Consider the following 144,179-nt stretch of genomic DNA (forward strand, 5'->3'; position numbering starts at 1 on the left):
GGGTATACTGTGGGAAGTGGAAGTTAATTAAGTATAATGAATTATGTTTTAATTAATTTTAATTATTTGGTTGATAATTCGTTTTTTTAATTGTGAAATTATGTATTTTTAAGTTATATTTTAGGTGCAGGTTGTTCTGTTTGTAGGGGTCTAGGAAGGGAAGTTGATTAAGTGGTAAACAATAATCAATTATTTTTTATGTTATATATTAGTTGCAGGATTTTGTATGTGTAGCAGAATATGGTGAGAATTTAGGCCCTAATTACGATCCGACTGGCATCGTTGCAGTAAAAGGACTGACCGACAGGCAGTCGGCATTCCCGATTGCCTAATTAGGATCCGGCCACTGTGGAGGCGGTCGTAAACATGCCTTTTGGCATTGAGGCCTGTGCTGCGGGCCGGAAAAGGGCTTTTGAGAGGCTATTGAGAGGCCATCGGAAAGGGCCATTGTAATCCCTACGGCGGTGCATGAGGCAGGCACTGCCTGCATTGTAGGGATTACATTCGGACTGCAGCGGTCGGTCCCTCACCTATGCGGTCGAACCAACCTCATTGTAATGCAGCGGTCTGACCGCTGCTTCAGATGTCCTTGGGACTGACACCGATGTGCTGTTGGTGTCGGTCCCACCGACATCCAAATGAGCCCCTTAGTTAAGTTATAATTAATTAACAATAAATTATTCAGCTATGAAAAAATATTGTATTTATCATTTAATATATTAATAGTTTTAATCTTTTTATTTTAATTATATTTTGAATTTGTGGTTTTTGGTTTGTTGAAGCATAGTGTAGTAATTTAAGTAAATCAATTAATAATTATTTTTTAATTGAAAATAATTAATAAAATCATTAACAATTACGTGAAATTTATATATATATTTTGGTTACTAACAGTTACATATTTTTGGTGAATTAATGTAGTTATTAAGATATATTATGTGTTTGATTTGAACTACTTTCTTTACTGTTGTACAGACTGGAGTGGAAAGAGTAAATTTCCCCCCTCCGGGATCCAATGCTTTCCCTACTGTTGTGTAGATTGGAGTGGAAATAGTACAATTTTCTTCTCCACAGGTCAACGCTTTCCCTACTGTTGCGCAGACTGGAGTGTGAATAGTATATTTTCTCCCTTTGGAGTCTTACGGTTTCCCTACTGTTGAACAGACTGGAGTGGGACAAGTAAATTTTCCCCCTCTGGACTCCAATGCTTTCCCTACTGTTGGGTAGTCTGGAGTGGGAATAGTGAATAGTAAATTCAATATATATATTTCTTTTTTATAGTAGTAAATAAAAAAAAGTAATATAATGTAAAATATGTTTTTAATAGTAATGGTATGTTTTATATATATATATGTATTTACAAACATAAATATATATATATATATATACATACACATATATTTATGTGTATTTGTATGCAAGTATATATTTATATATTAGTAAACGTTACTTAAATGTATTTAATTTACATTATAATAAACTATTTCATATTTACTATGCTATACCATATATATATATATATTACCTACTGGCGGTCGCCAGTAGGTAGTTATAGTTAGGACCACGTTTCCATAGGAAATCCGCAACATTCTATTTTGAATAACTTTGGCGCCGGTCGACGAATCCTCGCGAATTTTTCAAAATAGGTGGGGCGCTACGGTCCGCTCCTACCCTGAAAGTCTCGGGGGGATTCGTCAAGTGGGGGCTGAGATAAAAGGGGGGTCCCAAAACGTGTTTTTCCCATGCATTTTTCCATAGGACCTTTAGACAGGGCTACAGCCCGAACGGCTGAACAGAATTTAATGAAATTTGGCAAAGAGGTAGTCCCCAGGTCAAGGAAGTGCCTTTTGTAGGTTTGGTGTAAATCTGTTCAGTAGATTCTGAGAAAATAGCCTTTAAATCAATATATATATCTGTGGCAGCTTACGGTGCACTTACCGTGCGCTTACCGTAAGCTTACCGTACGCGTACGGTGGCGTGCGCGAGCGCGATTCTGATTGGCTCTTAGATCTTAGTAAACATTCGAGTCGGTCGAAACCAGGAAGCGGCGGCCGCCATTTTCTCTCTCGCTTCCTGAGTTGGGCAGCAAAAACGTACCCCAAATATATGTAAAGAGGCAGTTTCATGAGATCCTAACCACCCAGCATTGATACAGGGGTCCCCAAACCACCCCCAAGCCCAAAAAAAAAAAAATTTTTTTTTTTCGGCAAATCGCCGATTACGCACCGTACGCGCACGGTAAAAAATTATAAAAAAAAAAAAAACTATCCACATTCTCCCCACCCCGTGTGCAAATGGTGCCCGAAGAATACATTTCACAAAGATGCGCAAAATATGTCCCCCGTGTGCGCACGGTGCGCGAAGCGCATCGTGCGTACATGGCCCATCCCGCTTAACGTGGGCACGCGGTGACCGCGTGACCACTGTGCGTGCACGGCACTAACTGCGTAAAGTGGGCGCGCGGTGCGCGAAGCGCACCGCGTGCTAACTGTGCGCGCACGGTGCGCGAAGCGCACCGTGCGCGCACGGAACGAACTGCGTTAATTGGGCACGCACGCCACGAATGGCGTAAAGTAACTTAGCATTTAAAAAACCTTGCAAATTCACTGAAAAAACCATAGGTTTCACACATGTTATAGTTAGCTGGACATTTTACTGATAAAAAACCAATGAAATTCCCCCGTTATAGTTACTGCAGGCAACTATAACTCACGCGACCGCAATCTTCTGCTGATGACATATGTGTCTTTATGAAAAAAAAATATTTGTAATATATGTAAAGCTAAAATTTAATGGAAGAAGACATGGGCAAATAAGTGTCTAAATACAGTATTAGCATCAGCAGAGGATTGCGGTCGCGTGAGTTATAGTTGCCTGCAGTAACTATAATGGGGGAATTTCATTGGTTTTTTATCAGTAAAATGTCCAGCTAACTATAACATGTGTGAAACCTATGGTTTTTTCAGTGAATATATATATATATATATATATATACATACATATCTATATATAAAAAATCAATATTTTTGTATTAATTTACAATGTTAGAGTGAAACAATTTTTTTCTAGATATTTTTGTACTTACCTCTATAAGTATACAAAAACAATATTTTTGTGTCTGATATTTTTGACACTATATTTTTGTGTCTCAATATTTGTGCTCCCGATATTATGCGAGCGATCCAGTTGCGTATGGGCACAAACTAAGAAAGTTAAAAGCCGGATCCAAAATATTTGAAAATGTAAATTGCTTCCAGGAAATAGAAACAGTAGATAGGATTTACGAAGACCTACAGGAAGCAATGAAGGCTACGTTAAATTGGATAATACCCGAAGAAAAGTTCAGTCAGTGATGGAAACCGTCAGAGCCTTGGCTTACTGAAACCCTCAAAGAAGATAGAAGTAAATGTAGGAATCTAGAAAGACAATGGTGGAGAGCCTGACAAGAAATTATAAGATGCAATTTAAAAATGCAACAAATAATTATAGGAATGGAATAAGAAAAGCCAAAGAAAACTACTATACCAAATTAATCATTGAAGTCTCAAATAAATCAAAACAATATTCAGAGTGGTAAAGGATTTAGCTAAGCCAGAATGCCTAAAATCAGTGAGGCCCTCAAAAGAGAAATGTGGAAGCCTGGCAGATTATTTTAAGAATACAATTGATTTAATTTTTGAAGATTTAAACAATGCCCCATTGACCACTGACTTAATAGAGAAAAAAGGATGGCAAATGTGACATCAACAGAAGAAATCAGTACAAAACTAGATAAAATAGATCCTATGAAAGAGGAGGATCTCAAAGCTTTGACTCGCACTATCTCCTCTGGCTCCTTATTGAGTCCACTACCTTGCTATATGTGGAAAGAAAGAGAGGAGGAGCTACTGATAAGTATTTTAAAAGTATGTGACCAATTTCTGAAGACAAGCATTATGTCAGAGGCTTGGAAGAAAATTTGGTCACCCCATTACTGAAGAAGCCAGTGGCTGAGATCGGTGACCTTAGTAACTATCATCCTACCTCTTAAATTCCCTATTTGGCTACGATAATTGAGAAGTATGCTAGCAAAAAGTCAGCTAATTATATGGAGGATAAAAATATTTTAGAGACCGAACAGAATGGCTTAGACCAGTGCACGGAATAGAGTCAACAGTAATATCGAGCATGGACGAATTGAGGATTACGATTGACAGTGATCAGGCTGCAGTTTTGATATTATTAGATCTGTCAGCTGCTTCTTTACACTATAGGCCACCAGATACTGCTACTCAGACTTAAAAAGATAGTAGTAGAGGGTGCCTTTTTGGATTGGATCAGATCAGTCCTGTTGGAAAGATACCAGGCAATCTCTCTCCCCCCTTTCCTCTCAGAGTTTAAGTAAATAGAACATGGAGCGCTGAGTCCAATTTTGTTTAATGTTAATTAACATCCTCTGCTGACCCTGATTTGTTCCCATGGAATCTCCTCTGTGAATTATGCTGAGGATACTCAGCTAATTCTGTCCAAGGACAAAATTAGTCATAACCCTGTTGAAAAACTCCATACCTGTCTACATGAAATGCCCAATTGGCTAAAGAAGAACTGTTTAAAGTTCAGCGAAGGGAAGACTGACCTTCTATGCTGCTTGCCCTCTAAAGATCCCTATCCCCTCTGATAACTTCTGGCCATGGACCAGCTCAGAGAACCTGAAGACCTCTCAGGCAGTGCAACATTTGGGAGTCTACATAGATAAGAAGTTATCTCTGGAGACTCATATTAACAAAACAGCGGCCACATGTTGTAGTCTAATAAGAAATCTCAGACAATGTGCTCCATTTCTGTCTCAGCAAGAAGGCTAGGAGTCCAATGTAAAATTCTGAGCAGACTGGACTACTGTAATGTTCTTTTTTTAGGAGCTCCTGACTACCTGGTGAAGAGATTGTACAGGGTTCAAACAACGGCAGCTAAACTGGCCTGTGATAATCTCAACAGCTTCAGGAAAAACCTGAAACATATCTCTTACACAAAATACAGTAGGCTGAGTTGAAAAATCTGGAATAGTGGGGTAGATTTAGGACTGCATTTGGTTGGGGGATCAGGATTAGATTCTTTAACACCAATATATCTGTAATGTGGATGTCGCACTTTATAAATGTCTGCTATTATTATTATTATTATTATTATTTATTTATTTATTTACTTATTTATCTTTTTTGAAAAAGTTGTGACTTTTAATTTAACAAAGCGGAAGATGTAGTGTCTTCCAAATACACTGTACACCGTAGGCCTGTGACATAAGCTTTGGGGAGATGAGTTGAAGGCAGGCCTACAATGTTGAGTTCTGACTTACATGAAGGGGAATAAAGATGTGTACAACTGCTCTTCGTGTTATTGATGAGTACCTGGGATGGCAGGATGCTACACAAGTGTGTCAAAGGACTGTGCCCCCAAGGACCTGTTGCCTACTGTAAGTGTCCCGTCCTCTGTGGCCCAGACATCACCTATCTCTCTGCATGTTTCCTGTTGCATGTCGACTGCTGTTGTGCTGTCGGGCTTAAATACTAAGAAAGCACAATCCCCCTTAAAACAAGTTCAAAACTACCACAGTGCCTTTCATTAGAATCCTAAAATGAGCCCAGCTCAAAAATATCTCTAAAGGCAGATCATAAACATTAAATAAACAATGTATTCTAATAAGTGAAGAAAACAGTAATGTAACATGCTTTCAAACCAGACTCATTTTTCTTTGGCAACAGCCATATAGTCCTAGAATGCATCACTAAATATCTGTGTGCTATAACCTGAACCTCATGAAATTTTTGGGACTTTAATATTATCATAAAATACTTTTATTCAAAATACATTTACTGTTCATTCACCTGTAAACAAGTTACCTTAATTCAGGCACACACCTTTGTACATATTTTTGTACATTTATGTATGCTTTTACTTTCAAATGTCTCACACATACTACATCCCTATTATAAGATGGCCACCACCCTACAATTTCCTGAAGTACCTTATTTCTTCATGTCCAGCTAAATAAATAAAAACCTCACACTCTTTATTCGGCCGCCGATCAAATAGTACATGATCTCTACTACTAGTCAACCTGTGTCCGAATAAACTGTGAAGTTTCAGATATTTAGTCAGCCACTGGCTAATAGCAAATATTATATACTGTCTTGCTGGCCACTGATTAAATAGCAGAGATTATGCACTACTTGGATAGCAGCCAGCAAATAGACACTTCTGTTGGGTAATTCCATATGGTTGCTGCAAGCGCCTAGGGCCCGATTCCGATGCGGTTGGGAACAGCTTCGACCTTCGGTCGGAGCCGTTCTGACCACATCGGAATTGCCAGTTCGGATTCCTTTCTGATCGAGCCATTTCGATGAGCACGGTCAGAAGGGAATCCGATTTGGTTTTCTGAATGGCCTCTGACGGGCTCCGAGAACCCGTCCATCATTTGGAAAGCCCTCAGTAATCCCTTGGCCTGCTCTTCCTGGCCGGGAGATCACGGTGGAAGCTTCCCAATGCCTTTCTGTGCAGGCCTTTCTGACACAGAAAGGCATTGGTAATCTGTCTTTGGGGGCCCCCAGCAGGGCTCCCATGGGTGCAAGGCTGCCGAATGGCAGCCTAGGGGGCACCTATGGTGCCCCCCCTGTTGATCCCTGCCCCCGGTGGCAGGCACCTTGAGGTGCCACGGGGTGCAGGGATGAACTGCACCTCTGCCCTTTGCAATGAGAGCATGCATTCCATTCAGAATGCATGCTCCCATTGTAAAGAATAGGCATGCGACCGGACAGCGTTCAGTCGCATCCTACTTCCTGAGCTGGAACCGACAACAGGAGGTCGTTCAGTTCCAGTTCCAAACCAATGTCGGACGGACTGCAGTCCGTCTGACATCGGAATCGGGCCCCTAGTGTCCGCATTTGTAAGGTGTCACAAGCACCTCACTTGCATTGAGCAATGCCAATGAGGGAATATTACTTTATATTACAAAGGCGCTTATTTAGTGCCCATTAAATATAGACTATCGAAACTGGAGGAAAAAGTACTTCACCCATCCTGTATATATAGTAGAAAAAGGTGCAAATGCTTGAATAGTGATCTGATATCCGGATGTGTATTGTTGGCAAATCCTGACTGTCAAAGTTGATAGTTATTTAATTGTGGTCTGAAAAGCAGTATGAAGGGCCACTGTAAGAATCTGTGATTCTGATGTGTACTACAAACAGATTAACCTCATTCTTCCATTGGAGAGATTTGAGAACTGTGACAGCTGCTTCGTCACTTATGTTTGCCTTTCACAAATTATCTCCTTTCTCTAAACCCTCACAATTTTCTTTCTGCCTCTTTACTCTTCAAATTTAACATTTTCACAGATTTTAGGGAGCGAATTTCTAAAAAGCCCATGAATTAGAATATGATCTCCTATGAAAATAGACTCACTTCTGCAATCCACATAAGTGGCAGGTTTACTTTAGAGGAAACAATATATTTCATAGTTGCCGTTGCATTTGCATATCAGCCCTAACTCCACGGTCCTCATTATGGGTGGCCTGACAAATGGGCTGGTATTTCCCCACCCTTCGTGTAACTGATACTGGGGGCACAAGTAACTTTGGATAGCAGGGAAAAATCCGGCTCAGTGTCAAAAAAGAAATCATGTTTTACCTTAGAATCAGTGATTCGGGCTCTGATTTCCTTTGTAATTCCTCATTTTGTAACCAGAATCTCTGGGTGAAAGTAAACAGATTCAAGATGTTCCTGTGTGTCTCATAATTTCATCGCCATTACCAGCCCTTTCAGAATTACCCACTTGTCATCATTAGGGCCTAGGTCGGTGCACAATGTACAGTTGTTGGGGTAGTGTATGTGCACAGTTCAACATTTCCATTTTTAGGTCTCGCCTAGCGTTGCAGCGCGAATGCGCTTGCCATCGCTTTGCGAGGCATGCAGTATATACTGTAGTGTGGCAGCTTCGTGGAAGCTCCACCCACTCTCTGCCCTTTGGCTTTTGTGCCATCGCTTTGCGAGGCATGCAGTATATACTGTAGTGTGGAAGCTTCGTGGCAGCTCCGCCCACTCTGCGCATTGGCTTTTGTCTTAAATGCTGCCTTCTGATTGGTTTGAGGCATGTTAGTCCCTACTCATTCATCATTTGTATCCTTCCACGGCTATTGGCCCCTTTACTTCTAACACTATTTTCTTCCCTGTCTCCCCACCCCACCGCCCCCTCCCTCAGTCTGTGACTTCTCACCCTCCCCCGCACCCTCCACTCCCGTTTGTGTTTTCTTGCCTGTGGCACTTCCGTTTTCATCTTTATTATTGCCACCTTGAAATATGCGAGTTAAAGATGTGTGCTGTACAAAAACTTGTGTTTAATGAACTAGATTTTAATGCTACTCTAAATATAATAAGACTCTAAGCAACATTCGGGGTATGCATGGCAACTGACGCCTCTTAGTTCACAAATGGCATTGTTGTCGGGCGGGAGGAGCGGCAGTGTTTTAACTTATGCTTAAAACGAGCACTTTTAATAACTTCCCCTCAATTCAGTGCTATAAGCTTGTGTACTGAGGTGACGCGCTGAAGAAATTTACTTTTTTGAAGTCTGAAGAGACATTATCGCACATTTACATCATGTTTACTGTATGATTAACATGACAATCATTTTCACGGCTCGCCCACTGGCTCGTATACGCTTGGCTCGTCTCCGGCTGGCTCTACTTGTTAATTAATATATTGGCTCGCTCACCTCTAACAAAGAGAGATGAATGGTTACATGACAGTGAGCCCGGTAGATGGTAGAGAAATAGACTGGTGCAGACAAACAGACAAAGACAGTCTCCATTGCCTCACGTCAGAATCATCACTTTCAATAACCTGGAAATCTGCCGGCAACTCCTGCATGCCCCAACCTCATCCCCCCTCACCTATTCTTAGCAGAAGCGGCAGATTCTGCGCTGTGCCCTGCTGGTGCAGAGGAGCACGGCAGAGTCTGTAGAAGCGCTGGGATCCCTAGCCTCTCCAGGTGGGCACCTAAGCCTTCCGGGTGCCTTCACACCCAGGAAAAATGAATACATTTTGTTTTGTGCTTTAGTCACCCCTCTGAGCACTGTCTGGTAGATGAAGCTCTGTGTTAATAAACACATTCAGAGAGGTGGTTGTGGACAAACAAACAACAGCCACAATACCGTACGTTTCGAACGTGTAGTTAAATATCTGCTCATCGAGTACCTCATTGGCTGATCATTCCATGGCACTACCAAAATTGCATTTGGACACATTTGCTGAACTGTAAAACACTCCCTTCTATGGGTCATTTAACAACTCGGGGCGTTTGGGGTTAGGTAACCTACTTTGGATGCTGAGTAAAAGAGTAAATACAAAAATTAATGCAATGAAACTAAGCAACCAGTACTGTCTAAAACACTGTGAAAACTGACACGCATTCTGGCATTTTGTTTAATTAATGTCGATTTTCTCATAGATGCGAGTAAAGTACTCTTAAAACCCCCCTGCCCCCCGCCCCCTTGGCAAACTTCATTGCCTCCCAGTGTTTGGGGGATGACCAAGACGCAGGAGAGTGATTCAAATAGTCTAGAAAATGAAAGAGAAGCCGGGATTCGGATTCACATGCTTCAATCCCAATCGCATTGGTTATTCTGTAAGCACTACTTTTATTAATGAGTTTTGCATTAGTAAAGCACCACGGTGTGCATGTGTGGCGACACTTCACCCATGAGGTACGTGCCAAGCAATTGTTGACACAATCCACACTTTGCATCTTTTTCAATATATTTATTATGAAGTGCAGGACCTTTCCAAGGGATTTTGCACACTACATACATTCACTCCAAAAATAAAACGTGTAGGTAAAAAACATTGCCATTTACAATGTCAATAGCTCTAACTCACAAATGCGAGACCTATTTGCATTGCAAATGCTTGTTTCTTTCTTGTTTCACCTGGAAAACATTCTTCCATGTGAGGTGATCCCTTCAGCAATACCACCTAAAAATGGGGTTTTGGCAGAATGTCACCTTCCAGCTCACTGCCATGGCAATATCCATTAATCTGCTCTCAAGCTATACTTGAGAATGCAGGAACTCTAGCCATCAACAGGATTTCCCAAAAGGTAAATGCCATGTGCAAGTAGAAATATTCCCCTGTCTTGATTGTGGGAGTCGGTATTGGTAGATGACACTTTTTGTGGTATAGATAACTTTGACTGGCACGGAAAATGTTTTCTAGAATCAAGCCCATAGGTGGCTCAGTATCGTGGCATATTTTCTCAGCAGTTGCTTTAGTCCAAACACCCATGTAATCCCATATCTGCACAGTGTTAACATATTAAACATGCAGTTTGTGGATGCACCGATTGAAAGTTGCTTGTGTCATTAGAGCATTAAATAACAAAGTAAGTGTTGGTGTAAAATCTTCTTGAACGTGCAGATACTTTGCACCTTATAACGTAAACGTTTTGATGACTGTAGATGTCAATGCCTTGGGAAGTGTCTTCATAATTAATGACTTCTCAGACTTTAAAACTGGAACTTCATGCTGATTAATTTTTGGTTTCTTATACAATTAAAATTAATAACATATATACATTTCAGGGGACATATCATTAATCCTAACTAAGGTAATAATTCGGAAATCATATTTAATAATTTACGGCCCACTTTTTCTGGTGTTCCTGCTTGAGACAAAGTACAATTCTATTAACCGAATTGAAAGAGGCCAGGTGTGTAACCTTGATTTGTGATGTGGGTCTCTTGATTTCAAGGGAGCCGTGCCCTAAGTGTAAAAAAACAAATACTCATCCGTGTCAAATGTTGGAACGTAATTTAGATAGGCTATAGATTTTGAAAGGTCCCAGTGAGAGAAATGATGCTCATATTTCATGCAAACATGGAACGGTAAGGGTCATTTGACATCCAATCTACATCCAAGATTTTCTCTGCCCAGGTTAATGTTTGAGTATGTGGCATGTGTTGTGGAATCAAGCAATGCCTGCACAATTTCACAGTGTGTTTCAGATAGAAGGGAATTAATTGCCTCAAAGAAATACTTATCTCTAGAAAGGCATTTGAATGAATTATGAAAATCATAATATCTGATGGAGGAATCGAGACGGGGACTGGCTGAGAAGTCGCACTGGATGCTGGGAGTGGGCCGAGCAACTGAGTTCATGTAGCAGCCCCGACTGATACTCTCCCACTTCCCCCAAAAGTGCTCCTAACGGTGGCACTGACTGAATCTGTGAATTGCAAACAAACAGGCTCGAAGGCAGGCTTACCACTTTTTGAGATGTCCTGGGGGTACTCTAACATGGCTCCAGTGCCCGGTGAGCCCTCAGCAATTGGAGACATCTTGTGGCCCTCACCACCTCTTCATTTAAGCTTAGTGAGTGTGCCAGGAAAACAACCCCCACATCCCACGGACGAAATTCAGTCTTGTCAGCAGAAATGAGCATTTTCGAGATGTTTGACTCATTCTCAGCTGCCTTCAGCTCTTTATCAGCTGTGACCAACCATCTCCTCAAAGCTTTGCTCGATCACTGATCTCTTTAGGGTTCTGAATAGGGCCTTCCAACAATATGCTTCAACAACCGGCATGTCGATCAGGAGTCCCTGCATTTGCATCAAGCTACAGGCACCTTAATGGAGACATAGAGGACTTCTGACCCCGGATTTGAGGTAATTACATTTCCTGCTACTCGTTCTAATGAAGCTGGTATCTTGCCTGCTTTAGAATCTCAGGATAATTTGGCAGAGTTTACATGTACACTCCAACCTATAAATTACCTGACTTCCCACCAGACCGTTCTTAAATTCCACAAGAAATAGTATCTGCGTGTTTACCGCATTACCTGATCTGTGCACTGAGCACACAGGTCCCAGGTCCAACTTTCCAGTGCTGCAGCATCGCTCTGCTTCCTCCATGTTTTTCTGAGTGCTTTCTCCTGCTTTTTGCCTCGTTTCTACAGCATTCTCTTATCTTTCCCACCGTTTTTCTCAGTGCTTTCTCCTGCTTTCTGCATTGTTGTGACTGCTTTCTCCTTCCTTTCCAGCGGTTTTTCTGAATGCTTTCTCCTGCTTTCTGCCTCGTTTTTTCTGCCCTTTTCCTTCCTTCCTTCCCCTGTTATTCTGAGTGCTTTCTCCTGTTTTTTGCCTTGTTTTTATTGCTTTCTCCTTCATTTCCCCCATCTTTCTGAGAGCTTACGCCTACTTATCCGTCTTTTTTTTACTACTTATCCTTATTTTTCAACAATCTATCAAAGGAGGGAAGTAGAAGCAGGCTGGGGTCCCACTCAGCTTCCGAATACATTACACAGAATCAAAAAGGAGTGGAGCCCTAAGGACTCGAGGGATCTTGATAAAAAAATATGTGTAGGACCCTCAACAGCCATTTTCCATCTTTGGTATGTCTTTGGACAATCACCTAGCCCCACACACTGCCTCCCAGTGCCCCTCCCTCTTCCCAGGACCTACTTAACAGGATGCAATGTGGCAGTGCCAATGTAGCGGCAAAGGCAAGCCTGTCTGCGCCCATCCACGCCTGACCTGCGCCCAGTGCCGGGAACCCTGGTTCTTCCACCCCGCACAGCGACACCGTCGCAGACCTCCGAGCCCTGGACCCTAGGCACATCAACAAAAACAACTGCTGCCGCACATCTCCATACACCACCAGAGGACCATTCTCCTGCCAGCACTGCCACTTCACCTGCAACACCGAAGCAACTAACAACGCTGGTGACACCGCAAACACGACTGTGCCCACCACACCAACCGACACTGCGACAGCACAATGCCAGTGCATTCTACTCAACGGATGATCGCTCTGCGAAAATGCCGCAATGAGCTGGGACCTGATGTCATCCCTAATCCCGGACATCATCCTCCTCACAGAGACCTGGCTGAACCGCGCCTCCACACCAGACATCACCAGTGCCACACCCGAAGCCTAAAAGATATCACATGGAACCGAATCAACAAACACAGGGGAGGAATTGCCATCATCTACAAGGACACCATCCACTGCACAACCTCTTTAGATGACCCAACCCCGATAATGGAGCACCTTAATTTTCAACTTCACACAGATGGAAAAAGCCCAATCAGAGGCAATCTTGCCCCAACTTATGAACCCCATCCCTGACCTCATCGCCCCAATCTCTATCGACACTGAGTACTACATTTTCCTAGAAGACCTTAACTTCCACCTCGACAAACCTGACGACACCAACACAACTGACATCCTGGAAAGCACGAGCAACATCGGACTCCAACAACTTCTCACCGACCCCATCTACCTCGCAGGACACAAGCTCAACCCCATTTTTATGTCTTGCAAAAAGAGTCAAGTACACCCACGTATCACAGCTCACCGGACTGACCACTACAGCGTCCACTTCACCATCCCAGGAACTACCAACACTGGCACCATGCCCTCCAGCACCACACACAGAAACTGGAAAAAGGTATCAGAAGACCAGTGGAACAACACTCTCAACTCCCTCCTCCCAGATACATCACCTCACCCAGAACAGGCTGCTTAGAACTTCTCTCACTGGATCATGGAATGCGCCGACACACTCGCCCCCACCAGGCCAGTCTAACCCAAAGTACCAGCCAGAAGAGCCAGCTGGTTCTTCACAGATGTGACGTTCTCCAAACGCAACTGCCGGCAACTAGAAAGGAAGTGGCATCATAGCGAAAAGACAAAAAACCATACCATCTTCAAAACAGCACTCAACCAATACCACCACCTCCTGAGAGAATCAAAGAAGAACACTCTAGCGGACCACATAGAAGCTAGCACAAACCACAGCAAGGAGCTCTTCAGCATCATGAAGAAGCTCTCCAACCCTGCTGCCACAGAGAACAACATCACCCCCTCCCAAGACCTGTGTGAGTCTCTGGCGGACTTCTTCCATGACAGAATCTCAGCCAATTACAAGAACTTCCAACCCCAACCCCCTGCCGGCGACAGCATCAGCCTACTCACACCCACAATCACAAACCTCAAACACCTGCTCACCCGTTGGGACCCTCTCACAACTGAAGCCACAGTCTCAATCATGAACTCCATACACTCGGGGCACCCATGGACCAATGTCCCCACCACATCTTCAACCTTGGTAGCAAGACAATTGGCAACAAACTCATAAAAAATCCTGAACACCTCCATCACCACAGCCTCCTTCCCTGAGATCTGGAAACACGCTGAAGTGAGGTCCCCCCTGAAGAAACCATCTGCTGACCCAGGAGATCCGAAGACCTACCAGCCCATCTCCCTACTCCCCTTTCTGGCAAAGGTTCTCAAAAAGTTGATCAACCGGTAACTTAGCACACATTTGGAACACCACAAGCTCCTGGACCCCTCTCAATCCAGATTCTGAGCCAATCACAGCACCAAGACAGCCCTGATAGCAGCCACTGATGACATCAGGGTTATCCTAGACTGCAGTAAAACAGCAGGCCTCATCCTCTTGGACCTGCCAGATGTCTTCAACACCGTTTCCCACCACATCTTGATCAACAGACTACACCATATCAGAATCCAGGGACACGCCCTCAAATTGATCACCTCATATCTCACCAGAAGAACCAAGAGAATCTGTCTCCCACCATTCACCTCAGATCCCAAGACCATCTGCAGCATCTCACAAGATCCCAATCGGGAGAATGAGACTGAAGGCGTCTGAACATAGGAGGGAGGAGGATCAGAAATGGATTAAGCTGAGAGAAGTCGCATTTTCTTGTGATTCACGTAAATATTGGTCCCTAATAGTCAAATATTGTGATTGTAGAGTTACGGCAGAAGCCATTTCAATATCCGACGCCGAGTGGAGCCAATATATTTGGCAGCTATATGCATCTAATTCTGATGGCGGGTTTCTGTTGGAGTTGATTACTTGAATGTATATGGCCCTCCTTCCTGTGAGGAGATAGAAAGTGTTATTAAGGGTGCAAGGTATTCTGGGGTGATGGGCATAGATGATCTCCCGGTATCTCCCATTTAACAAGATGTTTCCGCATGGGCCCTTTGTCTCAATCTGGTGTTTCAATACTGTTATTCGTATGGGACAATAGAGTCCTCTTAAGAAGAAAGCATAGTGGTGTCTTTGTATAAAAAGGGTCCTAAAATCTCTCCTGCCAGCTTTAGGCAGATTGCATTATTGGATATGATTGGGAAATTGTTCGCCAAGAGTATTCTTCTTCACATTCAGGATCGGGTATTTGGTAATAATCTGGTCCCTGTGGAGTAGGCTGGCTTTTGTAAGCATTGTGGCACCCTAGACAATATCACTGACCTCCAAACTCTGATTGAAAAGTATCCAGTGGGTAAGGGCATGGCTTTATATGCTGCATTTATTGCCTTCTCAACAATGTTCAAAAAAGTTGATCGTGGGAGTTTGTTAGGAATTTCGCTGTATTAGGCATGTCCGTGCACTTGCTTAGACTAGCTGTTGCCTTTCACTCCTCTACTTGGACTCAGGTCCTGATGGGAGGAAACCAGGGCTTGTCTTGTAAAGTAGAAACTCACAATGGGTTAAAGTAAGGGTGCTTACTAGCGCCCTCCTCTTTTCTTTTTATATCTATGACTTTCCCAGCAGAGTCAAACAGTTTTTATGGGGACCCACCAAAACTAGGAACAATGAATTTTGGTTGTCTTCTCTACTCTGATGATGCCATTTTGCTAGATTTAACCCCTATATGTTTACACAGCGGCAGTCAGTGCAAGTAAACGTGTTGGGGCGAGGCGGGGGAATGTCGACAGACGATGGAACAGGATTTATTTGATTTCCCCTATTTCGTCGTCTGTAGACTTCCCATACAGCCCTTATCTGCACCAACCACCAATGGGTTTACAGAGGTGATTGTTTGAGTTAGGCAACTATGCTGATGAACATTTCCTAAAAATAAACATCTCTAAAAGCGAAGTCATGGTTTTCAGGTTCAAGGGGGGTAGGGTTAGAAAAGATTTTCATTGGCTTTTAGGGAAAGACAAGCTAGAGGTGGTAAAGTTGTACCCGTATTTAGGTAAAAAATGTCTAGTAAATGCTCTAATAGTGATCATGTTAGTCAGTGCAGAAGTAAGGCAATTTCCCAGACTTCTACAATTGGCAGTTTATATAAATGTTGCAGGTAAAGACACTTTGCCCATGTCCTAGCAGTATATAAGATTAAAATTCCGCCTTCACTGAGTAATGCCTGTGAATAATGGATGAGCGGTACTGGGCCTTCTTTGAGATGGTGGAAAGTCGCATTTGGCGCCAAGTATGTAACTTGAATTGTGTAGTTGCTCCACTGGCACTTCGGCTTGAATTCAGGTTTCTTTCCACTAATGTGTTTGCAATGACAGAAAGCTTAAGGTGGGGGGAATAGCATATTGAATTGTGATCCAGGCTCCACATGCGCTGCATTAAAACATAAAATATTTTTCTGTCTGAAGGAAAGAAGTGCTGTTTTCTCAAATTATGTGAAAGCACTGGATATGTTTGGAATTGGGCAAAGTGAAGCTGGACCCCTCCCAAAGCCTATTTTGAAAAATATGATGAAAAAATCAATCTATGAAGTTAGTCAAAAAGAGATGTTGTATTGTGTTCTTGGCACATTAGAAATGATATAATTGTGGAGAGTAGCATATGTAAAAACCTCAACTGTATGTCCTATGGAACCTTCCGCATGGTGTGTGTACAACCATTTTACTATTAAGACTGAACTTACTTCCCCTATGAATTACTACGGGAGCATGGGAGGGATTACCTAGGGAAGAGGCTCTGTGACCTCTGCAGGAAGCATGTTCAAGATTTAAATCATGTGCTATTTGTTTGTCCACTCCTACATTCAATAAGACATCAACTGTTAAGACCATGGTTCCTAAAGTATAATATTTCCTCGCCCGTGGAGGCCCGGAAATGTCTTCTGGCACCACCCTCAGAAATAGTTTGTTCAAAATGTTGTATCTTTTTAAAACTATTCTTAAATATGTTTTAGATAGGACAATATTATTTTGTATTTGCCCTTGTATTTGATGAATATGTTCTTTTAGTGCAATAAGATTTGTACACTCAAATTAGAGTTACAGTTTTTACATTGTTTTGCAAAGTTGATTGCACTGAATTATATTGAAGTACTATACTAGAGTTGCACTATTGTTCTTGCTATATTCCTTCTGCTTGGATAGGTTTTGTATTTCTCACTACAGTTGCGCATTTGCACTTTATTAGTGCAAGGACTTTTTACATAAGTGGAGTGTTTTGGTACATTGAATTATTTAGTCATGTATTTTACTCTGCACATTGTCAAGTGTGAGAGATGTTCTTTGTAGGTCTTTGAGTATTTTTATGTGGACCTCTTTGAGTTCCAAATCATAATAACAGTTTGCATTTTTTGACTTTTGATACTTCAAATCGTAATTGAGGCACTCCGCTGTAATCTTAACCTATGCAGGAAAAACATGTATTGAATTTGTGCACTCAACAGCAACCAATCTTCTTGAATTAAGGTGAGTATGGGGCAAGGTCCACGGAGCACTAACAGTTTACTTCAGGCTGCACTCGGGCAGTGGGGTGCAGAGGTGCCTTACAGCATTCGGTACCCCGTTCAAATCCATCGGAAAAAAAGGCTGAGGGCTTGGACTGGATGACCAGTCAGGCTGAACCAAACAAAAGGACTCAACTCTTGTGATGCTCGGGGACATGGGGACACCATTGATCCTCCTTGCTAGGGACGACAATTGCAGAGGTGTCTTTATGCGTCAGCAGCAGTGGCGGTGGAGGGGGTCTGCGAACAGAGGCTGCAGGCGGCATTGGAAAGTCTACAGTGGGCAAGTCCAAGGTGGCCTTTGTCTCTAGAGGGCCAAGACACCCCGCTGGCAATGTTGGCCCACTTCAACTCAGACTAGAAATCACCAGTGCAGTGGTGTTTGGCTTTGTCCATTTTTTGAGGCCTGGAGCACTCATAGTCTTCTTTGGGGTGTCTGCAGGATGAAGGGTAGCAGCTCTGCTGCTCCAGTGGAGTTTTGGAGTCTTTATTCAAGGCAGTCAGCTCTCCAAAGCCTTTGGAGGCACAACACTTGCAGGACGAGGCATCTTTGGTGCAGTTTCAACGGAGAACAGCAGACAGGCTGGCAGGGGTGGAGCCAAGTCAGTTGCTCTTCTTTAATCTTTTGCTTTCACTGCTCTTCAGTGTCCTTCTTCTTCTTAGGTCACCAGGATCTTGGGACCATGTTGGCACCATTGGCCCACTTAAGCTTGGGCTAGGTAGCTCGGGTGCAGTGGTGATTTGGCGTGTTGGGTTTTCACAGTCTTGTAGCTTCACAGCTTAGTCTTCGGTACCTGCAAGATGTAGGGGGACAGGTCCTCTATTACATGGGAGTTCCTGAGGCTTTGGAGAAGTGCTGGCAGTCCTTCCAGGCCTTGGTGGATCAGCAGCTTGCAAGGCAAGACGACTTTGGTGCAATTGCAGAAAATTGGAGAACAGGCCAGCAGGTCTGGTGCCAAGTCAGTTGCTTCTACTGTGGTTCTTGCTTCTGTGGCACTTTGGCCCTTCTTTTTATCAGCAAGATCTGATTTCCTGGCACCAGGGCTCTCCTAAATACTGAATTTAGAAGCGTTAGGGGGGAGAATAGGGTAGTAGGCAATGGGCTACTGAATCCTGGGGTGACTACACCCCCTATATGACCAATTCCTGGGGGAAGTGGGCATAACCCTGTCCCAGAAATCCTAAACTTGGCCTCACCAAGATCGTCACTTCTGAAAAGTAGCATCCACTTCAAGTAGTCCAGTTCAGGGGCAGCGCTCACCCGAGGGTGGAGACGCCTGTCTTGCCTAGCTAATTTTCTATCCTGTCCAGGTGGCAAGAGCTGTGGACACAATGGGGTTGGTTTCCTCTCTTGTGAGAGAAGCCCGATTTGCATACCAAAGGCAGTGAGCCTCTTTGAAGATCCCTGGCCTTGGAATACTAATCTGGAGGCCATTCCTGTGGGCGGGGGTGCAAGCACCCCCTACTCGAGCAGGCTTGGTTTGTGGTCTCGAAGTGCACAGGCCCTCTCCCTTGGGGGTCAGACACCCATCCCGGGTGGCAGGCTGGCTACAACCAGTCAGTCAGCACACCAGTAACTGGTCGATTTTCAGGGGGCACTTCTAAGGCACCCCCTGGGTGCATGTATTACTAAATCCTATACTGGCATCAGTGTGGGTTTATTAATATGAGATGTTTGATACCAAATATCCCTATTTTCAGTGACACCATCATGTAGCTGCGGAACTCGGTTTCACCAGTATCCAGAACATGCTTTTAGAATGGCTTCCCTGATCACTTGTACTGCCAATAATGGAACTGACCAGTACAGGAGCAAATTTGCTCATGCAGTTATGCCCTCACATGTAGTATAGTGCACCTTGCCTTAGGGCGGTACAGCCTGCTGTAGGGGTGACTTACTTATGCTGCATACAGTGTCGACAGCGAGGGAACACAGGCTGTGTACCATGTTGTATTTTCATTTTTGTCTGCATTAAGACATGGAACTTGCAGTGACAGTTTGCAGGAGCTTGTTGAGAGGTCCCTTACTGCTGCAGCCCTTGGGGACCCTCTTTAGTACCTCAGGCCCTCGGTACCAGGGGTACCATTTACTTGTCGATTTACGGAGGGTACTAAAGGTATCAACAATTGGGGAAAACAAATGTACAGTTTTGGGAAAGAGATCTGACACTGTGGACCTGGTTAGCCGAACCCCAGTGCACTTCCATTAGAAATCCCATCATATACCAGAGAAAAGTGGTGGTGACCAGGTAAAAATGGGTCCTTTCCTACACTCTCACTGTCACAAGACCCCTCAACCATCAGAACCAAGTTCCACAGATATATGATGAACATCGCAGACTTGATGAAGGACAACTGTCTCAATCTCAACTCGAACAAAAGTCCTCATCTTTGGGAACAACACCTTTCCATGGAACAACACTTGGAGGCCTGTTGAACTCGCCCCTTCTCCCTTCCCCCGCCCCAACAGACCACACCTGAGACTTCGGCATCATCTTGGACAGCAAATTATCTATGCAGAAACATATAAATGCAGTCTTGTACGCCTGCTTCGACACCTTATGCATGGTCTGTAAGATCTTCAGGCTCTCCCAAATGGCACCAGAAGGACCGTCACTCAAGCCCTCATCACCAGCAGGATGGACTATGTTAACACTCATTACTGCATGCCTCCTGAAGAGAATACAGACAATACAAAACTCAGTGGCAAGACTCATCCTTGACCTCCCCAGATGGACTCACATTACCCTGCACCTCAAGAAGCTACACTGGCTCTCGATCTAGAAGAGATGCCAGTTCAAGATGCTGACCCAAGCATACATAGCCCTGCATGATGAAGGACCAGCATACCTCAACAAAACTAATGCCCTTCCACCAACCAACCAGACACCTGTGATCTACCTCCCTTTTACTCACAGACATCCCCCAGATCCACCAATCCAACAGCGGAGGACGCTCCTTCTCTCCTTCTCTCACCTAGCAGCCAAAGCCTGGAGCGGCCTTCCCCTTTACCTGAGGAATCCTGCATTGCTCTGGGAATTCAGAAAAGGACTCCAAAAATGGTTGTTCAAATGAACAGATCACTGCATTGCAGCTAGCAACTCCAGTACCTTGAGTCCCTCATGGGTGATTTGCTGCACTTTATAAATCCTGAGTGATTGATTGATTGAACAGGCATAAATAAATACCACAATTTTAGCACTGGATCTCAGCTCTAGAAATAATGGATTTCTTACTCTCAAAACCAATGCCAGAGATAAAACACTTATGATGGAGTCCATAATATGGAGCATTTCTGAGAACTCACCATGACTAAGGTTAAGGGAAAAGACACAGGCACTACAGTCAAAGAATGCCCTATAGGGGCAGAGGCTCCAAAGACCTTTATTTCACTTTCAATTACTGATGTTGCTGCAGACTCTGAACCAGATTTGGATATTTACATTCATATATCCATGACGTGCCAGACGTTGGATCGCTTTTTTCTAGTGATACCATTCAGGTACATTAATTTCATCGATACTTCCAGGATATGTTCTTACTTTAGGGTTTTTACTAACAGGATTTTACTCCAATACAATTGAATCTATATATCTCTTGTTTCATCTCTACTTTCCTGATTTCAACCACAAAGGCTTCATGTCTTTTTAATTACCAATACTTTACTTTTAGCAACTTCGGGGGTCACTCTAAAGGCTTTGCTGCACCTTTATGTCATTCTTGTAAGCGGTAGCCTTGGTTTTAGCACGTAATACTTTCTCTATATGCACTGCCACACATTGCTATTCTTTGACTAAGATAATGAGAAAAAAAGATAAAAAGAACATACTGTCACATTTTATAATGTAAGCAATTTACATGTAATAATGTACAAATTTCATGTATTTTTTTAGATCAACAGCCTAGAGGAAGGTGCCAATAATGAAACAAGTGTTGGCTGTTTCAACTTTTGACATTAACCCATTTGTACAGAACTTTTGATGTTTTGAAAATAAAGCTTTGGACCTGCAACACTGGCAGACCATATCAAATTAACTGTGTAGTGCTAAGGATATGTCAATGTACTATTAATATATGAAGGAGTTCCTCTTCCATGTATATTTCAACCCTAGCTGGGTGGCATAGTATTCACTTATCCATTTGAGCACAAGTTACTTGTATTTAATGGTTACTTACCCTGTACTTGTGATGTGCAAACCGATCTGTTTTACTGCTGACACATTTGTGTATGTGCAGATTTGGTTATTGGCTGGGGGATACAATGGACAAGATGGATAAAATGATAAATCCAAATGATAAACAAAGAGGGCAGGCAAGCGATGGCTCATGCAGAGATTAGTTTCAATTGGACCTCCCAGCAAATCACTTGACTGAAGCCACAGTACTTCAGCCAGTACAGTCTCTTACGGCCTTTTACACAGCAACCCAAAAAAATAATAAGGAGCCTCAGGATCAGTTCATCTAAATCTATCGTTAATATACAATCTCTGTTGTCTACATAAAGAGGAGTACAAAAAGGACTTTGCTGCACTTAAAATGTCTCATCTAAAGACCCAAGTTGTCATTCGTAACATGCCCAAACAAAGGGTTCTCTGAAGTTGAACAGCTCACTTTAAACTTAAAAGATATGACACTTGTGATGGTTCCGATGTTGCTGCAGATTTGGATCATGGCTGGGGGCTACAATGGACAAGATTGACGAAATGATCAATCCAAATGGCAAACAAGGAGGTCCAGCAAGCGAAGAATCAGACAAAGATCAACTTCAATTGGACCGTCCAGCAAATTACTTGACTGAAGCCACAGCACTCCAGTCAGTACAGTCTCTTATGGTCTTTTACACAACAACACAAACTATTACTCAGGGGTTTCGGGATCAGCAGATAAATCTAACCTTAGCATTCACCTACAATCTCTGCTGTCTGCATAAAGAAGAGTACAAAAAGGACTATACTCCACTTAAAACGCCGTATCTAAAGACCTAAGTTGCCTTTCAGAAAATGCCCAAACAAGGAGATTTCTAAATTTGAACAGCCCACTGTAATCTTAGAAGATATGAGATAGAGCTTAGATCACAAAACCCAAGGTCATGATGAAATGCTCATAGATCTTTCATAAAAGGCTGAAGACTTAAAAAATCATATTAGATGCAGCAATCTAAGGGTCTTGGGCATTGCTGAAGGAGTGGAAGAAAATTATCAGTAAGGTAGGGCACAAGTATTTCTCCTATACCCTGCTAGACTGAAATTATTATTCAAAAACCGCTCATACTTTTGTACCTCAGAGTCTAAAGCTAAGGAATTGTTATCTCAATGGTCGAAGAGCATGTTGTCAGATAATGATTGAGAGGCTTATTATGAGTACTGTGGTCCTATGACCTCTGTGCTCACTGTGGCGGTCCGATCACTACCACCATAGCCGGTCCACCCGCCTACTAAGCTCAAGACAATAGGTAGGACAGGATTAGGACAGGATGGCCTATTCAACCCAGGCAGCCCAAATAGGAGAGCTGATAGTACAGTAATTCGGGAGGAATGGGGGGGTTTGGGTACCATGGGGTGGATGGTGTGGTTGAGGATTGGGATGGAGGTGGAGGTGGGGAGAAGAGAACATTGATATAGGATGTAGGCAACAGGAACAGATTCAATTTGGATGATCTAACAGCTAAAAAAAAGATCAATCTACCTAGACCTGGTGTCTTTGGGCCAAACGTACGACTGTCAGGGATGGCGAATCGCAAATTGCAATTTTTATCGACTCGCAATCTGCAAGTCGCAAAACCTGATGTACAACAGTGTCTAAGTAACATTCATGAGGCAGGTGCAATTGGTGACCCATTGGGAGCGGTCAGCATTCACAGGGATGGTGGCCTGCTGGGGTCAGCAGACCACCATGTCTGTGTCTGCTTTTAAATCAAGTAGTTTCTTTTTGATGCAGCAGATTTTCCTTTAAAGAAAATGGAATGCATTTCAGAAATAAAAATGAAAGTTTTCTTTTCATTTGTTTAGAGTGGGTAATGGTCTGCGACTCCTTCTCGTTTGCGAATGGCTTACCATCAATTTGAAATTGCGGAGTGAGTTTTGGACCCGACGGGTGCAGCTGGGGATAGAGGCTCCACGGCTGGGGGCCAGAGGGGTCATGCAGGGGTAGGGTTTTAAGGTTTAGGGTAGGGAAAAGGCTGGGGTCCGGGGGGTCGCGCAGGGGAAGGGTTTTAGGGTCTAGGACAGGGGAAGGGCTGGGGGCCAGGGGGAGTCACGTTGGGGTAGGGGTTTAGGGCAGGGGAAGTTTTTTTTTAGAAGGGTTGGGGCAGGGGCTGTGGTGTACCAGGGACCAGGATTAGGGTTTTAAGGTAGGGATCAGGGAAACCTTTACCATGCATATGGTTTTATCATACATCCTTTACAACGAATTTCATTGCAAAGAAATTCGTGGTAAAGGCATATTCATTGAAAAAATAAGTGTAGTAAATGTTTGCGTTGTAATGACATTCATGTTGTAATGTATGCGTTGTAAAGGCATGCGTTACAACGAAATGCGGAGTAACATCATACAGCCCTTGAAAATGGCTGTGCCACCCACGGGTAGATTTATTAGTTTTAAATTCTTTGGGCCTTTGGGTTTGGGGACTTGGTACTCTGTCAAAAACAAGGCAGATGTCCCATCTGTCCATGCCATATCTACTGAATTACATGTGAACTTTGTTTACCAAACATAAACAAGGTTCTTTGTTGTTTGTTCTTTTGCAGACATTCCACCATGAGATATGGAATCTACGTGCTCTCCTGTGTCCAGAAAGGCACGTCCAGTTGATCCTGGTATCCTCAAAGTAATCAATGTGTGGTAACAGATAGGTTAACCCCTTCGATGCTCATGACGGAACGGTTCCGTCATGAGCATCGGTTGGGCTGTGCTCATGACGGAACCGTTCCGTCATGAGGACAGCCCCCGGGGGAAGCGCTGGCGCTCCCCCCCTTGTGCAGCGATCTTGCCCCCCTTTACGGGGGTGGCAGCGGAAGAGCTTCCGCTGCCACCCCCGAGCCCCCCTGAGCCCCCCCACGCTTTCTGATGACGTCAGCGCGCACAGCGCGCGCCGGCGTCATCAGGAAGCGTTGGACGCGCTGGAATCCATTTCTTCCAGCGCGTCCAAGGGAGCAGAGGTAGGTTTTGTTGTCCGGTGGGGGCCGCGGCGGTGAAATTTGTAGTATTGAGGCATCGGGGGAGAGGAAAGAGTATTTCCTCTCCCCCGATGTCTCAATACAGGGCATTCCTGCTCCACGATCGCGCACAGCGTCGCGATCGTGGAGTAGGGATGCCCCACTAGACACCAGGGATTTGTTATTTCGAATTTGGGAAGCGACCCCTTAGGCAAGAGTCGCTTCCTTGGGGGTAAAAATTTGTCGAAGTCTTTTCTGCCCCCCCTGGGGGCAGATCGGTCCGCTTTCTGTGCGTTTCTGCCCCCAGGGGGGGGCAGAAAAGCCCACTAGACACCAGGGATGTCGTTTATGCTATGTAGGAAGCGACCCCTTAGGCAAGGGTCGCTTCCTTGGGGGGCCCAATAATTTGAAGACTTTTCTGCCCCCCCTGGGGGCAGATCGGTCTTCTTTCTGCCCGTTTCTGCCCCCAGGGGGGGCAGAAAAGCCCACTAGACACCAGGGATGTCTATTTCGTTATGTAGGAAGCGACCCCTTGGGCAAGGGTCACTTCCTAGGGTGGTAAAGTGATTAGAAGACTTTTCTGCCCCCCCTGGGGGCAGATCGGTCGTCTTTCTGCCCGTTTCTGCCCCCAGGGGGGGCAGAAAAGCCCACTAGACACCAGGGATGTCTTTTTCTTTATGTAGGAAGCGACCCCTTGGGCAAGGGTCGCTTCCTTTGCGGCCTAATTATTTAGAATACTTTTCTGCCCCCCCTGGGGGCAGATTGGTCGTCTTTCTGTCCGTTTCTGCTCCTAGGGGGGGGGGCAGAAAAGCCCACTAGACACCAGGGATATAAATATTATTGTAGGAAGCGACCCCTTGGGCAAGGGTCGCTTCCTTGGGCCCCTAAATTTTTTGAAGACTTTTCTGCCCCCTCTGGGGGCAGATCGGTTTTATTTTTTTGCCGTTTCTGCTCCCATTGGGGGCAGAAAAGCCCACTAGACACCAGGGAATTAGTTCAATTAGAAATAGAAGTGACCCCTCGCTTCCAGGGTGCAATTTGTTATATGTATTTGGCTCACCCGCCCCGGGACTGAATAGCCTTTTTTTTCCTGCTGTTTTCTGCCTGACCTGGCACACAAACCGATTGACCATTTGGGTAGTGACATGGCATGTTATAATGTTTATTGTTATATTTTTTGTGATTTCCAATTGTAATGTTTTTTTTGTTTACTTTTTTGTTCTAGGTGAAGGCTTTTCTTCTGTTCACGTTGACGTTTTGGTTCTGGTGGTTTTGCTGTTTGTGTAGTTTGGTAAGAGACTGTTTTTTTGTACAATGCAAATGTGTTTGATTTCTCTGCCTGTTTTTTTTTGCAAATGGTGTAATAATAGCAGTATGTTTGGTTTTTGAGTGTCAAAAACTTTTTGCATTGGTGCTCGATGTGTATTTTGTTGTCTTGTGAGTAATTTGTTTTTTTTTCTTCTTTCTAGTTTGATATCGTTGGTCTTTGCTGTGTCACTGCAGAGTTTGTTTCTGGTGAGTGCAGCTGTCTCTTTTGATTTTGGATTGTATAGTTTTTGAGTACATTGATCTTATTGATATAAGGTACACATTTCTTTACTTACTTGGTTTGCACATTGTTGGTTGTTGTTGACTTGTTTGTGCAGTCTTCTATCTTAGTAGGTATAATGGCTAGCCGCAGGATGACTGCTCAGCAGGTTGTTGGTTTGCTGTTTGAGTCTTCCTCTGATATTGGGTCAGAGACTGACTCTGCTTCTGAGGGAGAGGGGGCAGGGGACGATTCTGGCAGTGAGTTTTCTCTCCGTATGGGGTCATCGGATGATGAAGATACTCTTAGTGCGGATGAAGTGCCTGTGTTAGAGGAGGAGACTGATGTGCCGATAGTGCGGCAAGAGGCATCTGGGCTGCAGCCTGCGGCTGCAAGGCTTCAACTTGGTGTAGTGCAGCAAGAGACATCTGGGCTGCAGGCTGGGACTGCAAGGCTTCCCGTTGGTGTAGTGCGGCAAGAGGCATCTGGGCTGCAGGCTGGGGCTGCAAGCCTTTCCGTTGGTGTAGTGCGGCAAGAGACATCTGGGCTGCAGGCTGGGGCTGCAAGTCTTCCCGTTGAAAGTGATGACCTCTGGGTTGCCCCTGGCATGGTGCAGCCGGAATTTCCAGAGTTTACTGGTGTTCCAGGGTCTAGAGTGAATACTGAGAACTTTTTGCCTGTAAATTTTTTTCAGTTGTTTATGGACGATGTGTTTTTGGCAGAGATTGTTGAGCAGACTAATTTGTATGCCGAACAGTTTTTGAGGGACAACAGTGCCAGTCTTAAGCCACACTCTAGAGCTACCCGGTGGACTCCCACAAATGTTGAAGAGATGAAGAAGTTCTTGGGTTTAACTTTTTTGATGGGCTTGCTAAGGAAGCCATCATTGGCTTCATATTGGTCTAGCAGTCCCTTGATGGCAACGTCTATTTTTCCGCCAGTCATGAGTCGTGACAGGTATTTGCTTCTGCTTCGGATGATGCACTTTGTTGATAATGGTTTAGCGTTGCCACGAGATCACCCTGATTGTGACCGTCTTTTTAAGATTAGGCCTGTCCTTGATCACTTTGTTGATCGATTTTCTGAGATTTATGCCCCTGGTAGAGAAATTGCAGTGGATGAGTCTTTGGTGTTGTTCAAGGGCCGCTTGGTTTTTAGGCAATACATTCCTAGTAAGAGGGCACGCTATGGAATAAAGCTGTATATGCTGTGTGACAGTAGGACTGGATATGTCTCTAATTTCAGGGTGTACACCGGTAAGGAATCTAGGTTTAACCTCCCTGGTTGTCCGTCCACTTTTGGAGTGACTGAGAAAATTGTTTGGGAACTTGGTAGAGGATTTTTTAACAAAGGCCACCATTTATATGTAGATAACTTCTACACTGGTGTGCGGTTGTTCAGGGAATTGGCCAAAGTGGACACTTTTGCTTGTGGCACAGTCCGCTGTAACCGTAAAGGTTTTCCGAAAGAACTTGTTTGTCAAAAGCTTGTGCGGGGACAGTGCAGTGCGTTGCGTTGCCAGGAGCTTCTTGCTGTGAAGTTTACAGACAGGAGAGATGTCTACATGCTGACTTCCATCCATGATGAAAGCACTGCACCTGTGACTGTTTGGGGTCAGGTCGCTGAAGCGCGCAAACCTGTATGCGTTTTAGACTATAATAGGCACATGGGTGGTGTTGACAGAGTAGATCAGAGGTTGGAACCTTACACTGCTCTTCGTAAGGCTTATATTTGGTACAAGAAGTTGGCTATCCATCTTTTCCACTTGGCAATGTTTAATGCTTTTGTTGTGTTCCAGGATTCTTGCCCTGAGTCAAAGATGACTTTTGCTAAGTTTCAGGAGTCTGTAATAGGCAGCCTTGTTGTAGTGGAACAGGCAAGTGTTCCTAGAGTTGGACTGGTGGAGGATGTTGCTAGATTGAAAGAACGCCACTTTCCAGATCACATTCCTCCCACACCCGCAAAAGATTTTCCCAGTAGGAGATGTAGAGTCTGTTGGCGAAGAGGTTTGCGGAAGGAGAGTCGTATGTACTGCCCCGATTGTCCCTCTCATCCTGCACTGTGTCTCTCTGCTTGTTTCCGAGCGTACCACACGCGTAAAAATTTCTGGGAAGATTCATGAGTGGTTAAGTGAACTGCCTGGTCTGTATTCTTTGGAAAATATGATTCTGTTTCAAGGTTGGTGTTAGTGCAATGTATTTAGTTGCTGATTTTCTGTTAGAAGATTTGTATCTATTTGCAATTTGTTTGTGTTTTTATTTTTTTCTAAAAAAATCCAAAATGTGATGGCGGTGTGTGTAGGCTTGCGCTTGGCTGTTGGTGTGTGTGGACTGGCACTTGGTTGGTGGTGTGCGTGGAATGGTGCTTGGCTGACGGTGTGCGTGGACTGGCGGTGTGCATGGACTGGCGGTGTGCGTGGACTGGTGCGTGGCTGGTGGTGTGCGTGGAATGGTGCTTGGCTGGCGGTGTGCGTGGAATGGTGCTTGGCTGGCGGTGTGCGTGGACTGGTACTTGGCTGGCGGTATGTGTGGACTGGTGGTGTGTGCGGACTGGTGTTTGGCTGGTGGTGTCCGTGGACTGGAGCTTGGCTGGTGGTGTCCGTGGACTGGAGCTTGTCTGGTGGTGTGTGTGGACTGGAGCTTGGCTGGCGGTGTGCGTGGAATGGTGCTTGTCTGGTGGTGTCCGTGGACTGGAGCTTGGCTGGCGGTGTAGGTGGATTGGCGATTGGCTGCCGGTGTGCCTGGACTGGCGATTGGATGGCGGTGTGCCTGGACTGGCGCTTGGCTAGCGGTGTGCGTGGACTGGCGTTTGGCTAGCGGTGTGTGTCGACTGGTGCTTGGCTGGCTGTGTGTGAGTAGTGACTTTCTGCTGGTCACTACACACACTGCTAGCTGAGTGCCACTCCACGCAATCCTTCAGCCTGTGTAGTTGCTGTGTCTGGATTGTGGGCGTGTGAAAGTGATGGGCCCTTGAATGGCGCTGTGTGCTGGTGTGAGTTTTGTTATGTGATGGGCCCGCGGCTGGCGGTGTGAATGGTTTTGTATGTCTCACACGTATGAAAGGTGTATGAATGGCCTGTAAAGAGGTTGGTGCCTTGTCGTGGCTTTACAGCTCACAAGCTGTGAGTCAATGGTTCAGTTTCTTGCCCTTTCAATTATTACCAGTGCATTTCATGTTTTGTGAAATCACTTGGTAATACAATTTTATCTACTGAACCATCACTCACCCTCGTGCCAAATCCAACCAGTATGTGTGTGTGCTTGCGGGTTAGATGACTGTGCAGTAATATTTGTCTTTCTGAAGCAGGGTGTACCTTGTCCCTTTTTGGTGATTTTTGTACTGTGTTGCTTTTGTACCTGGTGGTGCGAATGGTCTTGTTTGTATCACGTATGAAAGGTGTGTGAATGGCCTGTAAAGTGGTTGGTGCCTTGACGTGGCTTTACAGCTCACGAGCTGCAAGTCATTGGTTTGGTTTTTTGTGAATTTAATTATTGACAGTGCATTTCATTTTTGTGAAATCTCTTGTTAATAAAATTTAATACACTGAACCATGACTTGCCCTCGTGCCAAATCCAACCAGTATGTGTGTGTGTTTGAGGAATAGATGGTTGTGCAGGAATCTTTGTCTTTTGTTTCTCTGCCAAGGTACACTTTCCATGTAAGAATAACCCACCAACTGTAGATATTGTCGAAAACCCTTGGGAGTTCATGGTGATGTCTCTCTAGTGATTTGAAAAATATTTTTGATCCCCATTGTCCTTTAAACCTCAAATTGTCTGCCACATTTTCTTTGCAGTATTATTCCTTAATTCTCACGCTGTAGTAACAATAGTTAATCTGGTTTTGCAAGGGGGGTTACTTTGGTTTTTTGCCCAGGGCTCGGCGGCCATCTAGGGAAACCTTTCAAACCCACGCATTTCTGAAAACTAGACACCCGGCGGCTTCCAGGGAGGTATGGCTTGCGTGGATCCCCCAACGTTTCCTTACCCAGAATCCCCTGCAAACCTCAATTTTTGCTCAAAAAATCACTTTTTTCACACATTTTGGGGTGGGAAAGTAGTGGCATCACCGGGCTCACACAAATTTACCACCACCCAGCGTTCCCCCAGGTCTCCCGGTAAAAATGGTGCCTCACTTGTGTGGGAGGACCAAGTACCCGCGGCAGGCAAGGGCCCCAAACGTAGTGAGGCGACATCAAGATGGCCTATCGCCAAACCACCTGGTTTTGCAAGGGGGGTCACTTTGGTTTTTGGCCCGGTGCGCGGCGGCCATCTAGGGAAACCTACCAAACCCAGGCATTTTTGAAAACTAGACACCCGGCGGCTTCCAGGGAGGTATGGCTTGCGTGGATCCCCCAACGTTTCCTTACCCAGAATCCCCTGCAAACCTCATTTTTTGCTCAAAAAATCACCTGGGGGAACGCTGGGTGGTGGTAAATTTGTGTGAGCCCAGTGATGCCACTACTTTCCCACCCCAAAATGTGTGAAAAAAGTGATTTTTTGAGCAAAAATTGAGGTTTGCAGGGGATTCTGGGTAAGGAAACGTTGGGGGATCCACGCAAGCCATACCTCCCTGGAAGCCGCCGGGTGTCTAGTTTTCAAAAATGCCTGGGTTTGGTAGGTTTCCCTAGATGGCCGCCGCGCACCGGGCCAAAAACTAAAGTGACCCCCCTTGCAAAACCAGGTGGTTTGGCGATAGGCCATTTTGATGTCGCCTCACTACGTTTGAGGCCCTTGCCTGCCGCGGGTACTTGGCCCTCCCACACAAGTGAGGCACCATTTTTACCGGGAGACCTGGGGGAACGCTGGGTGGTGGTAAATTTGTGTGAGCCCGGTGATGCCACTACTTTCCCACCCCAAAATGTGTGAAAAAAGTGATTTTTTGAGCAAAAATTGAGGTTTGCAGGGGATTCTGGGTAAGGAAACGTTGGGGGATCCACGCAAGCCATACCTCCCTGGAAGCCGCCGGGTGTCTAGTTTTCAAAAATGCCTGGGTTTGGTAGGTTTCCCTAGATGGCCGCCGCGCACCGGGCCAAAAACCAAAGTGACCCCCCTTGCAAAACCAGGTGGTTTGGCGATAGGCCATTTTGATGTCGCCTCACTACGTTTGGGGCCCTTGCCTGCCGCGGGTACTTGGCCCTCCCACACAAGTGAGGCACCATTTTTACCGGGAGACCTGGGGGAACGCTGGGTGGTGGTAAATTTGTGTGAGCCCGGTGATGCCACTACTTTCCCACCCCAAAATGTGTGAAAAAAGTGATTTTTTGAGCAACAATTGAGGTTTGCAGGGGATTCTGGGTAAGGAAACGTTGGGGGATCCACGCAAGCCATACCTCCCTGGAAGCCGCCGGGTGTCTAGTTTTCAAAAATGCCTGGGTTTGGTAGGTTTCCCTAGATGGCCGCCGCGCACCGGGCCGAAAACCAAAGTGACCCCCCTTGCAAAACCAGGTGGTTTGGCGATAGGCCATTTTGATGTCGCCTCACTACGTTTGGGGCCCTTGCCTGCCGCGGGTACTTGGCCCTCCCACACAAGTGAGGCACCATTTTTACCGGGAGACCTGGGGGAACGCTGGGTGGTGGTAAATTTGTGTGAGCCCGGTGATGCCACTACTTTCCCACGCCAAAATGTGTGAAAAAAGTGATTTTTTGAGCAAAAAAAGAGGTTTGCAGGGGATTCTGGGTAAGGAAACGTTGGGGGATCCACGCAAGCTATACCTCCCTGGAAGCCGCCGGGTGTCTAGTTTTCAAAAATGCCTGGGTTTGGTAGGTTTCCCTAGATGGCCGCCGCGCACCGGGCCAAAAACCAAAGTGACCCCCCTTGCAAAACCAGGTGGTTTGGCGATAGGCCATTTTGATGTCGCCTCACTACGTTTGGGGCCCTTGCCTGCCGCGGGTACTTGGCCCTCCCACACAAGTGAGGCACCATTTTTACCGGGAGACCTGGGGGAACGCTGGGTGGTGGTAAATTTGTGTGAGCCCGGTGATGCCACTACTTTCCCACCCCAAAATGTGTGAAAAAAGTGATTTTTTGAGCAAAAATTGAGGTTTGCAGGGGATTCTGGGTAAGGAAACGTTGGGGGATCCACGCAAGCCATACCTCCCTGGAAGCCGCCGGGTGTCTAGTTTTCAGAAATGCGTGGGTTTGCTAGGTTTCCCTAGGTGCCGGCAGGGCTAGGGTACAAAATCTACAGCTAGTCACTTTGCCAAAAAAAGGGTCATTTTTCGCTGCAAAACCACGTTGCGTTTTGCGCCGTTTCCTGTCGCGGGCACTAGGCCGACCCGCACAAGTGAGGTACCATTTTTCTCGTAGGACTTTGGGGAACGCGGGGTGGGTGGAAATTTGTGGATCCACGCAGATTCCAGAACTTTCCATCACAGAAATGTGGGGAAAATGTGGTTTTTTTTGTCAATTTTTTACGTTTGCAAGGGATTCTGGGTAACAGACCATGGTGGGAGGCAGTCAAGTCACCCCATCCTGGATTCCCCTGGGTGTCTAGTTTTCAAAAATGTATAGGTTTGCTAGGTTTCCCTAGGTGCCGGCAGGGCTAGGGTACAAAATCTACAGCTAGTCACTTTGCCAAAAAAAGGGTCATTTTTCACTGCAAAACCACGTTGCGTTTTGCGCCGTTTCCTGTCGCGGGCACTAGGCCGACCCGCACAAGTGAGGTACCATTTTTCTCGTAGGACTTTGGGAAACGCGGGGTGGGTGGAAATTTGTGGATCCACGCAGATTCCAGAACTTTCCATCACAGAAATGTGGGGAAAATGTGTTTTTTTTGTCAATTTTTTACGTTTGCAAGGGATTCTGGGTAACAGACCATGGTGGGAGGCAGTCAAGTCACCCCATCCTGGATTCCCCTGGGTGTCTAGTTTTCAAAAATGTATAGGTTTGCTAGGTTTCCCTAGGTGCCGGCAGGGCTAGGGTACAAAATCTACAGCTAGTCACTTTGCCAAAAAAAGGGTCATTTTTCGCTTCAAAACCACGTTGCGTTTTGCGCCGTTTCCTGTCGCGGGCACTAGGCCGACCCGCACAAGTGAGGTACCATTTTTCTCGTAGGACTTTGGGGAACGCGGGGTGGGTGAAAATTTGTGGATCCACGCAGATTCCAGAACTTTCCATCACAGAAATGTGGGGAAAATGTGTTTTTTTTGTCAATTTTTTACGTTTGCAAGGGATTCTGGGTAACAGACCATGGTGGGAGGCAGTCAAGTCACCCCATCCTGGATTCCCCTTGGTGTCTAGTTTTCAGAAATGTATAGGTTTGCTAGGTTTCCCTTGGTGCCGGCAGGGCTAGGGTACAAAATCTACAGCTAGTCACTTTGCCAAAAAAAGGGTCATTTTTCACTGCAAAACCACGTTGCGTTTTGCGCCGTTTCCTGTCGCGGGCACTAGGCCGACCCGCACAAGTGAGGTACCATTTTTCTCGTAGGACCTTGGGGAACGCGGGGTGGGTGGAAATTTGTGGATCCACGCAGATTCCAGAACTTTCCATCACAGAAATGTGGGGAAAATGTGTTTTTTTTGTCAATTTTTTACGTTTGCAAGGGATTCTGGGTAACAGACCATGGTGGGAGGCAGTCAAGTCACCCCATCCTGGATTCCCCTGGGTGTCTAGTTTTCAAAAATGTATAGGTTTGCTAGGTTTCCCTAGGTGCCGGCAGGGCTAGGGTACAAAATCTACAGCTAGTCACTTTGCCAAAAAAAGGGTCATTTTTCACTGCAAAACCACGTTGCGTTTTGCGCCGTTTCCTGTCGCGGGCACTAGGCCGACCCGCACAAGTGAGGTACCATTTTTCTCGTAGGACTTTGGGGAACGCGGGGTGGGTGGAAATTTGTGGATCCACGCAGGTTCCAGAACTTTCCATCACAGAAATGTGGGGAAAATGTGTTTTTTTTGTCAATTTTTTACGTTTGCAAGGGATTCTGGGTAACAGACCATGGTGGGAGGCAGTCAAGCCACCCCATCCTGGATTCCCCTGGGTGTCTAGTTTTCAAAAATGTATAGGTTTGCTAGGTTTCCCTAGGTGCCGGCAGGGCTAGGGTACAAAATCTACAGCTAGTCACTTTGCCAAAAAAAGGGTCATTTTTCACTCCAAAACCACGTTGCGTTTTGCGCCGTTTCCTGTCGCGGGCACTAGGCCGACCCGCACAAGTGAGGTACCATTTTTCTCGTAGGACTTTGGGGAACGCGGGGTGGGTGGAAATTTGTGGATCCACGCAGATTCCAGAACTTTCCATCACAGAAATGTGGGGAAAATGTGTTTTTTTTGTCAATTTTTCACGTTTGCAAGGGATTCTGGGTAACAGACCATGGTGGGAGGCAGTCAAGTCACCCCATCCTGGGTTCCCCTGGGTGTCTAGTTTTCAAAAATGTATAGGTTTGCTAGGTTTCCCTAGGTGCCGGCAGGGCTAGGGTACAAAATCTACAGCTAGTCACTTTGCCAAAAAAAGGGTCATTTTTCACTCCAAAACCACGTTGCGTTTTGCGCCGTTTCCTGTCGCGGGCACTAGGCCGACCCGCACAAGTGAGGTACCATTTTTCTCGTAGGACTTTGGGGAACGCGGGGTGGGTGGAAATTTGTGGATCCACGCAGATTCCAGAACTTTCCATCACAGAAATGTGGGGAAAATGTGTTTTTTTTGTCAATTTTTTACATTTGCAAGGGATTCTGGGTAACAGACCATGGTGGGAGGCAGTCAAGTCACCCCATCCTGGATTCCCCTGGGTGTCTAGTTTTCAGAAATGTATAGGTTTGCTAGGTTTCCCTAGGTGCCGGCAGGGCTAGGGTACAAAATCTACAGCTAGTCACTTTGCCAAAAAAAGGGTCATTTTTCACTGCAAAACCACGTTGCGTTTTGCGCCGTTTCCTGTCGCGGGCACTAGGCCGACCCGCACAAGTGAGGTACCATTTTTCTCGTAGGACTTTGGGGAAAGCGGGGTGGGTGCAAATTTGTGGATCCACGCAGGTTCCAGAACTTTCCATCACAGAAATGTGGGGAAAATGTGTTTTTTTTGTCGATTTTTTACGTTTGCAAGGGATTCTGGGTAACAGACCATGGTGGGAGGCAGTCAAGTCACCCCATCCTGGATTCCCCTGGGTGTCTAGTTTTCAAAAATGTATAGGTTTGCTAGGTTTCCCTAGGTGCCGGCAGGGCTAGGGTACAAAATCTACAGCTAGTCACTTTGCCAAAAAAAGGGTCATTTTTCACTGCAAAACCACGTTGCGTTTTGCGCCGTTTCCTGTCGCGGGCACTAGGCCGACCCGCACAAGTGAGGTACCATTTTTCTCGTAGGACTTTGGGGAACGCGGGGTGGGTGGAAATTTGTGGATCCACGCAGATTCCAGAACTTTCCATCACAGAAATGTGGGGAAAATGTGTTTTTTTTGTCAATTTTTTACGCTTGCAAGGGATTCTGGGTAACAGACCATGGTGGGAGGCAGTCAAGTCACCCCATCCTGGATTCCCCTGGGTGTCTAGTTTTCAAAAATGTATAGGTTTGCTAGGTTTCCCTAGGTGCCGGCAGGGCTAGGGTACAAAATCTACAGCTAGTCACTTTGCCAAAAAAAGGGTCATTTTTCACTCCAAAACCACGTTGCGTTTTGCGCTGTTTCCTGTCGCGGGCACTAGGCCGACCCGCACAAGTGAGGTACCATTTTTCTCGTAGGACTTTGGGGAACACGGGGTGGGTGGAAATTCGTGGATCCACGCAGATTCCAGAACTTTCCATCACAGAAATGTGGGGAAAATGTGTTTTTTTTGTCAATTTTTTACGTTTGCAAGGGATTCTGGGTAACAGACCATGGTGGGAGGCAGTCAAGTCACCCCATCCTGGATTCCCCTGGGTGTCTAGTTTTCAAAAATGTATAGGTTTGCTAGGTTTCCCTAGGTGCCGGCAGGGCTAGGGTACAAAATCTACAGCTAGTCACTTTGCCAAAAAAAGGGTCATTTTTCACTCCAAAACCACGTTGCGTTTTGCGCCGTTTCCTGTCGCGGGCACTAGGCCGACCCGCACAAGTGAGGTACCATTTTTCTCGTAGGATTTTGGGGAACGCGGGGTGGGTGGAAATTTGTGGATCCACGCAGATTCCAGAACTTTCCATCACAGAAATGTGGGGAAAATGTGTTTTTTTTGTCAATTTTTTACGTTTGCAAGGGATTCTGGGTAACAGACCATGGTGGGAGGCAGTCAAGTCACCCCATCCTGGATTCCCGTGGGTGTCTAGTTTTCAGAAATGTATAGGTTTGCTAGGTTTCCCTAGGTGCCGGCAGGGCTAGGGTACAAAATCTACAGCTAGTCACTTTGCCAAAAAAAGGGTCATTTTTCACTGCAAAACCACGTTGCGTTTTGCGCCGTTTCCTGTCGCGGGCACTAGGCCGACCCGCACAAGTGAGGTACCATTTTTCTCGTAGGACTTTGGGGAACGCGGGGTGGGTGGAAATTTGTGGATCCACGCAGATTCCAGAACTTTCCATCACAGAAATGTGGGGAAAATGTGTTTTTTTTGTCAATTTTTCACGTTTGCAAGGGATTCTGGGTAACAGACCATGGTGGGAGGCAGTCAAGTCACCCCATCCTGGGTTCCCCTGGGTGTCTAGTTTTCAAAAATGTATAGGTTTGCTAGGTTTCCCTAGGTGCCGGCAGGGCTAGGGTACAAAATCTACAGCTAGTCACTTTGCCAAAAAAAGGGTCATTTTTCACTCCAAAACCACGTTGCGTTTTGCGCCGTTTCCTGTCGCGGGCACTAGGCCGACCCGCACAAGTGAGGTACCATTTTTCTCGTAGGACTTTGGGGAACGCGGGGTGGGTGGAAATTTGTGGATCCACGCAGATTCCAGAACTTTCCATCACAGAAATGTGGGGAAAATGTGTTTTTTTTGTCAATTTTTTACATTTGCAAGGGATTCTGGGTAACAGACCATGGTGGGAGGCAGTCAAGTCACCCCATCCTGGATTCCCCTGGGTGTCTAGTTTTCAGAAATGTATAGGTTTGCTAGGTTTCCCTAGGTGCCGGCAGGGCTAGGGTACAAAATCTACAGCTAGTCACTTTGCCAAAAAAAGGGTCATTTTTCACTGCAAAACCACGTTGCGTTTTGCGCCGTTTCCTGTCGCGGGCACTAGGCCGACCCGCACAAGTGAGGTACCATTTTTCTCGTAGGACTTTGGGGAAAGCGGGGTGGGTGCAAATTTGTGGATCCACGCAGGTTCCAGAACTTTCCATCACAGAAATGTGGGGAAAATGTGTTTTTTTTGTCGATTTTTTACGTTTGCAAGGGATTCTGGGTAACAGACCATGGTGGGAGGCAGTCAAGTCACCCCATCCTGGATTCCCCTGGGTGTCTAGTTTTCAAAAATGTATAGGTTTGCTAGGTTTCCCTAGGTGCCGGCAGGGCTAGGGTACAAAATCTACAGCTAGTCACTTTGCCAAAAAAAGGGTCATTTTTCACTGCAAAACCACGTTGCGTTTTGCGCCGTTTCCTGTCGCGGGCACTAGGCCGACCCGCACAAGTGAGGTACCATTTTTCTCGTAGGACTTTGGGGAACGCGGGGTGGGTGGAAATTTGTGGATCCACGCAGATTCCAGAACTTTCCATCACAGAAATGTGGGGAAAATGTGTTTTTTTTGTCAATTTTTTACGCTTGCAAGGGATTCTGGGTAACAGACCATGGTGGGAGGCAGTCAAGTCACCCCATCCTGGATTCCCCTGGGTGTCTAGTTTTAAAAAATGTATAGGTTTGCTAGGTTTCCCTAGGTGCCGGCAGGGCTAGGGTACAAAATCTACAGCTAGTCACTTTGCCAAAAAAAGGGTCATTTTTCACTCCAAAACCACGTTGCGTTTTGCGCTGTTTCCTGTCGCGGGCACTAGGCCGACCCGCACAAGTGAGGTACCATTTTTCTCGTAGGACTTTGGGGAACACGGGGTGGGTGGAAATTCGTGGATCCACGCAGATTCCAGAACTTTCCATCACAGAAATGTGGGGAAAATGTGTTTTTTTTGTCAATTTTTTACGTTTGCAAGGGATTCTGGGTAACAGACCATGGTGGGAGGCAGTCAAGTCACCCCATCCTGGATTCCCCTGGGTGTCTAGTTTTCAAAAATGTATAGGTTTGCTAGGTTTCCCTAGGTGCCGGCAGGGCTAGGGTACAAAATCTACAGCTAGTCACTTTGCCAAAAAAAGGGTCATTTTTCACTCCAAAACCACGTTGCGTTTTGCGCCGTTTCCTGTCGCGGGCACTAGGCCGACCCGCACAAGTGAGGTACCATTTTTCTCGTAGGACTTTGGGGAACGCGGGGTGGGTGGAAATTTGTGGATCCACGCAGATTCCAGAACTTTCCATCACAGAAATGTGGGGAAAATGTGTTTTTTTTGTCAATTTTTTACGTTTGCAAGGGATTCTGGGTAACAGACCATGGTGGGAGGCAGTCAAGTCACCCCATCCTGGATTTCCGTGGGTGTCTAGTTTTCAGAAATGTATAGGTTTGCTAGGTTTCCCTAGGTGCCGGCAGGGCTAGGGTACAAAATCTACAGCTAGTCACTTTGCCAAAAAAAGGGTCATTTTTCACTGCAAAACCACGTTGCGTTTTGCGCCGTTTCCTGTCGCGGGCACTAGACCGACCCGCACAAGTGAGGTACCATTTTTCTCGTAGGACTTTGGGGAACGCGGGGTGGGTGGAAATTTGTGGATCCACGCAGATTCCAGAACTTTCCATCACAGAAATGTGGGGAAAATGTGTTTTTTTTGTCAATTTTTTACGTTTGCAAGGGATTCTGGGTAACAGACCATGGTGGGAGGCAGTCAAGTCACCCCATCCTGGATTCCCCTGGGTGTCTAGTTTTCAAAAATGTATAGGTTTGCTAGGTTTCCCTAGGTGCCGGCAGGGCTAGGGTACAAAATCTACAGCTAGTCACTTTGCCAAAAAAAGGGTCATTTTTCACTGCAAAACCACGTTGCGTTTTGCGCCGTTTCCTGTCGCGGGCACTAGGCCGACCCGCACAAGTGAGGTACCATTTTTCTCGTAGGACTTTGGGGAACGCGGGGTGGGTGGAAATTTGTGGATCCACGCAGATTCCAGAACTTTCCATCACAGAAATGTGGGGAAAATGTGTTTTTTTTGTCAATTTTTTACGTTTGCAAGAGATTCTGGGTAACAGACCATGGTGGGAGGCAGTCAAGTCACCCCATCCTGGATTCCCCTGGGTGTCTAGTTTTCAAAAATGTATAGGTTTGCTAGGTTTCCCTAGGTGCCGGCAGGGCTAGGGTTCAAAAACTACAGCTAGACTCTTTGCAAAAAAAGTGTAAATTTTCAGTGTGAAAATGTGGTGTGTTCACCTTAGGTTTTGAGCCACTTCCTGTCGTGGGCACTATGCCTACCCACACAAGTGAGGTACAATTTTTCTCAGGAGACTTAGGGTAGTTCAAATTTGTAAAGCAACTGTTATTACCTATTGATTTTTGATGCATTTCTCCCTTCCAAATGAAAGACATTGTGTAAAAAAAAAGTCATTTTGAAAAATGACCAATAATTGTCATGCAAATATGAGTATTCCCAATTTCGAAAATGTGCAAATATGCACTGTTTCTGAACTCTGTAATTTGTTCCCATTTCAGAAATACATAGGTGACTTTCATACCGATTTTTCCATGTATACATTTTCCCACAATAATTGCTATATACCCGGACCAAAAAAAAAAAACATTACAAAATGCTGCTCATTTTTCTACTCTGGGTTCGTTGGGCTCTTGGTGAACCTACAAGTCCTATATGTCCCCACAACCAGGAAGGTCTACCGGATGTAACGGTACATTGCTTTCAAAGAGATGTCATAATTCGAAGAAGTTACAGGTAAAAACGTTGACTCAAAAGGCTGCTTTTTTCAACAAATTTTTAATTTTTCCTATATTTGCCTGTAAATTTCTATAAAGAAACCTTGATGGATCTACACAAATGACCCCTTGCTGAATTCAGAATTTTGTCTACTTTTCAAAAATGTATAGCTGTCCAGGATCCATTATTGTTTTTGTACCCTTTTCTACCGTTAACTGGAAGGAGGTTGAAAGCACAAAAAATAGCAAAAATAGGGTATGTCCCAGAAAAATGCCAAAACTGTGTAAAAAATGTTGGTTTTCTAACAAAATTCTGTCATTCCCTAAAAGCTGGAGAAATTGTGATTTCAGCCCCACAAACCCTTTTTTGATACCATTTGCAGAGAAAAACCCAGAAGCTTTCATTTGCAGCCCGTTTTTCACATTTTTCACAAAAAAAAAAAAAAATTGCTGTATTTTGACTAATTTCTGGGAACCCTCTAGGAGAATCCACAAACCCTGGGTACCTTTAGAATCCCCAAGATGTTGGAAGAAAAGGACGCAAATTTGGCGTGGATACCTAATGTGGTCAAAAAGTTACAGGGGCCTAAGCGCACACTACCTCAAATAGCCCAAAAAGGGCTTAGCACAGGAGGGGAAAAGGCCTAGCAGCGAAGGGGTTAAGAGTCATTTTTCCTTTTGTGTAGTTATGTTTCTGAGTTAATTTATGGGCATTTGAATCTGTTATTGATACATTAAGCAATAATGATTATTTGGCTTGTTACATATTTTTTACATTACAAAAGCGTTCGTTTTTCTGTTTTTTTTCTATAATGTAAGAAATAATTTTTGCCTTGTTGTTGGTTATTTCTTTTGGGAAGAATTATAAATGATATGATTTGTATTGTCTAAAATGTCTCATGTGTTTTTTGCTGAATAACTTTTCAGAATTCTAATTTCAGTAGCCTACGTATCTTTAGTGGAAATAAATGGGTAAAACTTGTGACAATTAGCTTGGTGATATATTTTACATTTTAAGGGTTTCAGTTACTTAGGTAATATATTTAAGAATATTAACTGACTGAAATATGTTGTACAGTTGTATTTCCTTTTTGTCAGTAATACTTTCTGCACTATACCTTCTTTCCTCAGACAGATTTAGGTCTAGTATGTCTTGCTTTTGGTTTGTCCTGTTTATAGCTTTTAAGTGATAATTAGGTTTTATTATGTAACTACTGTTACTTTGAAGTACATTGGCCAGGCAGTTATTTTGAATATTTTGGACATGTTGGTTAGATTTTACCCTTAAATTAGTATATGTTTTACTATTACTGTATTTCCTGTATTTTATTTCAAAGTAATGTTAGTATATTATTGATTGTTTTTATGTGAGAGAGGTTTTAGAATTTGCTTTTGTTAAATAATTTTTTTAATTGTGTTACTGCAATTGATTATGTAGCTAATCTGCAAATCCCAGATGCTACACAGTTTTAAATTTCAAAGTAATGTTAGTATATTATTGTTTGTTTTTATGTGAGCGAGGTTTTAGTTTTAGGTTTTACTTTTGTTAGATAATTTTTTTAATTGAGTTACTGCAATTGATTATGTAGCTAATCTGCAAATCCCAGATGCTACACAATTTTAATAAAAGTTCAAGACTTCACAGTACTTTTCTATATGGTAGTTATTTTATATTTATATTATTGTTTCATAATCATTTCAAATACATTTTGGTGATATTGTGGTAGACTATGGGCCTGATTCACAGAACTAACTTACGACAAAATCCTAAACTTACTACCATTTTGGTTTTCACAGAAGGCACTTACTCATTTTGGTATTCACAGAAGGCACTTACTCATTTCGGTATTCAGAGAAGTTAGGATTCCTAACTTTAGGACTCCTAAATGCCTTCTGTGAATACGGAAAGTCTTAAAGTTAGGATTTTTCGCAGTTTAGGAGTAGTAAAGTTAGGAGTCCCAACTTCAGGACTCCTAAATGCCTTCTGTGAATACCGAAAGTCTTAAAGTTAGGATTTTTCTCTCTGCCCCCTCCACGCCAAGTTGTATTTCTTAGCAACAGGGTTGCAATTGGTAAACACATGTTTTGGTACAATTTATGCATAGCTTTAGACTGTCCTGGGGCTTGCTTTTTTGACCTGCTGGGGCCGGTAAAGGGACTAGGGCCAGAAATGATGCCTTCCTACCTCCAGACCACCAGTTAGGCAGCTACTTACCACTACAGGGGATAACTGCTGCTGTGCTCTGGGGGATTAGCACACCTGTGTACAAACCCTCATATCAACAACAGGCCGAAGATTGGTGCTAGTGGGCCCCTGGGGAAAGCCATCTACTGGGTTCTAGATAATTATTAATCCTGGTTACAGACAGCTTACTAGGCTATAAGAGTCTACCACCCTAGATACAGCGTACCAATAGATCAACCGGGCAGATTGCACATCCAGGCACAATTCCATTCAATTCCTCAAGGAAAATAGCTTGAAATAACTTCTTGTTATTCAGAAACCAGCAGCACAAGGATCAACTCATTCTACCTCTAACCAAAAGATGCACCACAGTAACTCTAATCTTTCTTGTGCTCTTCTGGGTCTCAATCTGATATAATTTGCATCACCATGTGAGGGCACACCATAGACAGGTGTGGCCAAATAAAAGAAGAAAAGAAAAAAGGAAAAGTAAAGAAAAGCCAGCACACCCTGGCATTAGTCCCAGTTGTTGCTCTACAATCAAGGTGCTCATTCGCCCAGTACCCTGCTGTCAAGAGTACCAATGCAAACGTTTTGCAGAAACAATGGTGAAAAACAAATTGTGTGTGACTGACAACACACTACATGCGGAACATGTGCAACTTCATTACCATGTAACTGCATAAAGAATGGAATTGGACAGGAATTTCCATGCACGCACATTTTCAACCATGTGATGAACCAATACACTCTCTCACCCTGAAGAAGTTCTGTAGCTAAAAGGAACGAAACACACTGGCTGTTTTGATGTAATACTGAATATAAAGAAAGAAAGAATACTGGAATTGGATTGTTGAACTTTTCTTGTCAACTGAGTTTACAAAAGCGCGTGTTCTTACCAATTATCAATTTGTGTCACTATGTGATGCCACATAACAGTTCACTCCATGATCTCTTATCTTCAAAGGGACAAGCACATAATGTTTGAAAGCTCCTGTGGTACCTTGCTGACCATGGCAGGGCACAGATACAAGCTATACCAGTCCACCTGACTAAACTTGATACTAACCAGCCAAGTTTCCAAAGACTGGAAAGATGTGCCGCACATTGCTGTCACCGGAGGACTCTAACATTTTCCACCCTACAGGTTAAATATACTCACATACCCTAAACACCAACATCCTATTATGACAATAGGATGTTTACAACATGGTTCTTGTTGGTGTATCTCCTTAATTGATGTCCCATAATGGCAATCCTATAAAGAACAACTGTAATGCAGCCTAATTGTGCGGGTCTCAGATTCCCACTCACTTCTTCACAAGTGTTCTCTCCCCACATCCATAGGATCACAGAGTGGATTACCTCCTGTCACAACCAGCTTCGGAATTTTGACTGAAATCATGAAGAAAAATTAACAACAAAATAAACACACCTGCAGAGCTAATCAGTGCTGGCAGCACACCACAAACTATAACAATGCATATCTCTCTCTCATGCTTCCTCACCAATTACACTGCCAAGCACTGATCTCATAACATAACATGATAACTGTACCTCGATGGTCAACATGCACAACATGGAAACACTACCCATGAGACAAAGACAATACACTTCGAACCACAACACATCTTGTAACACGCTGTTCTCGTGGATAAGAGCTTCAGTGTCCCACATAGAGATAATAAGTGCTATACAGATGCTACAAAACGATACACTGCTGCACATTCAACTGTTGTTATGTTTACAGTTTTACATACTCAGATTGCATTCTCTCTCAGAAAGCCTCCTGCCATTATGTTTCTAGAAACCGGCATGAAAAATGATGCTTGACTTAAAACTATTGATTGTTTATCTCTGATTTCTATCTATTGAATTACCCTCCCCTTACCTTCCATCCTCTGCATGCATACTCTCTATATATAGCTTATTCTAAGTCGCACGACTGACTGTCTGCCTTATTCTCTATTATTGTATTTCTACATATTGCCCACACCTCATTTCATTTCACAACTTACTCTTTGAGATCATATCTCTGCAACCTAAAAATGCTTACTCTCCTCTAGGCTATCTATTCACCCCACCAACTATCAGCATGAACTCACACCCACCCAAAATGATCACACCTAACTCATATTAATCTACCCCAAAAATGCATTGATTTATTCCTTGAGAGTACAAGACTAATACGAATAATCAGCAATACCCACTAATCACTGAACTAACCCTTTGAGGTACTTACTTCACAGTGCCTCACCAGGAGAATTAAGTACTTTTTAAATCTAATTATGCTACAATACTATTCCTGTGCCAAAGGTTATTGCCATCCCACAAACTTCTTATTTGATAGACTACTCTTAAAATGCTATAAATCGAACTAGGGCAATAAAACATTTCTGTATATTTGAGGATGTGTGCCATCAGTTCTTTCAAAAAGGTTAATACATCTTTGACCTGAAACCCACTGTCCTCTGGTACTTTCATCCGTTAAGTAGATGGGGCAGAGACTAGCTCTCTGTTGCCATTGCTTTGTGCCAGGCAGGTTCTGCCAGCTGAAGGCTGCAGTTATTCTTAATAACGTCCAAATGAAAACTTTATGAAGTGATAAAGACCATCTCACTGATAGCTTACTGTTCATTAGTTATGAGAGGAAAGCCACAGAATAAATGTGCACTCGAGTAAATGTATCTTATCTTACTTTTTAATTGAGTAATCCTCCAACCTCTTTTTTCTGTCGAAGGCACTTATAGAACTCTGTTCGAAAATACTAGTATATGAAGGAAAACATCATTTTGGAATTATTAAAATCTCTGTGGGAATTCATGATTAATTTTAAGGCCTGGCAGATTAAAATACATTATTATGTACACTCTAGTGCATCCTTTCAGATATTTTCAGAATCAGATTTTTCTCTCTTGATACACACCAGTGATTCTACATGCATCTGGTAGATTGCAAGGAATAGATTAGCATTAAAGAGGCAGCATTGTATTTTGTTAGGTTATTATGTGCAACCTGTGCTTGTACATTAAGAAAAATGTATTGCGCCTTTCTCGTGGACTGGCCAATGCCCGGTAAAGCACCTTTTGCGACAACATTCACGAGATTCTGACCTTTATCAGGCGCCCTGGTGAACCAGTTCATAAAAGGATTATACACAGGCCACAGCTGCAAAGAAAGCTGGGGTTTATGAAGAGCTGCTAAGATTCCAGTTTCCATTTATTGTACTTTTTGCCGTTGGTTATGAAGGGAATGATTGACAAAAAAAGGGATTTTGGACGCATCTTATATTTAAGATTCTATTGTTTGTAGATTTACAGATGTTGGTGGATTTGCTAAAATCTGCCTCAGAGCACATGGAAAGCTTTGCAGGAGCTGGATGTCATGCTGCTCTAGAGCATGTAGTGCCCTGATGGTTCCAGCAGAGTGGCCGCTGATGATCAGCTTCAGTTTCTGACAGAAACAATAGTGAATTCAGTACCAGAGAAGAAATGTCCTGCAGAACAGGGCTCTCCTGTGGCTAGTCAGGAGTATTTTAGAGCGAATCAGGCAGGAGGATACAAAATCTGTGAAATAATATGTGTGGCTATTGTGATTCCGTGATTGATTGATTGATTCCTTCCTTCCTTCCTTCCTTCCTTCCTTCCTTCCTTCATGATCATGTCCAAATATTGGCTCAAGCACACATACCAGAAAATGCTACACAATTGAGATTCTGAGTGTGTCTGGTGAGCTCCTTCAGAGATTTTATTGGAAAATGGCCTGGGTGACATCGTAGAATCCTGTGCTTTTTAATTGTGGACCTCTGGATATCAGAGGGTGTTCCAAGTCACTAAAGACATTATGATTACCACCCAAACCTTGCCAAGTAAACGAAAAGTTGTTCTGTGTTCCAAGAAATCCTTCTTTTTGCCATGTTTAGCATGGATTATTCTGATTGTTGGACGCTGAGTAATTGTTATTTGGACTTCTTTGAAGCGATGTTCTACCAAACAACTCCCCCTGCAGGTACCATTCCCTAAAGCATGCAAACCATTTGTTTGTTGTTAATATATTGCATATTTGATATCATTGTAAGTTAGCTGTATAATGTGCATTTCATTTATGGCACAGGCAGCTTAAATGTCACATGCCTGCAGGGAAAGGCTTTTACTTTCAAATGTCACATTTGACACTAAGGCCCTGATTTAGATTTCAGCGGACAGGTTACTACGTCACAACGGTGATGGAGTTCCCATCCACCGAAATATAAATCCCATAATATTCTATGGGATTTATATTTCGCCGAGATCTAAATCAGGCCCTAAGTCTGTTGTAATTAGGCTGAGCTGGCATTGCTTCAATATTAAATGTAAGCTGTACATAAACTTAAAGTCAAGAAGGTAGTATAAGCATAAGTGATAGGGGATTTGTGGGACAGCCGACCAGACTCTGGGTTATTTGGTGAAGTGGAGCAGTCTGATGACTGCTTGGGGTCCCAGGGTTCTAAAATCAGTCTTTTTGTGGTAATTTGTCTGGTGACACGGTGGCTGGTACCTGGTAGCAGAAATATTGCTCTTGTAGCAAGTGCAAGGTTACATTTTGTGTTGGATGGTTTTCTTCAAGATGGCAGCATCAAGCAGCGCTCAGGCAGACCTGGTGGCCCAAGCGGTGAAGCTCGTATCTGAAGCCCGGTACCTGAATTTATTGGTGGAGGGTGTGCCACAGCCCCGGGGTCGCCTTGTCCAGAAGGCAGCAGGTGGGGTTGCATCCTCACTGGACCCCAGAAAACCACTGTCATGCTCAGGTGAGCAGGCAGGGCCACTCTCGAGTTCGGAGAATAGCCCCAGGGAGGGGGACAGCAGCAAGAATGAGGGAAATGAGCCCTTCATGCCCGGCGGGGCGCGATGAGGAAATATGACAATACCCCACCAAGCGCGCTATCCGCTTGAACATTGGAAGCTTGTGCGAGGCCTCCAGGAGATAAGAGACCTCCTAACAACCTATCCCTCTTTTCTACATCTATTAACGTCTTTGCCCATTAACTTTCCTACCTAACCTTCAACAACCTGTCTCTTCCAGTCGTGAACCTGCCTACCCATTTCCTTTCAGCCTGAACTGCCGCTGCCAACAGCTATAAACTTCCGTAAACCCCGGCAACTTCTCTGCCAATCGCCAACCAGCAAAAGGAGGGTGGGCTGTGCTAAGACTGCACCCCCCCTTTTTCTGCCCCCTCCCCCAGGCCCGCCGCTAACCTCCTGGTCCTCTATCTACTTGATGTTAAGCGCATCAGACAAAACCAGCTTAATCTGCAGCTAGTAAAGCTGCATACCAATGAATGACAAATGCACACCGTCTGGGTGGAAAAGTTCTGTATTGTCATACAGGAGGTCTGAATGCTCAATCCTACTTATACCGAGGTCCCTACAAAAGAAACACATTTCTTTATTCAGCTTCAGCTGCTGGCTTCACTGGCCCCCCACCACACTCTCTCAGGCACAAGCTCAGACCATAACACATAACAACCAGCCCACCACCTGTGGATCTCCTTCAAATCTGCCTTTATGTCCTTTCTCAAGGCTAACCCCTTCTAGATAACTAAATCGTTCTTGCCTAAGTGGAGCAATAGGATATCTGGACAATAACCCCCACCATAATTTTGTTCAAGTGAGGAAGACGCTCCCCCGTCTCATGTTTTCTTTGGTGTTTAGCCAAAATATCGAGTTTTAAATTTCGACCTACAATAATATCGTGTTTTTAATATCGTAGGTAAAGAATATCGAAGTCAAGAATATCGATGGACAGAATATCGATCCCAAGGTGACGACACCCAGCTCCTCTTTGTAAGTAACAGGGATGGTCAGTTTGATAGTGTCCAGGTCAACGGATGTTTGAGTGCTGTCTTTGAGTGGTTTGGACGCCATGGGCTGAAGTGCAACGCAGACAAGTCGGAGCTGCTCTTCTTTGGCTGTACATCTGAACCCGATTGGAAAACCTGGTGGCCGAAAGATATGTCTCCTCCCACTAGCTCGTCTGTGAAAGGCAAAAATTTGGGAGTGGTGATTGACAACAAGCTATCTTTCGGACCACATATTTCTTCTCTTACTGGGAAATGTTTCGGCATCCTGCGGATGCTTCGCAAATTTCTCCCTCTAGTCTCTATCCAGCACAGAAAAATTATTGTCCAGGCACTGATCTGCTCCAGGCTGGATTATGCAAACATTCTGTTTCTGGGACTTCCAAAATATTTGGTCAGGCGTCTGCAAATCGCCCAGAATTCTGCAGCCCGAGCCATTTTTGGTCTTCCAAGGAAAGTCAGAGCCACGGATCTTCTTGCCACATTGCATTGGCTTCCAGTTGCAAAAAGGATTCTATTTAAAACTCTGACCACGACTTTCAAGGCCTTGCATGGCATAGGCCCCAAATATATCTCCAAACGACTGTCCTGGTATACCCCTCCCAGATCTCTTAGATCCTCGTCCTTATCAAAGATGAGTGTTCCCACTATCAAACGAGCAAGAGCAGGAGGACGATCTTTTCGTCACTTAGCCCCTCATGCCTGGAATGATCTTCCAATCTCTCTAAGACAGACTTCTAGTCTTCTGTCTTTCCGCAAGGCTCTTAAGACTTTGCTCTTCCCGTAATCTCGATGCTGTTTCTGTGTTTGTATGCCCTTTTGGTGTTATGTTTTTCCCCATCTTCGGTTGGGAGTCTTCGTTAAAGCGCCGGGATACTCCAGTGGAGTGGCCGTGCGCTATAGAAGTGTACAAATAACATAACATAACATAACATAACATATCGAAGTTAATAATATCGAAGTAAGTTATATCGATGTAAGTAATATCGTAAGCAAAAATTTCGATGTCAATAATATCGATATTTATTTAGTGTAATGTAATTTAATATGTATTTTATTTGTATGCTAAAGATTATTGTAATGTATTTTAATAAATTTAAAAATAAATGTTTAGAGATTAATAATTATTTTAAATTTAATTTAGCGTTTTAGTATCAGAGCAGGTTGTGGGTTTATAGGGGAATAGGGTGGGAAGTAATTTAATTATAATTAATGAATATGTATTGTTTAATTGGTATTTATGATTAATTAATTGTTAATTAATTAATAATTGGTAAATAATATTATTAATTGATTAATTAATTGTTAATTAATTATTAATTGTAAAATAATTTTATTAATTGCTTAATTATATACATTATAATTATTTTATTATTAATAATTATTTCTTGTTATTGTTAATTAATTAATTGTTAATTAGTAATTAATTGGTGATTTAATTTTATTAAGTGATTAATTGATAATTAAATTAATTATGTGAATGTTTATGTGTAGTGGGTTGTGGGTTTATAGGGGAATAGGGTGGGATGTAATTAAAATAAAATAAATAATGATATTTTTTATTTATTTGTAATTATTAATAAATAATTGTTATTAGTTAGTTAAATATAGTAAATATAAATAATGTATTATTGTATTTTATTTGTTGTTATTACTAATTAATGTATTGTTAATTAATAATTAATAGGTGAATATTTGTAATTTCGTAGTTAATATGCATTAATTAGTCAATTAATAACTATATTAATTATAAAAAATGTATTATTAATTGTAAATAAGAGATAAATTGATATTTAAATCTATTGTGTATTTTGTATGTGTAGTGTGTTGTGTGTTAAAGGGGGAATAGTGTGGGATGTAATTTAAAGTTATTTATTTAAATATTTATTTTATATAATTCGTATTTAATAATAATTATTTTAAAAATACATGGTTAACATGCAATTTTTTTATAACAAATTATTAAATTGGTTATAATGTTCATAGAATCACTATGCTATCTAGTGCTTTCCCAACTGTTTTACTATCTGGAGTGGGAATAATAATTTTTACCCCTACGCTATCCAGCGCTTTCTCTACTGTTGCACTCTCTGGAGTTGGAATAGTAATTTTTACCCCTACGCTATCCAGCGCTTTCCCTACTGTTTCACTTACTGGAGTGGGAATAGTAATTTTTACCCCTACGCTATCCAACGCTTTCCCTACTGTTGCACTCTCTGGAGTGGGAATTGTAAATTTTACCCTTACGCTATCCAACACTTTCCCTACTATTGCACTCTCTGGAGTTGGAATAGTAATTTTTATCCCTACGCTATCCAACGTTTTCCCTACTGTTGCACTCTTTGGAGTTGGAATAGTTATTTTTACCCCTACGCTATCCAACGTTTTCCCTACTGTTGCACTGTCTGGAGTGGGAATAGTAATTTTTACCCTTACACTATCCAACACTTTCCCTACTATTGCACTCTCTGGAGTTGGAATAGTAATTTTTACCCTTACGCTATCCAACACTTTCCCTACTATTGCACTCTCTGGAGTTGGAATAGTAATTTTTACCCCTACGCTATCCAATGTGTTCCCTACTGTTGCACTCTCGGGAGTTGGAATAGTTATTTTTACCCCTACGCTATCCAACATTTTCCTTACTGTTGTTTTTGTTGGAGTTGGACTAGTAGTTTTATTGTGACTGATATTTAATATGTTTTGTAATATTTTAGCTATTGTAATATATAATTTATAATAAAAATTATTCAAATTAAAAATATTGATTATTATTTGCTATATGTAATTATTTAATATTTGTTAATGTTATTGTTTTATGTGTATAGATGTATTGGTAATTTAAAAAAATATTTAATAATTTATATGTTACAGAAATTATTATTAAAAGTGATTATTAAGTAAGTGTATATATTATATATTATGTATATTTTTTTTATTAAAGTTTTATTTAATTATATATATTAAATCTAAATTTTACATATTATAAAATATATTTGATTATGTTTCTTTTATTTATAAGTATTATTTGGTTTATTTTACATATATTTTTAAAGTAAAAAAAACGATATTTTTTAATTACGATATTTTTGACATCGATATTAAATTATCGATATTTTTGTACTTACCATGTTGTAGATAGGATGTCGATATTCTTGACCATGATATTTTTGTTGCGATATTTTTGTAGGTCGATTTTCTGTCTTTCGAAATTATGTCATACAACCGTTTTCTTTACCATACCAACTAATGTGAAATGTGATTATTAAAACGTAGATTGATCCCATGTTCTGTGGACCTTGCATGCCGCTCTGCCCACTTAACGAAAGAGTGGCCCACAATCCATATGTTCGAACCTGCCAACTGGGGTCACCGAGACAGAACCTGAAACAGAAACAAAAGTTGGCAACCTGCCCTATTGCATTAGTATGATCCCTCCCACCTCCGAACATATTTCCTAAAGCAGTTTGAGAACCACCTACCCAACTCCATCCAACTCCATGATGAACCCTTGCTGCCAACCCCGCCAACCTACTTCCATGGCCATCCCTATCCTAAACGAGTGCGCGCCAAAACCTGCTGCATCCAAGCAGAACCATGTCCAATGCCCTACGCATTATCATCAACAATTGATAAGTAGGAAAACCCAGAGGAATAAAGAAGACGCCTGAAGGTCACATGGGTGCTGTATCACCATTGGGAACGGTGGCTGGAGAACGCTAAGTGACTATCTATAATGTTTCAAATAACGAAGCTGAATTGTATGTACCAACATATGTAAAGACGATAGGCAAAGGAGAAGTTAATCCACCCTCTCATAACTCAAATAATTTGGGGTTAGGGCAATAGGCAGTCTGCATAGTTGGCGACATAGGCAGTTCTAAGCCCAGAGAGCAGGGGAGCAGGGGGGGGGGTGTTGGTTATTGTTAGGTTTAATATATAGGTTAGATGACAGCACTGCACAGGAGAACATGGGAAGTAGGGGTGGTACAGTGATTGGTGCAGAACCTCATGGCCTTTTCCGGTCTATGACCACACTGAGGAATGGGAGTGAATGCCGAGGCATGGAGGGGATAGCCACAGGGGAGGGGGAAACAAGTAAACACAAGAATGGGCCCATCAGTAGTGGCCTCGGGGTCAAGCTTAAAAGAGGGATACTACTGCAGTTTATAAAAAAAGACACTCCCCCGAGATGGTGTTATTACAGGAGACACATTTAATAGGCAATACTTGTAGGGCACTAGCTAGGTGGGGATATCAACTTGTGGTGCACTCCGGATTCTCCACTGGATCCAGAAGAGTAGGGATCATGACGAGAAAGTCCTTCCCAATGGCGCTTGATCGTACCTGGACTGATCCACTGGGTAGGTACGCCATGGTATCGGGGAGATGGGAGGGTTGTGCACTCACCATAGTATCGATGTACGTACCTCCTGCACTTCACACACTAGCATTCAAGGATCTGGGAAACATACTGCTTACTTTCCCTGAATGTCGGCTGTTGATAGGAGGGGATTTTAACTCTGTTGTGTTGGGGCAGCTCGACGGACACCCCCCTCGAGACACACAATCCTCACGGCTGCACTTCCCCAACTTTCTGGGAGCGATGGGATCGGTGGATGCATGGCGCGTTCACCATCCCAGCGAGACACAGTTCACATTCCACTCAGGAGCCCACAAAAGTCTATCCAGGATAGACTATATCCTTACTCCAGCAGACCAGGTAGGACAAATTAAAGAGGTGCGGCACCTAGTGCGGGGTATCTCGGATCAATCCCCGATATGGGCCCATGTGGTAGTTGGAGAACAGCAGGCGGGGAGAATAGCACCAATAAACCCTTGGAACATCAGAATCCCGTCAGTAAAGGAACAAATTACATGGGAAATATAGCTTTACTTTCAGGAGAATGAAGGCTCCGTGGGGTCAGCCCATACGCTCTGGGAGGCCTTCAAGACAGTGGTGAGGGGCCACACGATCTCTCAAATAACAGGGGCACGCAAGGAATAAAATGCAGACCTTATCAGGCTAGAGGAAGAAATCCTACAATTAGAGAGGGAGATGAGGAGAAATGGGGAGGAGGAAACTGAGCATACACTAGATATGAAAAGGAAAGAATATACTAATTTGGCTACTGATTTTTGCAATAGCACTTAGCAGGGACAGGCTCAGCAGATTATACAAAGTAGGGGATAAGGCAGGAAAATTACTGGCTTGGCTCAACAAAGGGGGCCACGAGAACCGTTTGGTAACAGAACTCATCGTAGAAACAGGAGAAAAGTTAAGGGACCCGCAGGATATAGCAGACGAGTTTGCCAAGCTCTATCGACAAATACATAAATCCAAGACTACCCTCCCAGCAAGGGAATCGAGGGCTTTGTTGTCGGATATGGCTCTCTATCAGCCGATGACCTGACACTACTAGAAAGTGAATTCACAAACGAAGAAGTAGCGCAAGCCATCAGGGGCCTACAGTCAGGGAAAGCAATGGGTCCCAACGGCCTCTCCAAAGAATTGTACAAATTAATGCCCAGCAAAATGGGATCATATCTCAAAGCAAATAACTCAGAGAGTTGTGAGGTGGGTAAACTCCCCAGAGATCAGAGACTTGCCACTTTGGTAGTCATACATAAGGAAGTTAAGCCCAAAAACAAATGCTCTTTGTATCGGCACATCTGGCTGCTCAATGCAGACGTCAAAATCTTAGCAAAGTTACTGACCACACGTTTGGTACCAGTTATCTCAAAATTGGTCCACTCCGATCAATCAGGCTTCATGCCACAAAAAACACTTCACTAAATCTCCGCCGACTACACTGGGTAATGGGGAGAATTGATACTCTGAGGGAGGATACAGTGGTGATGTCCCTGGGCGCCACCATGGCATTCATTACAATTGAATGGCCCTATCTTTTCAGTGTCCTGGGCAAAATGGGATTTGATCCCAACTTCATGAACTGGATAAAACTTTTATATTCCGACCCACTGGCACAGGTAGTAGTAAACAATATAAAATCCCCAGTCTTTGCTCTCAGAAGGGGGACAACACCAGGCTGCATCCTTGTCACAGTTGCGCTTCTCATTGATGTTGAAACCACTGGCATTGTAGATTCGAAATGGCCCCATAATAAGGGGGCTGAGATGGTCAGAGGGATGGGAGGACCGTATTTTCCTTTACGCAAATGACATACTGTTATATCCGGCGTTGCCCAAAGCATCGATACATAGAGTCCTAAACATATTCACAAATTTTGGTAAATATTCGGGCTACACAATCAACTGCAACAAATCAGTGATTTTTGTACTGAAGGGGAAGTTCCCACCCCTGCCCACAGGATACGAGGTGGCAGGAGCCCCAGAGGGATTTAAATAACGATTTTAAGAGTGCTGTAAGACATTGGAAAACTCTCCCTCTGTCATTATTGGGCCAAGCTGCACCATTCAAAATTATGTCCTTGCAGCGCTTTTTATATGTCTTGCAAAACTCACCTAACCCAGTGCGGACCAAATATTTCAAAGCCATCTCCCAAAGAAGTGGCAATTTCTTCCAGGCTTAGACTGGTGCAATTCAAAATACTACACAGAATTTACCTCTAAGGCCCGGCACCGGTCAAGATGGGCTACAGGGTGGCTCCTGAGTGTGAGGGCAATGTAAACGGGAGGGCACATTTATATATATTATTTGGGAATGTGTGTACATTAGAAGACACTGGGTAGAAGTGCTACATTGCATGGAAGAAACACTCGGAGCAAACTTGGAACCAGAGGCTAAAAGGTGCCTGCTAAACATTTGGGAACCTCCGGACATCGGTAACAAAGAGAAAACTTGGGCGACTCTAAGTATGATAGTAGCTAAGCAAAATACAGCAAGAGTGTGGGGGGCACAAGAGGCACCAACAGTAAAGGCATGGAAGAAAGACATGGGCTGGTGCATATTAAGAGAAAAAACTGTATATGAATCTCGGGCTGCTCTAAGAAATGGACGCAAATGTGGGACAGGTGGAATGACTATAGAGGGAATATTTGCACTCCTCCCTCCCTTCCTACCCCCCCTTCCTTTGTGATGAGCAAGGGGCACCGGAAGATTGGAGTAGTAGAAACTCATAGTATGCAACCAAGTGAAGGGATAATCGAAACGTTCATTGTATTGAAGTTGATCTCTGAATAAAGCAAAGAAATGACGTTTGTACTGTATCAACATTGTCATCAATCAAAACTATTGTTAAAAAAAAAACCAATTGATAAAGTGTAACTGCCTCTCTATATTTTTCTTGGAATACCTACGCTGTCCTGGGCCGAATAGCTTCCCCCCAGCGAACTGGGAAGAGCTTGGCCTCTGGGTACCTTCTAAGCCAAATGGCCCTACCCTCACTCCTCTGATCTATTTTAGACTTAAAGAGCCAAATCTTTATTCCGTCCTCCTACTGTCTGACCTCCTGCCAAATAACCCCTGAACTCCCTACCCCCTAGCAGTTCAGCAACCTGTACATCCAAGACATAAGGGCACAGAAAAGCGTAGACTCATTACCCCCCCTTCAAACTCTGGGGAGGATATCTAATGTCAGCAACATTCTTGTAGGGATGTGCTGCCCAGCTCCTTGTCCCAGTCCTCTAAAATCCTCTTACCCAGCTCACCAGCTGATAGGGCATAACCCCAAAGCAGCTTGCCCATAATTACAATGCCCGCCAATTTTCCAGAAATAGTAACCCTCGACTGCCCTTTTCCTAGAGGAACATTGTGAATTGAACAATATCTTCTGTCCTATTCAAACCCTCTGGCCTCCTGGACCCACTCACTAAGAATTCAACCCAGGCCTGGTCATAAGCTGTCCTTGTCAACGTGGCTAAAGAACCTTCTACCAGCTGAAGCATCCTTTCTCTCTTGTTGACCAGAGGTCCTGCGGCATCCATGTCCGGACTCTGTCCGCTTCCGTGGCCCGCCCATGGAATCTCTCCCACTGTGAACAAGATAAACCATCACAAAAGTCATTGTCCACACCTGGCACTTGTCTGGCCCTAAAAATTATATAGAGGTGTAGCCATTTTAACACAAAAACTCGGAGCCAGCCCTGGAGCAGATACAATATTGAGGTATTAAGTTGATATGAAGGGAGATGAACATCTTAGGGAGGGGGGTAGATTAAGATAGGATTATTTTTGTGTAGTTAGTTAGGTGGTAGTTTTGTAAGGCTAAAGGTTGTTTTTGTGATGTGCACCTGTTTCAATAAAGCGGCCTTTTTCACACAAACCTGGTGTCAGTGGACTGTGCTTCTCCCCTCTTCCCCAAAGGGGATTTGGGGGCGGCCAGCCAGAGAGAGGTCTGTTCTTCCCCCCCACCGGGTTATTAGACACAGGCAGTACCAGAGTCTCGAGGGGTGTTGGGATTTCATTAATACAACTTCAAAATATATAGTCATTATTACGTCAGCACTGTATAGCATGTTTATGGATTAACCCTTTATTTAGCACATTCTTTGCTTAACTCTCTCTCCAATAGAAAGTGTGAGTTATTGCTGCAACCCCATTATTTTGGTTTTGGGTGTCTGTACGTGAAGAGGATTGTGGCGGTCAAGCTGTGGGTCACTGTGCATGCATAGTTCATATGGAAATACATCTCCTTATGCATGCCCGTTGTACAGAGACTGCAGAGAGCATTTATGCAAGCTAGGATGATGTTCACATGGACAGTGCATATGTGGTAAATGCGCTGGGAGTGGTCTGATATGCTGAAATATTATCGAAGAGTAGAATGTTTTTATGGTCATTGCCTCCAATTTCATGTTCGAAATCACCAGTTACATTAGAACTTATATCTAGAGTCTGCGATTGAGTTGTCGGTTTGATCCACAACCGTATATTGAAATATGAGTTGAATCTACCCTCATTTTTCCTAGGACTTGATGCCGCTTTGAGTTTCGTGCCACGGTATAGTTGAGGCACTATACCTGACTTTTGCGAGTAAGAGAGTACCAATGTTTTTCACCTTTTTAGCACATTGTGTGTTGGTGTTAAAATTACCGCTAATTGATATTTGTTCCACAATCTCCTCTGTGAGCCAAAAGCATTTTTGGAATGAGAGCTATGCCGCACTGAACAAACTTGCTTTTGAAATATGTCTTTTTTTTCAGGTAATACCCACCAGTGGACCTCTGATAGAGTGGCTCTCCACTAGCTTTGTATACTTTAACTTTTGTTGATTTAGCATCGCAGAATTTTAGTTACACACACTGCATAGTAGTATTCACAAGGTCCTGAAGTAGTCCTCAACACTTCTATGAGGGTACAAGGCTGAAAACGTTTGGCCTAATTCTTCTCTCTGCAACAGGATGAAGTCCTTCCCAGCACAGCTTGGTTTTTAATCCTGGTCAAGGGGTGCCCTAATAAATCTTATTGTGCACCCTTGAGTTAGATTTACTTCACATTATATCTTGGTTTCTCACCCCTCATCACACCCTGCTCTCCTAAGGTTTAGTATGCCTCTCTTTTCAACAAAACATCCCTGAGCTCCTCCCTCTCAGAGTAAGGGGTTGTAGCCCACATTATGACTAGGTTCATAATGCAAGGTAGGTACCGTATGATGAAGCACCCCTTTAGCACTCATCCATATATTTTAGACCCAGGCGTTCCTGTGTGTTTCTAAGGCATAATCTTAACATGGTCATGAGCATCATAGCATGCTGTAAATATATTAATGTGCAAGCTCCTAAAAAATGATAACTGGCCTCTATGCCATACTGATATTTGATGGATGTATACAATGAACTGACATCCATTGTTGTCATGATGTATGTACTGCACTAAGAGTTATCACTTATCTTACGTAAAAAGTCATTTGTGTCCTGAATATAAGATGGCAGTCTGGTCACAAATTCACACAGGAAAAGATCCAAGAACATATATATATATCTACACAAAGAGTTTCCCGTAGGGAGCATGGCCATGTCCACCAATCGGGGCTGGTGCCATTCGCACGGATAAAATTTGCTAGCAATAGTGCCACACAAATGAGTGGGACACAGAAAACGGCACTTTCAAGGTGTTTATTACAGCAACGCGTTTCAACCTAAGCAGGTCTTCGTCATGGCCAATTTCCATATTGTGCCCCATCGCCCATAAACATAGGCAACTGGGTGAGAGAAAATAGAAAAAATACTACTATTACCAGTATATCTCAGGATCAAGGCAATGTAAAAACAGACTTTGCAAATTAATAAAGCATGATGTGCATACATTGTATATTGCATTTGATAAATACAATCTTTTCCACAAATGTAAAATAGCTCTAAATTTGTTTAAAGATGCAAACAAAATCAGGAACTCAAATCTCATTGTCATACAAATCAGAATGCTGCCCCATGGTTGACACGAGAACTCTCATGCCAAAACCTGAGTCACTGAGGTAGGTCCTTTCAGTGGCCTCACCAGATACAACTATTTGAAAACAGTCAAATCATGACATATCCAGATTTCAGCCAAGTGGCTAAATATATGATTGAGACCCCATTTCACCAACTCAGCAATATCCATGGAGCATAAATAGAGGCCAAGTGGCCTTATACAGATTTGAAAATGATGCAAGAAACAATCCAATCAAGAAATTATAACCCTTTTCCTCATATCTGGAAACCAGAAAACACGTAAAAAGGGTTCACGCCCTCGAAAAACGAGCAATAAAGTGATAGTGTATCAATCTAAAGAAAATATAAGACACATGAAAGCATTATTGAAAAGACTCTCAAAAGGAAGAGGTCAGGGGGACAGAGCGGGGGACCCTAAATGAGCCAGACCCTATGAATGTCAGGAGGGGCACCGCCATGCCAAATTAACTAAAGATACGGCTCTACGGTGGATGACTGTGGAAACACCAGTTTGAAGTTGGTGTGGGAACAACTCAAAGCCTGAATCATAAGGGGGAGGGAAATGGAATGATAAAATTTCAGTAAAATACCACATCAGCCGATGAGTATATGAAGCTCCTCACTCTCATTGAGTCCTCCTGGAAACTTGCTACCGAGTTGAATAATATATTCAGACTCCTTCTGTCGCAGATGTCTCTCCCTGTTCCCACCTCTGACTGTTCTCTCGATCCTGTCAATGGCAAAGAAAACAAGAAGCTCAGCATCCTGTTTATGCATTTTGGCTGAATGTCTGGCAACAGGGTATGTCTGATCCAAATTCTTTATTGCCCTGTAGTGTTCCAAAATTAGTGTTTTTTACTGGGCCTATCATGCTGCCAACATTCCTAAGGCCACATGGGCATACGAGGACATAGATGCAAAAATTACTCCCACATGTCATGAATTTGTTAATGCATCTTTGTTTGCCCATTGCTGTGGTGAATATTTTGACACTGATGCTTCTTTTGCACGACTTACACTTCCCACATTTGTAAAAGCCTTTCTGTTCATGCAACTATCCCTCTCTTCTGCTGGATGTACCTGTATTGCTGTGTACCAGGATATCACGTAATGATTTTGGTTTCCGATATGTGATTTGCGGAAATTTGCTTACAGATTTCCCTCTGGTGGGGTCACTTCTGAAAAGATGCCAATGCTGCGCCACTACCTTCCTGACTGCCTGACTTTCATTGTTAAATGTCGTGATGAGTCGCATTGGTGTCTGACCCTCATCTGTTCTTATTTTTTTGGGTCAGTAAGGTGTCCCTCGCCAGCTGTGATATCGTCTCACTCGCTGTCCTTAACACTTTAGCCGGGTAACCCCTAGCCCTGAATCGCAAAATCATCCTTTTCTTTTCTGCCTCATACTTGGATTCACTGCTGCAATTGCTGTTGTCAGCTGTCTCTTTGCGAAATAGTTTAGAGTGTAATTGGCCCTCACATATTTTAACTGACACATCTAGGAAATCCATCCTGGTGTTATGTATTTTATGTGTAAATGACACATTTAAGTTTTTGTGTCCAATGTGTAGTAAAAAGTCTTCCAAATCACATCTAGGACCCTCCCATATGATTAACATGTCATCAATGTATCTTTTCCATAGTGTAATGTGCCTCGTCCATTGTTAATTTTATTCTATCCACACATGGTTCGCTTCCCACCACCCCATGAAAATACAGGCGTAGCTCAGCGCAAAGCAACTGCCCATCGCAGTGCCGACCAGCTGATGAAACCATGATTCGTTAAATACAAAAAAGTTATTGTTCAAACAAAATTCTAACATTTCAAGTAACATTGCAGTTTGATCAAACTTGAAGATAGGTTTGTCCCTGAAGAAAAGTTTGCAGGCCTCAATACCCAAAGTATGATCAATGAAGTATATAAGGCTTTGACATCCATCGTTACCAGTAAGAAATGTGATTGCCATGGGATGTTTTGTACCTTGGTGATGAAGTCAGTGCTATCCCTGCAGTAAGACGGAAGGGCCAGGACATATGGCAGCAGAAAAAAATCTAAATACATCGAGATGTGTTCAAGGAGACTGTCAGAGTCCAAAACTATAGGTCTGCCAGGAGGTCTTCCCTATTCTTATGAATTTTAGGCAGCATGTAAAAACAGGGGACCACTGGTTGCTTCACACAGAGAATGCAAATTCCTCTGTGGTCAGTAGTCCTCTGTCTCTCCATCTGGGAAGTAAAGATAAATTTGTGTCTACACAGTGTTTGTAAGGCTGAGGAGCAGTCCTCTCATAGTTTCCACTGTGGTCATGCTGTCTGAGTACCTCTTGGTTATATTTGTTGACATCCCAGAGGACCACATTCCCCCCTTTGTCAGAGGGTTGGATAATAATGTCATGGTCCTCTTGCAACATTTTAAGGGCTTCCCTCTGACCCCTGTTGATGTTGGATGCAAAGTTATATATATAAATATGTGTGTGTGTGTTTGTGTGTGTGTAGATTACTTTTTTTAAATGCTACAGCACTATGAACCAGATTTTGACTTAAAAAATAAAGTATACTACATTTAATTAAAATGTCTTTTTTAAAGATTTATTGAAAATATAACTCCCACCATACACAAAATGTTAATATGTATACATTATATATTAAAAATTGCTACAATTTATGAATAGATTTAATTTAAAATAAATCATATAAAATAATATGTATTTACAATGTATATACCACTGGGTAGTTTCCATAGCCAATGCATTTTTTTGGTTTACCTATATCTTTGGAGCCATTTGATGAATTTTCACAAACCTTTTTAAAAACTTCACCTCAGCTGCTTCCTGGAAAGTTTTGGTGTGATCCGGAAAGCGGGGGCAATGATAAAGCATTTTTTCCATTCATTTTTCCATAGAAACTTTAGACACAGATACAGCCCAAACTGATTTACACCAAAACTTGCAGTGAGCTATATCTTGGTCCAGAAAGAGTGCCTTTTGTGGTTTGGTATAATTCCGTTGAGTAGTTTTTGAGGAATTAAGGCTTTAAAAAGTTGTATATTTTACGCTGCAGCGGATCCGTGACAGATTTGTGGATCAGAGTGCTCAATCATGCATTGTGATTGGCTGGCCACCACCTTAGGGAAAAGGTGTGACCACCATTTTAAGACTAAGAGACTCGATCCTGAGTCCCAAAACATACAACTCAAAAGATATAAGGGGGCAGGTTAGAATTACCCATACCCAACTATTGCTTCCCATTTGCCACTGGGTAGTTATAGTTAGGTGAGCTTTCCCATAAATGAAACATATTTTGGGTTGCTAATAACTTTGGTGCCGTTTGAGAAATCTTCACTTAATTTACCTAAAAAACAGCAAGTTCACCTCAGCTTCTTCCTGGATAGTTTTGGGGTGATCTGTCAAGAAGAGGCTGAGATAAAAGGGGTTCCAAAAGCAAATTTCCCCATGTATTTTCCATAGCCTTCTTTAAGCAGCACTACTGTAAAAAATGATGAATGGAATTACACCAAAATTGACCCACAGATTGTTCTTTTTGTGATTTGATATAAGTTTGCTGAGTAGTTTTTGAAAAATGAAGGTTAAAAAATATTTGAATATCTGGACAGTTGGTTTTAACAAACCGAAAGAGTCCCTTGAACCAGTTTTAGAAAAATAGAGTGGTCTGATTGGCCTAGGGAGCTTTTTTTCCCTAGGGCCAATTTGCTCACGCTGGAGTAGGGCTCTATTTGGCCTTCAGCAACATGAGAAAAATGTTGCTGGCAGTTACTACAGGACTCGAGGACTTAGTCTCCTGTCCTGAAGTTTAAAAAAATATTTATAACGAGACATAACATAAATGTGTATTTGTAAAGCGCACGATTACCCGTAGGTGTCCTGGCGCTGAATAACAGATGTTTATTGTTACCGAACTCAATGGTAGACAGGGTAGGGATACCCCTAGGGCCTAAATATAACAAAAATGTTGGTTCCTGCAAGATCGCGGGGGAAAAAAACATAATGATGGTCAGCCATTTAAAAAAAAAAATTCAGGATGTGGCATCAGTAGGGCCTCCCTACCCAAGCCCATTTTGGGCCTCAGGGACCCATTCCCCAGGGTCTTGTGCTTTAAGTAAGGGGAGGGTGTGCATGGTCCCCCGCCCTGGTCGATGGCAGCCCCAAGGACCCCATCCTACGGGACTGAAATGTGTAAATAAGGGGAGGTGGCATGAGCCCCCCCCCGAGCCATTGTAGGCCTGGGGGCCTCATCCTCGGAGCTAAAATGTGCAAAAAGGGGAGAGGGGCCGCACAGACCCTCCCAAACCCTTATAAGATCCAGGGAGAACTTATAGTCTGCAGGAGGCCTAATTGAAGACAAGAAGGGGAAGGGAACCACACAACTACCTTCCTAGAGCCTTTCTAAGCCCCAGGGACACCATCCCCTAAGACCACACTTACCTTTAAAGGTAGGGGGCACACAGCCACCCTCCCTGAGCCCCATCAGAATGTAACTAGCTCAAGTTCTCTGTCCCGGGGAGCCCAAATCCTGGGCAGAGGAGTTTCCCTGCTCACATCAGTTTGGGCAGGGAAACGTGTTTGCTCCCACCATTCATGAGTGCAAAGGTACTCAGAAGTGTAGACTTACATGTCCCCACCACTGAAATAGGGTGTGGATCAGTAAAAACGTCAAATACAACCATAAGTTACCAGTAGCAGTGACTTATTTGGCGTTTCACACTTCGCAAAGACCTCCACAATTGTTGCAGAGCTCACTGTATGGTAAAGTATCGGAAAAAGTTTAAAAGTTTATTAAACTTTCAGAAAATTAGCAAATGTTTTTGTTACATGTTAATGTTAATTTCAAGGATTTATTTTATTTTGAATGTAAAACACAAACAAATTTACAGCATTAATAACTTAGTTTTAAGCACACATTGTAATTATTTTGAATATAATAAATTAACAATATACATTTTACTGAAGTTTCAATGCAAGAAAAAGGCCAAACTAAATTAATGTTTTGTATTTATTATTATGTATTAAAAATTATTAAAAGTGATGTATACAATTATTAACACCAATATTCATGTTACATATTTTATACATTTAAAAGAGTTTAACAAACTATTTTAAAATAACAATCAGTATTTTTTATTTATAGACATTTCTTTAACATTGTATAAAATGTATTTATATTTTTAAAAAGTTTAAATAATGTCCTTTATATTACCAATATTTCCTATGTGTTTTTTTAATCCCTAGCTCCATTATTTTCTATTTGTGTGTTGCAGTTATTGTGGTTGGCCATGTGTGGACGTTCTTCAGCTGTGAGCTGGTGTACATTTCTGATTGCTTTGGGTCCTTTTTGCCTGTAACTATCGAAGGTAGTTTGTGAATAGCAACGGGTTTGCTCTTTTGCGGGTGAGTGCATGTCCCTCCCTAAACTCCTCCCTAGTCCTTCCTAAACCCATCACTCGCCTTCCCTAAAACTCTTCTTACTCCTCCCTTCCCATTTTGTTGTAAATATTCCCCCTTTTCTAGCCATTCCCCTCATCCCGCCCACATTTACTACTAAAATGTATACTTATGCATGCGGAAATGTTCACAGTCAGGATGGAGAGCTCTGCAAGGAAAAGCTTAGAGAGGCAGAAGGGGAGACTTCATGTAGGTTTGTGAGTAGAATTCTGTAGTATGTTAGTAGTACTATTGCAATACTACTAAAAGTACTACAAAATGCAGTTTGTGTGTCAAATCCCAATATGTTAAAACTCTCTTTGTCTTATATTATATGCCTGCGAAGCTTTGTGCATGTCAAGATTTAATGTGCTCATAAGGATGCGGTATGGAAGCAGACAATTGCAAATATTTGCATCATATACCACCCTATATCTATAGGGCCAATATCACAGAGAGGTTGTCATTGAAATCTCAACAACATGCTATAATAAGACTCAGAGATATAATGCTGTGTAGATTTGGATAAATTGAACAGTTTGATATATATAGCTTTTGTGTTTCCGAGAGGGCAAACTCTAAGCTCCCAAGCTTTGAACATTGGTAGAATGCTTTTAGAGACTGTCATTTTATGGTAAAGAATATCAGTATAGTTAGACTTTCATGAGAGCACTGCAAATCAAGCGAAAAGGTTGTTTTGTAACATCTCCAAAGAAGAAAAACAATGTATCATAGCATTAGGAAATGACATTAATGTGACTATCAAACCTGCAGATAAAGGGGGAGTAACGGTCCTTATGGACACAGAGGAATATCGCAAAGAATGCTCGAGACAACTTAACAACAATAGATTCTATACCCGGATCGTGCTGGACCCAACGATACGACTACAACATCAGATTAAGAATTTAGTCGAAGAAGGGAACCATCATGGCTGGATTACCAAAGGAGAAGCAGACTTCTTGGTTCAGAAACATCCTAGAACACACCTGCGTTCTATATTTTACCAAAAATACATAGAGAACAGAGGCCCCCTCCGGGTAGACTGATAGTGTCCGGCATTGGCTCTGTTTTAGAGCCATTGTCTCAATGTGTTGATCATTTTCTGCGCCCTATAGTGGCAGAAATGCCTTCGTATCTGCAAGATACAAAACACGTTCTTAAAGTGTTGGAAAATGTACCATTTGATCCTCAGAACAATATCATGGTACCATACGATGTAGAATTGTTATATACCAACATTCCACAAGACGATACGTTGGAGATGATGACTTCTAGATGGCTATCGTCGAGAAGACCAAACAACCAATGACTTTGTCTTATGGTGTGCCAGATTGGCATTAAAAGAGAACTTTTTTAGCTTTGAAGGAAGCCTCTACTGGCAAACAACAGGCACATCAATGGGCAGTACTTGTGCCCCTAGTATGGCCAACTTGTATATGCATGGCATTGAAACAAAATATATATACAATATCATGAATCCTTTCCAGGACAAATTAAAGATTTGGAGACGTTATATAGACAACATTCTGGTCATCTGGGAAGGTGACCAGAGGTCTCTAGATGACTTTTCCACATGTTAAATACATGTGACAGAAATTTGAGATTCACTGGTGAAGCAAGCACCCAGAGTGTGTCCTTTTTGGACCTTCTACTAGACCCAAAGGAAGGAAAGATCTATACAGAACTCTTTCAGAAACCCATGGCAAGGAATTCGTTGCTCAGCTATCACAGCTTTCACCCACGTTCCCTACTGACCAATCTGCCTGTAGGACAGTTTTTAAGGTTACGTAGGAATTGTACAGAATTAATCAAGAACAAGAAACATGCTAATAACCTTAGTGAAGATCTGACTGTAAGACAATATCCGCAACGACTGATACAGACAGCGGCGAAAAGAGCACGAAATAACAATAGGGCAGCCCTATTTGAGTCATATGAGAAACCCACAAGTGATAGGATGGTCTGTGTAACCACTTTTAGCAATCTAACAGACAACATCAAAAAAGCCATTAACAGAAATTGGCAAATTTTAAACACTGGTAAATTGACTCTGGAAAAACCACTGTTTGCATTAAGACGTAGTAGTAATTTACGTGATTTATTGGTCCACACAAGACCCAGGAATAGACAGCCCCTATTGAAACAACCTACACTTTGGAGCAGTTCTCCAGTCACTGGACATTTTCCTTGCGGTACCTGTTCTGTGTGTCCTTTCACTCAACATACGACACAGTTGGACACAGTTGGATATGACATTAGAGACACCTTGGTTACTTAATAACCATACTAACTGCAATACGAGTGGAGTAATCTACATGATAACATGTCCCTGTTTGCTTCGGTACATTGGCATGACCACTTGGAAAGTTAAACACAGGATAGTTGAACACCGAAGTGCATTTAGATGCAAAAAATCCAACACACGTATGACCAGACATTACTTGGAAATGGCCCATTCAGAATATGATCTTATGTGGGTCATTATTGACAAACCCAAATATGATATCAATATGGGCCCCTTAGAAAGAGTCCTCTTCCGACGTGAACAGAGGTGGGTGTTCCGGACCAAGAGTCATATCACCGGACTCAATGAGGATATACCCTGGTGCTCACTCTGAATACATCCTCCAGTGACTATGAAGCTTTTGATTCTTTTGGATTTTTTATGAATTAATAGCTTGGAAATTGAAATTGACTGCAAATAATAATCGTTTATACATTCAGTGCTCAAGAATATTGTAGTACGTATATTTAGCACATAGCCTCCAATCTCTACCAACTACATAAAGGACTAGAGAGACAGTAGGACAATATGTTGATGTAGTCCACAAATAATGAAACAGTGGGTGGTGTTATTCGGTCACCGACGTACTACATATTTGACTGTTTTTAAATAACAATTGGGTCTGAGACTGTACAGCCCAGGACTGACATGAATACATTTATTTTTGCTTTACTCATTTCCTTTAAATTTTAAAGCAAATATTGATTTAAATACAGAAAATGCACAGAACGTGCTCAGAAATAGTCGAAGATACTAATACTACGTTTCCCAAGATTCCCGGGACTAGGAAGTGTAATCAAGCACTTCGGTTCACTTACGCGACGTGAAACGGTAGTAAGAACATAAAATACCGGCAGTGTGAGAATGCAGTTCCCCTTTGGCCCGTACTGAAATGGAAAGACATCCAGCTAAATAAGGTACATACAAGGGAGAGGGACCTGATAATTTGAGTCTGGCGAAGATGCCGGGTTGGAGTGTGTGTGTGAGGATGGGCTTTGCAATTGCCCCGTGACTTTGGCGAGTGAGGTAACTCTTTGTCGTTGCAGTCGTTTTCACCTTAACTTTCATTTTGGTTTTTTGAATTGGCCTATGTAGAGAGTCAGTTACTCTGTACTTTCGTCTAAAATGCATTAAGCGATAGCAAGAAAAAACTAAGAGCATAGTGTTGACGTAAGACTTTTAAAAAATGACTGCTTATGAGGAGAATGATTCTGGTGATCGCTTTGACAATTCAAAGTGACAGAAGAAATAACAGAATATTGGCTTTACTAAGGATACAGGTAGCGATTGAGAGACCAGCTACAGACATGTATTGTGACATGAGAACACTCAGTCTTAATTAAAAGGGATACTTTGGAATACATTGTTGAAGAGTTAAGTCCTGTGAACTTTATTTGAATTAATTTTATTCTTGTTTATAATTCTGCACCTTCAGATTTTGGAGATCTATCAGTAAAGGACCCCAGGAAGGTGGTGGTACATTAATAGTACCCTAGTGGTGAGATGCTTTATAAGCATGCCTATTTACTTTTGAATTTTCACGTGTGTTGTGAGGTGGACGACACAATGTTGTATATGTACACGGATATTTGGAATACGTTTTAAGAAGTTTAACAAAGTTGTCTACTTTTTGCAGATTGTGGACCATACTGCAGTTGGTACCACTCAGATTGATGCCATCAAAATTAAGTATGTTCTTTTTCCATTAAAGTCGCATATTATTTTCACTTTAAATAGCAGAGTGACAAGAAGTGGGTCCTGATGAATGCCATTGAACCAACAAGTCACCTCAGGCATAAACATGTCGACCTTACACTTATAGGGAACATCCATATCCCTATTCACTTTGCTTTTTAGTCCTAACCATCGGAGACACCTATTAAAATAATTTTGATCTTCTGTGAGTTAGTTTTAATACACTTTTTTCCACTTTATTTGCACTCTGCCCCTCACTCCGTACTTCCACTGGATGATTCACAAACAAAACACCTCACGCTCCTCTTCTCTTAGGGAGAGTTGTAGCCCACACTGCGAACCTTGCAGTCTCAGTGTGCAAGAGGGAACCCAATGATGAAGCATGTCACCTTTGGGTGAGTGAGGGTTCTTGTCTTTAAAAGACTAATGCCCTACCCCTTACCACGCACACACATCAAGGTCAGTCATTGACAGAATAGATAACATCCCAATATCTTTTGTGAGTATAGAGCTAGACTTTCAAAGACATTGGGCTACTATGTTTATGCATATTGAAAGAAACAGCGGTGAGCTCATATTATACATTTCCTTCCCCAACTTTCCCATCTAACTAATCAACTAATTATTTATCAATTAACTTTTGTATCTTGAATTTTTTATTTAAACTACTGATTATAATGATTTTTCAAGTCCATGTCTATATGCTGTATATAAGCATTATAATGCCTTCATATGCTCTTATTAAAACGAATCAAATGTTGGGAAGATATACGTTGACTGTATTTATTTATTCAGCATTTTGTGAGTCATATAGCATTTTCAGAGTCATATCAGTTTATTTTCAATTGCACGCTTCAATCTCTGCCACCAATAGATAAACTCTATCACCATCGACACAGGGATCTGTGCTGGTATGGAAATCCTTCTAAGTGTGTCTTAAGGGCCACATTGATATCCCAGGCTGATTGATGAATTTCATCTTGAGATTTGCCTTTTATGAGGATGTTTTTGTGTAATCTTGTTAAAGTGTACCATAGGCAAGTCAATACCCATCACATTTACCAATACATTGGCATTCATTGAGGTCCTGTTGAAAGCTCCACGATAAATAGATTTGTTCTCAAAGGCCCAAGGTTAACAATATATATAATTGTGGATTTTTCTGTTTTTCAACATAAATTTTACATGTTGAAGCTTGAGGATTGCTGTCGGACTCAAAGCTTTACCTTGGCCTTTTTATGTGTTTTCTCTCCCGTAAATTCAGGCTATTCCCCCTTTTCTTGTTTTTCATGCATTTATGAATTTTAAGAGTTTATATAGCACGAACAAGACCCAAGTGGGTGACAGAGCACTTTACAGGAGTAACAAAAGTTTGTTTGGGTAAACATTGTAAGCGGGGTATATGAAGAATTAAAGGAAGTTAGGATATACCTGGTAAGCGGAGTACATGAACAATGGTATATGACAAGAAGACAGTAGATACAACTAAACAAAAATCAATGAAAAATACTAAAGCAGGCAGAGTCTGGTAGGGTGTCTAGTCATGGTTTAGAGGTTTGGAGAGCAGAAGAGACAATGCGGTTCACATTGGTGTGGGCGACAATGTGATAGAATGGAATGTTAGGCAAGCCAATGATCGTCGTGCTTGAGGTGAAGGAGGAGTATCCTCAATGTGAGAGGGATCTTTTGGATAGTAGGAGTTTTACTTTCTTCTTGAAGGTGGATATGGATGGGTTGAGTCTAGTCATCAGAGGGAGGGAGAGAGTTCCAGAATTTGGGGGCCATTCCAGAGAAGGATAGATGGAAGGTTTTCTTTAATTTATGAGGCTTAAGTAGGAGGGAGTTTGCGCTTCTTGAAATGCATAAAAATGTCTTGAATGTATAAAAATGTCACAAAATCCCTTTCCTTAATTACATTTGCAGTATTTTTAGCAGTATTATTGAACACACTCAGTGAGCCTTGTACATGATCAGTTGATAATCTACACAAAGACCATTCATATCCAATACATTTTTATTATATTTTGATATAATGTTTGTAGCTGCACTGATAATAGAGTAAGAATTTGAAGCTCATTTGAATTATTATCATCAATATTGATTGTTTACATGCAAGTCATGTTGAAATTAACATATTTTCTTTTTTCTTGGTAACTTTCAATTGCTAGATTTTGCCAAAGGAGGCTGTATTTCTCTTCTGAGCCGTTTTTGTGGACTTACAAAACATTCTTCCCTGAAGAGATTATCATACTTGCCTTCTTTTGGTGAGTCGGGAAAGTATGAGCAATAAATAAATATGTCTTTCAAATCTGTGCTTATCAAATTTGCTTCAAAGATAGAGGTAAAATGTCCTGCTATGTCTTCTGACAAGTGGCAGCTTTTTCTTCTAACATGGGACTTCCTTGGCTACTCGTGGGTAATCTTCATTACTCCGAGTATATTCCTCCTCACCACATGCTTTACATAGTGAGCTTCAGCTCCCGAACAGAACCCTCCAAGCAATTTAGCGCTCTAGTCCTCCCATCCCTCCCTAGTATGGCCGACCTCCTTTACCCCTGACCCATACAAGAGGAGGCACGAACCACCCCACTTCCTGTTCAACTACCAAGCCACAGCACCCAACAACATGAAGCAGATAGTCATACAGGGAAGGGAGGGATGGGAACTCATATGGCAAGAAAGACTACCGTAAGTAACCGGGGCAATACCTCCTCAGAAGTCTTCTTCCCCACATGCTTTATGTAGTGAGCAGATACCAAAGCCAAAGCGGCTTCATAGTCACCAAAATGAAAACCACAGACCAAAGTGCAAGGCAGAAACAAAGTTTCATCCAAACACCAAATAAAGGAAAAAACAAACATGCCAAAACAGATGACCAACAGGTGGGTGAAAATCAAGCGCAGGCAGAGCCAGCCTGCAGGTCAGCCTCAGCAAAACCCCCAGCAGCTGGACCACCCAGGAGACAGAAATACCCCGGGTGGGCCACCCCTGGATCCGGGCAGACACCTCCGACCGCTGGGACTCATAGGCCAGATGGACTGTCTGCGTAATCCACCTACTCAAGATGGAAAGAGAAGGCTTATGACGGAACTCAACAGGCCAAAAGTGACAAACATTTTATCACACTTGCAAAACTCCATTGTCCACTCCAGATAAACCAACACTGCCGTTCTGACGTCCAACAGCGGGAGACCAGCATCCACCTCAGGCACCAGAGAGAAGGCGGTACAATGGCCTCCCTGGAATGATTGGCAAAAGAGGGGCCCTTGGGCATGAACTTAGGATCGAGGCACAGGAAAACATAATACGTCAAGACACGTAAGAAAGGAGGGAACCGCATAAATGACCCCAACTTCCCAATCCGACCAGTGGACACAACGGCCACCAAAAAAAAACCTTAATGGTCAAGAACTTCACGTCCACTGACCCCAAGAGCTCAAAAGGAGCCACCTGAAGAGCATGCAACACCAGAGGGCGATCCCAGGCCGAGGGAGGACAAATCAACCAAGAGAGTTGAATCAATCAATCAATCAGTGCTTGTTAAGTGCAGCTACTCTCCCTTGAGGGTCTCAAGGTGCTGGGTGGACTGGGTGGGGGGGTTGCAGGTCTGACTGGGTGTTGTGGTTCATTCAAAAAGCCAGGTCTTGAGATCCTTACTGAATTGTGTCAGAGAGCTGAACCAGGCTACCAAGGGATCCAGCTCGTTCAAATGAGGACTACGAAAAGACCGCAAACCCGTCCACAGCACCCAAAGCATAGATGGAGCCAGGCCCAATGTAAAACCATCCGACAGAAAATCCAGTATCCTGATTGGATCCACCGAACCAGAGTCCAGTCCCTTAGAGACACATCACCTAGAATAGGGCACCCAATGCCGGGTATAAGACCCAAGAGTTGCCGGATGTCTGGTACCCTGAAGCAGGTCCACCACTTCCGCAGAGCAGCCACAGGACAAGAGGCTCACTCTCTCAAGAGCCAGGGCTGAAGATGGAGCCACCGCAGAACCCCGCAGGTAGACGCGAACCCCTAAGAGGATACGGAGTCGGGAATCGCCCAACACTCTTGAACCGCAAGCTCCCTCAGAAGAGGATACCAGGGGCGGCAAACCCAACCCGGCACAATCAACAAAACAAATCCCCTATCCAGGAAGATCTTGCACAGGACCCTGGCAATCAAAGAGATCAGAGGAAACATGTAAAGCAGGGTGTCCGGCCACATGAACAACTTTGCATCTACTCGCCAAGCCGCCGGAAAGGGAGCAATCATGCAGAAGTGGGGCAGCAGAGCATTGTCCCTGGCTGTGAACAACTCCACCGTCGGACACCCAAATCTCATCTGCAACATACGGCACACCTCTGTCAACAGAGAAATTGACTTCATGGGGGTAAAAACCCTGTTCAGGTGGTCTGCCACACAATTCTCTCTCCACTTGAGATGCGCCACCTGCAGAGACAACACAGTGGCCACCGCCCATGTCAGAATCTCCTGAGCCAGGTGCCACAAGAATCGAAACCTGTAGCCCCCCCTGGTGATTGAGATAGCCCATCACAACCTGTTTTTCCTTCCAGACCAGAACATGATGCCCCCGGAGGGCCAAAGCAAACTCCAGATAATCCCTCTGAACTGCCTTCAGTTCCCGGATGTTGTCTAAACAACCAGCTTGCAGGCGATCCCAGAGACCCTGCACAGACCAGGAATCCAACATTGCCTCCCAGCCCAACTGGCTGGCATCCGTCATCACCACCCGGGAGGAAGATACCTCAAATGGAAGACCCATCACCAGATTGGACTCCTCCATCCACCAACCCAGGGGGATCCGAATCTGAGGGGAATTCACCACCTGAAGATCGCAAGCAGCGGAACAAGGTGACCAACGGGACAGGAGATGGCTCACCAACGGGTACAGGTGTAATCAAGCCCAAGGCAGCTGATTGATCGCTGCTGACATCAAACCCTGTAACTTCAACCACTGATGCACCGGGCAGAATCCAGGGCTACCCGACAACCCAGGTCCCTCCTCAAGGTTGCTTTCCTCTCGGAGGCAAGAACACCAGCTCCTTGACCATTTCCAGGTGACCCCCCGATAAACACCACATCCTGGGTTGGAGCGAGATCCAACTTTTTGTGGTTGATCAGGAAGACGTGGACCTCCAGAATCTCACAGACCCTCTGGATGTGAAGAGTCCCCTTGGAAAAAGAAGAGGCACAAATCAGCCAGTCATCAAGGTATGGGAACACCCAAATCTCCTCCCTATGGATGAGCCCAACCAAGGGAGCCAGGCCCTTAGTGAAGACTATCGGGAAAGAGGACAAACCAAAAGGCAATACCTGGAACTGGAAATGCTCGGCCCCACACAAAACCTGAGGAACCGCTGGGACTCCAGGTGAATGGGCACGTGCAGATATGCATCGATCAGATCCAAGGAAGCCACAACGTGCCCCTGAACCAGCAAGAGCAGAATCTCCTGCAGAGACATCATCTTAAACTTAACATGCGGTACAAACGAGTTCACCCTTTTCAAATCCAGCACAGGGCGGAAGTCCCCATAAACATTCCTTACCAGGAAAATGATTGATTAGTCCTCTTGACCCCTCTGAAAGGCCAGAACCAGAAAATTCGCCCCTTTCTCGAGTAGATCCTGAATACCCTCCAAAAGGGCCTGTCTCTTTGGTGCAGCTGATGGCAAGGGTTTGTGAACAAAAAACTGTAGAGTCGAAGACAATCATGTAGCCGTCCTTGATAATTCACAGGACCCACTGGTCAGAGCTTGACCTTTCACAAGTCTCCACGAAATTAAACAGCCGACTCCCCACAGGGAGCCGGCCTGCGGGGCCCCACGGATAGTCAGGACTTTGAAGAGGAGATGGAACCCCCATCCAACTGCGGAGACCGGACTTTGTGGGAAAAAACACCCCAGCCGTGACCCCTCCCTCGAAAGGGCAAGTACTCTCTAGGAGCAGAAGATGGACCAAAGGCCCTCTTGGTGCGAAAGAACCTCCCCCTAGAAGGATGGATGTGAGCCAACCGTTTCTTATCCTCCGCTGATTTTTTCACCATCTTCTCCAGGGGAAGACCAAACAGTATAGCCACAGAAAAAGGAATCTTCATCAGAATGGACTTCTGCGCCGCCTCAGCCTTCCAATTGCATAACCAGACCTGGCGCCAGGCCTAAATAGCAGCGCCTGCCGAAGCTGCCACGGCCCCCTTGGTATCAAAAGAAATGCCTAACAACAGCCTAATCTGCTGCTCCATAACCGCCAGGGTGGGGATGAAGTCAGCCCCCTGATCCATAAGTTCAGCAAGAGACTGCTAATCTTTTGAAAGAGACTGAACGGTGAAGGAGAGGTAAGCAGACACCCTAATGGAGAAGTTGGCCATGGCGTAACATCTTTTTATTGCTGCCTTCACCCTCCTGTCCACCAGGTCTGAAGGAGAGCATCCTCCGAAATGATGGACCCTTGAGAAGACAACCCAGCCATCAGAGAATCAACCTTCACAGCAGCGGGAAAGCCTTTAGCAAAATCTTGAATGGCATAACGCTTAGAGAGATAGTGCGGGAAAGACTGTTTGTCCACCTCCTGCCACTCATTTTCAATCACCTACCTGATGGGTACAAAGGCAGAGACTCAGGCTCACACTTCTGGTACTGGTACTGCATGAAAAAATCCTCTGCATCATCCTCAACCAGAGGCACTGAAAAATCCAGGTTATCCTTCACATGCTGCAGGACCTCCTTTAGCTCCTGCCCCTGCACATATCTGCCTCAGAGGTCATCATCCTCCCCATCAGCCTCTGAACTGGTGGAAGGCTCAGTGAGCTGATTTTTAGGGGAAGAGGGGCCCTCAGGCTCCTTAAACGATATAGCCACAGCAGCATGAATCATCTGCTGGATGGCCTAGAAGGAAAGCGCCTCCGCAGGAGCCTGCAAACTAGGGAAAGGAAAAATCCCCACAGTGACCAGCAGAAAAAATATGCACCATGTCACAAAGACAGCATACATCCGAAAACCCTGGCAAGTTGCCAAGCAACCCCTAACCAACAGCAGCGTGCACGATGTCAGCGCGACACGATGTCCGCATTCCCTGGCAATTGCCGGCATGTGAGGAATGTGTGATGCATCACGGATGCAGCCAAGTCGGATCGTCGCAAAGCTGTCAACTGCCCTACTGCAGCTCCTCCAACAAAAGCAGCAGGAGAAGACATGCTGGCACGCTGTCATGCCGGATCAGCAGCGTACTCACAGTGGTGCACACAAAATAAGAGCCCGCTCTGCTGAGCTTCCAATAAACGCCTAACAGATTAAAAGGCGCAAATAATGAGCCACTTAGCAGGGCCTCCACCCCAGGCGTCAGGGCCGGCTATGGCACGACTTTCTCCCACTTACCTGAAAACTTGCCCTCGTAGATTCTGCAGAGCGGAACCAAAAAAACCAGGAATTGGGGTGGGTCGTGCCTCCTCTTGTATGGGTCAGGGGTGAAGGAGGTCGGCCATGTTAGGGAGGGATGAGAGGTCTAGAGTGCTAAAATGCGTGGAGGGTTCTGTTGGGGAGCTGAAGCTCACTACGTAAAGGATGTGGCGAGGAAGACTTGCGACGAGGTAATGAGGTTAACTTTTCTTTCTCTGACTGCAAAGTGAGAGACGTTTTTTAAATGAATTATGTGACAATCTTGCTGGAGTTTTTTTTTTGCAGTGTGGTCCATGCTCTTCATGCATTGAACCAAAAACCACATTCCAAGTACTATGTGGTGCCCAATAAGGATTACTATTCTGCCTTTCATCGCGGGCATGTGGAGATCCTAGGTACCTTTGAAATACAATTAATAACAGCTTATCATCACGTATTTCCTGCAAGTTGTTCGTGCATCGCATTTCCCTGTTCCAAAACTTGAACCCAGATGCCTTTAGTGGAAGCACACGTCTGTGCTGTACATACTTCATTTATCAAGGAATCCTGCACAAACGAGTGTGCAGTACATTTATGGCTGCAGTTGTTGATGGGGTCTGTAGGCACCTCTTCTCCATATTTGCCATTGCTGCAATAACATGCATCAGTATGGGGCAGGTAGTTCAGTGTGGCAGGATATTCCCCATGGTAACAACACCCAGATATAATTCAAATGAACAGAAATAACAAATTGTCAACTGCGTCATCAGAGGTGGGTGTGTAGTGGGCTGATTTATGTGAGGCATATGCCCCAGAGCATGCCCATGATTCAGGTTGTGTGCATTCTGGGCATGTTTATTACTTTGACTGTAACTCTCAGTCTGGTTTTAACAGCTTCTTAAAAAGTGCTCCCTTTCATTAAAATTTGAATCATTCACTGTCTCTGTGGTGATGCACCCGTGACTGTGCTCCACTTCCCTCCACAGCCGCAATATAAAAACTATGGGGCAAATTCTCAAGGAGCTATCGCCGAGTTAACGGCACTTTATCGCAGCCAAAGTCGCGATACATTTATCACCCCATTCACAAGCTGGTGCTAACAGCCCATAGCACCAGTTTTCCTGCGATAGCAGCCGCTAAAAACATTGCCACAGATGACCTCGGCAACTGTCGCTAATGATATGCAGAGTAGGCGTTCCCGTGCCAAAAGCTGCGACAACACCACTTCGCAACATACTCAACGAGCAGCCAGATTGGCGAAAAGACCACAAAACATGTGATAAGGCACGTTAGCTGCAGGAAATTAACACCTGCTGTGACCTGGTGTAAAGTCAGATGGCAACCCGCACCACAAAAGGGAGCCCAGCCCACAGCCACACCTGAAGACCAACAGATGCCATGGAGCCACTGAACATGCAGGCTGGACACCCAAGAGGGTCCCAAAACCCACCGCCACCACCCCCATGACCACCCCCACCCCCCCCAGACAGCCATGGACCCCACGGACCAACACTGAGGCAGCGCAGACAAAAACAAAAACCCTCTGAAAATGCACCAACCTCACAGACCCAACACCAGAGAATGTCATTGCCCACTACATGCTCAAAGGGACAACCCTCCTCCACATCATGACCGCCATTGCCCACAGGCTGACGGTACCAACACAGCGGACAACCAACATCCCACTTCAGACAAAGCTGCTGGCCATGCTGCACGTGTTGGCCTCTGGTAATCTCCAACCAACATCCACCTGAGACGGAGGAGTCACACAGCCAGACCAATCCAATTCCCTCACAACGGCCATGGATAACACCATCAGCTTGGTATCCCACTATCTATACTTCCCACACACTGCGCAGGAACAGCTGGAGACCAAGCAAGGCATGTACACCACAGTTGGCTTCCCGCACGTGTCAGGGGGCAATTGACTGCACACATGTCCCACTAGTGGGCCCTGGCAACACTGCACACAATAAGTGCAACAGAAAGCGCACGTATCCCACTAATGTGCAGGCAATAGTGGACCACTGGGGAATCTCCGCCAACGCTGCCGCAAACCACCCAGGCAGTGTGCATTATTCCTACACCTTCCGACGGTCCATCATCAACCTGCGCCACCAGGATGGCACCTACAGAAATGCACTGCTTGTTGGCCAATACCAAATGCACACACAACACACCTAAATTCCACATTCATGCAACACACAACACATGAAATGCACACATCACAAGCTCACATACAACATGCACACCCACCAGACACGCCGGCACAAGTCACTGTGGGAACCTGGGCCAGCCATGTACATTAGCCATCAACGGCATGGCACCTCGGCCACACAATAGCAGAATGTCGGAAGAGGTGGGGACCAGGCATGTGCGAAGGAGGCAAGTGACTGATGAATGAGACTGTTCACAATGCCAAGTGTGGTGTGGATGTGCTGTCCAGACTGCAGTATGCAGACCACAAACATATCCATGTCGACACACACCGCTGGTGTCTGGAGTGTAATGAACAGTGGACGCAACCATGTCAACCCAGCCAGAGGGGAAGATTGCGGACATGTAGCTTGTTACGTCCCCCCCGTAAGCGCGAGCGGAGTGGGCTTGCCCAGCAAACGCCAGGCCAGTGTAGGGGTGTGAATAAAAGGCACATGACTCTGGGTGTGGTCCTCTTCCGGAATGCCCAACGTCTCTGCCAGGGTGGCGCCTCTCACCCCACCACGAGGCCGACGCCGTGTGCGGTGTTGCTAGCAATTCTGTGTGCCTGCTGAACCCCGGGAAGCTGGTCCCCGAACCTGTCCTGCCCGCCCCTGCGCACACAGGCCTCAATGCCCACCTGCCGACACCGGCGTGTGTCGAAGAGGGCCCACCACGTGCTGGTCCAAACTCCAAGCCCGAGGCCTGCGACCTTAGCAGCCTCCTCAGACCATCACGGTCTCCGCAACACATGCCCGCAGTACTCCTTTCACGTTAACGTACTCCACCGGCATGCACAGCGGACTAGTAGGTCACACATTTGGAACTGAGTCTTGATTACACCATGGCAAGGCACATTAATCATGGCTGAGTGTATGTCAATATAAACCCTTCGATGTGGTGCCACCAGATCTTAGTGGTACATCGCAGCCGCAAGATTTTTTGGGCCCACGCGGACTACTGCTCTCAGCCTACGCTGCGCTCGAGTAGGACAGAATTGGAACTGAACATCGATTATTCAAAGACAGAGTACATATCATTGCATGCAAGGAGCGGCGTAAGAGGAAGACGTGTTGCATTTGGGAGGGAAAAAGTATCATCGTTATGGAGGTGATCGAACACTACCGACAACTGCCCTGGTTTCACTAACTCTGTGCATCGGGAGCCTATGACACGTGACTGTGGCCCACTGCTGACCACTGCCTCCGGCCTACGCTGCGGTCCAGTAGGTCGAAGGGTCTTCATTTGGCAATGCCGAAGTTCATATCAGTGTACCAGCATCATCGCAGACTGCATCCCCTCTCAGCCCCGGTGCCACTAAGTCTGTTCCCTGACATTCATGGACACTGTCTGGTCGTACATTGGTGGCGTCTGAGTTTATGGACTGGGGGTAGTTTCCATCCTCATGCAGCTGATACCGAATTGGTGGTGGCAATGAGGCTGTCGCTTTCCACTTCTCCATTTGCTGCTTCTGGATAGCTTCTGACTGCTCTATCATGCCCTGGAGGACACCTTCCACTGTCCCCCGCAACCCTCCGCCACATTCACCTTCGACATCGACGAGGACCCGCTCAGTCTGCGTGGCCCTACCTCAGTGGACTACAAGTCACACTCCCGTGGCGGTGTGCCTGTGCCGGCCGATGTGCATCCAGGGCCACTAACTCTGTGCTGATCAGGTCCGGGACCACTTCTTCTGAGATATTGGATGGCCTCTGAGGCGATGGCCTTGGGGTCATCAATGCCATGTGTCTGTGGCCCTGCACTGTCCAATGCCTCCGGCCTCAACTGCGGCCCACCAGGGCTCACACATCAAATGAAGTCCTGACCGGCCCGGACGTCGCATCACCACAGGAGGCACACGCCATCACCTCCAGGACCAACTCCAACCGCCAACTGCCAGTGTCAAAACGGTCATACTGGCAGACTGACAGAGTTGTTCGCACCTGTCGTGGATGCCATCTTCTGCCTGATCTCCTGCTCAGCACTCCAGGTGCCACTAACTCAGTGCACCACGAAGCATCGTCCATTACTGTTTTTGTTATGTGCTGTGGAGAGCTCACTCAGCAATGTCACCTCAGGCAGTGTGGGAGACCTGGGACGACGATGAGGAAGATGATGCAGGTGTGACACCCCCCCACTGCAGCTGCATCAGGAAAGTCCAGAAGGGACACAATACTAGACATTTTCTTCACATGAGCGTGCTCAGCTCTAGTGCCACAACCTCAGTGCACTGAAACTCACGGACACTTCGGTTTGTATGTTGGGGGACCTCTGTACTTGCTCCGACTCCCTCCATGTTGCTCAGCAGTTGACTCTGTTATGCAGGTGTTTTCTGTTTCCATTGCGTGGGTGGCCACTGTTCAAGTTTTTGCCAGCACCAAGCACTCCGTGCGGGCTGGCTTATACTCACCCCACACACATCCAGCACAGGCATCACTGTTCATGTGGCCCTGCCAATAAAGGGGCCGGGTGCACGTGCCCGTAGCCAGTTCACCACATTATCTGCGTGTGTCCTTGTGGTGTTGTTGTGTGCATGAGGGCCCTGGGCTCTACCACATTACATTGTGCTGTGTACAGCAGACGCAGACATGTCACCACAGGCAGCGGGTTAGAGCTTGGACATGTAGCTTTGTTGTCACCCACTCAGTTCATAAGGGGAGTGGACTGGGCCGTCGTACGCAGAGCCAACGTGGGTGTGTTACCGATATGTGCGTGCCCCTGGGCATGGTTCTGTACTGGGAATGTACATCTGCATGTGTCTCTATGGCAGTGTGTGTCTCCTTTGTGGGGTTTAGGTGGTCCCTGAAGGGTAATAGACACCCATGTATGTGATTTAGTTCGCCTTCCATGGTTTCAGACCACACCCGCACCTGTTCGGCCACCTTATTTTGGCGTTCTGACACCTGGCATTAGGGTGCCATGTGTGGGTCGGTGAAGTGTTGTGAGCCTGCCGTGCTTGTGGGTGCTTGATGCTGTGTGGTCTGTTGCAGGGGCTGGGTTCTCCTCTAAGTAGCTTGGCTGCCCTGGTCCTGGTGGTGGGTTGTGTGGGAATGTCCATGGGCTGTTGTAGGGCGTTGGTGTCAAAGGTATGGTAATCCTCTCCGGCATCACTGATGTGTGGTCTTCTGTGCTCTGCTGAAGGTGTTGTGTGTTCCTCTGCAATGTGAAGGGGAGATGCATGTTGACATTGTGTTGACATGTACGTTGGCTCATTGCTCTTGTTTACATGCAGACTGTGTGACAATGTACATTGTGACTGTTTTGGAGGTGCAGGATTTAGATGCGGGACAGTGTACATTTGCACTACATGATGGATGTGAGGTTGGACGCGTACATTTCCATTTCACAGTTCCCAACTCTGTCAGATGTAGTAGGCCTGTTTCTGCGCGTGTTCGGAGCCAGTTGTGTCCTCTGTTCTGCAGTGTCGGGGTTGCACATTGTACCACATTGTCGTCAATGTGGATGTGCTGTTATTGCTACGTGTGTGTGCTGCAGTGTGCCACGGGGATGAGGGACATGATCGAGGATCATTGTGGGTGTGCAGTGTACTACACATCGTTGTGCATGTGTACCATTGTGCCCATCTCCCCCATCCCCCAAGGCCCTGGTCTTTACTCACCCTATTGATGTTGTGTCAGGTCCTCCCGAGCTGTGTCCGCACTCCCAACTCCTTGCACCGTCTCCACACTGTTGACTGTGGTCTCCGTTTCCTCCAGCTCCTCCTGTGGAGGAGGACTCCCACCTTCTGTCGCCGTTGCTGCCTTCCTGTTGGCAGCAGCTTTGTGCTTTGTGCCTGGTTTAGATTTTCACATCATTCCAGCGCCTCCTCCACTGGCCTCCTCGACACTCCGACTGCATTCCCGGTGGTCTAAAAGTGGGTCAGTTGATGGTTGTGTTCAGTCACCTCTGTGACGCTGATCTGGTTTTGCTGCGGACTGCACCCCGTCTTCCTCTCCCTCTTCACCTTGGCCTTCCCCGAGCCCGTTGTTCCTTGCTGGTGGTCTGTGGGGCTTGTGGGGTTTGCATTGGCCTCTGCACTCGGTCAGGGTGCATCCATGTTGCTACGCACTTTGGATTGTTTCTGGTGTGTTGTTTTTGTAGCTTTTATGGTGCATTTTCCCCCCAGACGCGTGGGATTTGCAGGCCTGCCGCTGGTTTACGCAGCTTTTTATATCGCGATTGGCCTCATCGCAGCTTTTTTTGCGTTTGTGTTTCTCATTTTTGCGCCGTGGCATTGATTTTATCGCGGCCATTTGACGCGTTATCTGGTGACTATCGCATGGTACCGCCGTGTTGTCAATACTTGGTTAAAACGGCATAAATTTCCCGAGATGGTCTGCGATGTTGAAGGTTGCGTTAAATTACTTTTGCGATGGTTATCACACGTTCTTGAGAATATCCCCACTTTCAGTACAAGGTGCTGAGGTGCAATCAGCTTAACATATTGTGCACCTCTGTTTACATGAAACACACTATACATGGCAGTGCATCTTGAGTGTCCCATACGTCACCCTTTATATTGACTTGCACTTGATGTGGATTAGTGGGGAGAGCCACTGAAGCATCCACTTTGTCCTCCTGGAGAATGACAAGTAAGTGCCTGAGCACAAAGGGAACAGATAAACCTTAGGACTGGAACCACTTCCTGCCAGAGAAGAGGAAGGAGGAGCAGGAGGGCAAATCCCAGTAGCAAACATTAGCATTGCTGGTATTTGTTTGAAGGTTCTCAGTGGCACTTGCTGCCATCACCAGCTCATGTGCACTGATGGTCAACTGGCGCCTGTACCAACCGAGACACTGTCTAAGCAATTTGACACAGGCATCTGACTGTGTACTAGACACATGCAAATTAACCATAACAATAAAACCTTGCAATAAGGAAATTTGTGTGCCCTGCTTAAAAAAAATAAACAGTTTCGTTATTTTAGCTAATGCAGCACCGCATTAATGTTTACGGGAAAAACATTAATTTATACTATTGCATGAGGAGCTGAAAAGAGACAAACATATGAGCAGCTACCCCCGTAGAATGCATATTACAAAATGCACCTTATGATCAACATTAGATTATTGTAGCTCATCATACAAAATTCTGCTTCACAAATCTACACACACGTCCACACATCCACACACATCCACACATCCACACACACACCTCCACACACACAAACATCCACACACACAAACATCCACGCACACATCTAAACATCCACACAGACACATCCACACATCCCCACACACACGTTCACATCCACACACGCACGCATACACACACACACATCCACACACATCTACACATCCACACACACAAACACACACATCCACATACATCCACACATCCACACACACATACATCCACACACACACACACACACACACATCCACACACACACACATCCACACACACATCCACACACACACACATCCACACACATCCACACATCCACACATACACCCACACACACATCCACACACACATCCACACACACACATCCACACACACACATCCACACACGGCGTCGTTGGTTCTGAACCCAGCATGTTGTTTTTGCTCGACTGGTGAAGATTCTTAAACAGATGGATATACTTGTACGCAGTAGTTAACTTTACCCAGTTTAGGAGCTGTATGTAAAACAGATTCTTATCCCACAGTGATATTAATTTGATAGGATCCCTGATCTGTAAACCACCGGTTATCTTGGTCTCTCCTGATAAGAAAAAAAGTGCCAAGGATTTCCGGTTGGTGAGCACATTTGGGCAGAATCTTTCACACGTCACAAATTGCAGATGGGAGGCAGTGATCTCGAACGCGCAGTCACATTGCCGTGACCGTCTGACACCTTCCATTTAGAAAAATAATACTTCCCTCACAGCACACACTCCCTGCTGCAACCGGCTCCAAAAATTATGCCTGGGAGAGCTGTTCCTGGCAGACTAGAGTCTTAAATATTTCTTATGCTTCTTTTAAAAGATTCATACCGCTGCAGAACCTGCAGCTAATGGTCTCCGCGAGCCAAGGGGAAATGCAAGTTTCATGCAGAAATTAATATAAAAAAACGAGAAAATATGCAGACACATATGAACAAAAACGCACAGCGTAATCTCTCCCCATTGTCAGCAAACAAAACATTGCAATTCAAAAACATTCTACAAATATTAAAATATTTTTTTTTGCCGATATGCGTTGTTCCTGGTAGCTATAGAGGCATTAAATGCCACATTTCCGGCAGAATCTTAGTCTATGCTAATTCTTGCCATAGGTGCTTCTCCTAGCTGCAAATATGAACAAAAGGGATTTAAACGTTTACTCGAGCGCAACATTTGTCTATGCATTTTTGAACTTACATTGCCCACCGAGGGCAGTCTCTCTTTATATAAAAGAATATCTTTAATTGACTGCACAAATGCACATAGCACAGCATGCACGGTCAATCTATCATGCCCCTTTGTTACTCCACTGCTTTACATTACAAAAGGCACAATTCGCTGCAGAAACAGAATTTGTCCAGTTTATGGGGAAATGCATTCTGCATGGCTGACTAGCCGCGTTGGGTAATTTTAGTATTGCCTCTGCTGTCTTTTCACACGGTCCACAGATTTAACATGATTTTATCATTAGATATATCCCTTTCAAAATGTCATACTTCCACTGCTGCCGCGTGTGCTGGCAAGTTACAATAATCGCGCACTGAGATTTATCAAGGGGTGATGTCAAAGCATTACATCATTTTAATAGCATCTGCCCTTCTTCCTGTCTCTGTCAGCATGAATAGAAACAGAGGACTCTCTATCACCTCCGGTAACTGGCTATTCTTCAGAGCAAATTGAAACAGGTCCAGAACACGTGTGGGGACTACCACTCTGTGGAGACTGAGTGTGCACGCACACAAGCGTGCATAGAAACAACACATTCTAGTTGCTCACCCATACGTGCACAGGCTCCTAAACATCTCTGCTTCTGCTCCCACCACACACAGCCCACAAGTGCAGTTCTGCATTAACTTCTTCTTTAGCTTTTTTTGAGCCTATGCCCTGTTAAACAGGACTCAGACCCCCATGTGCCCTGATTTAAAACGGGTTAGCCTTCCCTCCCCTTGACTACTTTGTTAATGTGAGCTTGGCTTAGTAACAACCTTAATTTGAGACGGTGGTTTCCAGTGCTTGACACCGGCACTTAATTGTCAACACCGGGACTTATGACAGTCTGCCACATGGTGGTGCTGTATATCTAATTTAGAGAAGAGCCCAACAACAGTTGTTCATTCATTTAATATCGAGTAAAAATGACTAACACCTGCTGCCCAAACCATTGTTATAGCATCGGGGGCCTGGAATAGTCTGAATTGTCAAACTTGTAGGGGTGTGATGTTAGTAGGTGTGTTGGTACTGTCATTGGCAGTGCTGGCAGCAGTAATAGGTGTCGGAAGCTGCAGTTGCCTCCTGACAAGGGCCCTGTCACTTATTTATTTTTACAAATTCAGCACACAGGTCCGGTCCACATGCTGTAGTTGTGAGGAGGGATTTGTCAATAACCAGTAGACTGTAAAATGACTGATAATCCAGTCTGGTCATTCGAGTATTAGTTTTCTTACCCACACACCCTCACTCACAACTACAGCGTCACTCCTAAAAAGATCTCCGACAAAGAGCCCTCTCGCGGGGCCCATGGGGGACAGCAGGGCCACCCCCAGGAGGAACAAACGCCAAATGATGAAGCATGACACCCGCATGGGTGTGTGAGGGCACTTTTTCCAAAAGGAGGAATTCCCCACCTTCATCAAAATCCAACCTTTACTGTGAGTGCTTTTCACTCACGAGCCTCTTTAAGCTACCAAATAGGTCTGCTTCTTCTCCTATTTAGGAACAGTTACCACCTAGTGATTACTACTTTAACCTTGGGAGCAGGGGTACTGGACTTATCATTTCTTAGAGCTCCCTGTCCCCCCTCTTCAGTATTTAGTAATTAAAGGATAACAAAGAAACAGGCCCTTATTAGGCGCTATAATCATGTCTTTAACTTTACAAACAAAAACACTGATTGATTTCTAAATGATGAATGTAAAACACATTAACATAATCCATGTCATCAGTTTAGTTTTAATTAGCCTTCCGTTCCCTAGGAGTGTTTGCTAATCCTTGGATGCTGTGTTTCTGTATTTTCTTTGTGAAGCATATTACTCTTGTGTAGTGCATACTTTGAACTGAGTCGCAGCCATGTGTTTATGGACTACTGCTGAGAATTCAGGAGTTGAGGCTGAAGGCAGTGCAAGTTTCTCATTGTGCATGTCAGTAGGCCAATAATGTGTTAAAAATTCATGGTCATCCAACCCTTAGCCTCTCTGCAGTGGTGACAAGAGCAATGGCGCAATGCCAAATATGTCTGTGGTCAAAATATTGAGAAGGTGTAAGTAAAAACAATTGCTTACAGGTGAGTGGGAGTTGCATGTCTGGGCATACCCGGTGCACTTAAGACAACAAATACAAAAACAACAAGGTGATGGATGGAATGCTTGAATTCATCTCAGCCACTGGCAATCGCTCAGGCCATACCCCAATCCATTGCTTTTCGCCCACCATGCCACCTCAGTTTGTCCATCCACGCCCAAATCAGTCTTGACCCTGCTCCTCATGGGAACAGTTCAGCCCGAACTAACAGGTCAAGTCCTTCCTGGACAGAAACACAAGCAACCTAGGGCCATTTTCACCTTAGTTAGGACTCTTCATCCAGGTATAGCTTAGTTCCAGTGGCACAGTGAGCCAGGGACCCATGTCTGAGCATACCCGGCACACTGAAGACATAAAATACAAAAACAACGAGGTGATGGATGGAATGCTTGAATTAATCTCAGCCTCTGGCAGTCGCTCAGGGCCACTTTCCAATCCATCATTTTTTGCCCAACATGTCCCCTCACTTTGAATCCAGCCATATGCAAATCAGTCTTGACCCTGCTCCTCCTGGGAACAGTCCAGCCTGAATGGACAGTCCAGGTCCTCCCTGAACACAAACACAAGCAACGTAGGACTGATTTCACCTTAGTTAGGACTCTTCAGCCAGATATTGCTTAGTTCCAATGACACAGTGAGCCTGGGACCCCTGTCTGGGCATATTAGGGCACCAAATGCAAAAACGATGGATGGAATGCTTAAATTAATTTTAGCCACTGGCAATTGCTCAGGGCTGTATCCCAATCAATCGTTTTTCACCCACCATGCCACCTCAGTTTGGATCCCAATCCATCATTTCTCACCCACCATGTCACCTCAGTTTGGATCCCAATCCATCATTTCTCACCAACCATGTCACCTCAGTTTGGATCCAGCCATATGCAAATCAGTCTTGACCCTGCTCCTCATAGCAACAGACCATCTGAACTGCCAGGCCAGATCCTCCCTGAACCAGAAGACAAGCAACCTGGAACCGCTTTTGCCCTAGTTAAGGCTCTACCCAGACGTGGGTCCCATGCACACTATCACTGGAACCAATATGTACCTGGCTAATGAGCTCATTACTAGGGCGAAACCGGTCCTGGAATGCTTGTGTTCTGGTTCAGGGAAGACCTGGCATGGCATGGCAGTTTTGGCAAGACTGTTCCAATTGGAGCAGGGTCAAGACTGATTTGCATATTGCTGGGTCCAAACTGAGGTGACATGGTTTGCAAAATAAGAATGGATTGGGATGCAGCCCAGAGTTATAACTGGTGGCTGAGATTAATTCAAACGTCACATTTTTGTATACTTTAGGGAACAGAAAAATGCCAGAAGTGTCTAACATAGACTGCAGAGGAGTGAGGTGAAAGGAAAAAGCGAAGGTGAATGAGACACTCTGAAGACTTGAATTCAGAATTTCAGAATTGAAACACTTTCAGTATTATTTACAACAAAATCATAGTCCTTACTCATCTATCTTATGCAGCTAAGAACCATTAACAAAGTCAATAATACTGGCTTATTTTCGGTTGCGGTATTATATACGTGGGTGCAATAACAGAAGCACAGATATTCAGCAAGATACCTTGGACAGCTCAGCTTTTTAGTTTACAGGTTTAAGCTAATCCCTTAAATACACAGCACTGGCCCTTTTTAAAGACCCCACAGCTTTTTCATCCCACTTAAAGCCCTGTCTTCACCCAAATCTCCTCCTAGTAAAATAATACCATTTATTCTAAAGTTTGATTAGTGGTAGCCAGCATATTTATATTTGGAAATAATATAGATTTGGGAACACAACTTTCAAACATGAAGATACAATTACTTTAACTTAACTGAGAGGCTAAAATAGTTTATACTTTATTCAGGCAATGCATGGAAAACAAAACTGCCAAGCCGGTATGAGGAGTGAAATCCAATTATAAAAGGCCATCTTGGAAGTGGTGTCTTTTTTACTGAACACACTAGCTTCACGCCACAGTTGGTTAACTATTGGCAGATAGTCCATCACAGATCTTGCAAACTGGCAGGCAATGCTGAAGAGGTGTAAAGTGCCCTTGAAGCACTTCTTAATATGTTCCAATTACCCCGCTCGATTCACTGGCACCCAGCCCTTGGTGAATTGCATCTAATTGATTTCCAGGAATGTAGTAAGAGCCTTTGAAGAAACACAGGTGCAATAATTGACTGAAACAGGTGGTTTTCTTCGAGAAGAGACCTCTGCCATCCTGGCAGTAGGAAAAGGTACCCCCGTGAGTATCTGACCTAAAACCAAGTCTCACATACTTTGAAGATTATCACTTTATCATAAGGTGATTGAGGGTCTGCTTATGGACATCTAAGGATTGCTTAAGGATTTCCTACAATAGGATTGAAGACTTTCCCTTTACCTTTACTGCTGGATCCACTCACCATTTATGCAATCTTTGAGGAAAAGAAGTAGATGCTTTCTCCAGTCCTGCTGCGGAAGATCAGGAGAGCTGTCCTCACTGTTTTCCATAGTCACTGCTGGGCTAAGAAGTCTTTGTTGCACTAGAAAGGCTAGGCTCCAGACATGACTACTAGGCCTAGTGGTGCTTTTGGTCTACTGTTGTGACCTGCAAACCGCTCTTTAAAGCAAAAGGGGATCATTTAGAGTGTGGAAGAGCAGCAACATTGCTGTAAAGGAGCAGTACTCATACCTTGCCAAATTCGTGAGTTACATTACTCTAATCAACTGGCAGAAGCGTGTGTTTACATTGGCAGACCATGTCAAATCAAAAGGAGTGTAAGAATAGTGTTGAGACAGGAGGAGGGAAGACAACACCAACATTGTTGTGAGATCCTCAACAGTGCTGTTCCACCAAAGGCATGTCTCCCGTTGACATGTTTAGCCACTGATCGCTACATCACTGGCTCTTTTCCTCCACCAGGAGGGACTGTCTCTTGAATCTGAGACCATATGGGATCCACCATATGAGGAAAAAAAGTTTACAAATACCTCCTACCTTTAGAAAGGACTCATTTTATTAAGTAGATCAAAGGTAGTGGTATGATTGAAAAATGCGGGATGTGAAAAGAGAGGTATTAGGTGTATCTCACATCTCTCTCTGGAAGAACCAGGTTAACATGTTTGAGCCAATTTTGTGCCCTAAGGGTCGATGGCTTTCGTCAGGACCAAAAAGTTGTTTTATAGGATCCCGCCTGAAGTCAAATTAAATCAAATCAAGTGGGACACTTTCCCTCCAACTACTGAAGTCGTTTTTCTTCTTTTTTTGGTCATATGGGACTCTTTCGGATGCAGGCTGGAGAGGACGTGTTGTGGAGTGCACACTGAAGGACTACGCTTCTCCTCTCTAAGTAAAGGAATTGTAATACCCCGCCTCTGCCTACACCTATGAAGAACTTCTAAAACAGAAACTAGGTATTGGACAAAGAGTGCACAAAGTTGGCTGAAACATGTTGACCTGGTTTCTGACCTGCCTCTTGCTGCTCATTTCTGTCCTTTATTCTGCCTCTTTCTGACCTCTATTCTGCCTCTTGCTTCTTGTTTCTCACCTTTATTTAGCCTCTTTCTGCTCATTGCTGACCTTTATTGTCCCTCTATCTGATAGTTTCTGGCCTTTATTCTGCCTCCTCCTGCTAGGTTCTAACCTTTAGTCTGCCTCTTATTTCTGATCTTTAATCTGCCTCTTTCTGCTAATTTCTCACCTTTATCTTACCTCTTTCTGAGCTTTGTTCTGCCTTTTTCTGCTAGTTTCTGACATTTATTGAGCCTCTTTCTGCTCTTCCCCAGGACCACGGGTGGAGCGTTCAAGGTCCCCGTGGTCCCAGCCAGCTACCCGCTTCCTGCAGGAGCCGACATTGCTTTCACGGATATATAGCACGTTACAACGCGTGATTTTACTACGCGGTAGGTAACAACGCGGTAGTTACAACAACCGTGTTGTTACAACGCGATGCCATTACTACGCAAGTCATTATATCGACTTGCAGTAGATGACGTTTTAACATTAGGAATGTATATTTTACTACTACAACTCCAGCCTCCGCAACTGTAGGAAAGGTGCTAGAATAGTAAATTATACTATTCCTTATGTTAGAGTGCCATCTACTGCAAGTCAATGTAATGACTTGCATGGTAATGGCATCGCGTTGTAACAACGCAGTGGTTGTAACAACTGCGTTGTAAAGGCATCATGGTCTAATGACCGCGATGTAAAGGTTGTTTCCCGCTTTCGCACACAGGGAGCTGCTAAGCATGCAGCTCCCTATGTGTGAAAGCAATTTGTCTGTTTCCCTGCTTGCTTTACAGCAGGCAGGGAAACAGTCGAATGCGCTGCTTCTAGCAAGCTAGAGCATTTCTCTGCTCTCGGCCTGTGTGCCCCCTTCTTTATTATTTAATTTAAGCCTGCATACCCATGGAACCTGGCCCACCTGGGAGCAAAATAATAGAGAAGCGTGTGAGCCCACGCTTCTTGTTTTTTAATTTTTATTCTGTGCTCTTCTGCTTCCAGAAGCTAGAATCTTGCTCAAGTAATACGCCCATAAAACAAACCAAAAAAATTCAATAATGAGTACAAGTCTGTCTATAATACTATCCATATAATCTATGGGGTATGGTTGTAGTTAAGCTTCTTATGAAGTGCAAGTAATGTATTTAATTTACTGCTGCTTTGCTGGGTGAGGACGGCAGTGCCCACATGCTGGAATTCTACATTTTATAGTCTGGAATGCCTATGTGAGCTATGCAGTGTGGCACAACCTTAGAACAACACTCACAGCTGAACAATACAAGGGTCTGTTTTCCACATTGATAGGGATACAAGAAAATAAATTATTCTTTTTTATGCCAATTGTTTTCTATTAGGAGTTGCAATCCACTCTAATTTTTACAGCGCTCTGTCCTTTACCATGGTCCATGTATATTCTTAAGTGCATATCAGATATCTTCCATCCTCCTAACCGTACTTGTTTTGGCTATATGTACCTTAATTTCAGAGGACATGCATACAGAAAAGAAAAAAAAAATTAATGGAAAGTTTTGTCACCATCGTGACCTAATTCGTTCTTTATACTTCACCTGTAGATTTGCTCAAATACATCAGTTACTACTGAGATCTTCCTCCTGAGTGGTTCGGTGGATGGGAGGTAGGACCACCCCTATCGACTCAACAAAAATAGGATAGGGTAGGTTAGGATAATATTTATTGAGCGCGCTTATATCCGAAGGTGTCATGGCGCTGGGCAGATGAAGGAGGAGGGAAACACACCTACAGCCATCCAAGATGAAAATACACATGTTTTTAAACTTTTTATAAAAACCGGTAAGGAGTCCGTATTGAAAATGAAGGTAGGCAAGGAATTCGAAAGCTTGGTGGCCGCTACAGAGAAAGAGCGTCTATCCCATCTGGACCTGCAGAATCTAGGAGACACCAGTTTTTTCTGTGAGGAGGATCTCAAGATCCTTGCAGAAGTGCACCATTAGAAAAGGGTTTTCAAATATGGCGCGCCTTTACTGTGCATGGCCATAACTACCATGCTGAGAACCTTAAAGGAGATACGCTTCCTGATGTGGAGCCTGTGCGTTCACTGACAGAATATCGATGTAAAAATATAGAAGTAAAAAATATGGATGAAAAAATATAGAATGCAAAAATATCGACTCCCTATGCTTAAACAGGTGAGTACAAAAATACCGGGGGGAAAATATCGATGTAAAAAATATAGTTGTGCAAAATATCAATTTTTATATATCTATAAAATAAAATAATAAATATTAAATATGCTGAATGTTAACATTAATATCAATTCGAACAAATATAACAATTAAACATACTTTAAAAAAGTTACACATAATTAATAGATATATATTTACTTTAACATAATTAACCATTAATTTAAATTTATTTTTTAATTTTAAAATTATATAAACATTTACAAATATATATATATATATATATATAATGAGTTGCGCCTTTCCTGGAAGCTCCGCCCGTGGATCGGTGGCGCGTGAAGCCAGTAAGGCACAGCTGGCAATTTCAGATGAGGTCCGCAAAGCAATAAAGACGCGCTCTCAGGACTCCAAGGAGGATATTTATTGCAGGTACAGGTTACGCGTTTCGGAAGACAAGCTTCCTTGGTCACACGAAGAGCCAAATACACACACCCCTTACATGTAAGGGGTGTGTGTATTTGGCTCTTCGTGTGACCAAGGAAGCTTGTCTTCCGAAACGCGTAACCTGTACCTGCAATAAATATCCTCCTTGGAGTCCTGAGAGCGCGTCTTTATTGCTTTGCGGACCTCATATATATATATATATATATATATATATATATATATATATATATTACCTACTGGCGGTCGCCAGTAGGTAGTTACAGTTAGGACCACGTTTCCATAGGAAATCCGCAACATTCTATTTTGAATAACTTTGGCGCCGGTCGACGAATCCTCGCGAATTTTTCAAAATAGGTGGGGCGCTACGCTCCGCTCCTTCCCTGAAAGTCTCGGGGGGATTCGTCAAGCGGGGGCTGAGATAAAGGGGGGTCCCAAAACGCGTTTTTCCCATACATTTTTCCATAGGACCTTTAGACAGGGCTACAGCCCGAACGGCTGAACAGAATTACTAGAAATTTGGCAGAGAGGTAGTCCTCAGGTCAAGGAAGTGCCTTTTGTAGGTTTGGTGTAAATCTGTTCAGTAGATTCTGAGAAAATAGCCTTTAAATCAATATATATATCTGAGCCAGCTTACGGTGCGCTTACGGTACGCTTACCGTATGCGTACGGTGGCGTGCGCGAGCGCGATTCTGATTGGCTCTTAGATCTTAGTAAACATTCGAATCGGCCGAAACCAGGAAGCGGCGGCCGCCATTTTCTCTCTCGCACTGAGAGTGATGTTTAAAATATTAAGCCCAAAAACATGTAAAGGGGCTGTTTAGACAGCTCCCAAACACATAGCAATGTTGATGGAGTCCCCAAAGATCCCCCAAGGCCAAAAACGGAATTTTTATTTTTTCGCTAATTTCGCCGATTACGCTTACCGTACGCGTACTGTAAAAAATTTTAAAGAAAAAAAAATTAGCCACACTCTCCACATCCCGTGTGCAATTCGTGCCCGAAGGGCACCAATTGTGCATGGCTTATTATCGATGAGTTAAACTAAAATATTAAAACAAAAAATAATAAAAAAAAAAATTATCCACACTCTCTCCACCCCGTGTGCAAATGGTCCCCGAAGGGCACCATTTGTGCATGGCTTATAACATATACGATAAATTAAAATATTACCTTTCAAAACGAAGTGCATCATATGTCCTCCATGTGCGCACGGTGCGCGAAGCGCATTGTGCGTACATGGCCCATCTAGCGTAACGTGGGCATGCGGTGCGCGTAGCGCACTGCGTGCCCACCGTGCGTGCACGGCACTAACTGCGTAAAGTGGGCGCGCGGTGCGCGAAGCGCACCGCGTGCTCACTGTGCGCGCACGGTGCGCGAACCGCACCGTGCGCGCACGGAACGAACTGCGTTAAGTGGGCGCGCACGCCACGAATGGCCTAAAGTAACTTAGCATTTAAAAAACCGTACAAATTCACTGAAAAAACCATAGGTTTCACACACGTTATAGTTAGGAATTAGCATTTAAAAAACCTTGCAAATTCACTGAAAAAAACATAGGTTTCACACATGTTATAGTTAGCGGAAATTTTACTGATAAAAAACCAATGAAATTTCCCCGTTATAGTTAGTGCAGGCAACTATAACTCACGCGACCGCATTCTTCTGCTGATGACATATGTGTCTTTATGAAAAAAAAATATTTGTAATATATGTATAGCTAAAAATGTATGGAAGAAGACATGGGCAAATAAGTGTCTAAATACATCAGCAGAGGATTGCGGTCGCGTGAGTTATAGTTGCCTGCACTAACTATAACGGGGGAATTTCATTGGTTTTTTATCAGTAAAATTTCCGCTAACTATAACATGTGTGAAACCTATGGTTTTTTCAGTGAATATATATATATATGCAATCCAAGTCGGGTCTTTACTGGGATCTATCCCGTTGTCAGTTGGCACGTGTGATGCCGGTAACCCAAAACCGGACAATTTAACATCCAATTGCCAGAAGTCAATAATCACGCGCTCTCAGGGGTCCAGATCATACCAGGAGTTTATTCAAACCGTTACGCGTTTCAACACTCAAGGTGTCTTGCTCACACGATAAGGTCGCTTCAAACAGACGTGCATAAGTATACAAAACTATTAGACATAGACGTTTCTGTCCATCTGGAACTCACACTGTGGAAAAAGCAGCGGCCATTTTGTAATGGGAGTGTTAATCCTACTACTTAGAACATACAAAGATGTTAGCTGATATGATAAGGATATGTCTCAGTAACAACATCTTTATGTTCAATGGTGACCTCTATAGACAGATACGAGGTACAGCGATGGGTTCATGTTTTGCACCGAGCTTTGCGAACCTCTTCCTGGGCAAGTGGGAGGAGGATCTTCATGCCAATGTCAATTTTCGATCAGACTTTGAGAAAATTGTTGTTTGGCTAAGGTACATAGACGACCTTTTTGTTATATGGAGAGGAAGTGAAACTGAAATCATTGATTTTGTGCAGAGACTTAACGACAACTCATATAACATTATATTGACACATAGGATCAGTAAAAGAAGTGTGGAATTTCTTGATACACAGGTTACAGTAGAGGGTAATACACTATCCACTAGCTTACATCGCAAAGAAACTGCAGGGAATAGTCTCCTTCATGCCGATAGTGCACATCCTGATGCATTAAAATGGAGCATACCATATGGAGAGTTACTACGGGCACGTAGGAATTGTAGTACAGAAGAAGCTTACACCAAGGAACAGGATATTATGCTCAAGAGATTTAGAGAACGTGACTATCCAGAGTGGGTTCTCAAGAAAGCCATGAATAAAATCAAAGGTATATATAGATCTAAGGCATTGGCATACACTGAGGACGAAAGCACCACTGCACAACCGGTAAGGGTGATTACCACATTTAATCATCAATCTAAACAAATCCAGAAAATTCTGGCAGACAATTGGAATAGTCTTAAGACGGATATGGTCATAGGTCCCAATCTCAGTGATAGACCTTTAGTCACATATAGGAGAGGCAGAAATCTCAAGGATATGTTGGTCAAGGGAGATATCACTGAAATACAACAAGCAAATATGCACAACCCTAAAGGGTTTTATTCCTGTGGACACTGTAAGGCTTGCAAGTCAAGCCGTATGGTGAAAGAGTTCAAAATACCAGGATCCGGCAAAAATAGGGCCATAACACAATTCCTTACCTGCAGCACCAGTTTTCTAATCTATGTTTTGGAGTGCCCTTGTCAGCTAAGATATGTGGGAAGTACGACCTGTATGGTTAAAAAACGTATTCAGGAACATCTTAGAGCCATCACCAACTTGGATCCCCACTATCCAGTTGCACGACATTTTCAAGAAAAACATCAATCTAAAAATTCTCTTTTACGCTTTTTTGCCATTGAACAAATCAGGTTGGGGAACAGGGGAGGCAACAGGGAATTAGCACTGAGAAAGAAGGAATCCAAATGGATATTAGAGCTAGAGACTAGGTTCCCTGGAGGCCATAACCTTGATGAAGAACTAGCAAGTCACTTATACGAAGAGTGATTTGGTTTAGAGGAATTCAGTAACTCTCTTCAGTATTCCATGATATATTTATTGTACAATATGAATTGGAGTAAAACTAACATGTATTTATCTGAGATGTAGTATGATGATTTTAACTTTTCTCTTATCTTGTGTTTTGTTATGTTATGTTTTTCAGGAGGAAAGGAAGGGAACCATCACGGTCACATCACGGGCTCCCTACCCTTTTCTTCGCCAAAGAATAGGCTCTGCATTCATCGCAAGCTAAGAGATTGTTTTTCTTTATTCTTTATTATTGCACTTGTATCACTGGAGACCTTTTAGCATTTTGGTTTATATTTTCACTTTGCTTTAACAAAACTATGGATAGTTAGACATCAGCAGACCAATGTGCCACTTGGCTCATTAGATATTTTACTAACATTCACTCATATTCATCCATGATGAAGCATAAAAAGGCATGCTGTTTTACATTCTCATGGTTTATTCTGTCATTTGTAAAGGCACTAGCCCGCTTGAAATTAGATTTTAAGGATATCATGAGCTTTCAGGTACAAGCATGCCTGCACTCTGTTGTGATGATAATATCTATGTGATTAATCACTTTAAATAATCGACTTGGTATGTAGTTTTATATTACAAGTATGGTAGCACAACATGAGTTTTGCTTTACATCGAGTTTGCGTTACTTTAGTGCTTAATTCAGGCACAAGCAAATTTAGCAAATCGTATTATCATGGATTATACCAATATTGATGAAATTTTGCATTACTTTTGGGTATGAGTACTGTTTACGTAACAAATGCAATTATCAGAATTTTATTATTTGTGCAAAAGAATGGAATGTAATGTTTTTACAGATTAACATTCCCATTACAAAATGGCCGCTGCTTTTTCCACAGTGTGAGTTCCAGATGGACAGAAACGTCTATGTCTAATAGTTTTGTATACTTATGCACGTCTGTTTGAAGCGACCTTATCGTGTGAGCAAGACACCTTGAGTGTTGAAACGCGTAACGGTTTGAATAAACTCCTGGTATGATCTGGACCCCTGAGAGCGCGTGATTATTGACTTCTGGCACTTGGATATATATATATATATATATATATATATATATATATATATATATATATATATATATATATATATCACACAAACTCCTCTTAAGTTCCTTCAATCCCTTTGACAAAAGGAGCGTAGACCACATAGAATAAGCGCTAAAATTTAGTTTATTTCTCCCTCAGTACAGCGATGTAGCAGCCATTACGCGTTTCAGCCCCGGTGGGCCTTGATCACATGACGCGCTCGTCATAAGTCACATGACTTTTAAACCTATTTTTTTTTTTGCTTGCTTTTTTTTGTTTTTAAAGTGCAAGTGTATTTCAAAGTGCCAGTGCTTTATACCAAATTGTTACAATAACAACAATGCACTAACTTTCTACCCGCAACTAACCAAGAAATCAGTGTTTGGATAACACAAATGTTCGTGTGATAACTGTTAATTACCTTTTCAGGGACAGTCACTTCCATTTGTGCAAAAAATGTTATTAGATCAGTGCAAGCAAAATGGAAACATAGTGCAAATAACATTCGATTGAACTGTGCAAAGATGCAAATAAAACAGGTTAACCTTAGATAGTTACTTCACTTAAAATCTTGGCTTAAATGCCGCTTAAAATAACATGATAGGGTTCCCAATTGATTCAGTATTAAATATCAAGAGTAGGTTGTCCATTTGTTAAAAAGATGTTAAATTTAAAACAGATACTTTTAAATATTTAAAAGAGATACTTCATTACATCTGAAAAAAACGGTTGGCTCTGTGGACATAGTGTTGGGGTTTTTTGTCCACTGGTTGTCACACTGGTAAATGATCAAGGTAGATATTAAAGAGGCATTGTTGTTCACCCAATAAAAAGTGCTAAAAAATAATAAAATTGTTAAATAACGTGTAGGTGCAAAGCTGCTATTCATTGTTGTATGAATATGTAGCTAAAAAATTGATTTTAAAAACATTTCATGATTAAATATACACCATAGTGGTTTTAATAAACTGTGATCATGGAGCTCAGCTGCCAAGAGGATCTGATGTCTTGGCCATTAATCTGGTTATAGTAGGTACAAATACCTCAATGACTGATTTGGTCGAGCCATTGTTGGAACTAGAGGAAAGTGTGGAGGTCTTCAGTCATGTTCAGACCTCCCGGATGTTTAGAATCTAGTTCCAAAATGTATCTGGTTTCAAGTCTGCGCAGTGTCTTTTCTCTATCACCACCTCTTTTAGAAATGGGGATGGCATCAATTAAATAAAAAGTTAAAAACTTAAAATCCGACTGATGCTTATCCTTGAAGTGGCGGGCGACTGGATATGATGGATCAGCATTTTTGATTGCCCGAATGTGCTGTAATATTCTTTTATGTCCCTGAAGTTTCGTGCTGCCCACATATTTCAAACCACAGGGACATCCAAGAACATAAATCATATGGTCTGTTTTACATGTTAGGGCTTTATCAATTTTGATTTCCCGTGTGCTGAAAGGTGTGGTGTAAAATGTGACATTTACACCATTTTGACATGCCTTACAAGTTTTACATTTAGTAAAACCTTTTCTGCTGGAGAGCCAGTTGGGTGGTGGTTTGCCAATGGAATTATTCTGAACTAATGTATCCTTCATTGATGGAGCTTTACTGTACGTAATAGTTGGTTTTTTGGGCAGCAAATGGCCTATCACTGGATCATTAAGTAGGATAGGCCAATTCCTCCTAATAATCTGGTAAATCTCTTTTTCCTGATTACTGAAGCCCAGAATCATCCTGAAGTTGCCCCTTTGGGAAATGGCGTTAGGGGTTGCAGGGTCTGTTTCAGTATGAGATGGTTTGGTTTGGAGCAGATGGGCCCTGGTATGTTTCATACTCTTCAGAATAGCCTTTTTAATGCAACTCTGTGAGTAGCCCCTATCTAAGAATCTGTCTTTACTGGCTTGTTGTGCTGCAGATAAGTCAATTGGGTTGCTACAGATTCTCCGCAACCTAACCATCTCACCATACGCGATACTCTGAATCAGGTGTTGAGGGTGGGCACTGGATGCATGTAACACAGAGTTTCCCGCTGTCGGTTTTCTGTGTACTCTCATTGTCAGTGACCTCTGTTTAATGTAGACTTCCACATCAAGAAAAATGACTCTTTCAGGATTTATGTCAGCAGTAAATTCAAGGTTAAGATCATTGGTGTTTAAAGTCTTGATAAAATCATTAGCTTCTGTATATCACATATATATATAATAACATTAAATCTAATTAAAAAAACATTCTATTATAAATTAAAACATTAAACTATTTAAAAATCTTCAAGCTTACATTTCTTCTCCAATCAGTGCAACAGTTGGGAAAGTGTTGGATAGTGGCGGGTTTAAAATTACTATTCCCACTCCAGTGAGTGCAACAGTAGGTAAAGTGTTGGATAGTGGAGGGGTTAAAATTACTATTCCCACTCCAGTGAGTGCAACAGTAGGGAAAGTGTTAGATAGCGGATGGGTAAAAATTACTATTCCAACTCCAGTGAGTTTAACAGTAGGGAAAGGGTTGGATAGCGGAGAGGTAAACATCACTATTCCCACTCCAGTGAGTGCAACAGTAAGGAAAGAGTTGGATAGCTAATGGGTAAAATGTACTATTCCCACTCCATTCAGTGAAACAGTGGGGAAAGTGTTGGATAGCGTACAGTAGGGAAAGAGTTGGATAGCGGAGGGGTAAAAATTACTACTCCCACTCCAGTGAGTGCAACAGGGAAAGTGTTGGAATGCCAATGGGTAACAATTAATAATCACACTAAAGTCAGTTCAAAATTAAAAAGAAACAATATATTAACAGCAACAAAAATATTTAAAAAACAAAATAGAAAAAAAAATATATATAAATATGTTAAAAATTAAAATACAAATATTGTTAATATTAAAAATGTTTTAAAAAACATATTATAATGTTAAATACATATGACAAATACCTGCCAATATTATTTAAATAAAATAAAAAATTATTTTCAAACAAATAAATTATTATTTAAAAAAAAAATCTTGAGCAGAGCAAAATAAGCATGACAAAAACAGTTATCAACAGGATGTTTTAACTGATACTTTGCAATCCAAAAAAACAGTTTCTTTACCGCTATAAAATTCAACATGGCTCAAGTACCGAAGCATAAAACAAAAACAAAAAAGGGCATATTGCAACAGTAATCTGGCCGCATCTTAAACTGTTTACAAGCAAGCAAGTCTTACTTGTTGAAGCGCTAAAGTGCTAAAGTGCTACAGTACCCAAGAAAAAGCACATTAACCTGTTCAAAGCCCTGTACATTTTGCATATTGCCAGCACAAGTAGTAGGATGAAGACAAGCATGTTACAGTTCTAGTACAGCTACATCCTTAATGTTTGGGCCGTACTTACAACTGTGTCATAGCCGTCAACAGATGTACAGATTTTACAGGCAAAAAGTGCTAGAAGTGCTAAAGTGCCAGGGTGCCTTCTAAGTGTGTGTATCAACACACCAAAAGTACGACGTGTAATACTGCCAAAGTGATTAAAGTGAAAAATCTATAATATCTCTATTCCAGCCATGGTTTTGAAATTTAAAAAGAACTTCCAGACAGTAGTGAATTTTCTTGTAGCGCCTACCCTCCTGGCATATGCTTTTTTAAACATCATAGTTCGTTTAATTTTATTTATCCATTTTAAATAAGAGGGTATGTCGCCAGACCTCCAATTCTGGAGGATTAAAGAGCAGGCCACAAGAGAGCAAATCCCTATAAAAGTTTCCTCCGCTTTTGTCAGATTTCCCCTTAGTCTACAAATCCCAAAGAGAGCTACCTCTGCCTCTGGATCCAGCCTCTTCTGGATTGCCTAGCTTATAGCCAAAAACATCTTAACCCAGAAAGACTCTAGTTTTGGACACATAAAAAATATATGGAGCCAGTCCCCTTCCCCTTCCGCCTGGCATCAGAAACATCTATTCTCCACTTCCGGATGTCTTTTTATGAAGGTTTTAGGAGTATAGTATGCCAGCCACCGCAACAGAAAGGCCATCCAATTAAAGTTGGCAGCTCTTAATGCCTTACTGCCTCACTGGGATATTAACTGACACTCGTGGCTAGACAATGTGCAATTAGTTTCACGTGTTACTTTTTCTAAAGATTTCTCAACCAGGGGGGATTCATTAAGTATCCTCAGCTGCGAATACCAATTGCACACCCCACATACCTGTTTTGTAGGGGCTCCACTTAATATCAGATTATATCTATTTATAAAATTTACAATCTGAAGATACTCGAAGAAGCCAAGTTTATTACGTTCGCCGTATCTATTCTGGACTTCTTGCCAGGTAATTATTCTATTATTCATAATAAAGTGCCCCCACTCTTCTAGGCCACAATTTTTCCAGTTTTTAAGACGACTAGAATGAATTTGAAGACTCAGACTTTTACATTCCACTAACTTTAAATACTGGAATCCAGAAGAGCCGGCTTGTTTAAAAAAGGATTTCAATCTAAAATATTAACAGCAACTAAAATATTTAAAAAATATAATAAATCAAAAAATATATACATATGTTAAAAATTAAAATACAAATATTGTTAATATTAAAAATGTTTTTAAAAAACATATTATAATGTCAAATACATATGACAAATACCTACAAATATTATTTAAATTGAAAAACAATTCAAACAAATACATATTTTTCATTAGAAATTATTTAGGAACATAAACATTAATACATACATTTAGTTTTTTATTTCCTACCCTATAACACCACACAATTCACAACCCACATCTACATTTTTTTAAATGTACTTCCTTAATAAACATAATTAATTACCAATTAAAGAAACATTATTAATTAAAAAACAAATTAAAACTCATACGAATGAAGTACCTTCCAACACTTTACCCCTATAATCCCCACAACCCACAGCCAAAATTAAACTGTGAAAAACTATTAATTACACAATTAAAACTTATTTTCAATTAAAAAACGAATAGTATTTAACAACTAATTATAAAGTAAGCAAAATAATATACTCCCCACACTGTACCCCTATAAAAGTAAAACCCACAGACAAAAACAAAAACAAATACTCTAATTAAATATCAATTAATTAATTATTTATGATCAACTACTTATTAAACATAAATTACTTCCCACCCTTTACACCTATAAACCCTACAACCCACGCCTAAAATTAATTACACAATTCCCTTATTCAATTTTCAATTAATTAATTATTATTAATGATCAATTATTAAACATAAATTACTTCCCACCCTTTACCCCTATAAACCCCACAACCCGCATCTATTTAATTACACAATCTCCAGAATTAATTTTCAATCAATTAATTATTATGAATTAACAACTGATAATTAACTAATCAAAAATGTCTTCCCACCCTTTACCCCTATAAACCCCACAACACACACCTAAAAATAAAAATTACACAATTACCATAATTAATTACCAATTCAATAATTAACATTCATTAAAAACCAATTATGAATTAATTACAAATAAATTACTTCCTACCCTATACTTGCTGTCGATATTTCTGTGTGACTATAATTCCACCTCGATATTTGTGTGAGTCGACATTTCCAACTCGATATTCTGTCTGAATACCGAGCCAGTGCAAGGATCGAATCCCCTTCCTGGATGGCTGATGCTTCGGAATGTTAAGAATCAGCCTTGCTTCTGCATTCTGTACCACCTGGAGCTTATTAAGGGAGACCACATTGATGTTATGGTACAGAGCATTGCAGTAGCCCAGCCAAGAGGTAACTAGTGCGATGATGGTTGACTAATGCAGTTCGGACGGAATATACGGCAACACCTTTTTAAGAGTACTTAGAATATGTGCATCAAAAGTCAGACCATCGTAAAAAATGATGCTCAAGTTTTTTGCCGTCCTAACCGGGACAGGAAGGGCACCACATTCTGCAGGCCACCAGGCGTTTGACCAGATGGAATTCTGTAAGTCAAATACCAGCACCTCGGGCTTGTCTGCGTTGATCTTAAGTACATTACCCTTCATCCACAGGATACTGCTGGACATGCACTGATTGAACTTCTCTGTGACTGATTGCTAATCATTCGCGATGGAAACAATAATTTGCGTATTGTGTGCATGGGAGAGCACCTGGAATCCGAACGACCGCACCACATCAGCCAAAGTGGTCATAAATATATTTGTGTTTTTTATACAACTATGTCATTGGTTTTTCCTTCTGTCCCTATCTCAGTAGGTTGCTTCCTTTAACTCCTTGAGTGCTCATTACGGCTCCCGGCTGTCATGAGTCACAGTGGGCGTTTGCTCATGACGGCCGGGAGCCTTCCGAACGTTGCTGCTCCGCCCACGCAGTATTAATTCCCCGTCTGTGCAAGAGAATTAATCAGTGGGCAGGAGTTCGGACGGCTCCCGGCCGTCATGAGCACACGCCCATCGTGATTTATGACGGCCGGGGGCCGTCCTGAGTACGGGAGCACCATGCCCAACCCCATCCCCTCTCGCACCGCGGCAGAATTTGCCCCGCGGCGAAGGGGTTAATGTCCTGATGAAGACCATGCCATAATTTATACTAAGGGTTAAATTTGTTGGCACAAAAGCATGTTGATTTTTCAAAATTGTATTTCTATTCTGAGTCTGTTCCAAGAAAATATTTCACTACAAACGTCAGCATGGTTAACAGATTGTTAATTTTAAGCAATCACCAACGCACTGTGTTCACCTGTGCCACTTGTCACTCTCACTGCATTGTTCATTGGAGCACTTATTACAATTTTGTTTAATTGTTTTTGACCATACAGTGATTAAAGCACTGTTTAACTACATAAAGTTGTGTACTAGATTTATATGGCCATGGAAGCCTAGACAAGACGCTTTTACCAGGACAATATTTGTTCTTTCATAATGATATATATCAAACAACAAAAGAATGTAACCATTCTAGAAAAAGAAGAGTTCATGGAAAGAGTCACTCTAATTAAAAAGAAGAACCCCTACTCACCAACCTAGTTGGTGACATGCTTCATTATAGGGTTCCCACCAGAGATGCCTACTGCATCTCTGGTGTGCTACAATGCCAGGTTACAGCAGAGCAGGTTGTTTATTTGTGACTCTAATGAGTGTGATTAGTGCAAAAAGTGATAAACAAATCCTGTTGTTTCATCCAAAAAGATTTTAATGTCGGAAAACAAGGCACTATTAAAAACAAGTGAATCGGATGTCCCCAACTGGTTTTAATTGACCAGATACATCCTGAGGTAGAAATGAACATTGGTCTACATGTTTCAGCTACTGGGCGTATTACTTGAAGCATTCGTCAGGACCGGAAACACCACGGCGGTATACGCACGCTTGTTTGATATAGATTGCCTAGGCGGACTAAGAGTGGCTCCTATCGCTTCGCCCTCTCTCTCTTGTTGATTTGCTAATTTTTTTCTTATTTTACTTTCATAATGATATACACAGAGCCCCAGTGATACCAGGTTGACCCTAATATTTAGACAGCTGTCAATAACAGGTCACCATCAGGATTTCTGCTGGGTGCAATGGCAGACCTCCAGCTGCAGAGATCATGCCATATATTAAAGAGACCTGAAGAAAGAATGACATTCCAGTGCATAATTCTTTGTTCAAAACATTTGTGTGGCCAGAATCAGTATTTGTCTGAGTGGCCGTAGAAATCCCAGAGAGCAACCCACTAGCTATTATTGCTGCCTGACAGTGGCGGCCGCCATACAACGAAGGTAGGGGGGCAGGGGACGAATGGGTTGGGGGTGACAGGGAAGGAAAAACATTTTTTTTAAACGTACCTTTTCCCCATAACCTCTGCAGTCAACTGCCACCTCGGAGTTCTCACAGCAGTCTCTGGGATGGCAGTGGCTGTTCAGCCAATCCTGGTGCTGCTCTCCTGCTGGGAGAGCAGCGCCAGGATTGGTCTGGGCGGCCTGCTCTGCCACTCAGACACTGTCTGTGAGCTTACAGCATTTCTCCAAAGCGACTGTGAACACAGCTGGGTTGGAGAAATAGAAGTGCACATGTATGTTTGGACCGACCTAGGATGGCAAGCCAAACATACATGTGCAGTTCTAAGTGCCATCACCTGCCTGTCATGGCCCTGCCCCACCCCGCTCTGCACTCATGTCAGAGCCAGTCAAAGAAAAATAAAATGATATTGTTTCATTATCATTCTATTTTTCTGCGATCCTGACTGACAAGTGGGAGACGCTCCTCCACCATTAAGGAGGAGCAGCCCCTGCTGCCTGAAGGAAATACTATACGGCCCTCATTTAGGGGCCTATTAGGATGGCGGTTGGAAAATCTCCCCGACCGCCATGGTAGCGGGAAAAGACCGCCCGCAAGGACCGTGGCATTACCGCCGGTCCAATTAGGATGCTCCGCAGTCGAAATCCGACCGCGGAGGTCGAATTCTGGCGATTAACATTGCGGCGGTTGCTGCTGCCAGCAGCACCACCGCGGTGTGAAAAGGAGCATGTCATGCATGTCACTGTACTGCGTGGCAGGCACTGCACAGTGCCTGCCAACTGGTACAGGGACATGTAGGGGGGTACCATGGGTATCCCCCCAGTGCACCCATGCACCCCCCAACACATTGGAGACATTCTCCACATGCCTTTCCATGGCGGTTCCACCGCCGTGGAAAGGCTGGCTACCGCCGGCATCATAATCATGCCGGTGGAGCCTAGCCCTGCACCGGCATCATTGTAGCGGTCCAGTTCCGCCCGCTAGGCATGCGTGCGGACTGGTACCAGCAGAAAAGTGGTGGCCAGAGATTCCCACCGCCGCGGTCGTCACCGCCATGCTAATGGGACCGGCTGTTTTCAGGGTTGCGATCGCGGGCGGATGTCCGCGGCCGTCCGGCGGTTGCCACTGCCGGCCCGGCGGCAGCCATCCGCCTGCCATCCTAATAGACCCCTTAGATTAGCCTGTTAATTATAATCCATATCTGTAACAATCCATATTTGTAAAGCGCGAACATATCACCCCTTAAGGTTTCAAGATGCTGGGTGCCGTTGAGGAGATTAAGTGAGCTATTACCCAGAGTCACATGATGCTGAGCTGCTGCCTGTGAACAATATCGAGCCGTGAGCCCGGCACTCAAGAGTCAGCCTCTCTGGCTACTGCACCACACCTCTCCCTTCAATTTAATTCTGACAGGCCCAGTAGCACGAGTCACTAGGTCCATCGGAATTAGGAATTTGGAGGGAACACATCTTTGCTGTGGTATTCCTTCCTCAGATTTCTCAAGCCACATTCAGGCAAACTCTCCAGGTGGAATGATGGAGAAAACATGTGGAAATCAACACAGTAGAACAAATGTCCACATGTTCTTACCCACAAACTCATAATCCCGACTGTTCAACCTCTTCAAGACCGAGACCCCAGTAACAGTAAATGCAGGGGAGGGAAATAATGGGGATTTTTGCTGGTCCGTCATTATGAGGGCTTCAGTACCTATAATGAAGCAGCAAGTGTGGATAAAAATGAGCAAAACTGGGGTGTGGCCAAGATGGCGACCGGAGCAGTCACAGTTTAGTGAGATCCGGAGCCGCCCGCCCAAATAATCCTTAAGGATCCTATCCAATCCAGACGACATACCGTCTAAACCAATTGCCAACATCGCCAAGAAGAAGGTGGTACTTGGCGGGAAGTTGAGCGGAGCTGCGGCGTCCCGGAGGCCGATTGTCGTCGCCAGGCCTACAGTGCAGGGGAGCGTATTCGGAGACGAGGCCTCCAGGGGGAACGCGGTGCCTGATGTGCTGAGAGTGGGAACCTGCTTGAGGCGGACACAGAAGCCGTAATCTGCAGGACCCAAGGAAGTCCCCCCATAGCACAGGGACCTGAGCGGCGAGGAACAGAGCTGTCGGGTAACCCGGCCCACTGGACAGACTCGCAGTGAGCATTGGGACCCGGCGAGGGCGGCCTGGATGTATCGTTGACGGTGCCGCAGTGTGCTGTGGCGGACTGCCTGTGCACGCCCTCGTCGGCGCTGAGGTGAGCCGGAAATTGACAGGGGGCGGGGAAGGACCCGCTGGGTCTCACACTCGAGGCAGGGGCTGTTGAACTAAGAATCCGGTCTGGAACGGGCCCGGAGAGCGAGTTACCGCTCTGTGCGGACAGCTTATGCACGCCCCTGCCTGCAGACTCAGCGGGACGGATCCTGAATGCAGAGCGGCAGCCACCTAACCAAGCGGCGGTCAGCATCCACCAGCTGGGCTGGGGGGGCGGATATGACCAGGGGAGCGGCACACCGGAGCATGCTAGAGCCAGAGGCCTGAGGCCTGCCCAATGGAGGGCAGCACTTGGACGTGCAGCCCCTGGTGGAGGAACCAGAGGTGTGGAGCCCCACGTGGGATGAATGTATGCCACAACAGGGGGAAAGAGTGCCAGAGGAGTGGCTGATGGTGATGCGGCCGGGCTCTCAAGATCGCTTCGGATGCAGTCGGGTCTGGAAGAAGCAACTGGGGCTAGTAACAGCCCTGAGGAGTGGAAAAAATACACTGACCCACCTGCCTAAAGCATAGAGAAGGCTAATTTGGGAACACCCATCCGCCACACTGGGCTCTCAGCTAAGATAATGTAAAAGGAACACGGAGGGGGATGGAATTATATGTCTGGAGGGTCCGGATCCTGGGCTATGGTGAAGCCTCATTGTTTACACAATTGAACACAGGCTTAGTTAAAAAAAGCAAAGTAACACGAAAGAAGGTGCACCCCGTGACGGGGATGATCCCGGAGCCCTGCAGATATTCACCCGCTGGGGAGAATCGCCGGACATACACTAGACCCTTGCTGCATAGTCCCCAACGATATTACACAGAATCATGAACATGGGGAAGGACAGGCCCCAAAGAAATGCGCAGCAGGCAAAAATGGACCAGTACACCGTGCAGGGAGTCCCCCTGAGGGCGGATCTGCCGTACATGGAACCAGCAGGAGCTGGGTCGACTGCGCTGGAACCCACAGGAACACAGATACTTGCCACAATTGAGGCATCCAGCGCAACAGTCCAGGCAAAAATAGATGCAGTTTCATTGGATGATAGACTGCTGAGGGCTGATCTTCGCACTGTTGCGGATCGCTCCCTGGCTACGGAACAAGTGGTCAGAGAGCTGCAGACAGAGATTACCACATTAAAGTCAACTGTAACGGAGCTCGTGCACAAGACATCAGTCCTGGTACGCTGGGCGGAGGACGGGGAAGGACGCTCCCGCAGATGTAATCTCTGTTTTGTTGGATCGCCCAAGGGAGTCGAGGGGAAAGAGCCAGAACTTTTCCTAGAAAAATGGATGAAGGAGGTATACCCTGCAGCGACACTCTCACCCATCTTTATAGTTGAGAGGGCACACAGGGCACTTGTAGCCCCGCCACCACCGGGAGCAGTGCCCAGAATGATGATAGCAAAAATCTTAAACTACAGGGACCGCGATTGCATCCTCAAAGCAGCGAGACTTGATGGGGACCCCGTCCTTTGGAATCAAAAAATCTGTATATTCCCAGATTACACACGCCTAGTTCAGCAGCAGAGAGCGTCCTTTATCGGGGTGAAACAGAAGCTCAGAGCTATGAACTTACAATACATGCTCAGGTATACAGCAAAACTCAAGGTGCTTTGTGCTGATCGGACTGCACTTTTTTACGACGCCGGAGAGCAGAGACCGCGGCCCAGAGGGGGGGAGGAGAGGATACCCCCAACCAGCTCCAAAGAGGGCAGGAACAATGCATGTCGCCGGGGGCCCAGGCGGTCCTCGAGATCAACGCAAAGAGTGGTGGTCAGAAGGGGCGGATCCCTGGAACTGGAACAATCGCACTCTGGAAGAGAGGGCAGTAAATCTCCTAGACTTGGCCAAGCGACGCAGCAGGTGGAACGGGAGGCTGCCAGAGCGCGAGTGGAGGTGGTGACTGCCACGGGCTCCGAAACAAGTACTGGAGAAAATACACCTCAGGAGGGGGGCCCTGAGCTGCCGAAAGGTCAAACCAATGACAACAGGAGGCCAACACCAAAAGTTTGACTGTATGAGGCCCTTGATTCGGACACCAGCATAACTGGTGGACGGGGAGCTAATTGGTGGTGAAGCTGAACCCCATTAACACCTGGCTGGCTGATTGGATATGGCTGGGCACGTGGCATATGCAGCCTCCCCCTCTTCTCTATTCCTCCTTTCTTCTTTATCTGTTCTCTCTTGCTGTTTCTTTCAGTTGGCTACAAGCTTCTTCTGTAGTCGTCTTTATACACTATAGAACTATTCTCATTGGACACTAACATGTTGAGTGGTAGAATATGACTGGATAGTGTTTGTAGTGGGTAGTATGAGGGTGGGTGATGCCTAGGATCAGAGGGGCGATGCCAACGAGCACTTGAGGAGTCTGGGAAGCACGCCAATTTCTGGCATGGCAGAAGTTCAGTATTGGATGATTGAATCTGGTATGTGTGGGAACAGACTTTGAGGTATAAGAACGTATGGTTGCTTGAGGTTTTTAAATATTGGAATTACAGCAATGGAAGTTCAATTATTAATGCGGTTTTTGGAGGGGGATGGGAGGGGAGAGGTTGGTATTGGAGTGGGGATGCATGGGTTGTTATTAAAGTGTCTACCCGGTGGTGGGAAGTTCAAGTTGTTCAATTTACGGGCCTCACCCGCAGCAAAAGAGGCAACACGCAGCGAGTACTACAAATGGATGTGACAGACGTGGTTTGGATGATATGGGGCAATACAAAATCATAACATGGATTGTGAGGGGGTTGAATTCCTTTACTTAACGGTACAGAATAAAAACATGCATGAGGAGGCAGGGCATTCAGATTGCCATGCTACAGGAGACACACCTGCTTGACATAGAGAAACAGTTCACGTCCACTTACTCCACATATGCGAGGGGAGTAGTCATATGGGTGGCTCCGCAGGTTCCGTTCAAGCTACACGCATATGAGGCAGATGTGGAGGGCAGGTATGTTATAGTACACAGTGTTCTGGATGGTGTTGAGGTATGCCTGGTCAATGTATATGCACCAAACATAGATGATGGAACATATTACACACACATAGAAACCAGGCTTCTCCCATATATTGGGATACCGCTGATCTGGGCGGGTGACTTTAATTGCGTGTTAGATGGCCAATTGGGTAGAGATTCACCGAAACAACACACTAAACCACAAATGACAAAAGATTTGAGCGGGTTGATGTGCTGGCTTAACTGGGTAGATATTTGACGAGAAACACATGTTGGTTCGATACTGATCTGACCTTTGGCCCCCAGATTAATCGGGTGGTCGGTTCATGCTTCGGGACCCTTAAAAGTCTTAGGAAGACACTGAAGTTTATACCTGTAAGCGCTCGTCAAACCCTGGTGCATGCACTAGTCACATCGAAGATGGACTATGGCAATCTTCTCTATTTAGGGACTCTGGAGAAGAACTTGAGCCGCTTACAGGTCTTACAGAACGCCGCTGCCCGACTAGTGCTTAGATTACCTAGGAGAGCCGCATCCTCAGTGGCCCTCCGGTCTTTGCATTGGCTCCCGATTAGAAGTAGGGTAGAATTTAAAGCACTATGCACATGCCATCGGATCATCAACGGGAGGTCTCCTCTCCCTTTGAAAGGACTGCTGACGCATTATGAGCCGGTCCGCTCCCTGAGATCGTCCGACTCAGGACTCCTGGTTATCCCCAAGGTATCTAGAGCACGGATGGGCGGAAGATCCTTCAGGTATCTTGCAGCCTCTAGATGGAACACTCTACCCACAGCATTGCGACTAGAACCATCGGAATCAATCTTTAGAGCCAAGCTTAAAACTGCACTATTTGAACGGTAGGGTATTCCACTCCGGTAGGTTCCAGTAAGTATCTGCTCTTCAGCGCGGGGACACGCCGCTGGGCGTCACCAAGCGCTTTATAAAACCCCCTAAATAAAATAAAATAAATAAATAAATAGGAGAACACAGCTACACATGCTATACCCCGGCATGTGAGGTACAGAGTAGACTAGATCGTTTTCTGCTATCTAGAGAGGCGTGTGCTGAGGTGACAGAGACAGAGACAGAGACAGGGTTGCTGGGTCGCTTACTGTCAGACCATGCCCCGGTGCTGCTGATATGGGGGCCCAGGAGGGTTAGGCCACGGGTACCTCTGTGGCGATTGCACCCTGCAGCATTGCGGGATATGGTATTCAGAGAAGAACTCAGGAAAGTTGTTGAAGGCTATTTCAACTTGAACTGGTCTACTACTGAGACAAGAAGCATGGAGTGGAATGCTTTTAAGGTGGTCAGAGGGGATTGTCTGTCTAGAGTGGGAGAAACGAGAAGACGACTAGAGACAGAGCTAACGGAGGCCGAGGACAGGTTGGCTAAAGCGCAGTGCGAGAACCAGGGACCGATGCCACCCAATGACTTGCTCCTGCAGGAATAACGCAGGGTGGGAGAGATATGGGACAGATTGGACTGCTTTGTTCGCAGAGAATATCAGCAACTACTACACAAAGAGGGGGACAAGTCAGGGCAGTTACTGGTGTGGCTTTTAAAGCGTGAGCGACCGGCTTAGTTGATATTATCACTGCATAATCCGAATGGGGAGAAGGTCACCACGCACATAGGGGTTAACACCACATTATTCCAACACCTATCAGAAACGTATCATGAGACTCTTGGCCATTGGGTCCCAACAGAGGATGGGTGGTTTACCGACCTCTCTCTTCCTCAACTTGCGGATGAGCAACAAGCAGTACTAGAGACAGCAATCCAGCTGGGGGAACTACAGGAAGCACTGCGTGACATGGCCAGGGGCAAGTCGCCGGTCCCAGATGGGCTCCCGTGGAGTTCTACCATAACTATGCAGAGATTCTGCTCCTGCGCTTAATGGAAATGCTGCAAGAAGCAAAAAAGTCCGGACACTTGCCGCAGTTTATGAGAGAGGCATAGATAAAAATGCTCCCCAAGCCTGGTAGAGACACAGAGGATCCAGCGGCATATAGGCCCCTGTCTATGCTAGGAGTAGATTCTAAACTGCTGGCCAAGGTTCTGGCTAACAGACTGCGAAGAGTGGTAACGTCCTTGATACATGAGGACCAATGCGGGTTCATGCCCGGCAGGGGAACTCACATGAATCTGAGAAGGTTGTCTCATGTGTTACACTCGGTAGCGGAGAGTGACCATAGAGATGCAGAGGTGGCATTTGATACGCTGCGGTGGGAATACTTATGGGAAGTGCTGCGTAGGATGCGCTTTGGGGAAGAATACGTCTTGTGGGTTAAGTTGCTATACCACCAGCCAAGAGCTCGGGTACGAAATAGGAGCCTAGTCTCGGAAATTATTTGGATCGAGAGGGGCACGAGGAAGGGGTGTCCATTGTCCCCACTCCTTTTTGCATTGGTGATGGAGCCACTGGCAGTGAAACTGTGGAGAGACATGGCGCCATGGGGCATAGTGGTTGGCAGAAGAAGGCATGTGGTGTCCCTATATGCTTACTAAGCACTTCTGTATATTAGGCAGCCCGAAGAGGCACTTCTGATAATACTTAGGATATTAGACTCCTTTGAGATGATTTTGGGTCCCCGAATTGATCAACAGAAAACAAAACTATTCCCGCTGGGAGCCCTGGCACGAGGAAACCCTCAAGATCTCCCGGAAGTCGTACTGGAATGGCAATACGGGCATTTTCAGTACCTAGGTATATTGGTAGCCCATAAGCCAGAGACCCAGTTTGACTTAAACATGAGCAGGGTCCTTACAGGGCTAAAAGCATCAATACAATTCTGGAATAAACTCCCCCTTTCAATTATGGGTAGAGTAGCGCTCTCGAAAATGGTGCTGTTGCCCCGCTGCTTATATGTCTAACAAAACTCTTTCTGCAGAATCCAGAAACCAACGTTTGATGCATTAAATAGTCTTTTGATATCCCTGGTATGGGCGGAAGGTCAAAGCAGAGTAAAGTTAGAATTGCTCAAGCAGGATATGAACGCGGGGGCTGGGGTTGCCTGATCTCCGGCTATACTACTTAGTGGGTCGACTACGCGGCGCAATGGTGTATGGAGGAACGTACGGTAGACAAGGAATTATTGGGTGACTGGAATCAGGGGACGCAATTACAGAGATGTCTCATGATGGGGTCAAAGACCCCAAAAAATACCCTCATGTAGTGCGACAGGTTACAGAGGCCTGGGAGCAGGCTGTCAGACTGGTTCTCCGAAGGGCGCCATATGGTACAGCGCTTTCGCTTCGGTGGTTGAAGGGGTTTCAAAAAATCCAAGATACGATGGATATCTCCAAGTGGTATGGAGGATGCAAAAGGGCTGGGGATCTCTATCAGAATGGGACCTTCCTCACTTTCAAGGACGCACAAAACTGGTTCCAGGTACCGGCAACTCAGTTCCAACAGTCTGCAAAGGTCTCCCGAACTGTCAGGGAGATATGGACCACATTCCTAGATGAGCCGCAAGAGTCGCATGTACTAGTGACAATCCTAGATCCCCTCCAGTCGTGGCCTGATCTCACGCATATATATGCAGCTATGAAGGAAGACCGGGTGGTTAATATATCTGCAGTTAGGGGGAGGTGGGAGAAGGACCTGCCCACTCCGTTGACAGACGGAGAATCGCACATATGTAACACCACAGCATAGAGCACAGTTCACACCGGGAGTCACACCGGGATGCCCGATGTGCGGCACTTACCCTGCCACCTTTTTACACATGACGTGGAGCTGTGTACGTTTACAAACCATACTGTGACCAGGTGGTACAGTCCCTCCATGCAGCTACAGCAATGAGAATAGAGGTATCCATAAAACAGTGCCTATTGGGTGTCCTCCAAACCCCAAAAAAGGGAACATGGATCAGACAAAAGTTCTTACTGCTGGGTCTGTTCCTGGCAAAAAGAAGAATCGCGATCCACTGGACTAAGTCCGCACCACCCAAATTGCATAAATGGAAGGCTGACATGCGTAAATGGGGGGGGGGGGTGGAGGAGTGCCACTTCCGGGCTGTGAGAATAGATGAAAACGCGGAAAGTGATATGCTTAATGGGGACAAATGTTAACGGTAGTGACGGTTGCAAAACCCTTACTGTTAGACCTGGCACCATTGGCGTGGGTCTCCCTTCCATTTTTTTGCTGTTGCTGGTTTTAGATGCTTTGGGCACTGTGCCACTGCTATTCAGTGCCACAGTGCAAGTGCTCCCTATGTTAACTTGATGTATGGATTAGTGACCCCATGATTGGCTTGTTTGGTTTACTTATCAGACCCTAGTACAGTGCACTGCATGTGCCCAGGGCTTGTAAATCAAATGCTGCTGGTGGGCTTGAAGCACTGATTGACCCACCCATGGAGCAGCTTGTAAAGTGTGTCTCGGGCCTGCCATTGCAGAGCCTGTGTGCAGTCTGGTACTGCCCTGTTGACTTGGCAAGTGCACCACTTGCCAGTCCCCAAACCTTCCCTTTTCTACATATCAGACACCCCTAAGGTAGGCCCAAGGGCAGGGTGCATTGTAGGTAAAAGGTAGGACATGCCCTGATGTGTGTGCCATGTCCTAATAGTGAATTACAGCCATTTTCGTTTTCCACTATTGCAAGGCTACCTGCTCCCATAGGCCAGAATGGGCAGTTTGACTATAACACCTCATAATCATAACTGACCCAGGGAACATGGTAGAAAAAAAAAATAGTGTGCCTGAACTCAGAATGAAAAAAATACATCTTTTAGTGAAGTTGGTTTTGACATTCTGTGTTTGAAAATACCACTTTTAGAAAGTAGGTATTTTCTTGCCTAACTATCCAGGCCTGCCTTTTCTAGGTTGTGTATTCCATGTCTGGTTTCTGAGTGACAGGGGCTGGGGGGCCCCAGGAGACAGGGTGAGTCAGCACAAGGCTGAATAGACCTATCTGCATGAGGAGGGGTGGGAGGAGTAGCACCTGGGCCTGAATAGGGCTGTGTCTGCCTTCCACAATGCTGGCTCCACTTCCTGTGGTGTGTCTGAGGACCCTGGCCCACACTGACAAAGGAAGAAGTTGAACACTGGCAGGATGCACCCAGAACTGATTTGGACTAGGTACAGACACTCTCTGCCTTCAGAGACAAAGGATTTGTGTGTATAAAAAGGGGGACCCAGACTCCATAACTTTAGATCACTTCTGGGAATCAAGACGGAAGCGGAAGGAGGAGACTACCACTGTGCTGCGGGTTTGGCGGTTGGCCTGAAATGGTTGCTTCATTGCCAAAGAAAGGAGAAGAGGACTGAGTGTGCTTTTCATCATCTTGTAAAAGATCTCCAAGGGCTTGAACTGTGAGCTTGCCTCCCGCCTGAAGTCTCAGGGATACAAGGCTTCACCACCAGTTCCCCCCTGAATTCCCTTGCTGGGAATTGAAGTGCCTGCTGTTGTGCTGGGCCTTCTGAGAGACTGCGTGTCGCTTGGAGCTTGAAGCGCGACTCAACAATGAGAAGCGTGTTGCCACCGCAGCAGTCGCCGTCGCATCGCCAAGGAAGCGTCCCGCCGCTGACGCCATCACATCACCGAAGCGCGTCGCATCACCGGAGAAGCGTGCCGCAGAGGTCACCGTCGCATCACCGGTGAAGCGTGTCGCAGGGCCTGTTGCAGCTCAGAAGATCATCGAGTCGCTGTCGGGCATGCACGCATCGCATCAAAGTTGTCGCATCATAACCAAGACGCCATTTTGCCACATCGCACTGGAGAGAAGTATCGCATCCAGGCACCATTTTGTCGCATCGCACCGGAGAGAAGTATCGCATTGAGGCGCCATCTTGTCACATCGTACCGGAGAGCAGTAAGAAACTGACGCATCACCTCCCCACACAGTAAGGAAGCGAGCATCAACTCCCCTGCGCAGCAGTAAGGAACCGACTCATCCACTCCCCTGAGTGTAAGAAACCAACGCATCACCTTCCCCGCGACCCTTTTGTTTGCTTTGCGTTATTCATCCAAGGTACTTTGAGAGTAAAGTGTTGCATTTACAATCTTAAGAAAACGGAGCTAATTCCTACCATTTTAAAATCTATTTTTGAGTACAGCATTGTGGATTTTTGTTGTTTAGTCTTGTGATAAGTCTATATAAAACTACTTATTTTTATAATACAACCTGTGTGGTGTCCATATGTAGTGTTGTCACTGTATTACTGTATGTGCTCACAAATGCTTTACACACTGCCTCTGAGATAAGCCTGCCTGCTCGTGCTATGCTACCAAGGGGGGTGAGCAGGGGTTATTTTAGGAGTGTAGCCCCTTACCCTGACTAGACTCAAGGGTCCATATTTGCTCAAGGTACCTACCTCTGCCAACTAGACACCCCCAAATCTAACACTTACAAAATGACGACACAACACCATCGCAATCATCTGTGCTTGACGCACAGGTACTCAGTGCTGAAGATAGCAACAGCCCCCCGCACACACATAACTCTAACTCATGTACATCATCCAACCTGAATGTTTAAATAATGCCTAAGCAGAATAGCTGCCAACTGCCTGGAGGGGATAGGGGTGGGCGGGAAATGTTCATGTTCAAATGTGTTTACAGGAGATCATCCTGCAGTACAATAAATTGAAAAGGCATTGCAAATATGCTGCATATCGACAGGTCGTAAATAATGATGCAGGTTGGGTTATAATATGATACTGTAAGGAAATGTACAACATACTTTGTGATGTGTTATGAAGCAGTTCTATCAATAAAAACAGTTGACCAACAAAATGAGCAAACCCCCTTACCCTACATATCCATGGAAAGATACAAAGGAACTAACAGCAACATGAAAGTGAAAGTTCCTTTCTATGTGAAAATAGTTTGCTTTCCAGTACAAGGTATAGCAAAGGTAGTACAGAGGTGGCAGCATGACTGGACCTGGCTTAATTATATAGGTGAACTCCGGACTAAATGTGACAATATTTCTTTTCCAAGTTTATCAAATTCGATTATTATTGTGCTCAATGGTCGTCATTTTATTGACAAAAGATTAGAAACTCACATTGTATACACAGCATCCCAATTTTCAAACCTTAAGGATGATTATGTGTTGTTGGGGCCTTAGTTTTGAATTACAAGCTACACCGTCTGGGCCCTCAATTAGATTATGCTAGATCTTAGCAGTATTACCACAGTTCCAGTAATTAGCATGCTACATACTTTAATCATGATGATAAGTAGAATTTAGAAGTAAATATGGAGCAACATGCAGAAACACATATTCATCCTGTCGATCCATTTTTAAAGGTGTGAAATTAGCACAAGCTTTTAGTTGGTGCTAATGAGCATGGATTTTCATTGCAGAAAAATTATATTGGTGCATCATTTATATGCTATACGCCTTTTCTGTAAATTAAAAAATCGTATTAAATTAATGAAAAACATTTTTTTCAAATTAAGCATCATATTTTCCATCTTCTGATTATCTTTCATGTATAAAGCCCTTTTGCCATCCATAAAATCACACACGTTGTGACTGCAAAATGGCTTTTCTTTATATACAAAAAACTTTTTACGAGTCCGTAAATTCATTCTGACTCGCTAAATGGCTTTAGTGACCCTGTTCTAATCGTAAGTAGGAGGGGGCGTAAAAAAGGGGTACTCTCTCCGATTTACAAGTGGGAGGAGAATGTATCAATGGTTTCTGACCGCAAATGCGGTGTCAAACCTTTTGTCAGATACCAACACCTCAAAGATGGTTATGTGATGTCTGATTCGCATAGGAGAGGTGGTCCCCTTTAGAATCATTCCCCTTTGTAAATCTTGAAAAACGTTTGAGGGACCTTTTGACGACTGCCAACTCTCAGTGAAACATTTTGGAAAAAAAAACCTTTTTAAAGGCAGTTTCGTTTCCTTTAAGGAACATGGTTGTAGGAAAGTAGGATCTGCTGTTATGGTTACCCCCACTTTTTGGCTGGTGCTAAGCTGTTTTTGACTAGTCTGACTGGGATCCCGCTAATCAGGACCCCCATCTATCTACTTTCTCCCTTTAATTGTTATGTTCAGTACTTAGATACGGATAGGGTTCCCTTATCAGTCCCTAGTATGTGGTACTAAGGTACCCAGGGCATAGGTACCCCAGAGGTCCCCATGGGTTGAAGCATGTATTAAGCCACCCATGGGAGACCATTCAATATCGAAATACATGCCTGCATTGCAGCCTGTGTAAGCTGGTGCTAGCACCACTTACTAAAGATATAGGTTTCCTATATCTAGGGTCACTGCACTTAAAACCTATAAGTCATCCCCATAGCAGGCCTTTGCAATCCTAAAGGCAGGGTGTTTGGTTCAAAGTGTGAGGGTGCCCCTGCATGAGCAGGAGACCCTACAGCCTACTGACTCTACTCTCGCGGGTCGTAAGTGAAGCAGCCCTATATTATATAGAGGGGCCCCTCATAATTACGCGATGATCATCTCGAAACTGGCTGCAGCTAATCCCATCATGTTTGGTATCAAACATGTTGGAATCATGCCCCTGCTGCAGATCGGCGCATATAAATTCTCCCTACTTCCACGGACAGAGTAAATCTACAGTCGCACGCACATACACTCATCATACGCTAGGGCCCATCACACTAACATTCATTACTATTACTCTATCCACACTGTATATATGAGCGAAACCTATACCAATCTGCATCCAGTGCGAGGTCAATATGACCATAGAGATATGTCCTGAGTCATGATTTTAAACACAAGAAATACATTCAAAACTCAATAAATGACAAAGAAATAACCACCCGACACTGATATTCAAACAAAGATCATTTTTTTAAATCTAAATTAGTTCAATGAAAGTCAATCAATAGCAAGATCATTATTCTCATAATTACCTATTCTAGCTAAATGGGTCAGGACAGGTCTCTCAGTATAGTCTCCCGAGTCGCTGTCCTCTCGATCAGCATCGATCCTCACAAGCATAGGTTCAGGAAGAAGTGGCCTTAAACCCTCTCTAGTCTAACATTATTTATAACAAAACTAGCGAAATAAAAGTAACAAACAAACTCTGTACGTCCGTTGAGCCGCTGAGCAGAGCGAGCAGGAAAGGATGTTGTCTGGCAACATTCAGAAAACCTCCGCTCAGAAAAAATCACAAAAATAAAAACACGGAAGAAGGAAACTCGAGTTGGAAAGCGATACATTCATAAATGCTCTTCCTTGGTTCCATAGTGAAGCCACCGCAGGTTTATCTCAGTTCATTGTGGCTTTATTCTTTTCCAAGGGCAATTGGAAGCATGCCCGGAGCTGCTGTCCTCACGGAAACTTTTAATTCAGACAGAGGCTGTGGTCAGGTGACTTCCAACCATGTTCAGCAAGGCCTCTCGTCACATCTCAATCACTCGAGCGCAGGCTGTAAATAGCAGCCATTTTGGTTTAGGCCAAAACGGACCATCTTAATTAAAAGAAACACAAAACAACGTTACCACATCATAATGATTTTACAGTGTTAATCCCCACTAATACCCTTATGTGTATGTAATTGCCTAGCCATCTGCGACACAAGAAAGCATTATAGCACGTTATTTTAAAGCATAAACACGAAACAAATAGCACTTTAGCAACACTTATTTAATTAAATTGCACACCAACTTAGTTCACATATTATTAAGCAACATATATGCATTCCCACGTGTAATTTCTCTCATTAGTAATGTTGGTTAATCAAGACTTTTAACAAAACTAATAATTAGTGATTATAAATCAGTAATTTTAATCATAACATATAAACAAAACTGGAGCTTAAAACTCAATAAATTTATAACAGAAAACTCTGCTCCAGCAATCCCCCCTTTGGTGATATATTATCACCAAAAAAACCAACCAAAGGAAAAAATGTAGTCCCAATTTTAGGAGAAATTGAAAATGTCTTTTATGACACAACATTAAACACCAGACTCTCTCTCATCACCCCTCTTTGACTCCAAATAAACACTTTCCCTCAATTCTTCTAGTTCTATTTCTCGTGAGTCTCTCCTTGACCTCTTTTGTTTCTTCTCAGTATTTCCTCTAATTATTCTCTTTTTCCCTCCCCTGTTTTTACAACACAAACACCCCACTCTTAGTATCAATAAAGCAACAATTACACATGTCAATGGAAATAATATTTTACCAATAATGGTACTACCTATTTTAGCAATAAAACTCTTAACAGCAACTATCTTATTAGCTATTTTAGTCCAAATACTTTCAGCTTCCAGTGGTACTAATTCTTCATGCAAATCAGTAATATTTTTGATATAGACCTTTAGATCTTTGCTTTCATCAGGAATGTAAGTGCAACAATGTTGAACTTTCAGCATTCCACAAACTCCACCCTCCTTGGCTAATAAAATATCAAGGGCAAGTCGATTTTGCATAGACATGGCACGTACGGCAATCATCTCCGTATTTACCAAAAAAAACCCTCCAGCGGTACTTGTCGATAAGCGATCCACACTGTTGACAGTTTCCGAATTCCGTATGCATTTAAAGAAATTCCCACTGCTGGAATTAAAGCTCCAAAAATATCACCCACAATTTCTGACCAAGTTTCTCTCTTAAATCGTGTTAGTAAATTAATGTGTTCTACATCTTCTATCCTATCTATATGGAAAATCTTTGGAATGACCAGGCCCACATAACACGTGCCATACCAATTGTCAGGCAACTTGTAATAAGCCTTGTTCCCACAAACATAATACACTCCTGGGAAAACTGGATCTTCTCCACCTTTGAAACCCCATCCTGTTGCAATGAAGTATGTATCATGACACTCACTAGTCCCAACAAAATACCTATCATATTGGGATTTCTTTCTGGTAATGCATAGTTTACCCTTCTGTGGTGCATCTAAAGCCAAAGTTGGACTGGCCCCATTCCTCAATTCCTTTCCCATCTCAATATCCCATATTGTCTCACTCACTTTATATTTCCCTGCCTTCTCATGCATGCTCATTCTCCTTTCCTCTACCATGTCTAGGAAAGCCCTCTCTTCTTCTTTCAAACTACAAGTTAAATTGTTTCTAAAAATGTAATCTAATGTTAATTCTTCTTTCTCAATAAAAATCTCACCAAAAATGTTAGCTTCTTTAGCTGGATTCAGCTTTTTATTCATAGGCAATTGCCCAAAAATGTTATCTTTGTTAGACATCTCATAATCTATTTTCCCTAACAAATAAAAAACACTACTTAACACACTACATGAAATCCCATACGTAGCTGGTAAATGGTGATAAGTAACACCTTCTGAAACGGATGCAGGTAATTGCATACAGACGTAGCAATCCCTAACTTCCATTGTCTTTACGTATTCGTACAACAACTTTGAAAAAACATTGCTAGAAAAATCATTAATTGACCTATCTTCATGTATGTAAATGTTACTACTTCTAGTTGGAACTACTTTCTGTGAACTCTTCTCTATGTTAGTCACATTTTCAGTATGTATTCCAAAAGTGTCTATCGTAACTCTAAAAGTAACTAGTATAGCTAATACACCCCATAATAGCATTAATAATCCAGTACAGCAGCAGCACATTCTACACCATCTTTTCAAGAAGGCACATCTACTTTGATTATTTTCTGTGTTAGCCATCTTATTACTTTGGCAGTGTCTTTTGACTTAGTCTCTACTACTCCACTACTGAATTTCTAGAACTCTAGATTATTTCAAGCAGCTAATTTTAGATTTTCTTCTTTTCACTCCTCTCCAAGTGACTCCTTCAGATCACTCAATTTGGATTTTCATCACTTTTCACTTCTTCTTCAGCAACATCAAATTGTATCAAATCTTCAACAACATCCTGAGCATCCGACTCTTCTCCAATGTCAGTCAAAATAACTTTCAGGATTCCAACAGTTTTCTCCTCAACCACTTCTCGTACGGTCCCCTCTGGATTTCCTTGACTTTCTGCCTCTTCACCTTCAGACAGTGCCACGTGCGTCCATTCCGGTGACCTATACTTCTGGTTAGGTTTTCTGATTCTCTTGAACTCCTCCGGTTCTTTTGTAATCTTCTGTTTATCACTCTTTGCTTGATTCTGACTAGACACCTCGTTCACCTGTTCAGCTTTCGATGAATTTGCCCGTGTCAGTCTGTACCTCAGTCTCTTTATTCTGTTAGGCCAAAGATCTCCTCTTACAACCCTCTTTGGTCTCACTTCTTTAATATTTCTTTCTCCAATCCAAGTTCTCTTTCTCAGAACTCGACCCTCTGATTTCTCATTCTCACTCTCATCTGATTCTGTTTCATTTGCCTCTTGTTCTTCAACAATTTCCTTTCGCTCCACAGTCTTTTCCACCACTGATTGAGATTTCCCTATTTCTGTCCCTCCTCGGGTCTCCGACACGCAATCTTCTTGCTGTCTACTTGTCCCTTCATCTAGCTTATCAGGAATGTTCCCTACACCTCCTCGGGGGTCTTCCGCAATCTGTCCCTCTCTATCCTCTTCTGACCCTGCCTCTTCAGGTGTAATCTCAAGTGGATTTTCAACCTCCTCATCTGATTCAGGTGTAGTCTCTGTGGAATTGCTCTTTTCTCTTCTTTCTTCTCTACTGCTTGTTGGAACTTCAGGCACTCTTACAGAATCCGATCTCTCCTCTGAGTCTCCCAATGTTTCCCTTGAAACCTCTCTTGGAAAGAAAAAAGAATCACCTGACTCTCTTTCTCCTTCACCCCTTTCAGGATTCTTTTTCCTTCTCACTGGCTCAGTTTCTGCATCATCACTGGAATCTGACTCTTCAAAATACTCTTTACCAGTCCCTTCTTTTGGATTTGGAACTCTCAAAGTATGACTTGCATGCACCCAGTTTTTCACACCAGCACACTTTACTGCAGTCGTTGTAGTCAAAATAACTTGTCTTGGCCTTCCCCACCTTGGAACCAAGCAATTTCTTCTTCTGTGTACTTTAATCCTCACCCAGTCTCCTGGACTCAGATCATGAGCTTGCTTCTTTTCAAGTATAGTAGCGTCTTCTCCAACCTGGTGAAACACAGAATGAACTGCGTCAGCCAGGCCTTTACAGTAATCCAAAATCATGTCATCAGTTATTGTCATCAACTTGTTGACAGGCACAAATGCATGTCTCATTGCACGTCCCATTAATATTTCATGTGGACTCAACCCTGTGGTTCTATCTGGAGTAGACCTAATAGTCATTAGCACTAGAGGCAAGACATCAGGCCATTTCATTCCAGTGGCTAAACACATCTTACCAATTCGGTTTTTGATTGTGCCATTCATCTGCTCAACAACACCAGAAGCCTCTGGTCTGTATGCACAATGTAGCTTCTGCTGTATGCTCAATGCTTCACAAATTAAACCCATGAGCTCATTGTAGAAGTGTCGACCTCTGTCCGACTCAATTGTCACTGGAAACCCATACCTAGGAATCAACTCTCTTAACAGTAACTTTGCCACTGTTATTCCATCATTTCTCCTAGTCGGATAGGCCTCCACCCATCTTGAGAACAAACAGACTACCACTAGAACATACCTCAATCTGTTCACTTGTGGCATTTCAATGAAATCTATTTGCATCCTGGTAAAAGGACCTCCTTCTCTGCCTATTGTTCCTAGACTCACCACTGTCTTTTTTCCAGTATTGAACTGCTGACAAATCAAACATCTCTGACAGATGCTCTCTGCAATTAGCCTGAACTTTGCATTGTACCAGGTTTGTTTGAAGGACCTAATCATCGCATCCCTCCCCAGATGTCCCTGGCCATGATACATTCTGGCCATTGTCGACAGCATGGAATTAGGCATGACTGGTCTACCATCTCTATAGATCCAAACATGATCTGTCTCTCTTGGGGCACAACCTGCCTTAATCCAATCTCTCATTTCCTCATCTCCTGCCTCATCCTGCAACTGTTTCACTTCATCCCACGTTTCTAGGACATTAGTAAACATCACAGAACAAAAAGACATCTCCCTTTCTCGTGCCCTATTAATCGAATGATTGTTTTTTGCACAATACTGTGCTATGTCATTGGCAAAACGATTACCAAGAGTAACAAAATCATCTCCTTGTCCATGAGCAGCACACTTCACAACTGCTAATTCTTTAGGCAGCTGTATCGCCTCAAGCAACTTTCCAATCACTTCAGCATTCTTTATTGGAGTCCCACTCGACGTCAAGAAACCTCTCTGTAGCCAAAGCTGGCCAAAATCATGAACGACTCCAAATCCATACTGACTATCAGTCATCACAGTCACTCTCAGATTCTTCCCAATCTTGCAAGCTTTCGTCAATGCCACCAACTCAGCCACTTGAGCAGATCTTACTCCTTTCAAAGGCGAAGCTTCCATAACTTCTGAAACCTTGCACACCGCATATGCTGCACTCAGCACACCATCATCAGTCCTTAGACATGATCCATCCACAAACAGCACATGATCACTCTCAGGCAGTGGTAAATCTCTTATGTCTGGTCTAGGTTTTGTGCAGTAATCAAGCACATCCAAACAATCATGATCAACATCATCTCCCACATTCACATTCTCAGCATCTGGTAGAAGTGTCGCTGGATTCACATTCACACATCTCTCAAGAGTCACATTTGATGCTCCCAGAATGATTTTCTCATATTTAGTCAGCCGACTATGTGACATATACTGGGTCCTGCTTCTTGTCAAAAGAATTGCCACATCATGAGGTACGAATACCCTTACAGGATATCCCATTATTATAACCTCACTCTGTTCCAAGCTTCTGCATGTAGCAGCTACTGCTTTCAGACAACCTGGCAAACCCACAGCTACGGGGTCAAGTGTTGATGAGAAGTACGCAATTGGTCTCCTCAATTGTCCATGTTTCTGAATTAACACTGAAAGTGCACATCCATTTCTCTCACTGCAGTACAACTCAAACTCTTTCTCATAGTCTGGCATTCCCAAAGCAGGGGCTTCACACATTCTGCTCTTCAACTACTCAAATGCTGCCATTTGTTCTCCATCCAATTCCAATGGGTCTCTCACCTCACTTTTAGTCAATTTAATCAGTGGCTTTGCTATCAGGGAGAAATTACTTATCCACTGACGACAATAACCCACCATCCCCAGAAACATCCTCACTTCTCTCTGGGTCATCGGGGCTCTCATTCCTCTGATAATTTTAATCCTGTCATCGGTCACTTTTCTCAGACCCTTTTCAATATTGTGTCCAAGATAATGCACCTCTTTCTTGCAAAATTGCAATTTGGCTGGAGATACCTTTAACCCTCCATCTGCCAGATGATTCAGTAAAGCTATGGTATCTACTTCACAAGCTTCACGTGTCTTCGATGCCACAAGTAAGTCATCGATGTACTGCACTAGTACTGAGCTTTCAGGCATGATCAAACTCTCCAATGATTTCTTCAATAACTGATTGAATATTGAAGGACTCTCTGTATACCCCTGTGGGATACGACACCATGCTAAAATACGCTGTCCAAACCGAAATGCAAAAATCGGCTGGCTGTCATGATGCAATGGAATTGAAAAGAAAGCATGACACAAATCAACCACCGTGTACCACTCAGCATCATGAGGAATCTGATACAAAATCACTGACGGATTTGGCACAATGGGACAACATGCCACCACAATTTTGTTAACTTTTCTCAAATCTTGTACAATCCTGAACTTTCCATTAGGTTTCTTTAGCCCCATTATCGGTGAATTACACGGGCTACTCAGCAACTCTCTCAAAACACCCTGTTGAATCATCTTGTCAATTATAGGAGTTATTCCCTCAATTATTTCTGGTGTCAATCTGTACTGAGGAATATTAGGATAAACAATCCCCTCTTTCACTGAAATCTTCACTGGATCTACATTATTCATCAATCCCACATCTTCTCCAGTAAAATCCCAAACTGCCGTTTTCACTGTGTGTCTCAACTCCTGAGGCAAATCATTTGGGTTAAACACTGCATATGTACCAACAATCTCACTCTCTCTATTATCTAGAGTCATCCTGTACAAAACATCCTCATCTGGTGTTTCAAAAGCTATTCCATCCGGAGTACAAAAAATTGTGCAGTTCATCTTACACAATAAGTCCCTACCTAACAAGTTCACTGGACTAGTGTCACAGACTACAAACCTGTGCATGTCTGAGAATTTCCCTATTCTTACCCTTACTGGTTCGGTAAGACGAGTCTTAATCTGTGTATTGGCTACACCAACCACTTGGATTGCTTCGTCCGAGAGAGGAAGATTTCTAATATCTGCTGACCTGACAGTTGATCTCGTCTCTCCTGTGTCTACCAAAAAAGTAACACTCTCCCCATTTATTTTCCCATCTACAAATGGTCCTGCCTGGTCTATTTCTAGAGTTGCACCAAGTATGCACTCTTCCTCCTCTCTTCGGCACCGTCAATAGTCCCCTTCAGACTCACTCCCCTCATTCTTTAACCAGTACTGCTGTACCGGGTTTGAACGTCTTGGTTTGTTTACCTGCTCATCATTGTAGAATCCTGAGTCCTGGTTATACTTTTGGGACCCTCTATTCTGCGGCAAGGGCGGTTTTGGCTCTTGGCTCTGCTGTCTGACAACCTTCTGCTGTTGCTGCTGATGATTACACCCCTCGTTCTGCACCTGTTGATTCAAGAGTTTATTCTCATTACTCACTAATGGTGGATTGGTACACTCGGATCTCCAATGCCCCAATTGTCCACAGTTGTGACAAGGGAACTTTTTCTTTGCTTCCTCTAGATTCCCCTTTCCTTTTCCTGCATATCTGGGTCTATTTCCTGGATTATTTGCCTGTTCCACCAACTGTGCTTCTTGTCTTTCAGCAACCTTCACCTGTGCCCACATTGCTTTTTCTTTCAGCTTTCTCTGTTTTGCTTCAATCTCATCACTGAAGTACTTTGCATGTCTCAGGATTTCATCAATCTTTTTACTCTGCCAATCAACTGTATGCTCACGAATTCTTTCACTGATTTCAGGTCTCAAGCCATATACAAATCTGTATACAAAATGACTCAAATCCTTATCACCCAGGTGTTCATCTCCACTGAACTGTTTAAAAGCCAGTATCAGCCTTTCATAAAAAGCATGAACTGATTCTTTCGCTTCCTGATGTGTTCGATCTATTTTAACCCAGTCTGTCTCTTTCGGTGGTACTTTATTTTTCAGGAACACAATAACCTGATCATTTTTTTTCATCACCTCTGGATCTGGTGCTCCTGTTTTCGGATCTCTTGGATACTCCTTAGCAGGCCAATCTACAACTATTTTACACTCTGCCCACAAGTCTGCTGGAACAATTATATCAAACAGACTATTCAGGTCAATCCACAGCACTTTTGACAATTTCACAAACCTGTCTACCTGCCTTTACCACTCGACGGGCTTTTCTCTTAGTCGCGGGAAATCATTCGTAAATGACAAAATATCCTGTCTAGTCCATGGGACATGTACATATCCTCCTCCAGGAATCTCTCTCAGAGGATAAGCATCCACTGTTTTTTCTTTTTCTCTCATAGGGAAAGCTGAGTAAGTCCTGTCCACTGAATCTTCCCTTTTCTTATACCATCTATCCTTCCATTTTTCCACATCACCCCATTTTCGCAATAAGGCAATCATTTCCTTAATCTGTCCTGTTCTGCCAGCACCATTTAGATTATCAATGTCCTTATCGGAGAAATCCACCCTGTAAGGCTTCTGCAAAGCTTTTACCTTATCCATGTCAACCCCTTGTTCACTCGCTATTGCTCTTAACCTGTCATGTGTACTTTTAGCCCTCCAGGTGATACTCTTGCACATGAATAACAACTCTCCATCATGATGATTTTTCAGTATATCTGTAGGAATTGTTCCTGCAATAAGCTCCTCCAATTCTATGCGCAACCTGGCTACATCAATTGCCTGTGAATCTTTATCCTTCTTTTGAAGAACTTTCAACCAATCATTCAAATCCTCAGCTGTTATTTCCGTAGACTTTTTCACTGCACCCACTTGTTCTGCCATCCTCTGTGGTTCCAAAATCGTTCCCCCCAAACAACCAGTATTCAATCCTGAATTAGGCTGCACATCTGATCCCCCACTACATATGTCATGTCTCGACTGTCTCAAATTATTTCCTCCTGTCCTCATTCTTGATTCCTCCAAAGTGCAAGAACCAACCAAACCATTTCCAACATAGGGAACTGTCAAACCATTTTCACCCATTCTTTGCTTATCAAAAATAGGCACAACCGGACCTATGGTTACAGGCACTGTAACAGCTTCCAGATTTTTCGTCAGCTCTCTAATTTTCTCAGTCAGCTCAGATGTGGTTCTGGCTAATTCTCTTGTTTTCTCGTCACTGACTCGATTCTCTCTCTCCCGCTCTCTCTCTCTCTCCTTTTCCGTGAAAGAGCTACCACTTTTCAGATCAGGTGTCATAACCTCAGTTTTAATAATTCGCAAAGTATCTCTTACAGGAGTAGCAACTGGCGTGCTCTCTTCTGGTTCTGGTCTATATGGAGGTGGTCTCTTGTAAATCATGTCATCCAAAACCACATCCTCGTAATCATTAGCCCCATACCTTCTCACTTCTGTATCAGGCACCTTTTCTGCACCTTTCCTCCCTTCCGTTTCCTCAACTGTTCTCATAGGATATAATCCCTCTGACATACTAGCATCTCGCCATCTCCTCATTCGATCATGATGAGTTTCACGATCATATTTCCTCCCGAACATATACCTATAATTGCCTCCACTCCTCTGCTTTTCTCGCTCATGCACCTCATCTTCCCATTCCACCAACGCCTCAAACTGTGTCGGCCTTGGTCTAGGCTCTAGACACATCATTTTTTCCCGTAAATTTCTCAACACGGCCAGATTAAATGAACCATGTTCCGGGAACGCTAAAACACCATCGTCCTTAGTATAGTTAGCCCAGTTATCTAACCATATACAGGTATGATACCCATATTTCGCAACCATGAAGGATGCAGGAGTTCTTGTCGGAGGTAGCAATTCTCCTTCTCTAGTTATTATGTTTTTATCCTTGTCGAACCACCTTTTAATTTTACCGAACAAGGATTTCTTCTTCTTTTCCTCCGGTTGGTAATACATTTTAACGTTTACCAATATTCTCTAGTCCCTTCCGCAACTGTACGATCTTCTGTCCAATAACAGCGCGACTCACACCAACGCACCAATCCTGGAGCGTCTACGTCACCCTGTACTCCTTCCAATCCCTGCGCGGCTCACACCAACGCACCAATCCTAGCGCGAGCACTGTTCTGATCCACTACCCAATCACAGCACGGTCTGTATGACGTCAGTAGTCGCTGCAGTTGCTTCTGCTCTGTCTCCTGTCACTCGTCTACCCCTCCTTTACAAAAGCCTTCTCAGTAGACTTCGTTTCAGATTCCACAAAATCTATTAGTTACAACATATAAACATCTCCATTGTCTGCTTCGCTAACCACAGAATAGTAAAGAAATTCTTTCTCACAAGAATTCCGCTTCTCTCTAGAACAGCGCTTACCTCTGCTCCACTACGGAATTATTACTTTCGTTGACACAGTAGCACATCCCTTCTACTCTGCCCTTCTAACATGCATCCATTAACTGTTTCCTCTAGGACCGCTCCAAAGAGTCTTACAATCAACTAAATGCTCATACATTCACGCACTTTCACACCAGAAAATGTAGCACATGCACACAGAATCCTGCCTTTCCCGAGAACAGCGAACAGTCTGTCCTACTACAGAATTATAACACACGTTAACCAAGCAGCGCTTACCTCTGCCCAGTCCTTCAGACAAGCTCAGAGAATACCTATTACTACTCCAGCAGTAAGCTTTAACGGCGAACCTTACGGATCCCTGGGACTTAAGACCAAAGTTTCACAGATAACCTTCGCTACCATACGCACTCCGTTTACACTGAAAATGTATCCCTAATAGTAACACACGATGATGTCATTGATTCCGAACCCAGACAATGTGATGCGCAACTTCAATTGTCACACGTTTTTCCTGCATACGTACAGGTAATTCCAACAATTCCGTCTTCCCCGAGAGCAGCACTCACTTCCCTCTGCCCTACTACGGAACTGTCACCAGCTCCCCACGTTCCAGAAGCCGTACACACTACATAGAACTCAATACGACGACCTCAACATATAGTATTAGTACATATACCAACATTAATCAATAAATCAAAAAGCCTATGTACAAGCAATCTATCAGATCAAGACAATAATCTCTAACCATCATACTGCTACCAGGAAACTGCTGCAGATCGGCGCATATAAATTCTCCCTACTTCCACGGACAGAGTAAATCTACAGTCGCACGCACATACACTCATCATACGCTAGGGCCCATCACACTAACATTCATTACTATTACTCTATCCACACTGTATATATGAGCGAAACCTATTCCAATCTGCATCCAGTGCGAGGTCAATGTGACCATAGAGATATGTCCTGAGTCATGATTTTAAACACAAGAAATACATTCAAAACTCAATAAATGACAAAGAAATAACCACCCGACACTGATATTCAAACAAAGATCATTTTTTTTAATCTAAATTAGTTCAATGAAAGTCAATCAATAGCAAGATCATTATTCTCATAATTACCTATTCTAGCTAAATGGGTCAGGACAGGTCTCTCAGTATAGTCTCCCGAGTCGCCGTCCTCTCGATCAGCATCGATCCTCACAAGCATAGGTTCAGGAAGAAGTGGCCTTAAACCCTCTCTAGTCTAACATTATTTATAACAAAACTAGCGAAATAAAAGTAACAAACAAACTCTGTACGTCCGTTGAGCCGCTGAGCAGAGCGAGCAGGAAAGGATGTTGTCTGGCAACATTCAGAAAACCTCCGCTCAGAAAAAATCACAAAAATAAAAACACGGAAGAAGGAAACTCGAGTTGGAAAGCGATACATTCATGAATGCTCTTCCTTGGTACCATAGCGAAGCCACCGCAGGTTTATCTCAGTTCATTGTGGCTTTATTCTTTTCCAAGGGCAATTGGAAGCATGCCCGGAGCTGCTGTCCTCACGGAAACTTTTAATTCAGACAGAGGCTGTGGTCAGGTGACTTCCAACCATGTTCAGCAAGGCCTCTCGTCACATCTCAATCACTCGTGCGCAGGCTGTAAATAGCAGCCATTTTGGTTTAGGCCAAAACGGACCATCTTAATTAAAAGAAACACAAAACAACGTTACCACATCATAATGATTATACAGTGTTAATCCCCACTAATACCCTTATGCGTATGTAATTACCTAGCCATCTGCGACACAAGAAAGCATTATAGCACGTTATTTTAAAGCATAAACACGAAACAAATAGCACTTTAGCAACACTTATTAAATTAAATTGCACACCAACTTAGTTCACATATTATTAAGCAACATATATGCATTCCCACGTGTAATTTCTCTCATTAGTAATGTTGGTTAATCAAGACTTTTAACAAAACTAATAATTAGTGATTATAAATCAGTAATTTTAATCATAACATATAAACAAAACTGGAGCTTAAAACTCAATAAATTTTCAACAGAAAAATCTGCTCCAGCACCCCCACACCGTAAACGGTGTGGGCGGTATGATTCTAAGCACTGTTAGGCTCTCGGTGTTCCCGGTGCCAGCCTTCTAGACCCGGACAGCATAAAAGAGTTGCTGCCGACCAGTGGCACAATTCTCCCCTCCTGCTCCTGAGCCAAGCTCGAGCAGGGGGAAGGCAGAACAATAGGCATCCTGTCCTAGGGAGGTGTGACCACCTCCCAGACAGGATTTAGTGTATTGGGGCCGGGTGAGTGCACTTTCCTGAGGCACTCAGTCTGCATGAGGGGCACATTTGGTGCCCCATGCATAGTCCAGTTTAAACCAGTTCTGGGAGCTGTTGGCTCCCGCTCTAGCGTGAAACTGGACAAAGTAAACTTCCCCCTATCCAGACCCTCCCTTGGGAGGGTCCCCTGAATCATTCCAACCCTTTCCTAAGGGTACTTAAGGGCTTACCTGTGGGTGGGTCCCTAGATTCGTCGTGGGACAAGATTCAGGTCAGACACCACTTCTTCTTCTACCATCTGGGAACTCTGGACTTCGCTGGACTTCGTTTGGGCTCGACTTCATCTCCCTTCCAGTCTGCTGCATTGTCTATGCCTATGCACCATACAGGAACCTTCCAAGGCCTGTGGTCATCAAAGACACCTGAAGGAATCTACCTTGAAGTGAAGGAGTTACTTCCCTGCATTCGCAGGCACCACAACTAAATCGACCGGTCTGCTGATCCTGAGCTCCTCTGGACTCCGAAAGGTTCTGCAACACAGGTGGTGGTTCTCCACAGCTCCTGAGGCCTGCCCTGCCCTCTCACCAAGTTTGAGGCCAGCATCACTAGTGGGGGTTGCAATAACTAAACCCCTGTGCACCGCATCAACTTGCAGTTGCAAAAGCTTGTTGGCTTCCTTCCAAGAAGATCTTCGGGCTACAAGTAGCCCCAACCTCGAGCACCTCCAGTGACCAGAATCTTCAGCCACACCGCATCATTGTGAATCGAGGCCTGCATCTTTTGGTGAGCTATTTGACTTCCTCTCATGACTCCAGTGCCTCCGGCCTGTGGTTCCATTTGAGGATCACTGTTGTTTCATTTGGGCTCCCCTGATTGCTCTGGCCTGCCCTGACTCCCCTGCTTGTGATGAGTCCCCTGGACATTATGTTCTCGGGGTTACACCTTCTTTGACTTCTGCATTGGTTACATTTGCCAGGGCTTGTTGATGCTCCAGTGGACACTGACCCCTCAGTATTCGACATCTGGCGTGGGACAGCTTGTGTATGGCTCCTGGTCTTCCTGAGCATTGCCTGGTCCTCACAGCTGCAGAGTCAACGTCCTCATCAACTCGCCTGGAACTCCTGACATTGGTGGGTATTCATCTTCCAGATCTCATGGTCACTCCTGAGTGACATAGAGTCTGTCTCCTCTGCTTGCAGGTACCTCTCAACTAGAAACAGTCTTTGACTTCCACCGGACACTTTCTCCTTTGTCAGCAGCGGCACTTCCCTGAAGTCCTCCTTTGGGTTTGACGGAGGTTTCCGACACCACTTCACATCTATGCACCTGGCTTTCTTGGTGTAGGTAACGTGGGTACTAGGGTATCCACGGGGTGTGGCTCTCCAACCTTCTCTCTTCCACGAGGTTTCTTCAGGGTCTACCGGGAAGGGTCCTTAATCTCTAAAATTCCAACCATGACTTACACATAGAGTTGTACGGAGCATGCAGTTGTGTTCCCACACTGCACACGTTCTCCGTGGGATTGCTAGTCACTCCACTTGGGTGGTTTCTTGGGTCCCCAGCACTTCTACGTCCTCTTGACATTGTCTTGACCCGAGTCATGGTTCTTTTACCACTTTCTTAGTTTATGGTTTGGTCCTCCCTGGGGTCCACTGTGTATGCTGTGCTATTTACTGTACTTCTTTGCAAAGTATTTTGTGCATTGTGTTTAGCTCCAGGTAGGAGATATCTAAATGTGTTAGAGTATTATATAATAAATTAATACAATTATAAATACCTTGTGTGGTTCTTTTTCACTTAATCTATACTATAAGATTGTATTCTGGTAAAACAAGCTGCTTTACAGTCCTTCTGGACTAAGCCTGAAGACTGCTCTCCACAGCTACCACTTAGAGAGCTTTCTAAGGTTGTCTAAGACCTCTTAAATCACCATAAGGGTTGTCTGGCCTGGTGCAAGGTGCCCACGTACATTAGTGGAGATCACATACCAGTCCAGCTTCTCACAATGGCCTTTATTAAAAAAAATAAAAAATAAACAGACATGGTTGTCTGCTGAGTCTTGCAGGCCACCACTACTGTGATTGTGACCAGTTGCAGGGTGTGTGCTGAAAATTACAACAATGCTAGTAAAAATTAATTAAGTGGGTCGTTCTGCAACTGTGATTCGGTATTGTGTGAACTGACCTATTTGTCCACAAAATAAGTGTTTATTCCCAAAATAGTGGTGTCCAATTTGCGACTATTTTTGCAAATCAATTTTTAGTATAAAGCTTTAATTGTTTTGCAGTTCTATAAGACTATTCATGCACCTTCTATGGGTACAATGACCTGATCATGGCAAAACAACGTGCACCCGTAGAGACTCACAACTCTACCCTAGGTTGAGTTGCATCTTCTCACCATTAGAATATAGCATGAACGTCACCAGGGGCCTATTACAATGTTGGTCGTAATGCCTCCGACCTTAGGTCGGAGGCCTTACGACCGACATCTTCCGTTTCAATTCCGACTGGCTGATTTTGATTCAGCCGGTCGGAATTGAAACCGGCCAGTCATTCTGACTGGCTTCCAACGGGCTCAAGGAGCCAGTCGGCCAGCCAGAACCGGCCCATAATCCAAATGGACGGTGGTTTACGGGGTCTGGATTACAATAAACGGTTTCCGGCAGGGTTTTCATGCCAGACTTTCTGACATGAAAACCCTGTCGGAAGGTGTGTTTGGGGGCCTATAGCAGGACCCCTTTCATTTGCTGTTTCAAGTTGGTGGCTGAGGCGGCACCTATGGTACTCCTCTGTTAATCCCTGCACCCTGTGGTGACACCTTGAGGTGCCACCACGGGGTGCAGGGATTAACACCACCTCACATTTCCCTATGGGAGTATGTACTATGGCCGGTTTAAGGTTTACACTATGTGCAGTCGCATCATAATGAGGCAGTCAGGACCAACAACCATGGGTCAGTCGGTCCCGTTTCCGAGACAGTGTCTGGTGGATGTAAGTCTGCCCGACATCGCAATAGGCCCCAAAGTACTGTCAAGCCTCATGCATGGAACTAGCTACTTGCTTTTACCTTCATTTGTCATTGTATGATCACCATCACCAATATCTGAGTGCAATATAGATAGCAAAACCACACAAGACCTGGCATAGTTTCTCAGAATAATAGAACTGGAGCCAGCTAGACGTTCATGAAACAAAGATCTTGTCTAAAAAAATTGTAAAAGAACACACACTGGGTCTAGTGTCCGACTCTTAGCGAGAATGCTGCTTCACTTTCTGGATCCATAAGAGGGAACCCTAAATCAAAGGTATCAGTATTGTTATACTTACCCACACTATTTTAAAAGGCAGCAAAAACTGGCCAGCATATCAGTGATTTCATCACTAATATTCCGTATTGCCACTTGTCCTGTTTGACTCTATTAGAGAGGAACCTACAACGTATAGTGTATGAGGTTGCCCACATAGACATATTACTTGTCTATTGCAAGCTCTGTCCAGTTGACTGGACAAATACCTATATCTTAGTTTTTATACCGTTGGTTTCCAGACAGTTCCTAGAAAAATAGTCACTGGGGTTTGTTAGGGAATGTCCAGATAAAACAATGTCATCTGATAAACACAGAGCATGGAGGTGTTTAGAGCCTACCTAGACCCTCATTACGAGTGGCCTGGGAAATGGTTTGGATTTTCCCATCCCCCAGTATTTGCATTTCTATTTGGTATTTGTAAAGTGCATAACTCATCTCTAGAGGGATATCCCGGCACTGCACTGAGTCAATGACTGGTTCTGATTAACATCCTAAAGTGGATACAGTCATGTCTTTTTTCTGAAATTCAGAAAATCCGACAGTGCGTAAATCCTGTGGAAGCCTATTCCGATGAATGCAGGCTAAGAAGGAAAAAGAGCATCCACCCATCTGGGATTTCTTGCATCTTTTACAGGATATCAATGCCTTACTGTCTGATATGAGATTCCTAATAGGTTTGTAAAAGTTAACTTTATTTAGCAATAGCCTGGGACCATTACCGTAAAGTGCTCTGTGCATGTGGCACAGTTACTTAAAGATGGCTCGTTTGCGGACTGGTAGCCAATGAAGCTGGTCAAGGCAGGCAGATGCTGAGCTCCATTTACCTACGTTGCAAATAAGTTTGACAGACATATTTTGGACAGTTTGAAGCCTAGAGAACATATAATCGGCCATGCCAGCATGTAATGCATTTCCATAGTCAATGCTACTCATGATTAAAGCTTGGATTATGTTCCTTCTCCAAGCTACTGGTATCCATTAGAATAATTTCCTTGAGGATATGTAGCAGTCCGAAACAAGTCTTTTGAACCCTAGTTACTTGATCTTGTAGGGATAGAGTATTATCAATGAGAAATGCCAAATTTGTAACCACTTTTCTGACTGTAGGTAGCATAGCTGGCCACTATGACTTATTCCAGTTTTTTTCAGCACCTCCGAACAACAACAACATTTCTGATTTATCTGCATTTAGTTACAGACAGTGGAGATGAAGTCACTCTTCCACATCAGAAAGACAATCAACTGACTTATACCATATGTCATCACACTTATCATCAATAGAGATGATTAGTTGAGTGTCATTGGCATACATGATGATCTCAAATCCTCTTTTTTCACAATATTAGCCAATGGAGCCAAATAAATATTAAACAATGTGGGGCTTAACAAAGAGCCCTGGGGACTCCATAATGCAGATATTTGGGGCTAGATTTAAAAGGAGGCAACAGCACTGATTGCATTCTATTTACTTAAAAAGGAATGGAAGCAATGTAAGGTGGCTGAATGTAGTCTAATTTCATGCAGCCTTTGAAGTAAATGATGGTGAGATGCTGTATCGAAGGCTGCTGATAGATCTATTAATGTGTAGTGTGGTTCCTATATCCCTGATAGGCTCTGCGCATTGGAATAATATACACTATACATTTGACATAGGACTGAGGTCAGTATGTCTCTATCGAGTACATTAAACTTAATTACTTGTGTGTGCCTTCTAACTCAGCGGTCACTAGAAACTTCTCGAATATACAAGAAAGGATTCGTTTCTGCCAACCGCATAAACATTTTCTTTTTTTTTTAAATATTTTTTATTGAGCAGAATAGAGCAGGATAGAAAGAAAGATAATTTTTGAAACAGTTTTACAATTTCTTTCTGTTACATGTATACAAATGGAACAACACATCCTGACATGGCAATCTAAAATCAGGGATACGGAAAGTGTAGAGCTACTAAAGTGCAATGTGCAGTGCAATTGGGCCCTCGACAGTTCAACAATAAATTGTGACAAAATACCTAAAATAGATACCATATAGATAATCTAAAAAAGTATAGAACTACTAAAGTGCAATGTACAGGACTGTGAGGCTTTCTACTAGACTTCAATTTTATATTAATAACAGTTTATCTACTAACCTGCAGTCCATAAAATATGAAAAGTATCTACTTTTCCACACCTCTCATTATCATCGTATTTAATCTTTTCATCAAATCAGAAATAAATTGTGCAAAAATACAAATTTTTCTTAAAGTGCAATATGCGTAAGTGCCATGTGCTAAAGTGCAACAATTTATCTGATAGCCTCTGCTCCACAATAAGAGAAACATTTGCTTTATCCCCTTCATTTTTCCCGGCATGTTTTGATCTGTTTCATCAAATCTACAATAAATTGTGCAAAAATGCAAATTGTCCTAAAGTGCAACATGCTAAGGTATTTAGAGCTAAAGTGCTGTGCCACTACCATACTAAAAATGTTTATATAGCTTGATACTTATCTAAAAATTTCCAAACCAAGATAAATTTTTTTACTGCCCCAATCCGCTTGGCATATGCTTCTTCATATCTCCTGGTCCTCCACATTTTAATTAACCATTCTGAGTAGGTAGGAATCTGTTCTGTTCGCCACTTTTGTAAAATCAATGACCGTGCTATTGCAGCGCCAATAGCCACGAACGTTGCTTCTGCTTTATTTAGGTCAGCTCTTACTCTAGAGATCCCAAACAGTGCTACCTCTGTTTCAGGATCGATATTTTTATCCATTGCATTGCTTATAGCTAAAAAAAAAATATTCCAAAAAATCTGAAGTTTTGGGCATGTAAAACAGATATGTAGCCAGTCTCCCTCTCCCAAGGCCTGGCACCGAAAGCAATTATTAACAACCCCGGCATGACGCTTATTTAATACTGCCAGAGTATAGTATGCCATCCACCTTGAAAGGAAGGCCATCCTTTTGAAATTGGCCGCTCTCAATGCTTTATTACCCATTAATGCAATCTGCTGCCACTCTTGCTGGGAGAATTTGCAATTAGTTTCTTGAATGATTTTTCCCAAAAATATTTCAACTAAAGGAGCTGACCTCTGTTTTAAAAGTAGAGAGTACCAATTACCTACGCCTTTCAATCTCGTCTTATAGAGTGCGTTCACAAGTCCCCCTACTACCTGGTCTGGGCAGATATCATATTTTTTAATCAGGTGCGAGATCTGTAAATATTCCAAAAATCCAGGTTTCTCCATATTCCCACATCTGGCTATAACCTGTTCCCAGGACATAAAGGCTTGAACTATAAAAAAGCTCCCTAGCTCAAAAAACCCATTGTCCTTCCATTTTGTTAACAGGCGAGAATGCATCTGCAGCCCCAGAGTTCTAATTTCTTCGAGATTTAAAAAAATGTAGCCAGAAGAGTTAGTTTGTTTAAAAAAGCATAGAAGGCGCTTGGAGAAGTCTCGTATTGTCTTATAGCGGGATTTCTTAGGTAGTTTGGTTGTTTTAAGAAAGGCTGATAATTGTGTTCCAGACTCACTAAGCATTTTTTCATAGTAAAACATTTCTGTCAAATCTTTACAATCAAGTAGACGGGCAGTTATGTCCAGAAGGGCAGCCTCATATTAGATTTGGATATTAGGTAGAGCCAATCCCCCCTGGTCTATTTCTAATTGTAATGTGGAAAGTTTAACTCTGGAGATCTTGTTATTCCAAATAAATTCTCTGAACATTGAGTCGATTTCTTTAAAAAATGTTACATTTATCTTAAGAGGAATATTAATAAATAAGAAATTTAATAAGGGTAGAATAGACATCTTTAAAAGCCCGACCCGGCCTATCAAAGTCAATGGTAGTATAGACCACTTGTCCAATCAACTTTTGATCTTACATTTCATTGTCAAGTAATTCAAGCTATACAGTAGATCAACTTGGCTGGAGACATAAATACCCAGATACCTTATTGGATCTGTTTTCATCGCCTGGGGTTTTAAATTCGGGGGTAAAAAATTATAGTCATTTTTAATATTAACATTTCTGTTTTATTTTGATTTATTTTATATCCCCCAATTTGTTCAAATCTTCTAAACTCCGCTAATACCTCGCTCCAGTTCATTTCATCCGGATATAGGTACAAGATTATGTCGTCTGCAAATAATTTCATTTTTGGCATCCCATCAATGGGAGCTCTGATTAAGAGATTATCCCTTATTCTACAAGCAATGGCTCTATAAAAAATGTAAACAAGATAGGTGAAAGGGGACAGCCCTGCCTTGTCCCTCGTTTTATTTCTACTTCCCCAATTGACTCACCATTTATAATTAGTTTGGCGTGAGCTCCTTGATATATATTCTTTAGCATTTTAATAGTTTGGCTAGGAAACCCAAACTTGGATAAACCAATAAAAAGAGCTTCCCAATTCACTAAATCGAAAGCTTTTTCGGCATCGACCATTGTGATAAAAATGGGTAATTTATTTACAGAGGCAAAGTCTAAAGTCTGAATTAAAAAACGAGTATTTGTTGACATATATCTACCTGAGATAAACCCAGTCTGATCTGGATGAATTAAAACTTGGGCTATAGGTGTAAAGCGCTGGGCCCAGATTTTCATTAATATTTTAAAATCTACGTTCAAAAGGCTCATTGGTCTATACGAATTCACATCTTTTTCATTCTTCCCCTTTTTAACAAAACTAATCAAAATAGACTCCGTGAAAGTTCTGGGAACCTTACCACCGTGTTTGATATAAGTAAATATTTTTTTAAGAAAGGGAGTTAGTATCTTCTTGAAAGTTTTATATAGCTCAATCGGGAGCCTGTCTGCTCCACAGGCTTTTGCCCCTGGAATTAGTCCTATGGCCTTTTCTATTTCATCTTTGGATATATCCATTTGAAGCTGCTTTGCCATTTCTCTTGTAAGACTGGGTATCTCGACTTGCTCATAAAATTGATCAATCTGGTCTACTCCAACCTGATATTCAGTTGCGTATAATTTAGTGTAGTGTTCCAAGAATGTTTGCGCAATCTCTCCTTTTTCAGTTAAAAGGCCATTATTTCTGGGGTCCATGATTTCGGTAATCATTGCTGACTCTTGCTTAGTTTTAGTAGCGCCAGCAAGCATTTTACCAATCAACTGGTTTTCTTCATACACTCGTTGCTGGTAAGCTCTGGAGCTAGCTATCTCTTCTATAATAAAAAATTCTTTCAGTTCACATTTAGCTTTAATCAGATGTCTTTTATCCTCCTCTAACGTTTCAGTCCGATTATTTACTGCCTTTGTTGCCTTTTCGACATTCTGTTGGAGATTATTAATTTTTCCTCTCCTCTGTTTCATTTGGGCGGCCGAGTAGGCTAATTTTTGGCCCCTTAGAGCAGCCTTGAACCCCCCCATACAGAGAATATATCTGCTGTGTTCTCGTTTCTGTTAAAAAATTCCTTTATCCATTCCTCCGTGTTATTCACCCACTGACTATCCTGTAAGAGGAGTCGATCCATCTGCCACTTGGATCTTGATCTCGCCTTTTCATTAATTTTGATCTCTACTTTTATTAGGGAATGATCCGAGAAAGGGTTTGTCAAAATTTGTGTACTCTTATACCCCAAAGATTTAGTTATTAAAAAAAAGTCAATTCTGTATGCTGTATTGTATTTATTGTAATAACAAGTAAATTCCATCTTAAAGGGATTAGCATCACGCCAAGGATCTATTAAAACATGTTCTGCTATTAAGCCTTCTAGCGCTTTCTTGGTTTGGGGTTTCAGCTCTTTTTTTTTCCTATTTGAGGTATCTTTTTTTAAGTTTTGGATAAAGTTGAAATCTTCACCCCAAATGATTTTCCCCGGTCTCCCCCGTAGTATTTCCCCTATTTTAATTACAGCTACGTTGTCATCCATTACAGGGGCATAATAATTCACAAAATTAAATGTAACGCCCTTTAATCTGGCTTCAACCCTGATCCATCTACCCAGAGGTTCTCTTACTATTTGACCAAATTCCCAAGGAAGATTTTTACAAAAATATATAGCAACTCCTCTGCAAGCCAGTCCAGCCGAGGCGAAAAAAACATGAGAGAACCAACGAGGAAGAAATAGATTTGGAGAATTTGATTTTAAATGTGTTTCTTGTAAGAACAGGACTTGAGGTGTCAGGGAGGTAAGCCATCTAATCAGGCCTCCGTATTTATGCTTATTTAAAATCCCGTTAACATTTAGAGAGTAAATACTACACAAGTTTGTCATCTCCTATATAATTCCATCTTCCTTCCACTAACTACTTTCCACCAATTGCCTGAAAAAACATAACCTACCGATCGTCTACCTACTTTAACCTTCCATTGCTTAGCTAATTTAACCTTTTCAGCTTCTGCTCGGCTTCTGCCCATTATTATTTTGCTTTTACACCCACCCTACTGACCCGGGGTCCTCCCAGTCCCCACCCCCTACCACTTGCCCTCCCCTTGCATTGTGGAAAACCCTCTAGCTGCCACGCAGCCCACATTGCAACCCTCCCAAAAACCTTAAGGGTGTCTTGGAGTTACGCCCAGGATAAACCCACCCTTATCCCCTTATCCCCAGATCCCGCACATTCAGAATTTTTTTTTTTTTTTATCTGCCGTATATTAATTTGTATCTCCCACCCTCCTGTGTCCTGTGAGTGTTATAAAACCCTATATGCTTAGCCACTTACTTGAACCCACAGTCGAATTAAATCCCTAGGCATATCCATAAAATCACAGGGTGAAAACAACAGCAAGAAAAAAACATTTTTTTTTTAACTTCCCCCACCTCACACCGCCTCACCCCCAGAATCTCTTACATCTACATTACATCTACCAATTGCCATCATCTACTAGAACCTTCCGAAATTTCCTTCAACAGGGCCTGAGCCTCTTCCAAATCAGAAAACAGAAAAAACTTTCCTTTCAGCGGCACTTTAAGTTTTGATTGATGAGCAATTGTAGCTTGGGCGCCATGCGCTTTAAATAGTTGAAGAATTTTAACAAATTCTTTCCTCCGACGAGCAGCAGCTGCTGTCATGTCTGCGAATATTCTACATTTACAGGTCTCCGTAACTGGAAACTGTCTCTGCTGGAACGCCCTCGCTAAAATTCTTTCCTTAATCCTATAGTCAGCAAAATTAAGTAGTATTGTTCTAGGATATGTAGAATTAGGAAAGGGATGTGCTGGTACTCGATGAGCTCTTGTTATTGTGAGATCTCCATCAAGTTCTGGCAGGACTTGCTTCTTAATGAATGAGGTCGCCAACTGGATTGTTTGGGCTCCTTCTAGCCCTTCCGGAACCCCAACAATTCTGAGGTTCGATCTTCGAGAATAGTTTTCGAGCTCCTCCAGCTTGGCTTCAACAGTAAGTGTCTTTTTTTTAACCTCTTTGACCTCTCCCATTGCAATAAATACTTGATCTAACCGCATTAACATGACAGCTTTGTTTCCCTTAGAGTCGAAACAATATCAGAACTGTAGAAACAATAGATAACAGTTTCACTCAGTCAATCGTGCATGCTTTGTTTCTACAGAGTTGCATAGAAATATAGAGAGGGGCGTTTCAATAAAAAGGGTTTATTGAACAGTCTCATTTCTCGTGCAAGAGATATGAACTGCTACAATCGTAAGACAGGCTGCGACGTACAATACGTACAGAGTTAGCAGTAAGATAAAATAATACTGCAATAGCATAGTTTGTAGCTATGACATATATTAATTAAAATACATACATCAATAACACAGGCTAAAATGTGAATACTCATCTGATGCTTCTAAATTGTTCCACCCCAGTGTACCTAACCTAAGTGTAGTATGAGGTAAGAAGTAGGTGCTGTTTTCTAAAGTATAGCTAGCTATAGTTTAGTTTTGCCAAGAGTTGCCAAAAGTTTCTCTAAGTTCTAGTCTGCTCCATTCCTTAGCATGTGCAAGGTTGGAATCTCTTTCCGGGACTCGATATCTAACACTCCGCAAGGGGAGTCAGAAACACTGGTGCTGGATTCTCTGCGAGGAGGATGACAGGGTCTGGTCAGTGCATCAGGCGGGAACAAAATCTCCATCCGAACTTTTCGTGGTGAACCGCAAGTAGGCAGTCGAACTGGACCGTACCGGAACTGTGGTTTGCCAGGGCAAGTGCAGGTATATTTATACCTTGACGGTGTTTAGGAATGCCTGTATTGACGTAAAAGTCGGGCATCGGAACGTCATGAATGAACCCCTAAGGAATAGATGTTCATGCATAATAAATGAGTTCTTGGAGAAATCAATATCCAAGCAAGGGAAATTCCTAAAGGCTTAAGAGTCTGGTTTTCCAAGAGCTCGTTGTGACGTGGATTGACGGATGTAGGAGACCATGCCTGTATTTGGTTAGCATGAACAATGCCTAAATAAGGGCTGGATTTTCTATGCCTAAATAAGGGCAAAATGAATTGTACCTATATAAGGGTATAAATCGGGAAACCTATATACGGAATCTAAATCTACACACAACACCCACTCCAGTTTCGTATGAACGACATTACTAAATCTTAAACATACTAAACATGTCTAAAAGAGAGTATCGCATGATTATTCAAAACATGCTAAAACATATCTAAAATCATATGTCCTAAAAATGCATTACAAAACCATTGCTATGCATAAGGTGCTGAACATATTAAAAGCAATATTTCATTCTAAACATATGTGTGCATTGGAAACGCCAAAAAGAATGAACCAGAAATATATACACATGATGAAATGGCTTGTTAATACAGAAGAAAAGGGGCTGTAACCATTTCATATCAGGTTAACACAAATCAATTGTTGACGTGACAAGGTGGCATATATTCCCTGGAAGATATTCAAAGAATTATGTTCTCTATGAATAGTTCTATTATAAGCAGATTACTGTGCCAAAAATGAAAAAAATACAAATTTGGAGAAAAAAAATTAGTCATTGGAAAAAAGTTCCAAAGTTAGTCCCTTGTCTGAAAAGAATGTAGGCCAAATTCAGAGTCTCTTCGGAACACTGTGTGCCTGAATCAAAAGTCAGTGTGTGGAACTAAGACTCTGCCAAGACGAGTATAGAGCCCTAGTCACAGAGCGCGCCAAAATAATGGGACAAGAAAAACTGGGCCGTATATACGACTGGGGTGACAAGGCGGGGAAACTGCTAGCCTGGCTAGACAAGAGAGAGCGTGCTAGTCGTCTGGTGCCTGAACTCCAAGGGACCGACGGTAACCCTGTGACAGACCCCCAAGCCATAGCTTCCCAATTTGCAGCCCATTACCAAAAGGTGTATACTTCGGTGGCCCCTCACACACTTGAGGATTCTATCGACCTACTCAGAGACAACTCCCTCCCTACCTTGCCGGATACGAGTCGCCAATTTCTAGATAGCTCCCTCTCTACGGACGAAATCGCGCTGGCAATTCGGACGCTTCGACCTGGTAAAGCTCTTGGCCCCAATGGTATCCCTATTGAGCTTTACAAGCTCTGCCCTGACAAACTGGGACACTATCTCCAATCCATGTATAACTCCAGCCTTGAGACGGGCATACTACCGTTAGACCAACGCCTGGCCACCATCGTCACCATATACAAAGAAGGGAAACCCAAAACTGATTGCTCCTCCTATAGG

The sequence above is a fragment of the Triturus cristatus genome, chromosome 5_1, assembly GCF_964204655.1.
Source record: "Triturus cristatus chromosome 5_1, aTriCri1.1, whole genome shotgun sequence".
Classification (NCBI taxonomy): domain Eukaryota; kingdom Metazoa; phylum Chordata; class Amphibia; order Caudata; family Salamandridae; genus Triturus; species Triturus cristatus.